Genomic DNA, 103,700 nt, shown 5'->3' with positions numbered 1-103,700 from the left:
GGCTTCTGGACAAGTCTCTGAATGTCCTTGAGTGGCCCAGTCAGAGCCCAGACTTGAAACCTGATCTAACATCTCTGGAGAGACCTGAAAATAGCTGTGCAGCGACACTCCCCATCCAAACTGACAGAGCTTGAGGATCTTCATAGAAGAATGGGAGAAACTCTCCAAGTATAGGTGTGCCAAGCTTGTACCGTCTTACCCAAGAAGAATCAAGGCTGTAATCGCTGCAAAAGGTGCTTCAACAAAGTACTGAGTAAAGAATCTGAATACTTATGTAAATGTGATATTTCAGTTTGAATAAATTTGCCAAAAATGATAAAAGACAGTTTTTGCTTTGTCAATATGGGGTATTGTGTGTAGATTGATGAGGGGGAAAAAATGATTGAATACATTTTAGAATAAGGCTGTAATGTAACAAAATGTGAAAGAAGTCGAGGGGTCTGAATGCTTTCTGAGTGCCCTGTATATAGAAATGTACAATGAGTAGCAAAATACATAGCGAGCATACAGAGATCAGTTGTCCAGCCCCTCAGGATCACTTGATACCAACGACTGATTTCCCCACATCTATTTCTAAATTGGCTCTAAATTGGCTCCAGTGTGTGTGGATTGTGCGTCCTTGCTAGTGGATTGTTTGGGATTAGGGGTTTAAAAGGGCTTCTTCCATCAAATTGTTAGTCAAAATAAAATACAAATGTCACATTTTAAAGTTCATTTTATTGCATTTAGTACACAAAACATTTATGTGATGCACAGTCAATCAAATAAACTTTTGATTTCATTTCATTTTTTTTAATAAAACAAGACAAAGTTGACAATTTCCGGGAAAAAAAAGTGCTTACAGGCTATTGTCTCAATAAATACGAGAACATTGAGGTCTTGTCTCCTTAGTCCCTTTGTAAACACAGGATCCTATTCCTCACTGACTCCACTCCACAGCCAAGACACAAAAGTTACAGTTTCACACAATCTCCCTCTCCCCAGGCTGACCAGCTAACAAACGTCTATATACACATCATATCCCCAGTCCGCTGTACCACATCTCCGTTTCACCCCATAGAAGTGAAGCACACAGGCTGGACTAATTGTAGAAGACAGCAACAAAAACACTGACTTGACATGGGTCCTGCACAGACATAAATGATAATTTAGTGACAGTACACCTGGTTAGAAAAAGGGTAGGGATTACATGTAATGTGACATGTATCGTCTTTTAGTCCTTTACAAGTGGAGGAAGGTTATCGGGTGACACATTTCAGACCTCCCTCTCTTTCTCTCATACTCAAATGTGATTGTTCAACATTTAACAGAGGTATGGCAATGCCAAACTCCTCACAAGGCTGTTACTGTAAATCCTAATTTTACAATTTGGAGCGTCAAATGATTGAAATATCCATATTATAATAATACATTTATATTTATCTTTGCACATGAGGATATGGTGAAAATTAAAATCACCCCCCAAAAAAAAAAAAAAAAAAAGAAATTGTATTTCAATATTTTCACCAGTAAAAATGTAAAGTTACACCTTGCCACTATTTTTTTTAAATCATCCTAATAAATGTGAGTTTTTCGTTTTCTTTGTGAATTGTGGTGTTTTACCTCAGCTGCCTGGAAATGAGTCATAATTCAAAACAACCGTATTAGGGTCGTTCTGTTTGCTTATCATGGATAAGATAAGGCACACAATCTACCCTCATCTGAGGCTTATATCCTGTACAGAAGGCTGCTGATGACAGTGTATTAACGAAGAGCGCTGATTACCACATGATCTCAAATAATACCAATACTAACAGCTGTGACTTAAAAATAAAAAATCGTACTAATTTTAAGTTCGAAGCAGATTCCACAACAAAACTCAGTAATTTCGCATTCCTTCATGGTATCATCATAGAGAGAAAGGAGGGAGGTTTCTTACCTCCGTGTCCTCTGTAAAGCTCACAAGTCCAATCCCTTGCCGAATACATGAAGCTGTATTCCTGTTAGCCTGGTCCCGTCACCCCCATCGGAGGATGGAGAGAGGAGTCCTTTCAGTCCAGCTCTGCACAAGGAGCTCATAGTCTGGTTCAATGTGTCTTGGCCTTGAATAAGTCCCAGTGAGCAAAAGGGCTCACATCCTCCATGACAACAGTCAGACTGGCTGTATAATCATAATCCTGTTCGTGGGAAAAGAGTCGATGAGGCAGTCTCTCTCTCTTTCGCTCTCTGTCCGAGTGGTTAAGGGTGAGAGGTCAAGAGTAGAGAGCTTCTCAAATCTTGATCCTCTCCTTAAGTCATCTTGCTGATGGGAGGTCAGGATTCAAGGGTCAGAGGTTGGGGGGGGGCAGCGGCAGCATACATTAGTTAGCGGCTGAGGGGTAGCTGGGGCAGCGACATGGCTTGATGTGGGTTCAGGCTCTGTGTCGTTAGAACGGAGAATGGGTGGCCTGGTGGAACAGAAGAGAGGGACACACGTGAAATATTATAACTCAGTTCAGCACCAAGATGGGGGACCGGTAAAGGAACATACTCAAGCACAGTACAATTTGTTTTATTGTTAGAAAACGTGAACTATTGACACAGCGAAACACTACTGAGTAGACAAGGACAAATCCCTCCTCTTTTATCTTCATACCTCTATCCGTCTTCCTTTATTTCCTGGGAGAGGAGACGTAAGGAGGAAAGTACTGAAAAGGGAGTTGGTGAAGCAGAGTAGAGGGCTTTGTGAGGATGTAGTGAAGAGACTAACCAACGTAACACTCACTGTCGATGTATCCGTGCAGGGCCACCATACGCGCCCTCTCAGGACTGCCAAAGGGGGAGTAATGCAGGTCGTCGGGCAGCGAAGGGGGCATCCGGGACTGGGGGTGGCCTTGCGAGGGTCCGCTGTGCTGGGGGGTATGCTTTTTGTGTCTTGCTCTGCAGTTTTGAAACCAAACCTATGAAAATGCAATGTTACCAGCTGTCATATGACATGTCGCTATATTCTCATTGTTTTTACCACCATGAGTCATGTGACACTTAGCATACACTCCAAAGCAACTTACAACTTATTTACATCATTGCTTTGAGACGGCGTGAACGGACCCTCACCTGTATGACTCTCCTGCTGAGACCCGTCATGTCCGCCAGCTTCTGCAGGGTCTGTGCATCGGGGTTGTTGTCCTGCGCAAACTGAGCCTGCATCACCTGGGAATTGTACATAAGTTATTAGAAATATATGACCTCACTGTCTCAGCTATTTTGGCTGTATATCAGCAAATAGCGGAGTATCAGCGTCCAGAAATGACAATGTAACACCACCGCAGAGCTAAACTACAAGGAGCCGATTGAAATGAACGAGACACCAAACCACATCGGACAATGTTGCCAACGACGACCATTAGAAAGTCACTAAGACAGAGAAATCATATTCCCCAGCCTATTTGTAAAATAATTCAAATTTGTTATTGACCTATTATTGGAAATAGAAAATGAGGAGACAGGGACATGTGGTTCCCTCCTCTGTGACTCACCTGCAGCTGCTCAGCTGTGAAGGAGGTGCGTGCTCTCTTGGCAGGCTTGGGTTGGCTGTCCTGCTCTGACGGCACTGCCCCCTCCAGAGTGATGCCGCTGCCTGAGACCCAGGGCACAGAGACAGGGGGAAAGAAAGGGAGGATAGGGAAGAATGAGAGAAAGACAGAAAAAAAAGAGAGGGGAAAAAGTTACATTTAGAGTTTTCCCAGTGAGAATTGTTATCCCCACAATTACATCACAGTGTTATGTTCCAAAATAGTTTTTTGGGCTGTCCCCATAGGAGAAACCTTTTTGGTTCCAGGTAGAATTATTTTGGGTTCCATGTATAAATCTTTGTGTAAAGGATTCTACATGGAACACAAAAGGGTTCTACCTGGAACCAAAAAGGGTTCAACAAAGGGTTCTCCTATGGGGACAGCTGAAGAACCCTTTTAGGTTCTAGATAACACCTTTTTTTAGTAGCGTAGTGTATCCTACAGTGTTGTGTAGCTGTATACTATATAAAAGTGTACACATACAGTAAGTAGGTTATCGTTTTGACAGCAACTTTAGAGAGCAGGTTCTAGAGAGAACACTGAGATAGGATGCCCTAGACCAGTGAACCCGCACTCAGAGCAGGTTCTAGAGAGAACACTGAGATAGGACGCCCTAGACCAGTGAACCCGCACTCAGAGCAGGTTCGAGAGAGAACACTGAGATAGGACGCCCTAGACCAGTGAACCCACACTCAGAGCAGGTTCTAGAGAGAACACTGAGATAGGACGCCCTAGACCAGTGAACCCACACTCAGAGCAGGTTCGAGAGAGAACACTGAGATAGGACGCCACTGAGATAGGACTAGACCAGTGAACCCACACTCAGAGCAGGTTCTAGAGAGAACACTGAGATAGGACGCCCTAGACCAGTGAACCCACACTCAGAGCAGGTTCTAGAGAGAACACTGAGATAGGACGCCCTAGACCAGTGAACCCACACTCAGAGCAGGTTCTAGAGAGAACACTGAGATAGGACGCCCTAGACCAGTGAACCCGCACTCAGAGCAGGTTCGAGAGAGAACACTGAGATAGGACGCCCTAGACCAGTGAACCCACACTCAGAGCAGGTTTTAGAGAGAACACTGAGATAGGACGCCCTAGACCAGTGAACCCACACTCAGAGCAGGTTCGAGAGAGAACACTGAGATAGGACGCCCTAGACCAGTGAACCCACACTCAGAGCAGGTTCTAGAGAGAACACTGAGATAGGACGCCCTAGACCAGTGAACCCACACTCAGAGCAGGTTCTAGAGAGAACACTGAGATAGGACGCCCACTGAGACCAGTGAACCCACACTCAGAGCAGGTTCTAGAGAGAACACTGAGATAGGACGCCCTAGACCAGTGAACCCACACTCAGAGCAGGTTCTAGAGAGAACACTGAGATAGGACGCCCTAGACCAGTGAACCCACACTCAGAGCAGGTTCTAGAGAGAACACTGAGATAGGACGCCCTAGACCAGTGAACCCGCACTCAGAGCAGGTTCTAGAGAGAACACTGAGATAGGACGCCCTAGACCAGTGAACCCACACTCAGAGCAGGTTCTAGAGAGAACACTGAGATAGGACGCCCTAGACCAGTGAACCCACACTCAGAGCAGGTTCTAGAGAGAACACTGAGATAGGACGCCCTAGACCAGTGAACCCACACTCAGAGCAGGTTCTAGAGAGAACACTGAGATAGGACGCCCTAGACCAGTGAACCCACACTCAGAGCAGGTTCTAGAGAGAACACTGAGATAGGACGCCCTAGACCAGTGAACCCGCACTCAGAGCAGGTTCTAGAGAGAACACTGAGATAGGACGCCCTAGACCAGTGAACCCACACTCAGAGCAGGTTCGAGAGAGAACACTGAGATAGGATGCCCTAGACCAGTGAACCCGCACTCAGAGCAGGTTCGAGAGAGAACACTGAGATAGGACGCCCTAGACCAGTGAACCCGCACTCAGAGCAGGTTCTAGAGAGAACACTGAGATAGGACGCCCTAGACCAGTGAACCCGCACTCAGAGCAGGTTCTAGAGAGAACACTGAGATAGGACGCCTAGACCAGTGAACCCGCACTCAGAGCAGGTTCTAGAGAGAACACTGAGATAGGACGCCCTAGACCAGTGAACCCGCACTCAGAGCAGGTTCGAGAGAGAACACTGAGATAGGACGCTCTAGACCAGTGAACCCGCACTCAGAGCAGGTTCTAGAGAGAACACTGAGATAGGACGCCCTAGACCAGTGAACCCACACTCAGAGCAGATTCGAGAGAGAACACTGAGATAGGATGCCCTAGACCAGTGAACCCGCACTCAGAGCAGGTTCGAGAGAGCCCAGTGACTCACCGCTCTCAGCAGCCCGTTTGAGGTTCTCCACCATGGTGTCGTAGTGGATCCTGCAGAGCACCTTGTCCTCCACCAGGCCAAACTCCTCCCCTGTGGACAGCTGCCTCTTGCAGGAGAAGCAGGCGAAGCACGCCAGGTGGTAGGCGTTGCCCCTGGCCCGACGCACCCAGTCGCTGGCGTAGATCTGGCGGCCGCACCGGGCACACTTTGTACCGAACTTACTGTGAGAGAGAGAGGAGAGAGAGAGAGAGAGAGAGGAGAGGGACAGAGAGAGCTGTGGCATCAATATTCTGCTATAGAGGAGGACAAAAAAACGTAATTTAAAAAAAAAACGGTCTAAAACCAGACTTGTTGTTATGTCAACTTTTATATGACTTTCAACACTTGTTCCACACTGAACCAAATCAGCTCTTCTGAGGGCACTAACATTACAGATGTGAAGCAGAGCCTGGCTGATTACATGTTCAGGTCTGATTTTAAGAGAGGGCAAGAGAGAAGAGAGAGAAAGACAGAGAGAATCATGCTGATGTATTTTCTAATAGATAGCCTACTGTAGATCACTTGAAAAAAAAAAAGGTCTGTCAATATTGCAGAATTTGGTTTTTGCTTGTTCAGTCCATCAGTTTACATTATGAGTTGAATGGAAGTGGAGAATTATTTAATTTCAAACTAATAGGTTCACTGCATTTCTTGGCCTCGCTATCCGGGCTCCATTTTTGCCAAAGTAAATGTTCCTACCATCATGATTTTGACATGAAGAATATTTAGCCAATTTGATGTTTTACACCAATATCACAGCTGTTAGCCACGTAAGTATATGCAACGAGGGGCACATATGACAAACTAAAGTACTATCAATGAAGTACTACATTTAGTTGATCGTTTCTGACTGGCCTTGTCAAAACCTTCATAAAAGAGGCTTTTGAGAGATCAGGTGTTAGTGTTAGTTTGTTTGAACTGGACATGTCCAGCCTGTTTAGATCCAGACATTCGGGTTGACCCAGTCAGTGTTTCAGGGGCAGGGCGGGGCCGATGTGGACGGACAGAGAAAGGCTGTACTAATGGTCTGCAGATGGCCCCTAGCCTGACCATCTGTGGGTGTGTCCGCGCTTGCGTTCATGCGTGCATGACAAGGAGAGTCGAGTCAGTCTACTAAGAGGAAACGACCCCCGTCTCCAGAGCTCAGAGATCTCTCACATAAACACAGTGACATAAGCATGGTAACAACCCCAAAGGGCTAGAGATGAGGGGTGAAGGGCCAAGTATAAGGGGCTGGGGGAAGCCAATCACCAATCATAGCCGACCAGGCAGGGAGCAGCAGACTGATTTGGTAGAAGGCAGCATCTCCCCGGCTCAATGCCAGGCGTCCCAAATTGTGCCCTATTTCCTACACAGCGGCCCTGTAGGCCCCGGTCAAAAGTAGTGCACTATATAGGGAATAGGGTGCCATTTGGGATATCCCAGTTCCAGAATGACGCCATGAGGTTGAGTCGGAGTTCTTATGTGCCTGGCTTCCACGCTCCACTGACTCTAGTGCTGAAAGAGAAGCACTCTGGGATACGTCCACAAAGAAATGACACAACGCCGTACTAAGACAGGTCTGAGACTGACTGTACAGACCTGGCTGGCTGGATGTCTCAGCCTCTTCCCTGGGAAAAGGTACCACGGTACACACACACACACACCTCTCCTTCCCTGGCCCGATCACCCAAAATGCTCTGTTCCAGCTACATCCATTTGAGTTCATAGATAGGACTACTGAATGATGAGGGTAAGGACCAGAGGCACAGTATACACGTCATTATGCGAGAATACACACCGCTCACAACAAAAGCCTACTCAGACTTTGTGAAACCATTCCAGAGTTTATTGTGTACTTTAAACCCGACTATCTATGGCCCTCTTTACTGAGAATACCGCGTGTTGATTAATGTTGCATTGTGGAGGACAGTTCAGAAATAAATGTTGTGGAACGGAACCGTAATCTACCATGACAGCTTGTCTGCCTCAGACTCTACGACACAACACAGAATGTGTGTGTGTGTGTGTGTTATTTTGCACGGCATACACGCATGTGTGTGCATATCATCATCTTTCTTCATCTTCACTAGCTTTGTAGTTAATTATGCCTTTGTATCAAAAAGCTGGCGTTTATTCTGGGTGCATGCCAATCCCCTATCACCTTTAGGAGAAACATTCTCTCCACAAAGCTTTCCTCCAGCCCTCCTCTCTGCTCCGCTCAGCTCCACATTCATCTACCTACAGCCGAAGAGAAGTATATTCATCCCCAAGATTATTGCGCTTGAACGTAGTACTGAAGATGGGCAAATTTCTTATTGAAATGTCCATGTACATTTTCTTCCGCAGGTACTATTATGAAAGTATTCCAACATGCATTCCTTATGAAGACCAAAATTACCATTGTATGAGATATAGGCATATTTTCTTATCCAAACAGGATACTTACCCTATTTTCCTACCAGGTAAAAAACACCTAATTTCCTCCTAAATCAGTAAAGGACAGACACATCCTGATGTCCTGAGCCTCAGTGTGTTTGTTTACCTTCCTGACTTCTCCTGTCAGACAATCTGACATCTCAAGTCTCTTTTGCCTCTACCAGGTCTGGTTTCACTCACGGCTTGCTCCTCTCAGTTTCTACGGAGACCTCATCAGTGCCTGGCGGGAAGCAGGCTGGCAGCGGGGCGGGTTGATGAGGACGGCTGGATAGGCTACATACGCCCCCCCCAACCTCATACACGCACACACCTTCCGTCCTCTAGCACCGCTGACCGCCCCAACCCCAACGCAGCGGCGAGGACGGCCACTCAGGTTACCGTGTCAGCATCCCAGGGTGCCCCTGATTGGCGGTGCTTTGCAACTTCCTGTGTGGCCTGCGGCTCACGGCAGCTCACGGCTCGCTGTGTTTCTGTTTCGGGGCCTGGCTGACAGAGGGGCTTTAGTTACTACAGCGTCTGCTCTGTCCCATGCCCCTCTACCCCTCTGCCCCTGCTCCTCCACCACCCCCCTTTAGGCAGAGTAAACCCACTCTGATTTCCTGCTATTACGCCCCATTACAACAGCTGTCAGTCCAGAGCCAGATGAGAGACTGACACAAATGAGAAATATCTCCTTGTTTTTCTCTCCAGAGCCAGAATGAGGAATGAGTGACGCCCAGCTCTGTCTGGTCCTCAGAACTCACGGCAGTCTAACCCTTCCTACAGGCCTAGCAAGTACACTGGTGTTGAAACACCACTGAGGTGGAATGTCAAGCTGCACAGTGGAAAAGGGAGAGAGAGGTTTCAATCGAACCCTCTCTGCAGCAGAGCAATAAATTCAGTTTGACGGTTTTGTACACACCTGACCAGTCACTGGTTAAGATGGTTGTAAACAAACGAACTCCGCATATGGGGATGCTTCTGGTCCCAACCACAACAATGCCCCATCATTCATCACTATGGCTTCCAACCATGTCCATTTCACAATACAAAATCCTCCATGTTTTATTTTAATTGCTGCCCCCCACTGGAGGGAATAGAAGTATTTGGGGTTTCAGGGTAAATGGGGACAGGGCCAAGGAAGCCTTATGCTGATATGGGTCACATATAACATTATTGTGTAGCAGAATGCATACACTATTTCCATGTTGTAAAAAACTTCACCTTAATGACTGACGGCTGGTCTTTGTGTGGAAGTAGGCACAGTCAGTTTTACATAAGCAGGTTCCCATGGCAGGCACACACACACACACACACACGTGCTCGCACACTGATGCACACACACAACACACCCGTTGTGGACAGAAAGATCAGGCATTTTTCCTAAGCACCTTTTGGAACAGGAGGCTCAGAGACATAGTGATCCCTGTGTGTGTGTGTGTGTGTGTGTGTGTGTGTGTGTGTGTGTGTGTGTGTGTGTGTGTGTGTGCATGTGCATGTGCATGCATGTGTGTGTGCGTGTGTGTGTGTGTGATGTATAGTGAATGCACATGAATGCGTGTGTGCATGCATGCGTGTGTGTTCCTGCATGTGTGACAGGAATCACATTCAGAAACACGTTGACCCGGACAACACTGGGTGCTGGGCTTGGGGCTTTAATTGCTGGTGATTATAAACCTCAGACCAGTGGCTTTGTATCAGGTTACCATCAGAACCCCCCACACACACATCACACCGCCCTAAGCAGGGTCACTCCCTTCACCTCTCTGGCGCAACCACACGCACCTGCACACACACACACCTCTCTTTCTGCAGGACCTGTTGCCATCCACTGAGGGATTGGAGTCCGAGCAGGGAGATGCCACCGTGCCCACTGACTATGACTTTGCCTGGGGTGCGAAACTTTTCACACACATGCACACACAAGCATGCACACACAAGCATGCACGCACACACACATACAGAGATGCCGCTGTGCCCACTGACTGTCGGGATAAACCGTTCCCAGGCTCCCTCTCTAGTGCCAAGCTCCCTCTCAAGCTTGGAACCATTAAAGCCCTTTCACTATGTCCACAGTAATACGTTAGACAGTCAATCACATTCTGCCTCTAGTTATGTTCCCAACACGCCACCATACTCTGTGGCAGTAATACGTTAGACAGTCAATCACATTCTGCCTCTAGTTATGTTCCCAACACGCCACCATACTCTGTGGCAGTAATACGTTAGACAGTCAATCACATTCTGCCTCTAGTTATGTTCCCAACACGCCACCATACTCTGTGGCAGTAATACGTTAGACAGTCAATCACATTCTGCCTCTAGTTATGTTCCCAACACGCCACCATACTCTGTGGCAGTAATACGTTAGACAGTCAATCACATTCTGCCTCTAGTTATGTTCCCAACACGCCACCATACTCTGTGGCAGTAATACGTTAGACAGTCAATCACATTCTGCCTCTAGTTATGTTCCCAACATGCCACCATACTCTGTGGCAGCGTCTTAAATGTAACCCTATTCTCTACAGTGCACTACTTTTGACCAGGGCCCACGGGGCTCGAGTCAGTGCACTATTTAGGGGATTTGGTGCCGTTTGGCACATAATATTGCATCCTTCACCAGGAAAAATGTGTCTTTAAGATGTGGAATTATTCCCGAATGAATTAAATAAAACTAGAAACGAGCAGTTTAGAATGTTTGGGGGAAATGTTGAAGGAGAAACACTGGAGGTTCTGTGGGTTGCATTGTGTTCAGTGTTGCACTCCTCTTTCCAACAGCAGATGGGCGTAATTTCTTACAAAAAACGTGGCAACTGTTAAGTTCCAACGTTTTTTTTGTTCAAGTTTTTGAATATCTTTTTGAACACCATAACACTACACGACCCACATCTCACGTGAGTGGACACTCGTTATGAAGGAGAAATGCTGGAGGTTCTGCGCGTTGTATTGTGGGGCGTATGGTGGACTGCTCTTTCCTACGACAGATGGTCAGACTGTCTGTGTATGGCTTACCATATTAAACTTTACCAGATGAATGTCCAACATGTTTCGATCATCTGGAAAACCTTCCATAAATATCAAACAATATGTCAATTACAATATTTCAACCTATCGGCCAGTAAATTAAATTACAGGCAATATTATTCTGCAATGATCTCCTTTTTAAATAAATGGCCTTGCTTAGCTGTAAAGCCATTTCCTCTACAGTTTATTATGAATGGGACAATATAACAATTCTGAGCCAAAAGAGTTCAATATAATTAGTTATTAATGACAAACTCTGTGTGATAATCTCAGGATGCATACCGTTTTTAGTATTTTAACTCAGACGAACATTACCTCTAGCTATTAAATAAGAAGCTATAGTCAGATAGTGTTTCACATTTATCCTGCATTATGAGAGACCATCTCATGGCTCATTTGAGCTTTGCAATCATAGTAGCTCAGTATCGATCATTTTCTCTTGTAAACATATTACATAATCATCACATTTACAAAAAAATATATATATCACGTTTACACTCCCTGCATGTATCTCTGATGGTGTTCATCTATTACTAAACTCAAGTAATACATTCTTGGTTGACATTGACATCTTTTAGTTCTGTAGTCTAAGCCTTGATGCTGATCTGATAAGTACACTCCAAGCCCGCATTGCGTGGACACAAGTGCCGATGTTCCTATCTCAATAGATCCACTGTGCTACACAGGGACCGGGTCTCTCTGTGAAGGGCTTTAGATGAAACATCTTGTGAAGCATCACTTCAGATTATTAGCCTAACACAGAAAACAAACCTTCTGAGGCAGCGGCTCCTAAAACACAGTATCGACTTTAAAGGGCCAGTCACTTCACATTGACTGGAAATGGATGCGGAGGAGAGGAGGCCTGGCCAATTGAGAGCTTGCATTCAGGCTCTGTGTTGAGTGCTCTGCAATCATGACACACTGGAGACGCGCATGCTGCATGAGACTTCACAGTTTAGCTTTAGCCGCGGAGTGTTATTCTTACTCTGCAGTGTGTGTAGTGTGTGCGTGCGTGCGCGCGCGTGCGTATGTATGTAATTACAGGTATTTGTAAATATTGTGTCAAATGTGTTATAGGAATGGAGCTGGTGAAATATAAGTATATATAAATATAGAATATTATAGAAAATATAACAGCATTGGCAGCATTGAAAGCAATTATGTTTGATGTATATTTTGTGTCTGTTAAATAATGTGGAAGAGTATGAAACTATCAACAAATATACTAGCATTGCAAGCAATGATGAATGGTGTTATTGTGTGTAGGAACTGTAGAAATAGTGTGTAACAACATGCTATATGATAATAGCCCAACAAATTGTAGTCTTGGGGGTAGCACTGATTAGAATCGTTATCAGTGAGTGTTACTGTGAATATCTTCTCATGTCTTCATGTCTACACCTGTTGTGTTCAGCGCATGTCACAAATAGCATTTAATTTTGATTAGATTTCTGTTAGACAATCTCATGAAATCAGTCCAGAGATTAGTCTTGATTTATATCTGGTCATAACTCATACATGTTTTGGTATGTATTAGATTAATAAACAATAGAATAGTAGTTTAGATAAGAATGGAATAACAGATTGTATACTACAGTATCATACAAGCATTTCGCTACTCCACCCCCCCCCATAACACCTGCTAAATGTGTATGCGATTATATAATCAGATTGTTATTAGTTGATCTCTCTTTGCTTTTTGAATCAAGAGACAAGCTGAACTGACGATCCATGGACGATAATTTAAAAAGTGTAAACCTGTACAAATGAACTCGTGTTGTATGTCGTAACATCATTATTACTGATGTGGTGTTGGCGTTGTTGTTATAAGGCCTAGTGGCCTAGGGCTTTTGCAATCGCTTATTGTTACTATTATTTTTTTTGATGATTTAATACATTTGTTATTCAAAACTGCAAGGTAAAGAATCATAGATATCGCCCAGTGTTATGCGCTTTTTAATTTGATTTAACTAGCCAAGTCGGTTAAGAACAAATTATTATTTACAATGACGGCCTAGGAACAGTGTTGTTCAGGGCAGAACGACAGATTTGTACCTTGTCAGCTCAGGGATTTGATCTAGCAACCGGTTACTAGCCCAACGCTCTAACCACTAGGCTACCTGCCGCCCAATTGATGTCATCTTCATCATTAAATGCGCGTATAATATCCCAGCAATTTAGAAATCCTGCAAAACACGTCTCACTGCACGCCCCATAACAAAAGCCTATACCAGCAGAATTACATTTATTTTACAACATCTCAATATTTAGGCCGACGATGTAGCCTCAACAATGGGATTCATAAAAAGTTAGTTAACTCCTACCCTTATTTTGCTTATAAGCTTTTGAATACCTTTTTAAACACCGAGACATACAATTATGCGCATGTCCACTGTTACCCAAAGGAGAGGCAGGTTTTCGTATGGCGGGCGGCAGGCGGAAGCATAATATTTAATATAATATAATATAATGATATTTTGAAAACAAAGTCAAAAACTTACCCTACCTGAAATAATCCATTTTACAGAAGATCTCTTTGTTTTTGATGTAACAGCTGTTGTGTTGACGTAACGACGTCCGGCAGACAGAACACTCCAGACACCTCACGTGCCAGATCAAGTTATTTACCTGCAAAACAAAACAGTGGTAAAAGAAGCTTAAATAATAATAATAATAATCATCATCATCATCGTCATCATATTAATAATAATTATAACAATATGTCTGTATGAAATAAAATTGAATCGTTCAAATGACATTATTGCTCAAATAGTAGCCTAGGCTAAACGATTTAAATTAATGAACATGTTATATAATAACAACAAAATAAACCACTTTAAAAATATTATCTATTATCATAATTCATGTAGGCTATTATGCACTTTGCAATTGATTTTGTTCCAATAATAAAAAACATCCATGACTTAGTTGATATTTTGGTGGAGCTACAAAGACAGTAGGACTTTTAGAATAAATATGTTTCCCTCTATCCGGTAACTTTCAATTTGATTGCGCACGTAAAAAAAATGTATACAACACGTATGGCCATTGGGCCATTTGACGTCAGCTAGACTGTATATTCACTCATCAATTGTGCATACATACGCAGACCAGGCAAAAGGTTTGAATATTGTTTGATTTTATTATTGCCTTTAATGTTAAAATGATTCCTAAACCGTAACAGTTCGTTGAAGAATAATTCAAATGTAATGTCAATGTAATTAATATATCTTATAATTGTTTTGTTCTTCTCGATGTTTGCCCGTGTAACGTAGGCCCAGCCTACTAAGTAAAGGAAACTCATAAAATGTCAACATTAAGATATACACAAATATTCTATTATTACTTCGTTCTCCATATAATAAAATGTGCCATGTGCAAAATAAAGGGGTATGTCCTTGCAGCATTAGGCATATAGATTATTAAACACAAAATATATATACAGCGAGCTTTGGTGGAGTGGACCATTGGGTCTGTTCTATGAGTGAATTTCATTTTTTTTATAGAAGCAAAATGTTAAAATCATTTAAAGATAAATAGCCTATAAAGAATCGATTTCAAAAATGAATATAGCTATGCATTTAAAATGAACATGCATCGCTTCCTGATAAAATAGTTTCCACATGTATCGCTTCCATATAAAGACTTAAAAGAAATGGAGCACAGATAGCGGAATAATGATCCCCTTAGATTTAAGTAACACACACTTCCTGCAACTCTGAAAAACACTCCCAGACAGTTGTTTTTTTATTCCGGAGCACGCAGAGCGAGGCTGGGCGTTGTTCTTGATGTGAATTTGAAAGACATAAAAAACATAACACGATGTATGACCCTGGCCTATCTAGGCTACTGTCCTTTCTTTTGTTTTAGAAATAAAATAGTATGTTCAAAACAATGGATCTTCAGAAGATCAACACTTTAGCCTACTAAATTATTTCAGGGTTTCATAATTCGGAGCATGATTTCATTTATATTCGTATTAATATTTAAAGAAGATAATGAAGTCAACGTGAATGTGGCTTGGGCTAAATACATCAAACATGTTAGTAAAGTTGTAAAAACTAAAACAAGTCAAAGGGATTTTCCATATCTGTTTTACATTCGCAAAAACATAAATCCTATGCTCGTGCGGTTTTAGCCTTTTTCATGACCAATAACGCGCGCACTCGCACCTTGAGTAGGTATCTGTCCAGGATCTCCAAACCACAGCTCGCGCACACGTTCTTCCCGGTGGACGCCACCGAGGAGGCGGTGGAGATAGGCGAGCAGATATACGGGGTAGAGGGGGGACTCGGGGAGGAGCGCGTGTCCTCCCTCTCCATGTTCGATCGGTGCGATTCTCCGTCCGAGTGAGACTGCACGAGAAACAAGTCAAGAATAAGGACAGGGATACATTTTAAGCGCATCTGGACCAAAATATTTGACATATTACAGCCTATAGGCTACTTCATGCTTTTAGCATAGAAAAGCATATTCAGGCTCGCTATCAGCGTCACCATATATGTTGCATAAATACTTGACAGGCAATAGACAACTAATAGCAATAACATTACATTTTACGCATGGCAATCATTTAAGCTTCAGATGCTATAATAATAAACAGCAATGCACACATTGCAAATAATGCATTAAAACGTTTACATAACTTCTCACCATGACGTGTGTGTATTTGGCTTCCACGCAGCGCGAGGCACCCGGTGTACTCTGCGGCGTTTCTGGAGAAATCACCTACAAGACAAGATTCAACGGCAAGTCGAAGTCAACTCGCGGCTAACGTACTATCCATCTCCAGCCATGAAATCCTTCAGAGACATTGCAGCCCTGAAGCTATATAAAGCGTTCAAACAATAACTCCCGATTTGAACTGTTGTGGAGTATTTAGGGCCCTGCAACAAAAGCTGCAGTTTTAATGAAGCTATTTCAATTTGGATTGATTTTTTCTCTGCACTTAACCCATGGCTCTTAAAGTAATCGTGTTTTCCTCGCAATCCAGGGAACCGAAAAAAAACTACCTGCAATTACAAATAGCTTGAAATGCGCACGATAAGAGGAGACCCGGAGTGTCAATTTCAACTGTCAATCAGAAAAGGCAACGGGCCACCCAAAGAATGGCAAATTTGATTTTTAATGGCACTAATTAAAATCTAATTCTTCTCTGGCGAATTGGCATGTTGAAGAGGGTGGACTGCGAATCACACTCCATAATAGACGCGCTTGTCTCTTCATGGCGCGAGGCGCAGCTGATCTTTGTACACAACCAGTGATTCTTATGATATCAATTTAAGACACATAAAAACAGTTGCAGTTAAGAAAGCAACATGATGACAGCAGATAGATTACCAGTAAGATCCTAGTGTAGTCTATACAATGGTATCAACCAATACTATGTGGGTATCTTAGACATGCATGCTAATCCAGAAATCAATCTTTCATATCCACATGATTTTTACGCATATATTTTACGCATAGGCTATTATTGTAGGCTATGGTTTTCTTCACATTACCTGTTTTGAGGGAATTCCTTCGGATAAAAACTTATTTCCCTCTGGTAGAGGGGCCAAAACCTCATTTTTCCAATACATGAACGCACTTGGGATTCTGATAGAACGTAAGTCGAGTTCCCTTCCCTTCCCAAGCTCGGAGTTTGAACTGATTTCACTTTCATGCAAGAAAATATGCGCATCTATTGTATTCTCCGTGCCATGGATTTGCAGGGTTAATTACACTTGTTGTTTTGAACCCACGGCGTGTTTTTACTTCTACCCACGATCGATGCAACGGCCTCCCAGCACACATGCGATATAAAACATGAGAAACAGTTATGGCATCTATACGATGAAGCTCGTGGGTGTTGCAGACGGACGACCAAGTGGAGGTTGCTCTTCAGAACGCCTTATTTAGAACACTTAGAAAATGCTTCCTTCCCTTTTTTCCCCCCTCTGTTAGGGATGGAATTGCTGACTACAGGAAGTAGATGGGTTGGCAGGTTTGCTCGAGATCTGCAAGAACGCGAGACACAACGAGTGAGAGCAGGTTAGGGTACCGTCTCTCCAAGCGCAATTCGTCTGGAGTGAAAGTTTAGTTGCGCTCCAGGATTGGAGGGGGAGGGTAAACTTGTTGTATTATGGCTGCGAATAGGGTACGGTTCATGGACACCAATTTTCTGACACAGCACCGCTATAATGGAGTTTTGGCACTTGTCAATTTCTGTTATGGGTCGTAATAAATAACCTATTTCCAAATTAAATGAAGTCTGATGTTGGATAATGTGGGTTCAAGTCAATCCTTTATGATTTAGGTTGAATTGAAAATAACTATTTAGGTGTTGAATAGTTCCTTTTAATGTGTGTTTATTATTGCATATTTAGATTCGCCTATTATTTCTGCATTCCTCACACAAACCATCAACAAAACAAAGTGTCTCCGGAAGTGATTTAACTGGCTATCTTTCTTGTAAAGTCATTCTAAAGGAGACAGTCATTAGAAACATAGCACCTCATCGAATCATGTTTTTATTTTATTTTTTAATTGAAACATAATTATGCACCATAAAGGTTTATTAAGGTTAAATTATTCATGCTATACTTTATTATTTAGGATTCTTTCACTTTGCGAGACTATAGGCGAGAAGATTTCAAACGAGACACACAAAATAAAGGTCGTTTATTTACAGTCCAATTTATTATTAGGCCTCCAATGTCAATGTATTATTATTATTTGATACCTTGACTATTATAATAAATATTAATATTAGGGATTGTTTCTTATATCCGATTACTGACGGATTAAAATCTAAACGGAAAAGTGTGATTCTGCAAGAGGATCTATGGAAAATTTGACACAAAATTAACATGATATCTCATTCTCACCCCAAATTTGGTCTTTCTAGGACCTTGAAGACAATATGCTTGTCTCATTGACTCATGATGATCATCCTAAAAACGCATAGGCCTTTCTATCACAGCATCAAAAAATACAAACTAGCAGTAATTCATTTATTAATGATTGAAACGATGGATAATCATGATTTCCAATATACAGACTACTATCTTGAGACCCGCGCGAGTAACTGGAACTTTGGCAGTAAATACGTCACGGTTGCAGACATAACTGAAGACGCGCGGATCTCCCCTTCAAAATGATAACCATGTTGAATGATACCAAGAGTTTGTGATTTCCCGGAAGCTGTTTCAATCATATCAGGCGTTAGCTCTGTCACTGTAAAAACATGTTCAATTCACAGGAACATTGCTAAATAAATCATATTGAAAAATGGTGCAAAAGGTCAAATATTCTGAGGTAGGCCTACTAATTTTCTTACCATTCAGGTTGCAGGCAGAGTAACCATGCACCACTCATGTGGGCATCAATCGGACGCCCACATTTCAGATGTTTGCAACACACTTAATGGGAGCGGGGTGAGGAAGCCCAATGTGATATCAAGCCAGTGTTTTTTTATTAGTCAGACTATGAGGACTGGTATTATATAAACCTCATTGAAGATAGCGATGATATACGGTGCACAACATCGATGAGGAGTGGTAAATAGATATGGGAATCTCCTGCTCTAGTTGAACCAGATTCTTCTAAACATTTGGCAGATCTACAAATGATGGGATACCTAAAATAGCCATGTAAAAGCTTCAAAAACAACACGTAGACAACAATATAGGGCGGTATATTTACATTGAAATAAAAAAATACAAATATTATTTGTTTTCAAAGACAATTTTATGATTGAACAATGTAATCTACGAGTTGAGTTGCAATGTAGTTTACTGGGTGTCATAGCATAAATAAAAATAGTTATATTGCCCACAGTTGCTCAACATTCTTCACTTATGATGACCCTCAAATCACACTCAAACATAGCCACGTGTTATGAATAAAATACATTTAGCGTAACCTTGTTTGATCACAAGAAACACAGAATGGTGACAACCACTCAGTTTTAAAATACATGATTTTATGCCTTGCCTTCTTTTTTGTTCCAGACCGACATTATCGGTCTGTAGCTAATGATAACAAGTAACGCATGTGGGAAACGTATTATACGGTATTAACTACATCAGGTCAAATTGGAATTATGAAGGGTATTAATGTCAAACTCCCAACACTGAACGCAAAGACAGAAATGAAGCATTACAATAACAGTGTATTTGAAAAAATACAAACAGAAAAACAATAGTAAGATAAATGGAAGGTGTGATATTCTACACATCATACAATACATATAGCCATTGAAAATAGTTTTGGCTGAAGTTGTAGAAAAGTAGATTACAAAAAAACAAAACCTTCCTTGACAAAAAAATTATAATTCCTCTTCCAAGTAAACACACAATAGGAAAAAAATGTAATGGCTTGTTGCCATCTGTCCAAACCTGAAGTCATACAGTTTGGTGGCCTGACTCCCACTATAGCCTGGTCCCAGATCTTTTTGTGCTCTTGCCAACTTCATTGCAGTCATTGTCAATGAGTGACAAGAAGTTGGGATAATAGCACAAACAGATTGGCATCAGGCAACTCCCACAACACTACAGTGTAATAATAATTTAACAATCTGAGCATATTCCATATATACGTTCGCATCATGGTAACATTAATTAGCACTTCAATTGTCTTGGAATCTGTTAATGTATTACAGGAGACCGCTGTAGAGGAAGTCACTGAGCCAGTCAGGTATTGGTAGGGTTGCAAAATTCCAGTAACTTTGTCAAAATTCCCAAGTTTTCCAGAAATCCTGGTTGGAGGATTCCAGATGTCCTGCTTATTCCCTTCTGATATTGGGAATCTTCCAACACGGGGAATCTTCAAACAAGGAATTCTGGAAAACCTGGGAGTTTGGGGAAAGTTACCGGGGGAATTTTGCAAGCCTAGGTGTTGGATGTTCGGTCCCCTGTGTGTCATCTCCTGAACTTGCGGAAGGGTCTGCTGTAAGGCTGTTGGCGTTTCTTCTCCGGAGGCTTGTTGTACATGTAGGCTGAGGGGCCCTGGTACTCCTCGTCTGGGTTCTCCTCCATCATCTGAAGCTTGGCCTCGATCGCACGAATCTTCGCACTCGTACTTTGTATGGGGGAGGGAGAAGAAGAGAGAGTGAGTGGGTCGGAGAGAGCAAGAGAGGGAGAGTGTGTGACTGCGAGAGAGCTATAGAGTGAGTGACTGCGTGGGGAAGTAAACGAGGGAGAGCGCGGGGGGGTGCAGCAGGAATAAAGGAAACTCTTCCTTCTCTTCCTCCACACTGACTGGTCTATGGTTGGTGAGTTTGTGTTATGGAAGTTTATGGTAAATTCAATTAAATGCACTTTCCTGAGGACTCTCCCTTCAAGTAGAATTGAACTTTTTTACAAACAAATCTCATTTTCTGATGTAAATGGCATGTTATAGAAGGGTCCAGACACTTTGGTTGTGCAATTTTCACTTGTTTTTGAGAAACTTACCTTACCAAATATGTCCTTTTAGAAATGCTCTCAGCAAGGTTCGTACAGACAGTGACAAGTCAAATTCAAGGACTTTGAAGTACATTTTCATGCACAAATATTTATTTCAAGGACCATAGGATAATAGTTCCTATTATGCAATTGTTTCTAGTCACCACCAGATGGCAGTATACTGCCACAACCAGATAAAAACAATAGAATTGACTAATCATCACTACCTTCCTTACAAGGTTTACTCAATATTACGTTTCACTACTTCTGTATTACATACATACATGAGTGGTAAGTCAGTACTGATTGACTGATTTTCTTATATGAACTATAACTCAGTAAAATCTTTGAAATTGTGGCATGTTGCGTTAATATTTTAGTTCAATGTACCTGATAGTATTACATTGTCTTTATATTTAAATGGTCTTTATATTTCACAAAATCTTAGGTCCCGCAGGCTGTCCCAACACATTGACATAAAAGTGAATTCTAACAGTGTAAAAGGCCCCTAGTTTACTCTCAAATGTTATATTCTATACCCATTTGAAGAGAAACAAGTTATTCATGTGTTTGATAAGGTTCTCTCAGGGGACCCTATTTAACATTTTAAAGAACCCCACATGGGTCCCCGACCCCAAGTTTGGGAACCACTGTAATACTAACCTCTCTCCTTACTTGCTTCAATGCGTCCTCTCTCTGTGTATCTCCTTTGCGTCCTTCCTTGCAGCCTCCATTCAACGTTAGCTTCTAACTTCATCCTTCTAGCCATAGCTAGCTACCAGATTATCAACCAGAGCCCTTGAGCTACATAAGCTAGCAAGACATCTGACTGAAATATCAGCGACTATTTACCAGATGTCCACTCGTTCTTCCGAGTCAGGGAGGTTTTTGTTTGGGGGATGTCTGTTGACACAGCCGAGTTTCCCGTAGGACGGAGAGGTGAATGAATATGCTGCTAACAAGGCAAATCCAGGGGGAGCAGGCGAACATAACAAGCATACATTAATAATTTGCAATTAGAACGCAGATCAAGAAGGCTTCTGAGAATTGATCAAAGCAGGGAATGCACTGATAAGTGCATAAACTATAATTAACAAAATAAAAAGGTGCGTAAATGGCGTTTACCCTCTACTACATCCCTGGTTGGGTCTGGCAAAACCCCTTCATAAACGTCAATATCTTGCCAGGCAGGATTTAATCTACATTTGACTGACATTTTAGCTATCGATGTGACGTTTGGTGGTGCTTGATCAGTCAGTTCTGTACCTGCCTGGCTGAGTGGCAGCGTGGGTGGAATATCTGAGGTTGCCTGGCAACCAGAGCGTAAAACACATGAGGAAATAAAACTCTGTAGTCTGCCTGGAAATTAATTTGTAAGACCAATACATTTTTCATATTAACATATTTTATCATTTTTGAAGTACTAACATGAGAAAATTCTTATTTTCAAGATGTTCTAGTACTTGAATTACAGAGTGCCAAACTAACCCTGTCTCAGTACAGTGGTGGTCTTTAGATGTAGACCACATGAAATGACAATTGAACAGACAATTGAACAGCTGGACAAAGGTAACAGCTTCAAGTCGCAGAAAATGGAATTCAATGTTGCGGATAAAGTTTGTAATGACAATTTCATGTGTACAACATCTAAAAAAGACCTGCATGACTATAATGACAGCATTTCTAAAAGTATGCATTTGGGTGTTTTAGAGCATTTGTTCATGTTTTTCCAAAACCCCCGTACTACACAACAAGGACGACGAAGTGAATCGCTGGTTGGGGTTCGTTTCTAAAACAATAAGTGAAACCGCAAAAAGAAAATGTCTGGAACCTTCTATAACATGCCATTTACATCAACAATTGAGATTTTGTTGTAAAATAGCAAAGTTCTCTTTTAAAGTCCATCTTAGGCATGGTTGTTTCATCAATAAAATAAAAAAGTGTTGCCTTTGAGCTCAAGAGGCCATTTGTTTTTATAAATGCTACTTTCCACGTTTTTATGTATAAACCCACCTCAACCACTCCTGCACTCTGAATACGGTACTGACACTGACTTGTATATACTGGCATTCTCGTGTTTCTTTAACTCACATCGTAGTTCCTGTGGGGTTTTATTCTATTTTCTATTATTATCTACACTATATATACACACACAAAAGTATGTGGACACCCCCTCATTTTTTTTTTAAAATCTTAATTTAACTAGGCAAGTCAGCTAAGAACAAATTCTTATTTACAATGACGGCCTACCCCGGCCAAACCCTAACCTGGATGGCGCTGGGCCTATTGTGCGTCGCCCTATGCGACTCCCAATCACGGCCGGTTGTGATCCAGCCTAGAATCAAACCAGGGTCTGTAGTGACGCCTCTAGCACTGAGATGCAGTGCCGTAGACTGCTGCACCCCGTATTTCAGCTACACCAGTTGAAAACAAAACTAAAATGGCAACAGTGGAGAGGCAAACTTGGCTGATGAGTTATAGGGTAATTAGGCTCCCTCAGCAAAGTATCTGAATAAAATAATATATTACAGAATCTGAGTAATCCACCATTATATCACTTTAAACATTTTTAGTATAACATGTTTACCAGGTGGCCAGAGCTTACTCATGGGCTACACATACATTTTATTTTCCCCACATTTTGTTATGTTACAGCCTTATTCTAAAATTGATTAAATAAAAAATGCCCCTCATCATTCTACACACAATACCCCATAATGATAAAGTGAAAACAGTTGATTTTTGCAAATGTATAAAACATTTTATTTTAAAGTGGCCTCCATAATTCTTAAATGGAAGAAGTTTGGAACCAACAAGACACCACAGACACCTAGCCGCCTGGCCAAAGTGAGCAATTGGGTGGCCTTGGTCAGGGAGCTGACCAAGAACCCGATGGTCGCACTGACAGTTTCTGACAGCCCAGTGTTTGCTAAAGGACTCTCAGACCATGAAAAACAAGATTCTTTGGTCTGATGAAACAAAGATTGAACTCTTTGGCCTGAATGCCAAGCGTCACGTCTGGAAGAAACCAGAAACTAAGATGAAGCATGGTGGTGGCAGCATCATGTGTGGGAATGTTTTTTAGTAGCAGGGACCGGTAGACTAGTCAGGATTGAGGGAAAGATGAACGGGACAAAGTGCAGAGAGATCCTTGATGAAAACCTGCTCCAGAGCACTCAGGACCTCAGACTGGGGCCAAACCTGCTCCAGAGCGCTCAGGACCTCAGACTGGGGCCAAACCTGCTCCAGAGCGCTCAGGACCTCAGACTGGGGCCAAACCTGCTCCAGAGCGCTCAGGACCAAGACAACGCAGGAGTGGCTTCGGGACAAGCCTCAATGTCCTTGAGTGGCCCGCCAGAACCCAGTCTTGAACCCGATTGAACATCTCTGGAGAGACCTGAAAATAGCTTCGCAGCGACGCTCCCCATCCAACCTGACAGAGCTTGAGAGGATCTGCAGAGAAGAATGAGAAACTCCCCAAATACAGGTATGCCAAGCTTGTAGGGTCATACCCAAGAAGACTCAATGCTGTAATCGCTGCCAAAGGTGCTTCAACAAAGTACAAGAGTCAAGGGTCAGAATACTTATGTAAATGTGATAGCAAATGTATTACAAATGAAAATAAATAAAATGTCAAAACCTGTTTTTGCTTTGTCAATATCGGTTATTGTGTGTAGATTGATGAGGGAATACACCATATTGTTGGGAAAGAGCTCTCGGTAAGAAATTCACTGTACTGTTGCTAACAACTTGTGCGCGTGGTGATTAAACTTTGAAACTTTCTCTATAAATATCTTCTGAACGTTATCTCGTGAACTGCATCGTTCCAGAAACAAGCAAGCAGCTTGTAAGTAAGCAGTTCATGCTAAAGGTCTGCACCGGGTTGCATTCGGCGCATGTGATCAAATCAAATTTGAATCATCTTGTTTTTTATTGACGGAGCGAAGGCGAGCAGCGTCTCGCGTAACATTGCGAAATACATTGCAGTACATGTTCTGCTGTTCTATCGCACGCGCAATTATGGCCGATGGGAAAAAACAGTGTCCGTAGTCGGCAGTCTCTTCTTTGTTGTTATAATATCGCAAATTGACGTGGCAGTTTCACCATGTAGGATTCCAGCTTTTAAATCCATTTAAGTTAAGACTTTTAGGTGTTGATCATGAGTCTAACATACACCCTAATCTGGTATATCATACTGTAATTCATAGGTGTCTAAAATAGTGGATGGAGGGAGGGAGGGTGAGTGAGTGAAGTATGAAGGGAGAGTCAGAGAGGGAGAGTGAGTGAAGTATGAAGGGAGAGTCAGAGAGGAAGGAGGGGCAGAGAGACAGATTGGACCAACCTGAGATTGGTTGGTAAGTCTAGTTCTGCGCTGCAGGACGGCTCCAGGCTGGCAGGACCATTCTTATCCCCTCTGAAACCCTCAAACCTCTGAAAGAGAGAGAGAGAGACAAAGAGAGAGATAGAGAGACGCAGACAAACAAACAGAGATACAAAAACAAAAGCAAGGAGAAGAACATCTGTGAGACATGCAAGTAAAGTAACATAGGGCATGATGAGGTATAAGGAGAGTTTCTAGAGAATGAACTGCAACTTCCTCCCACATGGCTGGCTGCTGAGCAGAACGTGAGCTGGTAACCACAGATGGAGCAGAGCTTTGGGGCCCAGCTAGCTTACGGTACGGTCATGGTTGGACCAGGTAACCAGAGCGGAGCCCGTTTAGATTACGGTTGCACCATAGACCAGGGAGGGACCAGGTCACCCCGTTGGTCTGCTGCTGCTGCTTTTGGTCAAATCCCCTCACTGGCATTGTGATGCCCTTTTCTGAGGCATTGTGGGGGAAGGTGAACGGCACAGCAATATAACTGTGCATTCATTCCTCTCAAAACCGCCCCTCACAACTTCCCCAACGTGAGTGATGCAATGTGAACCTGTAGAGAGAAGAACGAAAAAAAACGCATCAACATACAAGGAAAGACTAGACTTACCAGGTCTAGTAATCAGTTAGGATCAATAGGATGCATTTTTAATAAGTGCCATGATCACCATGGTTTCAAAAAGCATAGTGTCGCTTTCTGAACCAATATGAATGGATGAATGACATTTATTTTTACATTAGTCAATTAGCAGACGCTCTTATCCCGAGAGACTTACAGTTGGCGTATCCATCCCAAAGGGATACTTCAGGAGGTTGGCGATGGAGCCCTTTATCTACCTCTCCAGACTCAGAGTAACTCGTGGCATTTCTATGTCTCTGTGTGCAGTCTGAAGGAAGTTGCTAACTAGCGTTTAGCGCAATTTCTAACTGGCGTCAGAGCAACGACTGGAAGTCCATGGCAACTGCCAGGATGCTAGTCGATACCATAGACTTCCAGGCATTGCGCTAATGCTAGTTAGCATTGGCTCGCTGAACTACCTCCAACTTCCTTCAGGCTGGGCGCAGAGATAAAAATGGTATCCATGAGTTCATTGGACTCTGGGGAAGTGGAGAAAGGGCCTCATCCCAAAGCGTCCCTTTAAGATAGCTAGGTGAGACAACCACATATCAGTCATGAAAATGGCTATTCCTCAACGCAACATGGAAATAAGTATGACAATGAAAGCAAACAAACGGGCCCTTGCTTTCTCACGCCAGAGTACTTAACAACCCACTAGTCATAATAGATGCTGAGGTCATTCATTTAGGACCATGATTAGGCGTCAAACAATGACCCTCAAATACTCCCTTCCCTCCATTTTTACAAGTCATTCTATAAGAATGCATCCTATATGTTCCGGATAGGCCAGCACCACGGGTCTATTTACTGCACGCGAGACCCGTATTTCTCTTCTTAGATCAGTGCCTCTTCCCTCCATTATCTTTAAGTTCACAGGTTCAAAAAGGACAGGCTCAGAGGTGACCAACTCTCAACGTTTCTGGGGGGGGACATCCGTCCAGTGGTTGACGCATGTCTGATGACAAAGCTGAAGATCTCCAGACAGTCGGCCTGTCCATCCCCTCAGTTAAGCCATGGTGACTTTATACTCTACAGAACATGACAATTACAAGGAAAATGAAACATGCAAATGGAACAGCACGGATGTGACCGTTTACTTAAGAATCATATAAAAAATGGAATCAAAATGGAATCAAAATGGAATCAAAATGGAATCAAAATGATTGAATTCTATTGGCATTGATGTCACTCGATACAGAATGGCTCAGTGAGTCAGACATGGGATGTGGGAATAGACCAGACGCACACACGTGCGGACGGCCCAGTACGCCACTGGGGCCGAGCTCCCAGCCATCCCGGACCTCTACACCAGTCAGTGGAAGGTCCTAGATATCATCAAAGACTCCAGCCGCCCAAGACATAAACTGTTCTCTCTGCTACCGCACGGCAAGCTGTGCCGATGCACTGGAACCAACAGGACCCTAAACAGCTTCTACCCCCCAAGCCATAAGACTGCTAAATAGTTAGTTAAATAGTTAACCGATAGCCCGGACTATCTGTGTATTGACCCTTTATGCACTACCTCGTTTGACTCATCACGTGCGCAGCTGTTGCTGTTTGTCTATCCTGTTGCCTCGTCACTTTATTCCCTTTCTTAGTGTCCAACAAGCTGTCTCCACCCTTATCCTTGTTCTGAACACCCCCTAAACAAAGGTCATGTGGTTTGGTAAGAAGAACGCTCCTCTCCCCACAGGTGTGATCACTACCTCTGAGGGTTTAGAGCTTGAGGTAGTCACCTCATACAAGTACTTTCTTAGTGTCCAACAAGCTGTCTCCACCCTTATCCTTGTTCTGAACACCCCCTAAACAAAGGTCATGTGATTTGGTAAGAAGAATGCCCCTCTCCCCACAGGTGTGATTACTACCTCTGAGGGTTTAGAGCTTGAGGTAGTCACCTCATACAAGTACTTGGGAGTATGGCTAGACAGTACACTGTCCTTCTCTCAGCACATATCAAAGCTGCAGGCGAAAGTTAAATCTAGACTTTTCCTCTATCGTCACCCCAGCTGCCAAACTAACCCTGATTTAGATGACCATTCTACCCATGCTAGATCACGGACACATAATTTATAGATCGGCAGGTAAGGGTGCTCATGAGCGGCTAGATGTTCTTTACCATTCGGCCATCAGATTTGCCACCAATGCTCCTTATAGGACACATCACTGCACTCTATACTCCTCTGTAAACCGGTCATCTCTGTATACCCGTCACATGACCCACTGGTTGATGCTTATTTATAAAAACACTCTTAGGCCTCACTCCCCCCTATCTGAGATATCTACTGCAGCCCTCATCCTCCACATACAACACCCGTTCTGCCAGTCACACTGTTAAAGGTCCTCAAAACACACACATCGCTGGGTCGCTCGTCTTTTCAGTTCGCTGCAGCTAGCGACTGGAACGAGCTGCAACAAACACTCAAACTGGAGAGTTTTATCTCCATCTCTTCATTCAAAGACTCAATCATGGACACATTTACTGACAGTTGTGTCTGCTTCGCGTGATGTATTGTTCTCTACCTTCTTGCCCTTTGTGCTGTTGTCTATGCCAAATAATGTTTGTACCATGTTGTGTTGCTACCATGCTGTGTTGTTATGTGTTGTTGACTTGCTATGTTGTCGTCTTAGGTCTCTCTTTATGTAGTGTTGTCTCTCGCCGTGATGTGTGTTTTGTCCTATATTTATATGTTAATAATTTTATTTTTTAATCCCAGCCCCCGTCCCCGCAGGAGGTCTTTTGCCTTTTGGTAGGCCGTCATTGTGAATATAGTACATATAGCCAAGTTATCGTTACTCGTTGTGTACTCTCTCTTCCTTTCTGCATGTTGGGAAGTAAGTCGGTTAGTCTACACCTATGGGTTTACGAAGCCTGTGCCAAATGAAATGGGATGTGTTATTCTTGATCTGTCTTGTGTGTGGGGAGCATGTCATGGTGGGGGTCTGGAACTAGTTGTGCGTTGCTTGTTATTGTCAAAGGAGGGCTGCACTGTTAACCTTGACCTGAACCTGGTGTCTCATTCCCCTCAGGGGAGAGTGGGGGACAGGGGGTGTACAGGAGGGGCGTGATTCGGCCCATACAGGATTTCCTTAGTCCATACAGGCAGCTGCCTATTGTTAGGGACAGACCAGGGTTGCTGGAGTCTAAGAGATCCCCCCCCGCCTAGAGGGACTGTCTGGAGCACTGTCCTCTCCAGTCCTACACGCCTGCCTTTCTGCTACTGTTCTACACTCCTACCAAGTCCATTTGTGGCCATTTTGTTGTACCCAACAACACTCACACACACACACACACACACACACACACCACTGACCAGACCACAGGCAAACACACTGCTGCACGCAGGACGCTTAGGCTTAAGTCCACACAACTTCAGAACCTGATTTAGGCCTTTTTGCCCTAAGAGAGGGACACACAATGAATCACAGGCCATGCTGTGTGTGTGTGTGTAGTAAAGGCGAGAGGTTTAACCGGGTGACATTTACCTTTACCTGTGCGTGTGCCCAGCGCACCACCAGCTTCTTGGACAGGGCCAGCTTCCCATTCAGACAATGGATCGCCCTCTCAGCCTCCTGGAGATGGGGAAAAAAGGGGTTTGATCCTCATAAAAATATAAACACATTTCACCATGAAAAACCAGGCCAGTATCATTACATTGTAGTCATTTAGCAGACACTTATCCAAGAGCTCTTACACAAATCAATATGTCATTATTCTCTATCATAAAGTGATAACAGAGACAGTAATGACTGATGGATCAGCCAGTCTGTGGGGCTCTAGTGGTGTGTGTGTGTGTGTGTGTGTGTGTGTTTGCGTGCATGAGGCTAATAAATACACACTTCCTCTGAATAACACCCCAGGGACAGCCTCCCATCACACCCGAGACACTCACAGTGAATAAGAGATCTTTATCTTAGCTTTGGTGGAGCCCTGAAGAGCCCTGTAAAGTTTGAAGCAGTATCTTCACGAGGAGAGATGGGGAAACGGATGGCTATACTGTATCTTTTGTCTATGCCGTGTATAGCTTTTGACTTGCCCCAACTTTTCACTTTAGTGAGTTAATATTTATACAACGCACTTATCTCTCCCAATAAGCTTGACAACGACTTCATTTAGGAAACATTCACTTCACAACAAGTGTGAAATGTGGTTGTCTCGACTAGCGGTCTTCAGATGAATGCACTATTACGTCGCTCTGGATAAGAGCGTCTGCTAAATGACTCCAATGTAAATTCATATGGAGGTAGAGACTTATCTTTTCTTGGAATTGAAAGATGTGAAATGGATGGTGTGGCGTCGTACCTCTTTGGTGTGGAAGTTAACGAAGCAGTATCCCCGGGGCTGGCCCTCCAACGGTCCAGACTTGTGGAACAGGAAGTCAAACTGTTTCACCTTCCCAAACTTCTCCAGAAGCTTCACCAGGTGATACCTGCAGAGGAAACACACACACACACATTTATACTGAGACTCACTCTAGCGCTTTTCATCTGCTGTGACAAAGTAAAAATCAAATGTATTTGTTGTTTTTGCATTTGATTTGCTTGGATAAATCCAGTCATGTATTACTTTGAAATAACATTAAGTGGTCATGCGTAATCTCCAAAACACATTATGATTAATATAAAGGACTAAATTGAATTACTGTAGAATAGGTTGAAACAAAATAAATGACTAAAAATGTCTCTTTCAATACAGGCAGGTCATTCAACGCCAGACTTCCACCATCAACTAAGATGACTCATAACAGAAATTAGCTGACATTCCTTTGTCACAGACAGTCCAACCTATTCATAAAACACCATGACTATATTTGCCTTCCCTGTCACCTGCCCCTGATTAGAATGACCGGTCTCTTACACCTTTAGAGCCGCAGTAAATCTTTCCTCCACACAATACAGAGGATACAGTGGCAGGACAATGAGAGAGAAAAAAGAGGAAGCCTGATTTCAAGAACAACATTCACTACTGTACAGCGCACGGCTGCGTGCGGTTAACTGCCGTAACTGCCTCGGCCTGTTAGCCTACAATAGTCGAGGGAAATTGAACGCGTCCACCTTCCATTCAGAAGGTTATTAGCAGTGGGATTCATTGTCACTAACATCCAGGATCCATTAAAAAATAATAATAATAATAATTGCTTGACCGTCTGACCCTTGAGGTGGTCTCGACTGTAGCCTCATTGCCCTGTTATCAAGTGCTAAACTATGAAGAGTCCCTTACAGCAGTACATACTGTACTGGCCCGGCCTTGTACCAATCAATAGATTCATTTGTCATGACCGTGGCCAACAGCTGTACCAGTGATTTAGAGGGAACTTGAGGTTATACCCCCTGACACAAGACTCAACATTTTGGGATAAGATTCAAGCCTACACTCATTCTACACACTGTGTATTTCAAGTAGAAGGGATCACGAGAGTTCTCACACACGCCATCTACTGTAATATCAGAGTGAGAAGTTGGGACAACAGTAAGGAGATATATTTAGTCCAAGCTGTAATGAGAAGCAGTCTGAACAAGAAGCAGACAATTTCATATGTCCATGTCGACGGCCTGTATTGGTGGGCAGCCTAGCATGCAGTCTGTGCGTAGGAGAGTGCATTCTCTCTATTGTCCGAGCCAAATATCACTGTCCGTGCACGCCAAAAGCCTATGCTGCATGCTAAAACTTCAGGGCGTTATCAGAAGAACATCAACAGTGTAGACTGGGCATGAACAGATGAAAAGAAAGGCTACCTAGTCATAGAGTCACAATATACAGTACCAGTCAAAAGGTAGGACACACCTACTCATTTAAGGGTTCTTCTTTTTTAATAGTGAAGACATCAAAACTATGAAATAACACATATGGAATCATGTAGTAACCCCCCAAAAAAAGTGTTGAATCAAAATATATTTGAGATTCTTAAGGTAGCCACCCTTGGCCTTTATGACAGCTTTGCACCCTCTTGGCATTTTCTCAACCAGTTTCATGAGGTAGTCACCTGGAATGCATTTCAATTGACAGGTGTGCCTTGTTCAAAGTTAATTTGAGGAATTTCTTTCCTTCTTAATGCGCTTGAGCCAATCAGTTGTGTTGTGACAACGTAGGGGAGGTATACAGAAGATAGCCCTATTTGGAAAAATACCACGTCCATATTATGGCAAGAACAGCACAAATAAGCGAAGAGAAATGACAGTCCATCATTAAGACATGAAGGTCAGACAATGCAGAACATTTGAAAGTTTCTTCACATGCAGTCGCAAAAACCATCAAGCGCTATGATGAAACTGGCTCTCATGAAGACCACCATAGGAAAGGAAGACCCAGAGTTACCTCTGCTGCAGAGGATAAGTTCATTGGAGTTACCAGCCTCAGAAATTGCATCCCAAATAAATGCTTCACAGAATTGAAGTAACAGACAAATCTCAACATCAACTGTTCAGAGGAGAATTAGGCCTTCATGGTCGATTTGTTGCAAAGAAACAACTACTAAAGGACACCAATAAGAAGAAGAGACTTGCTTGGGCCAAGAAACATGAGCAATGGACATTAGATCGATGGAGATCTGTCCTTTGTTTTGATGAGTCCAACCGCTGCGTCTTCGTGAGATCGAAAGAAGGTGAACAGATGATCTTCGCATGTGTGGTTCCCACCGTGAAGCATGGAGGAGGTGGTGTGATGGTGCTTTGCTGGTGACAGTCTGATTTATTTAGAATTCAAGGCACACTTAACCAGCATGGCTACCACAGCGATACACCATCCCATCTGGTTTGCGCTTAGTGGGACTATCATTTGTTTTTCAACAGAACAATGACCAACACACCTCCAGGCTGTAGAAGGGCTATTTGACCAAGAAGGAGAGTGATGGAGTGCTGCATCAGATGACCTGGCCTCCACAATCACCCGACCTCAACCCAATTGAGATAGTTTGGGATGAGTTGGATCGCAAAGTGAAGGAAAAGCAGCCAATAAGTGCCCAGCATGTGGGAACTCATTCAAGACTGCTGGAAAAGCATTCCAGGTGAAGCCTGGTTGAGAGAATGCCAAGAGTGTGCATAGCGGTCATCAGGGCAAAGGGTGGCTACTTTGAAGAATCTCACATATTTTAATTTGTTTAACACTTTTTTGGTTACTACATGATTCCATACGTGTTTTGATGTCTTCACTATTATTCTACAATGTAGAAAATAGTAAAAAATAAACAAAAACCTTGAATGAGTGGGTGTGTCCAAACTTTTGGCTATATTCATGATCTCTTATGGATTTATAAAACAGGTAGTGGTTGTGTCATAGTCATCACAGGTATGTTGAAAGCATGACATTCAGCTACATTGGCTGACGTTGAATTCCACATAATGCAATAGAGTCTCAGGTCAGGCAATAGCCTAGGTCTAACCGGTATTTATTGATCTCAAGCTTAGGTCAGATACAACACAAAATGTTTCCTATGGAAGTCTAATCACTAAGTTTAAAGACATATCTACATTATTTCACAATGTAAAACAATTACAATGTCCTTTGATAGCCTATGTTACGTAAATAAATAAACAAAAACATGGGTGAGCCTTTTTTTTTTTTTCTCCCGGAGTGACTGCCTGGGAATTGTGTTGTGTACAAGTAGCCTAACAGAGAGGCTTGTTGCTTTCATACATTTGTCCAGCACAGTTATTTTTAAATCAGGGAAAGGTATGTAGCCTAGGAGCAGGAGTTGGGGGAGTACTAGGGATCCCGGGTTACGTCACAAATGGCACCCTATTCCCTATATAGTGCACCACTTTTGACCAAAGCCCTATGGGGCCTGGTCAAAATTAGTGGACTACATAGGGTATAGGATCTTATTGTGGATACACCCATGGACTGGATGTATTAATGTCTTTCCTTGGCCTCCCAGGAGCTTTCTTCGACAAGCAGAATTTCTCACTTTCCCAGACTCCACCCTCTGCAGGCTGGAATGGAGCGTCTTCCTGCGACATGCTTCTGGTACAGATTGAGGAATTGATAGTGGGCTGATACACCGGGAAGGACCACAGGAGGGGACGGGACCACGTCTGGCCTTTAACAGACCACAATGCACTTCTCCTGGGGGTTGTAAAACGTGCTGGCCGGCAGGAGGTTGAGGAGGGCAGCTAATGGTTGGTGAGGGGAGGAGTGATCTCCTTGCTCGAGGGGGTTCTTCTGTGAAAGCATGAACCCGAGCCAAGCTGGACATCTGTTAAATAACCATGCGGTGAAGCAGCCCAACCTGGTCCTAGAAGAGCCGGGTAGTGACAAAAACTCACACTCATTATGTTTAATAAAAATGTTGTTATGTGTGTGTGTGGCAGGCTTACAATGATGGCAAAAATGAACATTTGAGAGTACGCTGACCCTGGTGCTAGAGGGGGTACGCAGCTGGAGGTTGAATGTTCGAAGGGGTACGGGACTATAAAAAGTTTGGGAACCACTGAAACAGAAAATGTGTATGTTACAACACCTTGCTCGTCTCAGCAAGGAGCCACAAAATTTCCTCACGTTGTTAAGTCCATGTTACTGTAGAATCCGTTACAGCAGAAACGGACTCAACCGCACAAATGCCCAGCCAATTCCTTCTTCGGTCAGCTGTTTTGTCCACATTTCTTATTTTAACGGTTATCTTATTTTCATGACGGTCTTCATCCATAATTGTCAGTTACACAGTTATACGGTAATTGTGCCAACTCTAGCCATGAGTGTGGTGTGTGTGTGTGTGGGAGATGTGCCTGGGCAGGCGGGTCGAGCAGGTGGGTTGGGGTGTTGTCCCTCTCACCTGATGACTGTCTCCTTAGCTAAAGACAGACTCCTGAAACACAGTCAGGCTGGTGTTTGTCTAACGACAGCCTTTGCCTGAGACGGAGACTGGTGCACAACATGTTACGTAAGATATCACATCTGCTGCTATAAGAGCTCAGCTGCCTCTTCAAAAACAAAATGTGCCAAAGTGTTGATTCTGCTCCCTGAGATATGGGGAAGGTAGCAAAAGCATTCCCAGATGAAATGCAGCCTATATCATTCAAAGAATCATTCACAGAATCCAGACTGTGACCCCGGAATTATGCATTTTTCAATAAGCTAAACGGCGATGATCTCCCAACTTCAGTTCAGCTTTTCTACCACTCCTTTAGTTTCTCCAAGAGAAGGGGGAAAAAAACGGGGAATTGAGCAATCGCTCAGCATTGTCCCGAGACTGGATTCTTCCAGAGATCTGGAGGGCTCGAGATCATGACTGATGATGGTGCTGAGGATCTGACATCATTAAGACCTGTAGATTAATTAGCATGGAAAATAACGAGAAAATAAAGGATTCTTGGCTGAGAGAGACAGAGAGAAAACACAGAGAGAACGTGAGAGGGACGAGAGAAAGTAGCCTAGTAGCAGTTGTGGAAACCGTGTGGTCGTGTTAAAAGAGTGTACAACGTTTCCCGCCAGATTTCAGAGTGCAACTGTAGTGCCAGATGCCCTGGGGGAATCTTCCAGTTTGGACTTCTCCTTAGAGAAATGAGTGATCAATGGCTCCTGATGCTGCAGCAAGCAGTGAGTCTAAGTCTTTGTCCCAAATGGTCCCCTAGTCCCTATATATTGCAATACTTTTTTTTACCATCTCCTCTTCAACACCACAATCAATCTCTCTGACAGAGACTACACATTAGCGGTAAAAACTAAGAAATTACAGCAGAGATTTGTACCTCACATCTCCATTACCCACTTATTTGATCTCTTGGCTCGCTGTAAAAAGAAAAAGTACAAAGTGCCTGTAGCTGAATACTGACCCTCACTCAGAAAACAAGAACAGACCTCTCTACAGTGCTACCTGCCTGCATGTCACTTTACAGAGAGGAGGGCCCTGAAGTAGGTCTTGCTACAACAAACACTTGGAGCCTGTGAACTAATTCATCTTACCAATCACCAGCCTGTGGGCATATTTTGTTGTTTTCCTTATACCCTATGTAGTGCACTACTTTTGACCAGAGTCCTATGGGAATAGGGTGCCATTTGGGATGCACCCCTGGTTATTTAAAGGAAAACAGAGGGTAGAGGGGAAGGAAATGCCTGTCTAGACACCAGCCCCAGCAAGCTGTACATTTTCCAGGGGCCCACCAGCCAATCCCAACTTGTGCTGCCCTCCACCCCACTCCTTCTTCTGAAGCAAAAAGAGCAGCCAAGCAAGCTACAGGTTGACAGAGTAAACACGCCAGGTGAGTGAGAAATGATGGCAGCCCTTCAGCAGAACAGGTCGCCATGCCCGAGTGCCTCTCTTTCACACGCCCAACGTTGTCTGCTCATTCTCCAGCCCTCACAGACACACGGCTAATCAATCATACAGGCCAGTCACGGCGGTTGCTCCGCTGGGCTGTTGCTGCATTGCCTCCCTGGCAGGGAGGAGCGAGCGCCCCACCTCCCAGTCAGGGGCGGAGAGAGTAAAAGTTGCCCTTAACAACTAGCCTCGTACAACCAGCCTGATCTCGCAAGCTCACTTAAATGTTTCGTATCTGTGTAGCAAGCTGGTGAGATTAGGCTGGTTGTACGAGGCTACCGTACCACTAGTTCAGGGTTAAATACATGTTTAATCTACCTGATGGTTAAGGCAAGGATTTGAGAGTAGGGTGATCTGATCCTAGAGCTGTGGTTAGGAACAAATTCTACCTCGAGGTTCATGGACCAAGAGGATTCACTCACTCTGTGATTTTAGGATCGATGTTCCCGATCCACAGGCGATGGCCTTCGTGTGACGAGCTTTCTGAAATTATAGAGGCATTCTCCACGGTCTCCACTGCCAGCTGTGCTGTCGTGGGTTTCTTGCTTTCTGAAATGATAGTGACATCATCGTCTGCCGTCTCCACTGTAGAAGGTGTAGTTTTCTTCCTTTCTGAAACTATGGTGACATCCTGGTCCTCCACGGCTGATGGTGTGGGTTCCTTCCCTTCTGAAATGGTAGAAGAAGGACGCTCCACTGTCTCTACTGCAGACCGAATAGGTTTCTCGCGTTCTGTAACAATGGGGGAACTCTCCGCCGCCTCCACTGCCGACTCCATGGGTCTCCTGAGAGAGAAAGAGAGAGATAGGCTTTTGGAGTGTGCCCTTCGTCAAAATAATGTGGCCCACAACTTGATTAAATACTGATAAACCCCTATGAAAATGAAAACATCAAGTAGCCTAGCTAGCTAATCACAGGTCCTATTTTTTTGTGATCATACGTTTCACTGCGTTCACTGTTCAGACAGAAACATTAACTAGCCATCAGACTGTTAAATAGTCACCACTAGCCAGCCTCAGCCCAGTACCCTGCCCTGAACTTTAGTCACTGTTACTAGCCTGCTACCACCTGGTACTCAACCCTGCTGCCCTATGTACATAGTCATTGAACACTGGTCACTTTAATAATGTTTACATACTGAATGCTAGTAACAGCTCATGTTAAATAACTGCTGTTGTACACCTTTTCAATTCATATACGTTACTGTCCATAATGTCTATACACACCATGATATGCACCTATATTTATATCCCAGACTATGACATGCATTGCTCGTTCTAATATTTCTGAACTCCTTCCTTTTGGGGATTTGCGTGTATTGTAGTGTAGGTATTACTGCACTGTTGGAGCTAGGAACATGAGCATTTCGCTACACCATCTGCAAAAGATGTGTACGCGACCAATACAATTTGATTTGGTTTAGCTAGCTAGTTTACGTTAACAGCAATCCAGTTAACTATCATTGGCAATGGATCTAGTTAGATGACTAAAGATAAACCATGATGAAATACACACATATATATATCAATTGTTTGTTTTATGTTTCTGTTGACTTTGCAACATGGATTTGTCAATGCCAAGAGCCCTCGACACGGACGGGTGTCAGCTTTGCTAACGAAGTAAGCTAGTTATTATGCTAGAACTAAGTGTATGTATCAAACGTTTCATTTACCTTGTTCGGTAGAAACTTTGTCTGACGGTGAACGGCTCAACGTTTAGAGATTACTATATCAACAAAACGTCAATAGAATTCTATAATTGAGATAAAATAGCTTAGTACACAAAGCTCCGGTGAGCTAGCTGCTAGCCGCAAGATAGCAAAAACAAAGGCGCCTGTGAATGACGTCTACACAATCTCGGCCAAAAAGAGCACACACATTGATGACACCCAAACATATCATTTGAATGAATATGAGGAATAACGCAAGCGTCGGCTCCAGCTATCGCTGCTTGCAAGACAACTGAGTATTCGTGAAAGAATGAGGTCAAATCATGACGTCTGTGATCTTTTAGTCGGAACTAAGAAACTCTGAAATGTCCGACTTGCAAACTGGTTTTAGTTATACACGTGCCGCGTTCAACGAATCAATAAGTCGGATATTTCCGAGTTTCCTATGTCCGACTAGCATCGGATGGCCGTTCAAAACCATTTTCCCCAGCCGGAGTTTGTTTTTTCCCCGAGGTCCCAGCTGTCACCCACTAAAGTCGGAAGTCAGGGATTTTCTGTTCACAGTTATTTTGAACGCGGTATTTTCTCCAACGCTTTTCACTGCCTTGCGCAAAAAAAACATTTTTACAAGATATAGCTAAGTAGTAACATTAAAATCCAACGAAGTAGTGCATGCATACAGTAGTTACAGTGTAAAGATCAAATCCCAAATATACTCTTGTATCGATCCAATATGTCTTTAATAAGCTTACTCGAATGCATGTCCAACGACCTTCCTTCCATATATGACAGATGCATTCCACAAACGTTTTAACGTTAGCTAGTAGTAGCCATCATGCTAAGCTAGTTAGCTTTCGTGTCAGCGTGTCACATGCATGATTGATATTGATATGATCGATATGCAGTCAACTATCTAATACCCCTGGGCTTATAAAGGCTGGTAAAATGCTACAGTTAAATCTTTAGTCCTTGCTACATAATCTTTTGGACTAATACATTAATGATATACTGTAACATACCCATTGATCCTTGAAGAATACAATTTATAAATGACTCATGACCTTAGTTCAACTGTCATAACCCATCAGAACCCAAAATATAGGCCTAAGTTTTACTCCAATGTTTGTTAACAAGGTAACTATAAACAAACACTATAGCCTCTGAAGATGCATAAAACGATATATTTAATATCATGGGTGATCAGTCCTTGCATCCATAGCTCCTGTCAATGAATTTAGCTTTTTAGTGAAACATGGTCGGAGGATATGCTTTGTAATTGTTTCAATTAAGAATTGTAGCTTTTTAACAACACAGGCCACCAATATTCAGTGATGTCGCACAATGTGGGCATGCCAGCTGAACTCTTGCAGTTTATGAAGAAATATCAAAGAGATACAGTATCCCACTGAACACCTGTGCTACAGTTTTTCTGCTTCACTTCACGTGTAAAGACAGCCATCATCCCCCCTCTATCGCTTCCAGTGGACTCAGACACACTACCAATTGTTAAATATACCCTAGAGGTAACACAAAAGAGTCATGCTTTTCATCTTCCTATAGCCTTACCACCAGGCACCAGTCGTGCCTTTCAGCCAGCCTGGGTTTATTTAGAGAATAAAGCACATGTATGGTCTCTGCCTTCTGTCCCAGATATTATTGATACAGTAAAGCGCTGCTGACTGTAACAACACAGAGGTTGTAGGGGAGACTGTGGGCTGTTCTGGATTTTTTTTGTTAGTTCTTTTCACCTTTATTTAACTAGGCAAGTCAGTTAAGAACAAATATGTATTTACAATGACTGCCTACACCGACCAATCCCGGATGATGCTGGGCCAATTGTGCACCGCCCTATGGGACTTCCAATCACGGCCGGTTGTAATACAGCCTGGATTCTTACCAGGGCGTCTGTAGGGATACCTCTAGCACAGAGATGCAGTGCCTTAGACTGCTGCGCCACTCGGGAGTCCTAACATACAGCAGCAATATACAGGCTGTAGATAGACATAAGTATCACCCTGCCTGCCTAGATCCCCCCTGCCTTCTTGTGATGTACACTCAGTGGCCAGTCTATTAGACACACCCATCTAGTACTGGGTCAGGCCCCCTGTAGCCATGAGGGGATGCACCTGGTCAGCAACAATGTTCTGATATGCTGTGGCATTCAAACGTTGATCAATTCTATAAAGGGACCTATCGTGTGCCAGGAAAACATTCTCCACACATTACACCACAGCCACCAGCCTGTACCGTTGACACCGGGCAGGATGGGGGCCATGGACTCATGCTGCTTACGCCAAATCCTGACTCTGCCATCAGCATGACGCAACAGGAACCAGGATTTGTCAGACCAGGCAATGTTTTTCCACTCCTCAAATGTTCAGTGTTGGTAATCGCGTGCCCCCTGGAGCCACTTCTTCTTGTTTGTAGCTGATCGAAGTTAAACCCGGTGTGGTCATCTGCTGGATGTTTTTTGTTTGTCGCACCATTCTCGGTAAAACCTAGACACGTGTGCGTAAAAAGCCAAGGAGTCCAACCCATTTCTGAGATACTGGAACCGGCTCATCTGGCACCAACGATTATACCACGCCTGGCACCAACGGTCATACCATGCTCAAAGCCACTTAGGTCACTGGTTTTGCCCATTCTAACGTTCAATTGAACAGCAATTGAATGCCTTGATGCCTGTCTGCCTGCTTTATATAGCAAGCCACGAGTGAACCATTTTCGTGTACTAATAAACTGTCCACTGAGTGTATATCAGTATCCCATCTCTCTATACATACAAAGCAAGGTGGTATTATGACTAGGAGCCAAGCCTGAAGCTTCACACTTAGAGGTAGGTTGCATCCCAAAATGGTACTTTATTCCCTATATAGTGTACTACCTTTGACCAGGGCTGAGCTTTGGTCAAAAGTAGTGCACTTTGTGGGGAATAGGGTGCCATTTGATTGGCACACAAACATACTGTTGAGGCGATTTACGAGGATGACATTGTCTATCCGCCTGGTGTGATAGTGTATCGTGGTGCCCCATTTCTCTTGATGGTGTGTAAAGGTGTGTGAATTCATCACACACAATAGAGGATGTCATCCAGGGTATGATACATGGCTGGTTGTTCAGCGGTTGATGATTGTTAGTTGTCAAAGATGATCTTATTTTCAACTATATTGCTCCATTATCTTTTCTACATACTTTACATCTGGGTTTAGTCATTTAAGTTTACACTGCAAACTTTTATCACCCACATTTAAAAATAAAAATAAATTGTATATATCATTTTTGCAGTGGCGTACATGATTTAGCAGCAGTGGTGTGCTGAACACTTGAGGCAGCAACATACAGTATGTAGGTATAGACATAAGTATCGCCCCCTGCTGGCTATTATTATAGCTTGCCATCCATGGCACTGTAATATCACTACACTAATATGAAAGGAAAATTAGATAGATGTTGGTATTTTATTTCAGTACTTCAGTATTTGTTATTTTGCGTGACTATGCTTGTGTGTTATCATAAGATCAGACTGTAATAATATCTGCATAAGTCTCAAGGAATGTTTTTGTTACGCTTCTCTGTATCTCTGTCATTTGTGTGTCTGTGTGTGACAGCGATGGCATTGAGTCAGCTGGGCCTACTGTGGCTGGCTTTGTGCCGATGCCTGGTCCCTTTGTTGAGGTCTTCCTGTCAGCTGGCGGTCAGCTCCAGAGTCCCACTGCTGTTCCCAAATACATGTCATCGAGACATCGCCCCCACTGCCGCCACCTGCGTTCTCCTGTACGCCACCAAGATGCGTAAAGGTGAGCGGAGAGCCGATTGCCTCTCAACTGCTTTGTACCTATTTGATTTGGTCTAGTGTTGCCCTCAAAAAACCCTCAAAGGCTCAGGAAATATAGGGGTAGGAATCAAGACTCCATCCACCCGTCTCTGTTCTGCTTGTGTACTGAAGTGGTGGTCGGAACGTTCAAGAGCTTTTTTTAGTCTTTTTGAGAAGGTTGAAGAAAACCCCACTTCACTGTGTTTTCTCATTTTGGTTTATTTGTAATAACTCTGATTGACTAGACTAGACTAGACTACCAGCATGCAGGTCTCCTTCCTCTCCTCCATCCTCCTTCTGTTCTTCCCCCTTTGAAGTCTCTCTTGTAGCGAAGGCCGCCGCTTTTCTTTTTTCCCTCAGCGAAGGCAGCGAAGGGCCAGGCGGCCAAAGTGAACATCAACTCCTCGCTGGCGGAGGATATCATCAGTCTGGAGGAAGTGAGTGAGGAGATGGCGGCCGTCCTCACCGCCCTGAAAGAGGACTTCAGCCGCAACCTGAGCATCAAAACCTCTACAGGTACATAGGGGCCATAGACTAAGGTAGGGGCTCTCACTCTCGGTCACTCCCTGATTCAATGGAAAGGAGTAGCCGTTGAGTAGCTGGCCACTGCACTCAGTTCTGGGTGCTGTGATTACAGAGAGGATACTTTTCAGTTCTATTTCATTGAATGTGGATATCAGCCACCGATTGCTCAAAAAGGGATGCAGAGCCCCGCAGGCCTGAAGTTTGAGCTGTGTCCATCTTTGTAAGCATAACAAGTCCCCTGTTGGTTCTCATTTAATTGTTGGTCAAAAGATGAGGAAAAGTGCATCTCCATGTGTTTACTTTCTCCCTGAGGGGTGAGAGTGAACCCTGCCCTTTACCTTGACCCCTGTTGACCTTGACATCCAGGTCACAGCCTTTCCCCTCCCCTGTCCCCCCTCTCCCCTTGGGGCAGTTCAACCCTGAGAGGGCTAAAGGGGAGGGCCTGAAGGGGAGGAAGCTCATCCCCACCCCCCTCATCCCTCCCTATCTTCCTTACCCTCTCCCTCCATTCCCCCTCCTTACCCTCTCCCCTTCCTCTCACCTCTCCCTCCGTCACCCTGTGCCCATCTGTCCAGATGCACAGTAATCCATGGAAACTGCAGGATTTAGAGCTGACAGGGAATCTTGACTGGAGATATGCTGGAATGGGGGAATCATGAGATCATTTTGTTCATGTGTATGCTTGATAATAGTCTCATCTGGGTCTCGTTATGTGTTGTGTTTGTTGTAAAGGGGAGAGGAAAGTCACCTTAGCTGAAGGAAGGCCTGTTGTAGAGGGTGGATTAATGTGGTGAACCGTCGTCTGGGTAGGACTGAATCGGTCATGGAATTAAAAATGACCATAATTGACTAGCCAAATGACCGGTCTCCGTAATAACCCTTAGAATAATATAAACATACAGTACCAGTCAAAAGTTTGGACACACCTACTCATATATTTCAGTATATTTCCGTTTTTTTTGGTTAGTGAAATTAGCAAACATTTCTAAAAAGTTTCTAACAGTTTTTGCTTTGTCATTATGGGGTATTGTGTGTAGATTGATGAGGGGGGAATTCTATCAATTTTAGAATATGGCTGTAACATAACACAATGTGGAAGAGATGAAGGGGTCTGAATACTTTCAGAATGCACTGTATATATAGTGTACCATTCAAAAATTCCAGGCTTTTTCTTTATTTGTACTATTTTCTACATTGTAGAATAATAGTAAAGACATCCAAACTATGAAATAACACATATGGAATTATGTAGTAACCAAAAGAGTGTTTAAACAAATCAAAAATATATTTTTAAATTCTTCAAAGTTGCCACCCTTTGCCTTGATTACAGCTCTGCACACTCTTGGCATTCTCTCAACCAGCTTCATGAGGTTGTTTTTTAAAAACCTTTATTTAACTAGGCAAGTCAGTCATTGACGGCCTACCGGGGAAAAGTGGGTTAACTGCCTTGTTCAGGGGAAGTACGACAGATTTTTACCTTGTCAGCTCAGGGATTCGATCCAGCAATCTTTCAGTTACTGGCCCACCTCTCTTACCACTAGGCTACCTGCAGCCCCGTCAGTTTCAGTTACCTGGGATGCATTTCACTTAACAGGTGTGCCTTCTTCAATGTGAAATAGTGGAATTTCTTTCCTTCTTAATGTGTTTGAGCCAATCAGTTGTGTTGTGACAAGGTAGGGGTGGTATACAGAAGATAACACTATTTGGTAAAAGACCAAGTCCATATTATGACAACAGCTCAAATAAGCAAAGAGAAACAACAGTCCATCATTACTTTAAGACATGAAGGTCAGTCAATAGGGAACATTTCAAGAACTATAATAGTTTCTTCAAGTGCCGTCGCAAAAACCATCAAGCGCTATGATGAAACTGGCTCTCATGAGGACCGCCACAGGAAAGGAAGACAGAGTTACCTCTGCTGCAGAGGATAAGTTCATTAGAGTTAACTGGCTCTCATGAGGACTGCCACAGGAAAGGAAGACAGAGTTACCTCTGCTGCAGAGGATAAGTTCATTAGAGTTAACTGGCTCTCATGAGGACTGCCAGAGGAAAGGAAGACAGAGTTACCTCTGCTGCAGAGGATAAGTTCATTAGAGTTAACTGGCTCTCATGAGGACTGCCAGAGGAAAGGAAGACAGAGTTAAGATAAGTTCATTAGAGTTAACTGGCTCTCATGAGGACCGCCACAGGAAAGGAAGACAGAGTTACCTCTGCTGCAGAGGATAAGTTCATTAGAGTTAACTGGCTCTCATGAGGACTGCCACAGGAAAGGAAGACAGAGTTACCTCTGCTGCAGAGGATAAGTTCATTAAGAGTTAACTGGCTCTCATGAGGACTGCCAGAGGAAAGGAAGACAGAGTTACCTCTGCTGCAGAGGATAAGTTCATTAGAGTTAACTGGCTCTCATGAGGACTGCCAGAGGAAAGGAAGACAGAGTTACCTCTGCTGCAGAGGATAAGTTCATTAGAGTTAACTGGCTCTCATGAGGACCGCCACAGGAAAGGAAGACAGAGTTACCTCTGCTGCAGAGGATAAGTTCATTAGAGTTAACTGGCTCTCATGAGGACCGCCACAGGAAAGGAAGACAGAGTTACCTCTGCTGCAGAGGATAAGTTCATTAGAGTTAACTGGCTCTCATGAGGACTGCCACAGGAAAGGAAGACAGAGTTACCTCTGCTGCAGAGGATAAGTTCATTAGAGTTAACTGGCTCTCATGAGGACTGCCACAGGAAAGGAAGACAGAGTTACCTCTGCTGCAGAGGATAAGTTCATTAGAGTTAACTGGCTCTCATGAGGACTGCCAGAGGAAAGGAAGACAGAGTTACCTCTGCTGCAGAGGATAAGTTCATTAGAGTTAACAGCCTCAGAAATTGCAGCTCAAATAAATGCTTCACCGAGTTCAAGTAACAGACACATCTCAACATCAACTGTTCAGAGGAGACTGCGAGAATCAGGCCTTCATGGTCGAATTTCTGCAAAGAAACCACTACGAAAGGACACCAATAAGAAGAAGAGACTTGCTTAGGCCAAGAAACACGAGCAATGGACATTAGACCGGTGGAAATCTGTCCTTTGGTCTGATTAGTCCAAATTTGAGATTTTTGGTTCCAACCGCCATGTCTTTGTGAGACACAGAGTAAATCAAATCAAATCAAATAACATTTTATTAGTCACATGCACCAAATACAACAGCTTACCTTACAGTGAAATGCTTACTTACGAGCCCCTAACCAACAATGAAGTTTTAAAAAATACGGATAAGAATAAGAAATAAAATTAACAACTAATTAAAGAGCAGCAGTAAAATAACAATAGCGAGACAATATACAGGGGGGTACCGGTAGGGAGTCAATGTTCGAGGGCACCGGTTAGTCGAGGTAATATGTACATGTAGGTAGTTATTAAAGTGACTATGCATCGATGGTAACAACAGAGAGTAGCAGTGGTGTAAAAGAGGGAGGGGGGGGCAATGCAATTGATTAGATGTTCAGGAGTCTTATGGCTTGGGGGTAGAAGCTGTTTATAAGCCTCTTGGACCTAGACTTGGTGCTCCGGTATCGCTTGCCGTGCGGTAGCAGAGAGAACAGTCTATGACTAGGGTGGCTGGAGTCATTGACAATTTTTAGGGCCGTCCTCGGACACCGCCTGGTATAGAGGTCCTGGATGGCAGGAAGCTTGGCACCAGTGATGTACTAGGCCGTTCGCTCTACCCTCTGTAGTGCCTTGCGGTCGGAGGCTGAGCAGTTGCCATACCAGGCAGTGATGCAACCAGCCAGGATGCTCTCGATGGTGAAGCTGTAGAACCTTTTGAGGATCTGAGGACCCATGCCAAATATTTTCAGTCTTCTGAGGGAGAATAGGTTTTGTCGTGCCCTCTTCACGACTGTCTTGGTGTGCTTGGACCATGTTAGTTTGTTGGTGATGTGGATACCAAGGAACTTGAAGCTCTCAACGTGCTCCACTGCATCCTCGTTGATGAGAATGAGGGCGTGCTTGGTCCTCTTTTTCAGTTAGTTAACAATCATCTCCTTTGTCTTGATCACATTGAGGGAGATGTTGTTGTCCTGGCACCACACAACCAGGTCTCTGACCTCCTCCCTATAGGCTGTCTCGTCGCTGTCGGTGATCAGGCCTACCAATGTTGTGCAATCGGCAAACTTAATGATGGTGTTGGAGTCTTGCCTGGCCGTGCAGTCATGGGTGAACAGGGACTATAGGAGGGGACTGAACATGCACCCCTGATTGGCCCCTCAGTTGAGGATCAACGTGGCGGATATGTTGTTACCTACCCTTACCACCGGGGGGCGACCTGCTAGGAAGTCCAGGATCCAGTTGCAGAGAGAGGTGTTTAGTCCCAGGGTCCTTAGCTTATTGATGAGCTTTGAGGGCACTATGGTTTTGAACGCTGAGCTGTAGTCAATGAATAGCATTCTCACATAGGTGTTCCTTTTGTCCAAGTGGGAAAGGGCAGTGTGGAGTGCAATAGAGATTGCTACGGGTCGGTAGTCGTTTAGGCAGGTTACCTTAGTGTTCTTGGGCACAAGCACTATGGTAGTCTGCTTAAAACATGTTGGTATTACAGACTCGGACAGGGAGAGGTTGAAAATGTCAGTGAAGACACTTGCTAGCTGGTCAGCGCATGCTCGCAGTACACGTCCTGGTAATCCGTCTGGCCCGGCGGCCTTGTGAATGTTGACCTGTTTAAAGGTCTTACTCACATCGGCTGCGGAGAGCGTGATCCCACAGTCTTCCAGGAACAGCTGGTGCTCTCATGCATGATTCAGTGTTATTTGCCTCGAAGCGAGCATAGAAGTAGTTTAGCTCATATGGTAGGCTTGTGTCACTGGGCAGCTCTTGGCTGTGCTTCCCTTTGTAGTCTGTAATGGTTTGCCAACCCTACCACATCCGACAAGCATCAGAGTCGGTGTAGTACAATTCGATCTTAGTCCTGTATTGACGCTTTGCCTGTTTGGTTGTTCGTCTGAGGGCGTAGCGGGATTTCTTATAAGCTTCCGGGTTAGAGTCCCCGCTCCTTGAAAGCAGAAGCTCTAGCCTTTAGCTCAGTGCGGATGTTGCCTGTCATCCATGGCTTCTGGTTGGGGTATGTACATACGGTCTCTGTAGGGACGACGTTATCAATGCACTTATTGATGAAGCCAATGACTGATGTGGTCTATTCATCAATGCCATCGGAGGTGTTTCTCAAGTTGAGTTGAGATTTTTCTACAACTGATTGGAGGAAAGGCACACACTTGTTTATATAAGGTCCCACAGTTGACAGTGCATGTCAGAGCAAAAAAACAAGCCATGAGGTCGAAGGATTTGTCTTTAGAGCTCCGAGACAGGATTGTGTCGAGGCACAGATCTGGGGAAGGGTACCAAAACATTTATGCAACATTGAAGGTCCCCAAGAACACAGTGGCCTCCATCATTCTTAAATGGAAGAAGTTTGGAAACACCCAGACTCTTCCTAGAGCTGGCCGCCCGGCCAAACTGAGCAACCGGGGGAGAAGGGCCCAAGTCAGGGAGATGACCGAGAACCCGATGGTCACTCTGACAGAGCTCCAGAGTTCCTCTGGAGATGGGAGACCCTTTCAGAAGGACAACCATCTCTGCATCACTCCACCAATCAGGCCTTTATGGTAGAGTGGCCAGACGGAAGCCACTCCTCTCCACATGACAGCCCGCTTGGAGTTTGCCAAAAGGCACCTAAAGACTCTCATACCATGATGATTCTCTGGTCTGATGAAATCAATTTTGCCTGAATGCCAAGCGTCACATCTGGAGGAAACCAGGCACCATCCCTACGGTGAAGCATAGTGGTGGCAGAAAAATGCTGTGGGGATGTTTTTCAGCGCCAGGGACTGGGAGACGAGTCAGGATCAAGGGAAAGATGAACGGAGCAAAGTACAGAGAGATCCTTGAACCTGCACCAGGGCGCTCAGGACCTCAGACTGGGGTGAAGTTTCTTCTTTCAACAAGACAATGACCCTTCGAGTCTTTAAATGTCCTTGAGAAATTCCCCAAATACAAGTGTGCCAAGCTTGTAGCATCATACCCTAAAAGACTCAAGGCTGTAATATCTGCCAAATGTGCTTCAACAAAGTACTAAGTAGAGGGTCTGAATACTTATGTAATTGTGATAATTCCAAAAAACGTTTTTTTGTTTGTCATTAAGGGGTATTGTGTGTAGAATGATGGAGGGGGGAAAAACAATTTAAATAATTTTAGAATAAGCCTCTAACGTAAAACAATGTGGGGAAAAATCATGGATATCTGAATACTTTCCAAATGCACTGTATATACAGTTGAAGTCGCAAGTTTACATACAGTCATTGAAACTCGTTTTTCAACCACTCCAAAGTTCTTGTTAACAAACTAGTTTTGGCAAGTCGGTGAGGACAGCTACTTTGTGCACAGGGGTGGCAGCATCATGTTGTGGGGTTGCTTTGCTGCAAGATGGACTCGTGCACTTCACAAAATAGATGGCAACATGAGGAAGAACAATTATGTGGATATATTGAAGCAACATCTCAAGACAGTCGGGAAGTTAAAGCTTGGTCACAAATGGGTCTTCCAAATGGACAATGACCCCAAGCATACTTCCAAAGTTGTGGCAAAATGGCTTAAGGGCAACAAAGTCAAGGTGTTGGAGTGGCCATCACAAAGCCCTGACCTCAATCCTATAGAAAACGTGGGCAGAACTGAAAACCTGTGTGCGAGCAAGGAGGCCTACAAACCTGACTCAGTTACAGCAGCTCTGTCAGGAGGAATGGGCCAAAATTCACCCATCTTATTGTGGGAAGCTTGTGGAAGGCTACCCGAAACATTTGACCCAAGTTAAACAATGTAAAGGCAATGCTACCAAATACTAATTGAGTGTATGTAAACTTCTGACCCACTGGGAATGTGATGAAAGAAATAAAAGCTGAAATAAATCATTCTGTCTGCTATTATTCTGAAATGTCACATTCTAAAATAAAGTGGTGATCCTAACTGACCTAAGAGATAATTTTTTGTAGGATTAAAATGTCAGGAATTGAAAAACTGAGTTTAAATGTATTTGGCTAAGGTGTATGTAAACGTCCGACTTCAACTGTATATATATATACACACACGTATACAGTGGGGAGAACAAGTATTTGAGACACTGCTGATTTTGCAGGTTTTCCTACTTACAAAGCATGTAGAGGTCTGTAATTTTTATCATAGGTACACTTCAACTGTGAGAGACGGAATCTAAAACAAAAATCCAGAAAATCACATTGTATGATTTTTAAGTAATTAATTTGCATTTTATTGCATGACATAAGTATTTGATACATCAGAAAAGCAGAACTTAATATTTGGTACAGAAACCTTCGTTTTCAATTACAGAGATCATACGTTTCCTGTAGTTCTTGACCAGTTTTGCACACATTGCAGCAGGGATTTTAGCCCACTCCTCCATACAGACCTCTCAAATCCTTCAGGTTTCGGGGCTGTCGCTGGGCAATACGGACTTTCAGCTCCCTCCAAAGATTTTCTATTGTGTTCAGGTGGCTAGGCCACTCCAGGACCTTGAGATGCTTCTTACGGAGCCACTCCTTAGTTGCCCTGGCTGTGTGTCTCGGGTCATTGTCATGCTGGAAGACCCAGCCACGACCCATCTTCAATGCTCTTACTGAGGGAAGGAGGTTGTTGGCCAAGATTATGGCCCCATCAATCCTCCCCTCAATACGGTGCAGTCGTCCTGTCCCCTTTGCAGAAAAGCATCCCCGAAGAATGATGTTTCCACCTCCATGCTTCACGGTTGGGATGGTGTTCTTGGGATTGTACTCATCCTTCTTCTTCCCCCAAACATGGCGAAGTGGAGTTTAGACCAAAAATATCTATTTTTGTCTCATCAGACCACATGACCTTCTCCCATTCCCCCTCTGGATCATCCAGATGGTCATTGGCAAACTTCAGACAGGCCTGGACATGCGCTGGCTTGAGCAGGGGGACCTTGCGTGCGGTGCAGGATTTTAATCCATGACGGCGTAGTGTGTTACTAATGGTTTTCTTTGAGACTGTGGTCCCAGCTCTCTTCAGGTCATTGACCAGGTCCCGCCGTGTAGTTCTGGGCTGATCCCTCACCTTCCTCATGATCATTGATGCCCCACGAGGTGAGATCTTACATGGAGCCCCAGACCGAGGGTGATTGACCGACATCTTGAACTTCTTCCATTTTCTAATAATTGCGCCAACAGTTGTTGCCTTCTCACCAAGCTGCTTGCCTATTGTCCGGTAGCCCATCCCGGCCTTGTGCAGGTCTACAATTTTATCCCTGATGTCCTTACACAGCTCTTTGGTCTTGGTCATTGTGGAGAGGTTGGAGTCTGTTTGATTGAGTGTGTGGACAGGTCTTTTATACAGGTAACGAGTTCAAACAGGTGCAGTTAATACAGGTAATGAGTGGAGAACAGGAGGGTCTCTTAAAGAAAAACTAACAGGTCTGTGAGAGCCGCAATTCTTACTGGTTGGTAGGTGATCAAATACTTATGTCATGTAATAAAATGCTAATTAATTACTTAAAAATCATACAATGTGATGTTCTGGATTTTTGTTTTAGATTCTGTCTCTCACAGTTGAAGTGTACCTATGATAAAAATTACAGACCTCTACATGCTTTGTAAGTAGGAAAACATGCAAGATCGGCAGTGTATGAAATAGTTGTTCTCCCCACTGTATATATATATAAAACATGTTGCACACATTTTCTCTTTTCATCCTGACTGCATGTTCTGCCATAGAAATATAATGAATACAATGGGCATCCCCATTCAAGTCAATGATGGCATAATGGTTGGCCTGGCGGCCATTACGAGTGTACCCATAATCCCAGTTCGGTATGAAATAGAACGTCCCCATTCCAGTCAATGATGGCATAATGGTTGGCCTGGCGGCCATTATGTACCCATAGTCCCAGTTCGGTATGAAATAGAACGTCCCCATTCCAGTCAATGATGGCATAATGGTTGGCCTGGCGGCCATTAAGTGTACCCATAATCCCAGTTCGGTATGAAATAGAACGTCCCCATTCCAGTCAATGATGGCATAATGGTTGGCCTGGCGGCCATTACGAGTGTACCCATAGTCCCAGTTCGGTATGAAATAGAACGTCCCCATTCCAGTCAATGATGGCATAATGGTTGGCCTGGCGGCCATTACGAGTGTACCCATAGTCCCAGTTCGGTATGAAATAGAACGTCCCCATTCCAGTCAATGATGGCATAATGGTTGGCCTGGCGGCCATTACGGTCCCAGTTCGGTATGAAATAGAACGTCCCCATTCCAGTCAATGATGGCATAATGGTTGGCCTGGCGGCCATTACGAGTGTACCCATAGTCCCAGTTCGGTATGAAATAGAACGTCCCCATTCCAGTCAATGATGGCATAATGGTTGGCCTGGCGGCCATTACGAGTGTACCCATAGTCCCAGTTCGGTATGAAATAGAACGTTGCGGTCCCACCCGCCTGTGGGGAAAACAACCCATGGTTACCTTGGGTACCCTGTTGGCTCACAGCGAAAACTTGATCATTTTCAGACACAATTTTCTTGTTGTCTGCTTGTTTTAGTCAACTTCAAAACTACGCTCCAGAAAAGTACACGTGTAAAGATGAGTTTTCTACTTTTCTTTTTGTTTGTCCAGGCGAAACAGTATGTGAATAGTTGGTAGCTCACTTCTAAATTCTCAAAGTACCGTAAACTTAAATGAATGGCAGTCTCAAATAGCCGCCTGTCTCTTTTAATAGCCAGGCATCGGCACACAGATCTAAATTCATTGTTTTACAAGTGAACTTCATCGAGTACCATCGAGCTTGTGCAAGAAATGATGGATTTGTATTGTATTGTTTATACTGGTCACAATAAACAGTCTGGTAGTCTTTACAACATTTTATTGAGCAAAAGCTGTACCCATTAAGGTAAATAGACGCCTGGCTCAAATAGAAGCCTGTCTCTAAAAAACAACGGTTGTGTTCCGCGATTGAAGCAAAATAAGTGCCCGGGGCAATTCATTTGAGTTTTACGGTAAATGCATAGCTACTGCAATTCCAACCAAAAAAAAAAACATCTTAGCTTTGTTTTACGCTAGCTAACAGCTACATGTTTGTTTTTGACTTAAATTGTAATTCTATTTTGGAGGCTCCACGTGGTGTCATGTCAAATATGAATGTTATTTCCAACAACCAATGAGCAAATCCGCCGTAAATCCAGCTGCATATTGAACATTGAGATTTCTGAAAGGTCAGTCTCTTTGACAAGGAGTGGAATGTTAGCTAAAGAGACTGGTACTCAGACTAGTTCCATCGTTTGATTTAACACGCTGCTTATTTCAGCAACAAAGTTTCATCCCATTGTTAATAGTCCCTGTTATTGCAGAAACGGACTCAACCTCAGCCCAAACGTCCCGTCTTCAGTCAGCTGTTAGTTCTCAAATTATACACAAACACACACACACGGGAGGTATTATAGCCTGCCACTCTGTCAGTTCCTCTGCCTGAAGAAGACTCTTTTCCATGGGAATGCTGGGCTAACATCAGGTTATCCAGTCCTCGCTGGACAGCTCTGTGTATACTAGCTCAGATTAATACACTGTGAAAGGAAAGCCATTTATATAACAGATCAGGACCCCAGTCACCCAGAAATGGGTTTGCACAGGCTTCCATAGTTCAAAACGATTAGTTAATGTCATGTCATCCTCATGTTCCCAAGACGCCCTCCAGTCTAGGGCACCCACCCGCTAAACATCCCCAGTATAAAGTCACACAAGAACCAACTCAAAGTCTGCTTTCTGATAGGACTTTATCATGACGAAGCCAGGGTCGTGTTCAGTACTAGGGAGAAAATGTTTTGAAACAGGGGGTTAGCTACTACCTGAATGTTTTCCTATGATAATACATGTTTGTATTCTGTTGCAAAATGTTTTTCTACGGTGTGCCCTACTGAACACGACCCAGTATTTATGCTGCAGTAGTTTATGTGTCGGGGGGCTAGGGTCAGTTTGTTATATCTGGAGTACTTCTCCTGTCTTATCCGGTGTCCTGTGTGAATTTAAGCAAGGTTTTGGCCTTTCTAGGGAGTTTTTCCTAGCCACCGTGCTTCTACACCTGCATTGCTTGCTGTTTGGGGTTTTAGGGTGGGTTTCTGTACAGCACTTTGAGATATCAGCTGATGTACGAAGGGCTATATAAATACATTTGATTTGATATGTACGTTTAGTTTTTTGAGAAGCCTATATTGTTGACTACTTGTCTACCTTTCGCCATTGTGGGTCAGCTGCCTGTGCCCTGACCAGGAAGAGCCCATTTGGCTAATGGCTTCCCGGTCGATCCACATCCCTCCTCATGCCGTTTAGGAAATTCCTGTGTGCCCTCTGGAAGTGTAAGCAGATGTGCAGAGCAGGCAGCCAGGCACACGTCCATAGAGGCCCAGGTAGTCTCTCTCGTCCACCTGCCGGCTCTAGCAATTAGCCTGGGAAAGAGGCAAGGGCCCAGGTAGCACAGGCTGGCTCTTAGTTAGGCTGACACGGAGTATAAAATCAAGTTTATTTAAAGTACTGTATATTATCACACATTACTTTCAGGTAATACATACAGGCACTGAGTACTTGGGTTGAAGTAAGGGCCCAGAGTCACAGACATGGCTTACAGGAAGTCTTTCCTACCAGACAACATCTCAGACCAGACTAGCTCTGTCGTGGCATACACTCACTGTTCCCAATAGCTGGGTCCCTCTCCTTGCCCCAACCCTGGCTCGAACCAGGGACCCTCTGAACATGTCAATAACTGCCTCCCACGAAGCATTTTTACCTATCGCGCCACAAAAGCCACGGCTCTTGTGGAACAAAGGAAACAACTACTTAAAGGTCTCAGAGTGAGTGACATAACGATTGAAGTGCTACGGGCGCGCACTTCTAACTAGCTAGCGATTTCACACCGGTTGCACTCAGTTACAGTTCAGGTTTGGTCGTTGGTGTTGAATGCATCCAAATCTGTTAAGGACCTGTCTTTGCACCAGGAAATTAGAATGAAGCATGCAATGGCTTGTATAAACATACTGTTTTACTTTCTAAAGCACAAGTATAGGTACCCAGAATGGCGGAATCCTACACAAAACAAGTGGTAGAATAATCTTGAACCCACCCACCATTGAGTTGGTGATGTAAGGCAGAGGACAGAGGGGGAGGAAACAGCAGCGTCTGAGGTAAACCAGACGAGGAAAGTTGACTCATGGCGGAGAGTAGCTCTGGTTCTGCAGTCTGAGGGGGTGAGAGAGAGAGGAGATAATGTTTTTTAAAATTGTACCTTTATTTAACTAGGCAAGTCAGTTGAGAACAAATTCTTATTTTCAATGACGGCCTAGGAACAGTGGGTTAACTGCCTGTTCAGGGGCAGAACGACAGATTTGTACCTTGTCAGCTCGGGGGTTTGAACTTGCAACCTTCCAGTTACTAGTCCAACGCTCTAACCACTAGGCTACCCTGCCGGTTAGGGGAGGGGGGGGTCTCAGAAACCTCCTTATGGGTGGGGGGGGTCTCAGAAACCTCCTGCACCCCGTCAAAACCAAACCAAATCAAAGTTTATTGGTCACATCACCAGATTTGCAGATGATATCGCAGGTGCAGCGAAATGCTTAAGTTTCAAGCTCCAACAGTGCCTAGCAGTCCAACAGTGCCTAGCAGTCCAAACAATGCCTAGCAGTCCAAACAATGCCTAGCAGTCCAAACAATGCCTAGCAGTCCAAACAATGCCTAGCAGTCCAAACAATGCCTAGCAGTCCAAACAATGCCTAGCAGTCCAAACAATGCCTAGCAGTAAAAAAAAAAAATATCCTGAAAATATCAGAACAAGCAATGTCAGAGACGGAATATAAATATATCTACAGTTGAAGTAGGAAGTTTACATACACCTTAGCCAAATACATTTAAACTCAGTTTTAATAGTAGAGAGAATGATTTATTTAAGCTTGTATTTCTTTCATCACATTCCAAGTGGGTCAGAAGTTCTTATACACTCAAGTAGTATTTGGTAGCATTTCCTTTAAATTGTTAAACTTGGGTCAAACATTTCAGGTAACCTTCCACAAACTTCCCACAATAAGTTGGGTGAATGTTGGCCCATTCCTCCTGACAGAGCTGCTGTAACTGAGTCAGGTTTGTAGGTCTCCTTGCTCGCACACAGGTTTTCAGTTCTGCCCACGTTTTCTATAGGATTGAGGTCAGGGCTTTGTGATGGCCACTCCAACACCTTGACTTTGTTGCCGTTAAGCCATTTTGCCACAACTTTGGAAGTATGCTTGGGGTCATTGTCCATTTGGAAAACCCATTTGTGACCAAGCTTTAACTTCCCGACTGTCTTGAGATGTTGCTTCAATATATCCACATAATTGTTCTTCCTCATGTTGCCATCTATTTTGTGAAGTGCACGAGTCCTTTCAGGTTATGTCGATATGGGACTTGTTTTACTGTGGATATAGATACTTTTCTTCCTGTTCCCTCCAGCATCTTCACAAGGTCCTTTGCTGTCGTTCTGGGTTTGATTTGCGCTTTTCGCACCAAAGTACGTTCATCTCTAGGAGCCTTAATGCGTCTCCTTCCTGAGTGGTATGTCGGCTGCGTGGTCCCATGGTGTTTATACTTGCATACTATTGTTTGTACAGATGAACGTGGTACCTTCAGGCGTTTGGAAATTGTTCCCAGGGATGAACCAGACTTGTGGAGGTGTACCATTTGTTTTCTGAGGTCTTGGCTGATTTCTTTTGATTTTCTCATGATGTCAAGCAAAGAGGCACTGAGTTGGAAGGTAGGCCTTGAAATACAGCCACAGGTACTCCTCCAATTGACTAAAATTATGTCAATTAGCCTATCAGAAGCTTTTAAAGACATGACATGACATTTTCTGGAATTTCCCAAACTGTTTAAAGACACAGTCAACTTAGCGTATGTGAACTTCTGACCCACTGGAATTGTGAAGTGAAGTGAAATAATCTGTCTGTAAACAATTGTTGAAATTTGTGGAGTTTTTGAAAAACAAGTTTTAATGACTCCAACCTAAGTGTATGTAAACTTCCGACTTCAACTGTACATATAATATATATAAATATATATACATATAATGTACAGACAGTATATGAATACAAAATAGGAGTACAGCAGTAGTTATATAGGATGAGCCATGTCTAGAATAGAGTATGTACAGTGAGTGTACAAAATATTAGGATTACTTTCCTAATATTGAGTTCCACCCCCTTTTGCCCTCAGAACTGCCTCAATTTGTCGGCGCATGGACTCTGCAAGGTGTGGAAAGCGTTCCACAGGGACGCTGGCCCATGTTGACTCCAATGCTTCCCACTGTTGTGTCAAGTTTTCTGAATGCTCTTTGGGTGGTGGACAATTCTTGATACACACGGGAAACTGTTGAGCGTGAAAAACCCAGCAGCGTTGCTGTTCTTGTCACACTCACACCGGTGCGCCTGGCTCCTGCTACCATGCCCTGTTTAAAGGCACTTAAATATTTTGTCTTGCCCATTCACCCTCTGAATGGCACACATACACAATCCATGTCTCAAGGCTTACAAGTCCTTCTTTAATCTGTCTCCTCCCCTTCATCTACACTCATTGAAGTGGATTTAACAAGTGACATCAATAAGGGATCACAGCCTTCACCTGGATTCACCTGATCAGTCTATGTCATGGAAAGAGCAGGTGTTCCTAATGTTTTGTGCACTCAGTGTACTTATAAAGTAGGTAAACAGAATGTAAACATTATTAAAGTGACCAGTGTTCAATGACTATGTACACAGGGCAACAGTGTCTCAGGTTCAGGGTTGAGTACCGGGTGGTAGCTGGCTAGCAACAGTGACTAAAGTTCAGGGCAGGGTATTGGGTGAAGATAGAAGCTGTTTCTCAGTTCCTCACGCCAACCATAAGCCTCAGCTTACACTCTGCCAATTGAATTGTGGGGAGGTTGGTTTGGATCGTGTACTCAATGCTGTTTTTGGTGATGAGGGTTTAGGCGGGCCTAGATAATGGTTAGGTTGTTTTGGTCATATGCTTGGGCATGTCTTGTGTTACATGCTGGTGACATCCAATTTCCCCTCTGGGAAATCAATTACGTTTATCATTGAAGTATATTCGACTCGTGTTTTATTCTGGTCCTTTGTTTTTCAGGAGCTCTGGATCATATCGTGGTGCACACGACAGATGGCAAATTCACCCTGAACCAGTTGGTCAGATGTCCATGAAACCCCCTCAGCTCATCGTGGTCAACATGACCGGCTTCCCACACACTCCTGGCTGGGTGGGTTAGGGTTCTCCTCTGTATGAACCACACTGGGCTGACGGCAACGCACTGTGAAATGAACGTGTCTCTCTCTCTCTCCTTTCTCTTTCTCCATCTGAAACCTGAGTCGGGCGCTCTCTCTCCAGCCTCGTGTTCAGCCATAGTGATCGATGGTTCTGGGAAGCCCTTTGATCTCGAGCGATTGAAACAAAGGCCAATATTTTGTGGTCAGCTGTCATCAGCAGGAAGTGACCGTGCTGTACCCTCTGTGAAGGAGGAGGACTAACTGCTCCAAGTGATGCTCTCTCGCACGCACACACACACACACACACACACACACACACACACACACACACACACACACACACACACACACACACACACACACACACACACACACACACACACCTCTCTATTTCCCTGTCTTCATTCTTCTCTTTTCCTTTCCCTGTGTTGTTTCTTTTCTCTCTCTCTCCCCTTCTTTCTCTCTTTTTCTCTCTCTCTCTCTTCTTTCTCTCTTTTTCTCCCTCTCTCCCCCTTCTTTCTCTCTTTTTCTCTCTCTCTCTCCCCCTTCTTTCTCTCTTTCTCTCTCTCTTTCTCCCCTCTCTTCTCTCCCCTTCTTTCTCTTTTTTCTCTCTCTCTCCCCCTTCTTTCTCTCTTCTCTCCCCCTTCTTTCTCTCTTTTTCTCTCTCTCTCTCTTTTTCTCTCTTCTTTCTCTCTTTTTCTCTCTCTCTCTCCCCCTTCTTTCTCTCTTTTTTCTCTCTCTCTCTCCCCCTTCTCTTTTCTCCGTCCTTCATCCTATGTTGTTATGAATGAGGGTTGTCCCTGTCTGATGCTGGGATCCGTTTTAAAGGGAGATTGTTGTTTTTTGGGCTTTGACTCATTTAGTAGTGAAGCACAGTTCTGCTTCACCTTGTGGAGCTCAGCCTGGAACTCAGCAGCACTCAGCCACAATAGGTGTACAACAGTGGAGGCCGGTGAGGGGAGGACGGCTCATAATAATGGCTGGAATGGAGTTAATGGAATGGTGTCAAAAACATGGTTTTCGTGCCTTTTTTTCTTTGCCCATTCCACCCGTCCATTCCACCCGTTGTACTCCATTCCACCCGTTGTACTCCATTCCACCCGTTGTACTCCATTCCATCCGTTGTATTCCACCCGTCCATTCCATCCGTTGTACTCCATTCCATCCGTTGTACTCCATTCCACCCGTTGTACTCCATTCCATCCATTCCATCCGTTGTACTCCATTCCATTCCACCGTTGTACTCCATTCCATTCCCGTTGTACTCCATTCCATCCGTTGTACTCCATTCCATCCCATTCCACCCGTTTGTACTCCATTCCCATTCCACCCGTTGTACTCCATTCCACCCGTTGTACTCCATTCCATCCGTTGTACTCCATTCCATCCGTTGTACTCCATTCCATTCCCGTTGTACTCCATTCCATCCGTTGTACTCCATTCCACCCGTTGTACTCCATTCCATCCGTTGTACTCCATTCCATCCGTTGTACTCCATTCCACCCGTTGTACTCCCATTCCATTCCACCCGTTGTACTCCATTCCATCCGTTGTACTCCATTCCATCCGTTGTACTCCATTCCACCCGTTGTACTCCATTCCATCCGTTGTACTCCATTCCACCCGTTGTACTCCATTCCATCCGTTGTACTCCATTCCACCCGTTATTATGAGCCGTCCTCCCCTCAGCAGCCTCCACTCTTGTAAAATGTTCCCGGAGGGATCACACCTTTCAGATATGCCTCATGATGTGTGCTTCATTTGGACACACACAGATAAGCATATTGCGCACATATTGCGTGTACATGACACGCACGCTACCATATATCATTGAATCGGTTCAATAGAGGTAATTCACCTGTAAGAGGAGAGGCTCAGAGACATTATGTTGCACACATATCACCATATCTGAGCGAGAAAGTTCAGACAGAAACTACAAACGATATATATTCAAATGGGCCGGGGGAAAAACCCCACTGGTACCATCACACATGTACAAACGTTACTGCTGCAACATGACAATTCCTTCAGACCAAATGTTAAAAGGGTGCGAATGTGTGATGTGAGAGCAGGGGTATCAATTTCTTATTTTCTTATTTTTTCTCCCATCCAGTTTCTGGTCTAAACCACTGGGGAAAGAATTGGCAGCAAGATTAAAGGATTTATTTGTGTGTATTATTTCACAAGGCCTATTGCCTTGCATGTTAAATTCATTTTCTTTTCTTTTTTAAACAGCCTCTCCTAATCTGTGGTTCCTGTCTTTGACTCCAGAATGATAGATCCAGCCCATACCTATGTTTGATTGCTTTCAGCATTGAATTCATCATTATTTCCCCACAGCTCCAGCAGTTACGGAAATCTGGGGGGAATGCTGTGCTCTGTTCTGGGTAGCTCCGTAAACACCAGGTTAGGTTCTGGTTAATATGTTCAAAAATGAGTGGGATAACGCTGAGGTTTCTGATTAAAACACAGCCACAGCCGAAAGGAACGAACAGAGCTAAAACACCTTGATAATGATGTGGAGGATATCACACACACACTAAGACATACACACACAGCCTTTTTCCTCCCCTTCCCTTCTTCCCCAAAAGCCCAAGTGGTTTACTTAATGCTGCCATTGCCTCTGCACAACAGGCACTGGGGAGGGTTACTGCAGTACTGGACCTTGTAGTAATGAATGACTGGAAAACAATGGCCTCTCGTTAGGAACGTGGGTAATGGATGTGAATAATTATAATCCTATTTGCTTTGGGTGCTGTACAGTCACCTCTGTGTTGGCTTAGCAGGGCTGTTAGACTGTTAGGTAATGGGAGGTTAGGGGGCTGCCGGTGTGCGGGTTCGAGGGGATGGAAGGGGATTTCTATCTGGTGCTGGGATCTATCTGGTAATGTTGTGATGGGCAATGGTATAAAGTACGAAGTAAAAAATACTTTAAAGTACTACTTAAGTCGTTTTTGGGGGTATCTGTACTTTACTTGACTATTTATATTTTTGACTACTTTTACTTTTACTTCACTGCATTCCTAAAGAAAATAATATACGTTTTACTCCATACAATTTACCTGACACCCAAAAGTGCTTGTTACATTTTGAATGACAGGAGAATTGTCCAATTCACATACTTATAAAGAGAACATCCCTGGTCATCCCTACTGCCTCTGATCTGGAGGACTCACTAAACAGAGAACATCCCTGGTCATCCCTACTGCCTCTGATCTGGAGGACTCACTAAACAGAGAACATCCCTGGTCATCCCTACTGCCTCTGATCTGGAGGACTCACTAAACAGAGAACATCCCTGGTCATCCCTACTGCCTCTGATCTGGAGGACTCACTAAACAGAGAACATCCCTGGTCATCCCTACTGCCTCTGATCTGGCGGACTCACTAAACACAAATGCTTCGTTTGTAAATGATGTCTGTTTTGAAGAGTGCCCTCTGGTATGATCAATAAAAGGAATTTTAAATTATTTATACTTTTACTTTGATACTGAAGTATATTTTAGCAATGACATTTACTTTTGATACTTCAGCATATTTAAAACAATATACTCTTATACTTTTACTCAAGTAGTATTTTACTGGGTGACTTTCACTTTTACTACTCAAGTAGTATTTTACTGGGTGACTTTCACTTTTACTACTCAAGTAGTATTTTACTGGGTGACTTTTACTACTCAAGTAGTATTTTACTGGGTGACTTTCACTTTTACTACTCAAGTAGATTTTACTGGGTGACTTTCACTTTTACTACTCAAGTAGTATTTTACTGGGTGACTTTTTTTACTACTCAAGTAGTATTTTACTGGGTGACTTTTACTACTCAAGTAGTATTTTACTGGGTGACTTTTACTACTCAAGTAGTATTTTACTGGGTGACTTTCACTTTTACTACTCAAGTAGTATTTTACTGGGTGACTTTCACTTTTACTACTCAAGTAGTATTTTACTGGGTGACTTTCACTTTTACTACTCAAGTAGTATTTTACTGGGTGACTTTCACTTTTACTACTCAAGTAGTATTTTACTGGGTGACTTTCACTTTTACTACTCAAGTAGTATTTTACTGGGTGACTTTCACTTTTACTACTCAAGTAGTATTTTACTGGGTGACTTTCACTTTTACTACTCAAGTAGTATTTTACTGGGTGAACTTTAACTTTTACTTGAGTCACTTAAGACAATTGCGTATTGTTTCTACCACTGGTGATGGGTACCTGACGGTTGAACAATAGTGTGTTCAGTCTTAGCATGTTGTCCCCACACGGCCTGTTTTTAATATGTGTCTGAACAGGCTCCATATCATAGAATTAAATAGAACACATACTGGAGTCTCCACAGGCCTCAGTCTGTCCCGTCTCTGCCTCTCTCTCTCAGGCACCTCTCCCACAACTAGCAGACACAGACAAATCACATATCCAGATTACAGCATTTTCTTTAATTGCCTTTTGGAGTCCAACCACCATTAGAGTTCTAATATGTTACACAGACATATCCTCTAGTCTAATGCATTGTGGGTATATGGCCAAGCCAGGACTCCCGCAGTTATTCACAAACACGCACACACATACACACACACACAGACACACACACACACACACGTACACACACACACACCTCCGCCCTGCCCCGTCCCACTCTTCCCATCCCGTAGAGGTTACCAGAGGTCATCGCCCTGCACTGCAACCCCTCAGCCCGTTCCCAGAGGACTGTGTTCTGACAGCGCCCGCGGCACTTCCACACCGCATGTGCTTCTCCTGCCACGGCCAGGGCTGACCCCCCACACACACACACACACATACATACACACACACTCCAGAGCTGCTCTGTGGGGAGATGCAACACAGTTCACCCAGCTCGCCATGTATCAAAGCCAACCTGACCAGGGACAGCCAAGGTCTGCTTCCTGGTGCTCCTATGGGCAGGAGAGAGGCCAGGGCAGTCTAAGGGTGGAGGCCTGGAGTGGATTGGTAGGGGCGGGGTGGGTGTCTTGAGGGTGGGTGCATTATATTGAATTAGATTAGATTTATTGTTGCCCAAGAAATACATTTTTTTTTCACAGGCTCGTACATTGGATAGGGGCTGGGACTGGTGAATGGATAGGGGCTGGGACCTGGCTGGGTGGTTGGGTGTCTGTCTGCAGGTAGTGTAGCTCCAGCCCCAGTCCAAGCCCCAGCTGGAAGTTATTAGGTCTAGTTCTAATGTGTGTTTGATGTGTCCTCAGGCCATGGCTGCTGCCACCCGCGCCCTGCGTGAGAGCAGCATGAAACTCAACCCTGAGGTGGACGGAACCATCATCCGGGTGCTTATTCCCAAGTAAGTCAGCCAGTCCTGAGAGCTATCTCTCTCTCTCTCTGTCTCTCTCTCTGTCTCTCTCTCTCTCGCTCTCTGTCTCTCTCTCTCTCTCTCTCTCTCTATTCAATTCCAATTTAAGAAGCTTTATTGACATGGGAAACATATGTTTACATTTCCAAAGCAAGTGAAATAGATAATAAACATAAGTGAAATAAACAGTCCAAAATATTTTTACAGTAAACATTACACTCACAAAATAATTTAAAATGTCATATTGTGTGCAAATAGTTCAAGTATAAAAGGGAAAATAAATAAACATAAATATGGGTTGTATTTACAGTCGTGTTTGGCCTTCACTAGTTGCCTTTTTCTTGTGGCAACAGGTCACAAATATTGCTGCTGTGATGGCACACTGTGGTATTTCACCCAATAGAATGGGAGTTTATCAAAATTGGGTTTGTTTTCAAATTCTTCGTGAGTCTGTGTAATCTGATGGAAATATTTGTCTCTAATATGGTCATACATTTGGCAGGAGGTTAGGAAGTGTAGCTCAGTTTCCAACTCATTTTGTGGGCAGTGTGCACATAGCCTTTCTTTTGAGAGTCAGGTCCGCCTAAGGCTATGCTCACTGAGTCTGTACATAGTAACCTTTTATTTAACCAGGCAAGCCAGTTAAGAACAAATTCTTATTTTTAATGACAGCCTAGGAACAGTGTGTTAACTGCCTTGTTCAGGGGCAGAACAAAATATTTTTACCTTGTCAGCTCCGGGATTGGATCTAGCAACCTTTCGGTAACTGACCCAACGCTCTAACCACTAGGCAAGGCCTTCCTTAAGTTTGGGTCAGTCACAGTGTTCAGCTATTCTGCCACTGTGCACTCTCTGTTTAGGGCTGAATAGCATTCTAGTTTGCTCTGTTATTTTGTAAATTCTTTCCAATGTGTCAAGTAATTATCTTTTGTTTTCTCATGATTTGGTTGGGTCTAATTGTGTTGCTGTCCTCTCTCTCTCTCGCTCTGTCACTCTCTCCTCTCCCTCTCTTCATCTCTCTCTATTCTCTTACTCTCCTCTCTCTCTTCACCCTCTCCCTTCTCTCTCACTCTCTTTCTCTCTCTATTCTCTTACTCCCCTCTCTCTCTCTCTCTCTCTCTCCCACTCTCCCTTCTCTCTCACTCTCTCTATTCTCTTCACCCTCCCCTTCTCTCTCTCTCTTTATCTCTCTCTCTCTCTTACTCTCTCTCTCTCTCTATTCTCTTACTCCCCTCTCCCTTCTCTCTCACTCTCTTTATCTCTCTCTATTCTCTTATTCTCTTACTCCCTCTCTCTCTCTCTCTCTCTCTCCCTCTCCTCTCTTTATCTCTCTCTCTCTCTCTTCTCTCCTCCCTCTCTCTCCCTTCTCTCTCACTCTTTATCTCTTTATTCTCTTACTCCCCTCTTCTCTTACTCCCTCTCTCTCTCTCTCTCTCTCTCTGCCTCTCTCTCTCTCTGCCTGACCTCTCTCTCTCTCTCTCCTTCTCCCTCAAAATGTGTTTCTCTCATTATTCACCATCTTTCCTCAAAATGTGTTTCTGACATATTTGTTTTATTCATTCTCCTGTCAGTCCTTACTTTCCTTCAGTCAGTCCCTTACCTGACCTACCGTCTCCTTTTAAAATGTGTTTCTTCAGTCCCTTACCTGACCTACCGTCTCCTTTTAAAATGTGTTTCTGACATATTTGTTTTATTCATTCTCCTGTCAGTCCCTTACCTGACCTACCGTCTCCTTTTAAAATGTGTTTCTGACATATTTGTTTTATTCATTCTCCTGTCAGTCCCTTACCTGACCTACCGTCTCCTTTTAAAATGTGTTTCTGACATATTTGTTTTATTCATTCTCCTGTCAGTCCCTTACCTGACCTACCGTCTCCTTTTAAAATGTGTTTCGGACATATTCGTTTAACTCATTTGACTGTAGCAGTTAGAAAACACCAACTTTGGTCAAAAGTCCTCTGTCCAGCTCAGCTCCCTGCCAAATCCAATAACTTGTCTGTGTCCCAAATGGCACCCTATTCCCTACGGGCCCTGGTCAAAAGCAGTGCACTATATAGCGAATAGGGTGCCATTTTGGGACGTAGCCACCTTTGACGTGCTGCCGTCACTCGCTAAACCACAAAATATGTGTGATTATTAAGTAAGCGGAGCCCCGGCAACAGCAGGTGCTTGTCTGGCAGTGCTGGATAGTGGGACGGACGGACGCCTCCTTCCTCTTCAATCAGTGTCGGCACGCAACCCACATTTGCATTTCCAAAGAGACCGAGCGGCTTGATTTGGCCCAGACTCAGTAATTACGCATTATTGTTTGCAGTAAATAGACTCCACTTTTGGATTGTTTGCAAATAGTCCCAGGCAAAAATGCCAATTAAGGAAAATAAACTGTTATCACCCGGCAGCAAAGCAAACCAAAAACAAAGTTGTTGACTGCACTGCGACCTTGAAAACTATTTTTCAAGTGGCACAGAAAGCCAGGTATTTGTTTATTGGAATTAAATGGCATTTAATGGAGATAGAGGGGGAAAATACGCATAACTCATTGCAGGCATTTTAAACAGTGTGTGTGTGTTGCCCCTGCGTGCTTGAGCACCCTTGTGTGTGTGTGTGTATGTGCGTACATAGGCACGTTTGTCCATCCGTCCCTACAGGGTGACGCGTGAGTACATGAGAGCCGGGCAGTTCACTATCAAGTCCAAGGAGTCTCTGAGGAGGGTGTGACAGTGTCAGAGGACACCATCCAATTGGTGGAGAAACAAGTACTGAGACAGGGATACGTGTCCAGTCAGAGGGCAGAAATACAATCAGCAGCTACAAATGTTCAGATGATTTCTATAATTTCACAGTACTTGTATAATAATACCAATAGTCGTAGTTGTCTAGTAAGTCTCTCTCCTCTTCTCCACTCTCTCTGGTAGGGCAAAATGGTAAACGGCTTTTGCAGCGGATACAGACATGCAGCTGGCCGCCAAAACCAAAGGTGACATTACTAAAATTACCACAACTCTATTTTTGATACAATCATGTTTGCAATGGTTCCTCCTGCAAATATGACTGAACACAATACTGAACACGATAATGAACACAATACTGAACACGATAATGAACACGATACTGAACACAATACTGAACACGATACTGAACACGATACTGAACACTATACTGAACACGATACTGAACACAATACTGAACACGATACTGAACACAATACTGAACACGATACTGAACACAATACTGAACACGATACTGAACACAATACTGAACACGATACTGAACACAATACTGAACACGATACTGAACACGATACTGAACACAATAATGAACACAATACTGAACACGATACTGAACACGATACTGAACACGATACTGAACACAATACTGATACTGAACACAATACTGAACACGATACTGAACACAATACTGAACACGATACTGAACACAATACTGAGCACGATAATGAACACAATACTGAACACGATACTGAACACGATACTGAACACGATACTGAACACGATAATGAACACAATACTGAGCACGATAACACGACACTGAACACGATACTGAACACAATACTGAGCACGATAATGAACACAATACTGAACACGATAAGGAACACGACACTGAACACGACACTGAACACGATACTGAACACAATACTGAACACGATAATGAACACAATACTGAACACGATAAGGAACACGACACTGAACACGATACTGAACACGATACTGAACACGATACTGAACACGAATACTGAACATGAACACGATACTGAACACGATACTGAACACGATACTGAACATGATACTGAACACGATACTGAACACGATAATCAACACAATACTGAACACGATAAGGAACACGACACTGAACACGATACTGAACACGATACTGAACACGATATCGAATCCTCAACAAAAACAAAAGTGTATGTTTAACGATGGAGAATTGAGGGAGAGCACACACTGTACTGTACTGTACTGCACTGTACTGCACTGTAGGTTCGGTTGGCGCTAGCTCCGGGGTTGTTTGTGTGTTCCACTCATGCGTAAACAGAAGTTGGCATGGCACGACAGTGGCTGCTGGGTTTCTCTGTCGCTCTCGTCTTAAAACAAACACAGAGGGGAGAAATGGACTTTTAATGGCATCTGGGAGCCTCCTAATCAAACTGAGGCCACAGAGAGCTGTGTTTATGTAAAAAGCACCACACTCACTGTAAACTGTGTGAATTTCCTGGCCTGAGACACCGAGACAGTCTCCCAGAGGACAGGAAGAATAGAGATATTAACGTGGTGCCAACAGCCAACATTTGTTTCAGATTCAGCGTTAAAGGGATAGTTCATGTAAATACATGTTTAGATATTTATTTCTTTACCTTGAAAAGCAATCTACGGACAAGGCAATCCACAGTTTGGTTTTGTTAAACTAGCCACTGCAAACTAATGCTGATATTTCAAGGTAAAGAAACAAATATCAAGGAAAGGAAACATATCTAAATTTCTCAACTTTCCCTTTAACTCCGAACTCACTGATTTATTCTGTCAGTTTGTCGAGGAGTAATCCTACAGCTACCAAATGTAAACACAAGAAAGTGGGCACCCACCAGTATTTATGGACACCCTTTTAATCAAAACGCTGCTTTGTACATCAACTCTGTTATGTGTTTTCTTCTTTTCTTGCCTTTCATGTGAGTAGGATGTTAAATCTCCTTCGTTAGTTAGAGTGATAATCGTCTACATTCTCCCTGTGTACTAAGCCAGAATGTATGGCACCACACCACTATGGTCTTTCATCCATTAGGTGTAGTATATAATACGGTGGTTTGCTTGGCCCTACCCTGAGACACCACGCACACACACCCTGAGACACCACTCGCACGCACGCACGCACGCACGCACACACACCCTGAGACACCACTCCCTGCACCACACACACACACACCCTGAGACACCACTCGCACACACACACACACACACACACACCCTGAGACACCACTCGTACACCACTCGCACGCACACACACACACCCTGAGACACCACTCGCACGCACGCACACACACCCTGAGACACCACTCGCACACACACACACACACACACACACCCTGAGACACCACTCGCACACACACACACACACCCTGAGACACCACTCGCACACACACGCACACACACCCTGAGACACCACTCGCACCACACACACGCACACACACCCTGAGACACCACTCGCACACACACACACACACACACCCTGAGACACCACTCGCACACACACACACACACACACCCCCTGAGACACCACTCGCACACACACACACACCCCCCTGAGACACCACTCGCACGCACACACGCACGCACGCACGCACACACACCCTGAGACACCACTCGCACACACACACACACACACACCCTGAGACACCACTCGCACACACACACACCACCCTGAGACACCACTGCACACACACCCTGAGACACCACTCGCACGCACGCACCACGCACACACACCCTGAGACACCACTGAGACACCACGCACGCACGCACGCACGCACACACACCCCTGAGACACCACTCGCACGCACGCACGCACGCACACACACACCTGAGACACCACTCACCACTCGCACGCACACACGCACACACACCCTGAGACACCACTCGCACGCACACACACCCTGAGACACCACTCGCACGCACACCCTGAGACACCACTCGACACCACTCGCACGCACGCACACACCCTGAGACACCACTCGCACGCACACGCACGCACGCACACACACCCTGAGACACCACTCGCACGCACGCACGCACGCACACACACACCTGAGACACCACTCGCACGCACACACGCACACACACCCTGAGACACCACTCGCACGCACACACACCCCCTGAGACACCACTCGCACGCACACACACCCTGAGACACCACTCGCACACACACACACACACCCTGAGACACCACTCGCACACACACGCACACACACCACCCTGAGACACCACTCGCACGCACGCACGCACACACACCCCCTGAGACACCACTCGCACGCACGCACACACACACCCTGAGACACCACTCGCACGCACACACGCACACACACCCCCTGAGACACCACTCGCACGCACACACACCCTGAGACACCACTGAGACGCACGCACACACCCTGAGACACCACTCGCACGCACGCACACCCCCTGAGACACCACTCGCAGACACCACTCGCACGCACGCACACCCTGAGACACCACTCACCACTCGCACGCACACACACCCTGAGACACCACTCGCACGCACACACACCCTGAGACACCACTCGCACGCACACACACCCTGAGACACCACTCGCACGCACACACGCACACACACCCTGAGACACCACTCACCACTCGCACGCACACACGCACACACACCCCTGAGACACCACTCGCACGCACACACACCCTGAGACACCACTCGCACGCACACACACCCTGAGACACCACTCGCACGCACACACACCCTGAGACACCACTCGCACGCACACACGCACACACACCCTGAGACACCACTCGCACGCACGCACACCCTGAGACACCACTCGCACGCACACACACCCTGAGACACCACTCGTTTGGTCTTTAATGGGCAAAACAGACGAGGGTCATTGGATAAACAACGGTTTAGAGGAGGAGAGCCCAGACAGGAGGGAAATGGCATTGATTCTGGGTCCACATGTCAGCAATTTGGGGGCATTGTGTATCTTGGCCCAAAGCAGAGGCTCATGATCGATGGAGGAGTGAAAATCTCAAATCCCTGGCACCGAATGCAGCCCTGGAAATTGCTTTCAGCTGATAGCTTCATTTCAGTTGACGTTTATCAACTGAATTACTGGTCCTCCGGAACGGTGAGGAGAGGGGAAATGTTTTTTGTTTGTTTGTGCCTCTTGTCCAAATTAACACTCACTACTAGAATTGATAGTGTTAGACTAGTGTACCCCCCTTAGATAAACCAGCGGCTGGTTGAGAGGATAAAGTAAGAGGAGAGGTAATTGCGGTCAGTTCTTGTCGTCAGAGATACTGTATGTTACAGTTCCTCCCTGGTTATCTGAGCAAGAGTAAGGAAGTCTCTCTCTCTCTCTCTCCCAGGGGCCTCGTCTTCCTACTTTACTTTGCGTGCAGATTATGCATGATTTAATTATTCATTTCTGGCGTCTTGTGAGAGTCTTATGACTGTGGTGTAACATTGATATGCCGGTTAGATTTGGTGAGAGTAAGAGAGTACTTCGTTGGAGCCTGGCTGAGGGGTTTTGCAGGCATGAAGCAGGCTATCATACCTCCCTGCCAGTACTGCTCTGATTACACACCCAACACCCAGCCCATGTTCAGAACGGTGGTTAGGAGGTTTCGAGAGAGAGAGAGAGTGAGATGTAGAGAGCCGTGAAGCACTTCAGTGGCCTCAGAATTGGCAACCCGTACGCCCATCGCGTCTTCGCCATGTGAAGTGTGCGAGCCACCTGACGATCTCATCAAGAATCCAATCAGCGAGGATGTAGAAAATGCACTTCTGGTGTGATGGGAAAGACTTTCAGCCAGGTAGTTTGTGCCATAGGGGCATATTCGCTGCATATGTAAATCAGACTGGAAATTAACTCCGATTTGATGTTCAGAAAGCTGTTAGGAGGAAGGGGGCAAAATTGGAGGGTGGGCAGAGAGAGACCCTTGTCTCATGAGCTAGGCAGAGATAGAAAAGAATAGGCTCTGCACAGTTGCTGATCCATTATTCATATTTGGTGGCATTGTTTGAAATACAATGAAGTCGGTTCTCCGATAAGAACGACTGCCCTTGCGGGCCTACTTTGGTAGGCCACAATCTTGATGGCCTGCTGTGCATATGGTTCAGGGCTAATGGAATATCAGGTCTACCTGAAGACAGGTATGTGTGACTTCGGGGTCATAGGGTCAAATACGTGTGTAGGATGAATGATAAACATTAATGCAGAGGTTTTGAGCCTATAAGATGCTGTACTGTAAGCATGGGTCTAATGTAGGCCCTTAAAAGCCATTCTCCCGTCTCAAGAATAGGTCTATTATAGTGGGGAAATTGTGGTTGCATATATGAAACACCATTAGCAGGAAGTGGAGGATCTTAATCCTCAGGTAACTAATACTGGGGAGAGAAATTGCTTCCTTCCTTTCCTCTTGTTTAACATCTGACTGAATTGACCTGGTCTGCGAGCCATTTCAGCGTCACGGGCGGAACGTGCACTCGTTTTTGGGGGTGGGGTCATACCCCTGGGTGGGTCAGTGCACGCCTCGCCACGGGCCCGGCTGCCCGTCTCTCGAGTAGAGCGTTGCTTTAGTCTGAAGTGGTTAAAATGTCATTCCAAATCGCCTGGACGTCGTGATTACCGGCACGGGAGGAATTATATATTTAGCTTGATGTTCGCTGCGATTTCCTCCCCCCCGTCTTGATCTTAAGTGACTGGTACCCTCGACGGTTCCTATCTCTGAGGAGTTGAACTCGTCCCCTGGGAACCCTGTAATCAAGGGCCTCGGAGCGGCAAAGAGAGGAAATGAGATGGTGGTGGGGGAAGAGGGTGGGAGGGGCCCGGGGGATCATAAATGACACAGTGTTCTGTGTTCCTATTCTAATCTGCATATGACTCAGAACCCCCTACTACAGTATAGACTGTAGATGGCTATGCCTATATTTGAAAGTATGTGAAGGTGCTCATGCAAGTCCCCCAAACGTATATAGCCTACGAAGCTTATAGCGTACCCATGTTAAGCATCACAAAGCGATTGCCTGCATCCTCGTTGTTCACAAGGGCTCAAGCGTAATGACGTCGAACTGCTACAAGAACCTATTGTTGCGTCGAGCGTCTCTACACTCCTCATCTTCTTTTTCTTTTGACCCCTTTTTCGTGGTATCCAATTGTTTTTAGTAGCTACTATCTTGTCTCATCGCTACAACTCCCGTACGGGCTCAGGAGAGACGAAGGTTGAAGGTCATGCGTTCTCCGATACACAACCCAACCAAGCTGCACTGCTTCTTAACACAGCACGCATCCAACCCGGAAGCCAGCCGCACCAATGTGTCGGAGGAAACACCGTGCACCTGGCAACCTTGGTTAGCACGCACTGCGCCCGGCCCATCACAGGAGTCGCTGGTGCGCGATGAGATAAGGACATCCCTACCGGCCAAGCCCTCCCTAACCCGGACGACGCTAGGCCACGACCGGATCTCCCGGTCGCGGCCAGTTACGACAGAGCCTGGGCGGGAACCCAGAGTCTCTGATGGCACAGCTGGCGCTGCAGTACAGCGCCCTTAGCCACTGTGCCACCCGGGAGGCCCTATTCCTCATCTTCTCCAACCATGTACATGACCTTGAGAAAGACCTGTGTCCCTTACTGTATGAACTGATCAGACATAGTTTTCTGCATCCCAAAAGTTCTTTGAAATATGCCTTGGCACACACACACACACACACACACACACACACACACACACACACACACACACACACACACACACACACACACAGTCCGAAACGTGACTCCAATCTTTAGGCCCCTTAAACTCTAACCGGTCCTGAGATATCCTCTGAGATATCCTGAACTAGACTAATACATGATAATTCCCCTCATAAAAAAAGAGGTGATCATTTGCTTTCCAAATGCCACGGATTGGACAGGAAGTCTGTTAATCTGAAACCCGATCCGGGAGGAAGGAAGGACTCAAGAACCAGTGTTCAGAGCTTTCACCGATCATATTCATCACAGCCGCCAGGCCCGGCCCGGCCCAGACTCATTAGCCTCAGCACTGCACTTAACTAAACATCTTTCCCATAAAATAAATGCTTCCAGGTTACTCTGCCTAGCCCAGGTTGCCTCCTCGCCTCAATGGCCCATCTGATCTCAATTACCTCAGTCGGTTGGTTAGCGGTCCTGGTGCTATAGTGGTGGTGTCCTGATCAGACCTGGGTTCAAATAGTCTTTGAAATCTTTCAAATACTTTGTCCGTTTGCTTTAACCTGCCTGGAGTGACAGGGTTTGGAGACGGTTGGGACTTTTCTTTTGGTTCCATTGCAACAGACAAGCTCAACCAAGCACACATAAAGTATTTGGAAGTATTTTGAATAGTATTTGAACCCAGGTCTGACTGGTGGTGGAGTAGTGATACCGGACCCCTAATCTGACTCTGAACCTGCAAGGCCACATCACAGCTCCATGGCAAGGGGTAAGAGCCCAAACTGAGGTGTACCCCGACCGACACAGGTCTGCCTACACGCTGTCCCTCTCATTTAGACTACAACCCACGTCTCCCAAATGGCACCCTTATTCCCAATATAACGCAACGGTGGGCTCTGGTCAAAAGTAGTGCAGTATATACGGAATAGGGTACCATTTGGGAGACAACCAAGGAGGTAAGAGGAGGGAAAGCGTTATTGAGTAATTGGTTCCTGATGCTTTCCCCCTTTCCTTTGGAATATTAATGACCAGATAGTCGGCCTCCCAAATGACATCCTATCCCCTATATAGTGCACTACTTTTGACCAGGGCCCATATACTCCCCATATGCAGGGAGAATGGTACCATTTGGGACACAGACATAGTCTTTTTGGTCTCTGGGTTGATATTGCAGGAGGAAGTGGGGCCTAAACGCATAGGAGGAAGTCCTATGTGATGGGTTTAACTGTCATTTTGGGGGGGATCAGACATTTGGTGTTCCAGTTCCAGAGGAAGTAGCATGTTTCTTCTTAAGACAGGAGGAGCTTGGCTCAGGCTGGTCTAAAAGTATTTATGGCACAGGTTTGCGAGAGAATGGTTTGGAGCATGTCATTTATTTCTCAGTTCACATGCGAAAAGTCAAACGCAAACAGGAAACATCCGAAGCTGCAGAACATGTGTTCTGTTGATGTCAACCAGAGAAGATGTGTTTGTTGGTTTATTTTTAATCAAAAGGTCCTTTGCAGATGAAGAGTCAGACAAAAATGTCTCTATTTTATTGTTTATCTTTGTCACTCTCCCTCTATCTCTCTCTCTCCCTCCGTCTCTCTCTCTCGTACAGGTAGAATTTTCCCAGAAGAAGCTTGCCATGGAATCTGCAAGCTGGATATAGGCTTCAAACTAAATAGTTGCATCAGAGCAGAGTATTAATTAATCTGAACACATCTTTTTTCTAATCAATCTGTTTTACATTCACCCACTTCGTTTATTAAGGCATGGTTGGTTTCCATAGTAACTCTGAGTCCACACCCTCACGACACCAGTGTGAATGTGTTTATGCGGAGAGGAGAGGGCACCACCTTGTGGCAGTACATGAACTAACAATCTGATTTCCACACAGGGATAGAATCATGTTTTTCCATGTATCTTGTTACAAAAAGCTATTCTTTTTTTGTAATCATTGCTGCTGAGTCCAGGAAGAGAGATGTAACTCCTGATGTGGTTATGCTATTGTTATTTAAGTTAAGGAATTAGTCTTATCTGATTGTCTGTGACTGATTAGGCCTGTATGGACGGACTGTAGGCCTTTAATGGACTGTAAAGTCTTTATGCTACATGAACATCTGACAATCAATTAATCAAACCTTATTTATATAGTAAGAGAATGCATTTCAAGTACTAAGGGAAGGGAGAAAAACGCACATGTTTTCTATAAAAATATACATTTAATATAGACAAGGAAAACAATAAGCGAGAAATTAAAATAGTAAAATAACAGTGGACATGAGAGACTAATGCAGAAATAAATAAAATAGGCTTAAATAATAGGATACATAGAATGGGATAGAATAAATCGAGTTGGGGAGCTTAGCTCAGTGCTCCTTCAGCCATGTTGAGAGGTCTCTCTCTCTCTCTTTAATGGAACACTAAACCACAGTGTTCGTGAATAATCAGTGATGAAACTCTCTGTTCTCTTCTGACTCACAGTCACAGCAAACCGCTCCTTCAACCTCACACTCTCAAGAGCCAAGATCCAATCTCTCTCCACAAGTGTTCAAGATTAGAATATAGACAAATGGTGACTTCAAAAAATAGCTTGATAAAAAGCTCTTCCTGAGAGGAAAATTGCATTTTGAGTGTAGAAGTGGTGAAAACTGGACTGGGTTTTGAGAGGACAACTCATATCATTTTCTATGGTTATACATCAGGATAAATGCGTAAGACACATTTCAGTTGAAGGCATTCAGTTGTACAACTGACTAGGTATCCCCCTTTCCCTTTCCTTTACCCACAGTCCTCCTTACCCCAGAGAATATAATGTAACTTTCTTGCCCTCCATATTGTATTATCATCTGCTGTGTTAATCTGAAGTTAAGATATTGAGTCTGTGTTCAGATCACACACACAATCACAGTCAGGGGGACCTAGACCTACAATTGTTATTCTTTATTAAGCCAACAGAGGGAGACAGAGACTAACAGTCCCTACCTTTTCTGCACTTTATTATTCCATAATATGATGTGGGTGACAGGTTGTACATAGTTTGTTTCTATATTTAGTCTGGGTTGAACAGATAAGTAGGGGTTCATTATGTACACATGAACATGAACCAATTGGTGTGATGCAGCACTATTCATACTTATTCTGTCCTCCTTCCTTTTGGTCACTAAGGTCTGCACACTGTCTGTCCATTTGTAAGGTCAATAGGGCCTCTATCTCACCATATCCCGCTCTTTCTTTCTCTCTGTCACGAGAATTTTCAATCCCAATGATCATAACTAACAATCAACAGCTTTGACCAATCCCCGAGGTTTGTAAGACCCTGGGTTTAATAATGATTAGGCAAAGACTCAGCTTATGCAAAAGGTTAGTACAGTTTATTCAGAGAATGTTCTGAAGTCCATTATACAAACACAGTCTTTATAACACACACAAACAAGTTAAAATCTTAAGCTACACCTTGCTCAGACAGTCTGTGTTTTTCCACTACACAGATACATTGTTTAATCTGCAACTTCTTTTATCACTCTCTCTATCCCTCTCCACACCTATGGGTTGGTGAGTGTGATGGACCGCGAACGGTAACCTGTTGACCTTCGTGCTGTTTGGGGTGGTGGTGTAGATTGTGGTGGCTGTTTACCTGTGTGTCTGTGTGGTGCTGCTGCACTCCCTGTGCTGTAAGAACCAGGAGGAGAAAACTGACATGGAGAGTTCAGAGGTCACACCAAAAGAGATTGTGGACAGAGGTTAAGTGCCTGGCTCAAGGGCACATTTAAGATACTCACTTCCCATCAGATTTGCCTGTCAGACCTGTGATTTGAACCGGCGATCCTCCAGTTTTCTGGCGGTGTTTGCTTTTGCCACAAGCAACCTTATCACTGGTAAGTAAAAAACTTTGTGGATTTGTTTTCTCACATTTCTTACAATAACAAGTTAATGCCTTAGTTATTACCTCTTATTATAATTTCTTGCTGCTAGAGATGCCAAAGTGCAGACAGACTCAGGGGACTGATCATGTATACTCCCAGTGAGTGTTCAACTTATAATGATAATGATAATAATAATAATGGTAATAAATATTTGTCCTGTTACACACTTGCAGGTGTGTAATGGAAATGCTTTTCTTGCATATCCCAACTCCCCCTGAGAAACCCGCAGGGAGTGATGTCACGGCCAGATAAGATAACTGTTTCATGGCTCAACTCAACTGTTTACGTGTAAGTGATATGTGTGTTGTTGTGGTGTCTTTTGCGTCGTCCTCCCCAACGTTTAAATCTGCAAAGACTAAAAGGAGGTTTGCGGATGTTGGCCTGAAGTTGTACATTTAAATTGAAAGTGGATTTACTTGAACAAACCTGGGCATTGACTGTTTCGTCCAGATGAAAACTTAAACCGTTTCTAGTTGTTGTAGCTTGAAATGCTGACCGTGATGGTTTCACAACCCCTTTTCTTGTGGCCATTGCATTTATGTTTTTTTTCACTGATTAAGCAATTCTGTTTATTCCATGTATCTATAACTTAGCACTTCGGTTAGAGACTGCAATCACCACGTCATCCCACTCCTTCCAATAGATATGATCTCACACAGTGATGAGCTATATTGAGCACTGTTTACAGTACACTCTGAAGAGGAATAATATTCCGTTCATAGTTAAGTCTTGAGCACACCAGCTACAGTTCCATCACAGTGTAAATGCCACGTTGGAGTTATTAATAACCCTGTATCTGGCAGATTTCCTGAGAGGGAATGTCACTACATTGGTCAGTGGTGGTATATATCTGTAGTGACTGATCATCCAGTGTGATCAGTTGCTCTTGTTGATGCACTGTATATGGTGATGATCAGACAGTGCAACAATTGTATTCACGTTTCTAATGCTTTTGGAACACTTGTATCAGGAAAGACAATCAAATCAACATGCACCAAGACAATGAAATAACATGCATGTTCTTTTTCCGGAAATAATACCCTCAGTATGACTGTACCACAGGTGTCCACTGTAAAATGAAGAGGGGTTTGGGAATATTCCCAAGGAGTGACCGCTGTGGGTATGGTAGTGAATGAGTTTCCCCAGGTTGCTGTGGGCGTTGCCTTCTGTACTCTAGTAAAAAAGGTGTGTAGCCTTCTCTGATTGTCAAACTGAAAAACGTATGACTATTGAGTGCATGACACGCTATTGTGCAAGTTGCCCTTTAGTGAGGTACGTCGTTTAGTAGTTATTTTACTATCTCCTCGACTGTATCAAGTCCGTTCCACATCAGCTCTTGCCAGATGTGATACAGAATGTTATTATGATCTCAAAAAAAGACTGGTTGCGTTTCAGACCGTTATTTCAGATTGATTTAGATTCTAATTATGTTCAAATGCCTAAGCAACACACCTACTGCTATTGGAATGTGTTGACGTTGCACTGTGTGCTGACGTTGCACTTGAAATGACTATGTTCTGTGATGGAAGTAACAATGTTACTAAATGCTTTAGATGATAAACGTTAAAAGTTGTGTAGTCACAGCTCTGTGTCACTTCTTAGCGTGCATTGACCTAGCGTGCATTGGCTGACTACTGTGTTGGAGCGGAGCTACCTGGGAGGCCTCAGCGGGTTGGATAGGTTTCCGTGCCTCAGTCGAGGCAACCGGGGATGTCTCAGCCGGCTCATCAGGCTCTTACTCCTCAGCCGGTTCGTCAGGTTTCTGCGCCTCAGTGGAGGTGACCGGTCTGCTCCAGATCCCCGGGATCGTCCCTGTGGTTGGTGTCCTGCGGCTGGAGCCGAACGCGCCGGGGAGCGGGTAATGTCACGTGTGCTCCCTCTCTGGCCCTAGGTCACAAAGCTGCGACATAGGTGCATAGAATTTGAACTCATGAAAATGTTTACCTTAGTTTGTACAATTATTATATTGTCCTTTAAATTTGGCATGAAATAAAAATCTATTTCTACCCAACCTTTCTATCCTGTGATTTTTATCATTTGGTCAACCAATCCGATAAACATGAAATGGCAATTATGGTTTTATTGTGTGGCTTTTTTTTGTTGCCGTTTCTTTCTTGCCTGGGCAGTCGGAAGCATGCAGTAACTAAACTCAGCAAAAAATCTGTCCCTCTTTCATGACCCTGTCTTTCAAAGATAATTTGTAAAAATCCATTGTAAAGGGTTTAAACATTTTCCCATGCTTGTTCAATAAACAATTAATCAACATGCACCTGTGGCACGGTTAAGACACAAACAACTTACAGAAGGTAGGCAATGAAGGTCTGTTATAAAAACACTAAAGAGGCCTTTCTACTGACTCTCAGCTGATTGTCCTCTCAGTGGCAGACCACGTGTAACAACACCTACACAGGATCGGTACAGCTGAACATCACACCTGTGGCACGGTTAAGACACAAACAACTTACAGAAGGTAGGCAATGGAGGTCTGTTATAAAAACACTAAAGAGGCCTTTCTACTGACTCTCAGCTGATTGTCCTCTCAGTGGGAGACCACGTGTAACAACACCTGCACAGGATCGGTACAGCTGAACATCACACCTGTGGCACGGTTAAGACACAAACAACTTACAGAAGGTAGGCAATTAAGGTCTGTTATAAAAACACTAAAGAGGCCTTTCTACTGACTCTGAAAGATGCCCAGGGTACCTGCTCATCTGCGTGAACGCACCTTAGGCATGCTGCAAGGAGGCATGAGGACTACAGATGTGGCCAGGGCAATAAATTGCAATGTCTGTACTGTGAGACACCTAAGACAGCGCTACAGGGAGACAGGACGGACAGCTGATTGTCCTCTCAGTGGCAGACCACGTGTAACAACACCTGCACAGGATCGGTACAGCTGAACATCACACCTGTGGGACAGGTACAGGATGGCAAAAACAACTGCCTGAGTTATACCAGGAACGCACAATCCCTCCATCAGTGCTCAGATGATCCGCAATAGGCTGAGAGAGGCTGGACTGAGGGCTTGTAGTAAGGCAGGTCCTCACCAGACATCACCGGCAACAACGTCGCCTATGGGCACAAACCCACCATCGCAAAAAGTGCTCTTCACCGCCACAGTTTTGTCACACCAGGGGCGATGGTTGGATTCGTGTTTATCGTTGAAGGAATGAGCGTTACACCGAGGCCTGTACTCTGGAGCGGGATCGATTTGGAGGTGGAGGGTACGTCATGGTCTGGGGTGGTGTGTCACAGCATCATCGGACTGAGCTTGCTGTCATTGCAGACAATCTCAATGCTGTGCGTTACAGGGAAGACATCCTCCTCCCTCATGTGGTACCCTTCCTGCAGGCTCATCCTGACATGACCCTACAAAATGATAATGCCAACAGCCATACTGCTCGTTCTGTGTGTGATTTCCTGCAAGACAGCAATGCCAGTGTTCTGCCATGGTCAGCAATGAGCCCGGATCTCAATCCCATTGAGGACGTCTGGGACCTGTTGGATCGGAGGGTGAGGGCTAGGGCCATTCCCCCCAGAAATGTCCAGGAACTTGCAGGTGCCTTGGTGGAAGAGTGGGGTAACATCTCACAGCAAGAACGGGCAAATCTGGTGCAGTCCATGAGGAGGAGATGCACTGCAGTACTTAATGCAGCTGGTGAACACACCAGATACTGACTGCTACTTTTGATTTTGACCCCCCTTGATTCAGGGACACATTATTCTATTTCTGTCAGTCACAGGTCTGTGGAACTTGTTCAGTTTGTCTCAGTTGTTGACTCTTGTTATGTTCATACAAATATTTACTCATGTTAAGTTTGCTGAAAATAAACACAGTTGAGAGGACGTTTCTTTATTTGCTGAGTTTGTTAACACTCTGAAAATCATCTGTGAAGGAGATGCTGATTAACTCCGCCCCCTGCCTGAGTGATTTGCCAACCCCACCTCCAGTGGGAGGAGCTACCTACAGGATGCTCTCTGCTAAGCAATGCTGCTCACGTCACCTCCCAGTCCCACCTGCTCATGCCTCCAAATAGCTGCGTACCCACGCTACATCAGTGCAAGCCAATGCATGCTAGTGCCTGAGAAGTACTACCTCCCTCTCTCTCTGGAATATGAGACATGCTGTTATGAGGTGCTGTTTTCACTCCCATGCCGTCAGAATGACTCTATTTCCCTTGCTGGGTTAATGGACCATTTCCCAGGCGTGGAACTCGGGTCTGGATCAGTAAGTCCTTTTAAATAGGATCTGTGACTATACATTATACTCAGTCAGTCATCATATAACCCTGCCCATGTGAAAATCTTCTTGATCCCTCAGTGGGAAGCTATGGAGAAGCTCTGCGGTGAGGACGACTGACACGAGTCCACTCCTGTCTACTCTGCAGGGAAGATCCTGTCTAGTAACTCACCCTGAGAATCATTGATATGTTTGTTTCAGTGTTCATAGAGTGTTACATTGGGAAGCATTTCGATCATGTCATGTGTTTGATCAGCAGACACACCAGGATTCTTTAGCCAGAGTCACTTATTGAGCTTTTTCTGATGTATTGATTGCCAACATTACTGAGGACTGAATGCATTTCATTATAATAAAGGTACAAAGAGGGAAGGTATTTTATCTGTTTTAGAGTGAAGAGTCGTATTAAAACTAACAGTTGGTTGTAATGTGGGCTTTTATCCAGTAGGTGGGGAACGAAGCGTCATGTGATCGGTAGAATACAAGGCCGTTCAAGTAGCAGTGATTCAGTTAAAGGTCCAATGCAGCCATTTTTATCTCAATATCAAATCATTTCTGGGTAACCTTAAAGTGATGATTTTCAATTAAAACAGTCAAAAGGGGGGAATGGCTTATGAGCAATTTCTCAAGCAATACTTTTACTAGGACTGCCTGGGAGTGGTCTGCGTGGGGAGAGTTATTGGCAGAGGTTTGAAAAGAGCCTGAAATTTCAGCCTGTTTTGGTGGGATGGCGTTTGGCCTGCCTGGTGACATCAGCAGGAAAATGAGTTAATAGACCAATAAGGAAGAGTTTCAAACAGCTCTTATACTAAAAGGGTATTATCATCATTTTCACAATTTTTCCCACAAATTTCATGTCATAATGTGGACGTATACACTGAGTGTACAAAACATTAGGAACACCTTCCTAATATTGAATTGCACCCCCTTTTGCCCTCAGAACAGCCTCAATTTGTCAGGGCATGGACTACAAGGTGTTGAAAGCATTGCATAGTGATGCTGGCCAAAGTTAACTCCAATTCTTCCCACAGTTGTGTCAAGTTGGCCTCTTGTCCTTTGGGTGGTGTCCCATTCTTGATACACACGGGAAAGTGTTGAGCGTGAAGAAAAACACAGCAGCCTTGCAATTCTCGACCACCAAACTGGTGCGCCTGGCGCCTACTGCTGTCCCCCTGTAAAAAGGCACTTAAATCTTTTGTTTTGACCATTAACCCTCTGAATGACACACATACACAATCCATGTCTCAAGGCTTAAACATCATTGGGTAACCTGGCATCACCTGGTCAGCCTGTGTCATGGAAAGAGATGGTTTGTTCACTCAGTGTATATAAAACACAGGAAATTACATTTTTGAATGCAATGGGCATTTAACCAATTTTATGTCCAGTTTTCCTGAAAAGAGGTTTTACAAAAATGATTGCATTGAATTTGCAAGCAATAACTTTCACATCTGATTCAGAACTGTCAGTTATCATGGAGTCTCTCTCGTAATACAAAGCCCTGATCTCACCCTATAATCCCCAGAACAGTGCAGACTCCTGAGTTGCCATGCAATGGGGTGATTAACCAGTGAAAGCTGTTTAGCCCAATTCTCTGATATAACATGTGATTGGTGTTTTACATGGCAGGAATTTTTCATCTCTGTCTGCACCTGAAAATCAAGACAATGTGTCAAGTAAGACTAAAATTGAGGTCTCCAAAAGATCCTCTGATAAATCCTCCTAATGTGGTTCTGCAATGTTTTGCGAACAGACTGTTGTGAAGAGAGATGATCTCTGTCATTATCTCAGGCAAGACTGTGTAATCTTGAGCTTTGTTGTCTGTGCTGGGACGATCTAACCATTTCCTTTCAAATTCTAATTAGTGTCTCTAAGAAAAGAACAATGGCTGTAGAGTATAATCCTTCAATTTGCACTGGCAGGTCAGAGATTACTACGGATTATAGAATGGGATTACAGAAAATGTCATCCTAATATGCCAAAACTATACCTTGGTATAAGACATTTGATGGCATGGAGAAGACAAACTGGTCTCTTGTTAACTTTGAGGAGGAAGGCATTTTCTAATAGCTATTGTTATCTTCAAGTGAAAGTAAATCTGAGCGTTATCTCATCCCACCAAAACAGGCAAAAAAATTATTAACATTAATTGAACAATGATATTCCTTAAGGCATTCTTTATTTATTTAAAATAATCAAAAGAGAGACATGCCTTAGTACAGATACATTGAAATGATGTCCCTTTTAGTACATACAGAGCATTCGGAAAGTTTTCAGACCCGTTGACTTTTCCCACATTTTGTTACGTTACGTTAAAGGTTCAGTTGTAGTCTGGTTTGCATTGAGTGGCTACAGTAGAGTCTGTGGCAGCTCGGTTGTTGGCTGGGCCAGTCTATGAGGCAGGGCTGGTTGTGCCTGAAGTTCATTAAATACACAGAAGTCTGGTGCCACAAGCAGAGCATAAACACCACCAAGACATGTCACACCTGCTGGCTGGCAACCAGGTAGTTCAGCTGACCTGTGTAGGTCAAAGAGCATCACAAGGTCACTTGACATTTTCAGAGCGTTTGAAGGAATCAGTTTGAGCAAGACAAGTTGCAGAATGACACATGTTAGTGGTTATTTGCTATGAGATTTGTAGATTTTACCGATGTAAAAGAGGAACTCAGCTCCAGCTATCTAATACATCACCATCAAGAGGCAGGAACAACTACAGACAGAGATAACAGATGTTAAGACATTCACGTTAACAGAATACTTGACCGATGCATAATTGTACTCTTTATGTATGTGTTATTAAGTCCTTATGTAGGTACCCTTCAAATAAAATGTTACCTAATATTGTAATTCAGGTATCTGATGACTCATCTGGACGACAGCAGAGCTGAAGCTTCCATTGAGCCAGACCCAGTGGGCGGCTTGGATGACCCCGTAGCCAGCCACTGAGCCGAGGATGGCAGTACGCTGGTGTCGCCACTCCTTAGGGTAGTGAGAGTGGATCTGAGCCAAGAACACAGCCAATATCAATGCTATAACAATCATCAGGTACACCTGTCTCCAGAACTTTAGAGCAGAGGGAGGGTAGAAGATAGGCTATGGGAAAAGATATGTCAGGAGGAGAAGAGATGTAATTTCAAAGCCCGTTTGTGTAGTTACATGTTTACAGTGTCAGAGTGCATGTGTTATAAAATGTTATCTTTACTGAAACAAACGGTATGAGTGAAAAGTACAACAAATGATGGAATGTATTGTCTAAGACACAGCGACGCAGTGGGAGGCATACAAGACCCCTGGAACGTAACAGCCAAGGTTCCAACGTAGTCCCGTGGCAGCACTTCTTCTCTGAGAGGGGGCAGGAGAACAGGTGATACCCCGCAGAACACAGCATACACACCTACAGGAACGACGGGTAGCTTCATACAACAACACTACTCCTGAACACAGTTAAGCCTTACAGATAAGACCTGTAAACCATAACAAGCTGTAGGAGTTAAGGACACACAGATATCTGTGATCTCTCCCTCCCTCCTTCCCTACCTCTCACACACACACACACACACACACACACACACACACACGCACGCGCACACACACACACACTCACCTGAAAGCAGAACCGTCCTATGCAGGAGATGACGTAGTCTTCTGTGTTGGCTCCTGAAGCTGGCAGTACCGTGACATGTCCTTAACCCCCAGTAGGAAGAAGAGCAGGAGCCCCAGGAGATGACTCCATATGTTGACTGTCTCACTTGACAGGATGAAAATACTAAAGGGTGGAAAACAATCCAACACAACACACTCTCAACAACTAGCCTGGTTCCATATCTGTTTGTGCCGTCTTGCCAACTGCTATGATCATTGTTTGACGTGACAATAACCGGTGGGAGTTGGCAAGACAGTACAGACCTGGGGCCAGGCTACACAACAACAACTAGGTAAATATTATTAAAACGATACTGGTAAATTCCCAGTTCATTGTAGTGGGCACTCTTATGTAAACTTGAGGAGTTGATGAGGCATATTGCAACATCAGATGTCGCAGTTCTGGCACCAGTTTTAAGGCTGAAAAGACAACAGGGTAAAGTTATTGGAGGCCGCTAAGGTTTCACTGCAATATAACGTTGGCACTGAGACGCGGTGCCTTAGACCACTGCGCCACTCGGGAGCCCCCCAATAGCAATGATAGCAAAGAACAACAGACGATCTGAAGCCGCGACAGGAAAAAAGAAATCAGCAAGTCCACATCCTTTGGGTAATAGACAGCTTATTGGAATAAATCAGAGCTAAGCGGTTGATCAAAATGTATGCATTCTACTCATTATTTGAAATTCAACTTGAAATGTAGCCAGTTATGCTAGCTAGCTATAGCTTTCATTCAACTTGATATTATAGATGCTCGTCAATACCTTTTCAATGGAACGTACCAGGATGATAGAAATGACACGTGCGCAGAAGCTTTGGATCTTTAGCTATCGCGATAAGGGTTCCGAAGAATTGGTACCTGCAGCCGCTCTGTATTCTAAATCAGCTGACGGTATCAAACAAGTTACACCCCTTGCTTTTATCTTTGACTTTTAGGAATTTGTCTTCAGCAAAAATAGACAACGTGCAAAAGTAATTGGTGTAGTTTGGAGGGGAAGAGATCCCTGAATCAATAACAGTTGGTTGTATTCATTAAAGTCATGTGGGGTGGAAGCTACTGAGGTTTTTAAGGAAGTATTTGCAATGAAAATGGAATAAAAATTCATAGGAAATAGAGTCAAAAAGTTCTACAGTAATTGCCGTGGATTGGAGAGAAGAGATCCCTGAATCAATAACAGTTGGTTGTGTTCATACATGTGATATGGGGTGGTTTTAAGTTAAGGAAGTATTTTATTTAAAGTAAAAAATAACCAAAATGATTGCTTTGGATTGGAGAGGTCCCTGAACGTATTACAGTCAGTTTGAGATTTCATGTGGTTGCAAAGCCATTGAGGTTGTTGAGCTAACACCACATTTTACTCGCACTTTTAAGACAGTCCTCGTTTCTGCGAATACACAGACAATCAATGTAAAGTCCCTTTTGAAAACAGAACAACAAAAACAAGTGGTGCAACTTGGGAGGTGTCAGATTCTGTTGCAAAATATTTTATCTGTTGCACATGGTAAAATACATCAAATCTAAGTCTGTTGCAATATGTTTTGCAACAGAAAACGTTTACTCCAAACGGAAAACGTTTTGCAACGAAAACAAGAGTTTCTATTGGACAAATTCCGGTAGGTCCTCCCTATTTTGTTTCTTCCGTTTGGTTCCTAGAATAAACAGTGAACGGTTTCCTTTTTGCAACAGACAAAATGTTTTGTAAAGGAATACCACTAATGAATACACCCTGCTACTCTATCTTTTTATATCATCCTGAAACATTATGTTGAAGAGGTAATGTAAAGTCAGAATCTTTAATAAAGCAAAATATACTGCCGTCTTTCTTGTTAGCATTAGGCAGAGAAAACCCGGTTCGGTGATATCTAGTATATCATCAGCAGCACATTTTTAGACTCTTTCAGCAGTTTTAACCTGATTAAGAATGATGCCATTAGAAATTAATGTCGAAAGTTCAATTTATATTCCTAAAACGTAATGGCCCTGTGCAGTCCAACGTGATTTTCCAGTGTTTTACATACATTTCCAAACTATGAGGTTAGAATAATACCTTGAAAATTATGATAATACCCTTTTAGGGTAAGAGCTGATCGGTGACATCAAGCAGGCCAATAGACCTATTAATAGACCTATATGAAATAGAGTTTCAAACCTATCTGCCAATAACAGCTAGTTTTCAGCACCAAAAACCCTGTTTTGACAAGTGGCAATTAATCATATTGATTGGGGGGGAAATCTGGTTTTAGGCGCTGTTGAAACTAACACAACGACAAAAAACACATGGAAACTGGAGATCTTTTTTACTTCACTGGTTAGAGGACGACTTGCAGAAGACCATCAGCTACATTTCAGAGTGTTGGATTTTGATACGGGGTTGCCAAAACAGAAAGGGAAACGCAACACTGTTTGGTGAATTACTCGTATCGATATCATGTTGAAATCGATAGAGCGAGAGGTGAAATCAGGTGGCACATCTTGTTAATAGGATCCCTTACGGCTAGAATCCCGTTACCGGGATCGATTTGACAACATCCGGTAAAATGCAGGGCGCGAAATTCAAAAATACTAAATTCGTAATATTAAACATTCAGGAAGGTACAAGTGTCTTACATCATTTAAAAGCCTCATTTATTGTTAATCCAGCCGCTTTGTCGGATTTCAAAAAGGCTTTACGGCGAAAACATACGATGCGATTATCTGAGGACAGCACCCCGCAAGTAGATGCAACCAAGTAGATGCATCACGAAAGTCAGAAATAGCGTTAAAATAAATTGCTTACCTTTGAAGATCTTCATCTTTTTGCAATCCCAAAGGTCTCAGTTACACAATGAATGGTCGTTTTGTTCGATAAAGTCCTTTATATCCCAAAAATGTCAGTTTATTTGGCGCGTTTGATTCAGAAATACACCTGTTCCAACTCGCCCAACATGCCTGCAAAGGATCTAATAAGTTACCTGTAAACTTGGTCCAAACATTTCAAACAACGTTTCTAATCCAACCTCAGGTACCCTAATATGTAAATAATCGATCAAATTTCACTCCTCAAAACGAGGAGCGCACTCTCATTCACGCGCACCAAAAGACTAGAGTCCTCCTGGGTGACACTTAGAAAGAATACGAATACTTCTTCATTTTTCAACAACAACAAAAAATCGAATCATTTCTAAAGACTGACATCTAGTGGAAGCCATAGGAACTGCAATCTGGGTCCTAATAATTATGCTTTCCCATAGAAAAGCATTGGAAAAATCCAGTGACCTCGACAACAAAAAAATCCTGGATGGATTGTCCTCGGGGTTTCGCCTGACAAATCAGTTCTGTTATACTCACAGACATTATTTTAACAGTTTTAGAAACTTTAGTGTTTTCTATCCAATACTACCATGCATATGCATATCCTAGCCTTTGGGCCTAAGTAACAGGCAGTTAACTTTGGGCACCTCAGTCATCCAAACTTCTGAATACTTTAAATAACACAGCTCAAAAACCACACTGAATCTGGGAATAAGTTGTATAGGACAACTTGGTGTGGGGCCAGCGGCTTTTATAGAGAGACCAGCCCTAACTATTTGTGCCATTAGAGAAAGAAAATGAAAGCTGCGTTGTAAGTCATGTGACCCCCAGCACGTATAACAAAATCAATACTAAAAAAAAAACTAAAAGCAAATGTTCTTGACTATAAACTTTTATACTAACAACACCAATCTGAGGTAAAAAGCATGTGTAATGCCCCCCCCCTCCCCCTCCCCCCATAGAGGCCCACAGTGGACGTGCCATAATACCCATAAAAAATCTAGTGGCCAAACACGGAAATGTTTCCAATAATTTTTTCCCTTACATTTTTCAGAACCACTTCAAACAAGGTCTGTGTTTCAGGTAGGCTTTCCCTGGCGTGATGTTTTGATAAACGTGTATATTGTTCTCTCTTGGACAAGGTGAGTTTTATCAAGATATTAGTCTCTCTCAGATTCGAAAATGCTAATTAGCATCAAAGTAGACATCATGCAAGACTACAAATGCCTGCAAGCTCCTGCACGTTAGCTTTGCTGTCAGCTAGCTACATTTTCATTTATTGTACCATATTTTATTTATCTACCTGTAATACCATTGGTCTTATGTATCCATTTGGTCTTGGTACAGAATACTATCCTTGTAGCAGTCAGATATTTACAATGTGCCATGAATACTAGGTCGTTTTTTGCAAAGAAGCTGGCTAGTTAGCTACCTACCTAGATGATTATTAGCAACACACCAGATCCTCTTCTCATTCAGCCAGTAGAGATCTATATCTAATCCCTTATCATTTCTGCCAATGATACACTACTTGACCAAAAGTATGTGGACTCTCATTCCAAAATCATGGGCATTAATATGGAGTTGGTCCCCCCGTTGCTGCTATAACAGCCTCCACTCTTCCGGGAATGGTTTCCACTAGATGTTGGAACATTGCTGTGGGTACTTGCTTCCATTCAGCCACAAGAGCATTAGTGATGTTGGGCTCGCAGTCGATGTTCCAATTCATCCCAAAGGTGTTCGATGTGGTTGAGGACAGGTCTCTGTGCCGGTCAGTCAACTTCTTCCACACCGATCTCAACAAACCATTTCTGTAGGGACCTTGCTTTGTGCACAGGGGCATTGTCATGCTGAAACAGGAAAGGGCCTTCCCCAAACTGTTGCCACAAAGTTGGAAGCATAGAATTGTCTACAATGCCATTGTATGCTGAAGCATCATGATTTCCCTTCACAGGAACTAATGGGCCTAGCCCGGACCCCATGAAAAAGATCCATGAAAAACAGCCCCAGACCAGTATTTCTCCGCCACCAAACTTTACAGTTGGCACTATGCATGTTCTCCTGGCATCCGCCAAACCCAGATTGTGAAGTGTGATTCATCACTCCAGAGAAAGTGTTTCCACTGCTCCAGAGTCCAATGGCTTTACACCACTCAAGCCAATGCTTGGCATTGCGCATGGTGATCTTAGGCTTGTGTGCGGCTGCTCGTCCATGGAAAACCATTTCAAGAGGCTCCCGATGAACAGTTATTGTGCTGACATTGCTTCCAGAGGCAGTTTGGAACTTGGTAGTGAGTGTTGCAACCGAGGACAGACGATTGTTATGCGCTACACGCTTCAGCACTCGGCGGTCCCGTTCTGTGAGCTTGTGTAGCCTACCACTTCGCAGCTGAGCCATTGTTGTTCCTAGACATTTTCACTTCACAAAAACAGCACATACATTTGACCGGAGCAGTTCTAGTAGGGCAGAAATTTGACAAACTGACTTGTTGGAAAGCTGGAATCCTATGACTGTGCCATGTTGAAAGCCACTGAGCTCCTCAGTAAAGGCCATTCCACTGCCAATGTTTGTCTATGGAGATTGCATGGCTGTGTGCTCAATTTTATACACCTGTCAGCAATGGGTGTGGCTGAAATAGCCAGATCCACTCATTTGAAGGGGTGTCCACATACTTTGTTTATATAGTGTATGAACGCGGTGAGATCTATTTCAATTCATGGTGTCAGTACACTCCACTGTATTAAAGCAATTCAGAACTAACTTCTTTTCTTCTGTTGCAGGTTTAAAGACAGATTGCAGAAAAATGTATCCATAATCATGAACGTATAAGCAGATTTATTTGACAAGAATGCACCTAGTCACCCATCAATCACGTAAAACACCTGTAACTCCAACAATTACATTGTTTTAAATAAATCAAAATAGTAAACAACGCATAAATATGTATTTTATACATAACATAAACATCTTTGAAGTAAAGATTAATTTATTTATTCATCAGTGTCACAAACCTTTGACATCGAAGAGCTCCATATGAACTATTATACAACAGGTGGGTCAAATCCTGAATGTTGATGGGTTAAAGCCGCATTCCAGCCGGTTGCTATTCCACAAATTGCCATCCGCTAAATCTATGACATTAAAATGCCTATTTATTCTGTTCCATCTGACTGCGCAATTCACTGTCTCATCAGCCCAGCCAAGCAATTTCTAACCTTGATCTCCACTATAAAAAGCATTTAGACATTATCTCACATTTTTCTTTTAGACTAATATTTAGTTTTCAACAGCAGAGATTTGTATAAACCTTGCAGTCTGTCTCTCCGACATTTGCAACATTGTTTCAATATTCAAATTTAATCACCAGCTGTCGGGTAGTAATGAATATCCCAGGAGTCCGGACGAGACAGACGGGCTGGCTGAGAACACATACATAGAAATGTCAATTGAAAAGTTTGCAGTCTTTTCCAGCTTCAGTTTGAAGTGATTGTTTTAGCTGTGTTGTTGGCTAGCTTCTCTGAACAACAGTGTCCTGGCGAGTGAGCACATTTTCTATGCCAGGCGAAATCGTACCTCATTAGCTCATTGTAATGGATGTATCCAAATAAATGTCACTAGAAAACGTCTTGGGTAACAACCCTAGATTTATGTCGGGACTATATCTTGTGGAAGGATGAACTAGTATGAATAAAGTCATCAAAATAACGTAAATGAAAATATATATGTCAATTATTATTTGAATATGTTGATAACGTTGTAGAAAAGTGATAGAAGCTGTGTTTGGAGGATATATTGGCACGGTTTGCCCTAACAATGTTAATATATCCACCAAACACCGGCTTCTCTGGCATTATCACTGAGAGCCACAGATTCTTCTGCTTTTCCCTTTTAGGAATTAGACCAGCACCAATAACACATTGTGATTTTCAGTGTGTGAGTTACAAATGGAGAAACAACTGGATGTGTAAGGTAGGTTTAATATAAAATACTAAACTCAGCAAAAAAAGAAATGTCCTCTCACTGTGTCCCTTAACAAAAGGGGGGTCAACATCAAAAGTAACAGTCAGTATCTGGTGTGGACACCAGCTGCATTAAGTACTGCAGTGCATCTCCTCAACATGGACGGCACCAGATTTGCTAGTTCTTGCTGTGAGATGTTAACCCACTCTTCCACTCTTCCAAGTTCCCGGACATTTCTGGGGGGAATGGCCCTAGCCCTCACCCTCCGATCTAACAGGTCCCAGACGTGCTCAATGGGATTGAGATCCGGGCTCTTCGCTGGCCATGGCAGAACACTGACATTCCTGTCTTGCAGGAAATCACGCACAGAACGAGCAGTATGGCTGGTGGCATTGTCATGCTGGAGGGTCATGTCAGGATGAGCCTGCAGGAAGGGTACCACATGAGGGAGGAGGATGTCTTCCCTGTAATGCACAGCGTTGAGAATGCCTGCAATGACATCAAGCTCAGTCCGATGATACCGCCCCAGACCATGACGGACCCACCACCTCCAAATCGATCCCGCTCCAGATTACAGGCCTCGGTGTAACGCTCATTCCTTTGACGATAAACACAAATCCGACCATCACCCCTGGTGAGACAAAACCACGACTCGTCAGTGAATAGCACTTTTTGCCAGTCCTGTCTGGTCCAGCGACGGTGGGTTTGGGCCCATAGGCGACGTTGTTGCCGGTGATGTCTGGTGAGGACCTGCCTTACAACATGTCTACAAGCCCTCAGTCCAGCCTCTCAGCCTATTGCGGACAGTCTGAGCACTGATGAAGGGATTGTGCGTTCCTGGTGTAACTCAGCAGTTGTTGTTGCCATCCTGTACCTGGTGTAATCCTGTTGTTGTTGTTGTTGTTGTTGTTACACGTGTTCTGTCACTGTGGGGACGATCAGCTGTCCGTCCTGTCTCCCTGTAGTGCTGTTTTAGGCGTCTCACAGTACGGACATTGCAATATATTGCCCTGGCCACGTCTGCAGTTCTCATGCCTTCTTGTAGCATGCCTAAGGCACGTTCACGCAGATAAGCAGGGACCCTGGGCATCTTTCTTTTGGTGTTTTTCAAAGTCAGTAGAAAGTCCTCTTTAGTGTCCTACGTTTTCATACCTGTGACCTTATTTGCCTACCGTCTGTAAGCTGTTAGTGTCTTAATGACTGTTCCACAAGTGCATGTTCATTAATTGTTAATGGTTCATTGAACAAGCATGGGAAACCGTGGTTAAACCCTTTACAATGAAGATCTGTGAAGTTATTTTGATTTTCCAAATGATCTTTGAAAGACAGGGTCCTGAAAAGGGGTCGTTTCTTTCTTTGCTGAGTTTATGTAAACCACAGCAGAATGAGAATCACACTTAAGACTGAAAACAAGGAGGCCATGCCTAAACGCAGCTATATCAACACCCTTCTTGTCAATTTAACAGGTCCATGTTGCTGCTGTCAATTATGAGCACATTTACCAATGCATTCAGTCTGAACCTTAAAATAACCAGGACAGTGTTACACATGTGGGGAAAAAAAGGTAACAAAAGCAGTACACCCTAATAGTTTTAAACGTTCTTGAATCTCAATGTTATCTAATCAGGAGAACAAGTGAAGGAAGCAGCATAGGGAAAACGGGTGAAGGTAGGGTGGATTTATAGAGATAAGATGGAGCGTTGCAAAAAGGTCGAAGTTGAGGGAGTATGGGGCATAAAAGGCATAGTGTGGAATAAGCGGTAACTGAAGGGATGGTTGGCCATGGAATAAACATAACATGGCGTGCTGGTGTGCTTCTGAACGCCTTTTTAGGTCGTTGTCACAAATATCCGGCTCATGTCCAGTCATACTCGGGTTCTCAGTGTGTGTCCCTCGACGTCATTCCGTCGCAGCATTTCAATCGTGGTGTTTCTGTGAATCACAACTTTAACTACGATGAGCGATCACAGCATTTCCACCAATTGAGACATATACAATACAACTTTAAGCATTGAGGACAGCATTTTGCTGACAACATGGTGGTTTACACTACGTCTACTGTGTGTGAGTGATGGAAGAATCTTACCTCAGCTGTAGGTCCATTTGAGTGTGTGTGGTCACTTAGGCCTGCACATCAACCAGTACTGGGACCATTGGAGTCTTGGGATGCTTGCTCTCAAAGTGCTGCTTGAATGTCTTCAGGTCTGCATCTATAAAAGTCAAGTACAAAATGGTGGAAGTTAAACAATCTGTGGCTTAGATTGAAGTTAATACATTGAAATGATAAACTAAGCAATAAGATGCAACAAACCTCTACACATATGAAAGACTGTACCACACAGGCCAGTACAATAGCCTGCACATGGAGAGGAACCTAAAGGCACATACAGTACCAACCAATACTGCTCACCTGACAGACAGGACAGGTGTGGACCAGTGCTGCCTTGTCTGCAGTCTTCTGGTCCACAGCTGCTTCCTTCTTCTTAACAGCCAACACCTTGGCATCAGTCAACAAGTTCAAGTTCAACTTGAGACGGGCATATTGTACCCATAGTACAGAAATGACTTAAAAACGGTGGACATCTCCAGATCTGAATGACAAGAGCGTGTATAAGCTTTTGTTCCAGCCCAGCACAAAAAACCATAGCCTATCGCCGTGGTTTGTTATGTTGAGTCAGTTGTTAGAGCTGGCCTGGGACAAAACCCGTCACACACTCCTGTTCTTCAGGTGACTTCCAGCAATGACTTAAACAGACCAAAGCAGGGGAATAGTGTCCCAGGTTAAAACAGCTTACCTAGTTGAGAGGTGATAAGACTCAGGCACAACCATTGGTTCTGGAATAGGCACAAATAAGGTTAGCAATTTGGCATCAATAACGTGACAGTAATTCTTTCTCAAAAACAAACATGTGAATACTAATTAATTTAAAACCCACCATAGCAGGCAGGACTAAATACAGTTCCATTACCTTGCCTACTAGCTATACTAATGACCTGCTGTTTAGAGGGTAACAACAAACTTTTCCTGCAGTAAATGAAGCACATTGTTGACTCGAGAGGATGCTAATCAGTCCATCTCTGAAACCTCTCAAAAATCCAGACCAAAATAATACAGCTAGCTAGGGTAGCTAAAAGTCAAGTAGTTACTTGAAGTAAGCTACCTCACCCACAGACACAAATAAACATAATCAAGAACACCTAGCTTCACCATCTAAGTTAGCTAGTTAACTAGCAAGCTAGACTGTTGGTTTATAAAAGCAGAAGAAGGCTAAGCTCGTTTTTATGAATTTCTTATGCATTTAAATGTCTAGACAAATAGACGTTTAATGTAGCCAGACTAATGTTGCTAACTAGCTAACCATGAGTTAGCAATCAAGATTACAGGTATTGTGTAAATGTTAAAACTTGCCCAAGACAGATCACAGAATTGTCCATTTAAACAAATGTTGCCAATTTATTCACTACTTTGCTAATATTAGATAGCTAATCCAGAGATTCTTAGTCTCGTCCAAATCATCATGGCCCTGGTGAGTGACGGGAAGCTTGAGACATACATTTGTACTTAAGTATGCTATATGATAACACAACCTTTAGAAATGTATTTCCATTGAGGTCCTCTTGTTAACAAAATACATCATTCATCAATGAACAACACATTAAAGATAAAAAACGAATGGAGCTGAGGCAGTTTGGAAAAGTCAGTATGGCTTGAGCGGAGGGTGCAGCCAGAGAGAAAGTCAGTCTGTCAGACAAGCCAGGAGCTCTTAAGGGCCCATCGCTTTGTCCAACGTCCGCAGTTCCTCCATAGTAGCCGCTACTCCGTAGGTAGCTGATCCTCCATTGCCGACAGTGAAGCAGGCACCTGGTTGATGCTGCAGTAAAGTGCCAGAAAATCATCAGTGGTCAGGAACAGTCCCTCTACCACTCTGACATTTCAGACAATGCAGTCTTCACCTTCCAGATGAAACATAAAAACCGGAGCTGCTGCAGCATAATTTAAATGCAAACATTAGCCATCCAGGTAGCTAGCTAGCCAAGGCACACAAAAAAATGATTTGATGTTGAAGTCCTGTAACTTTTACATTGAAGATCACAATATTTATGTGAACAAAACAGATTTATAAAAATTTTAAAAACACAAAATGTACAGGAGCTCACTGCCTAGGCGACCTCACAGCACCATGGCAACCATGTAACTCCCATATAGCCACATTAGCATGTATGTATTTTTGAGGGGGTAAATACAGGAAAATATTGATAAAAGCCACCTTGTCAGAGAGAAATTTACATCAAACATCACGCCAGGGTAAGCCTACACTGAAACAAAGTCCTTATTTGAGGTTTTTCAAAAATCCCCTATGGGAAAAATGAATGGTGGAAAAATTATTGGAACCATTTCCCTGTTTGACTCCACTAAGGGGCTCTATGGACAACTTTAGCCTCCATCTGCCCAGAGTGGTATTTTAGGTGGTGCTGTAGATTTACAGGAACTTTACAGGATCTTGCAAATAAAAAAGGTATCAAGCCCAATACATTCTTGTAGCCATCTTTGAGTATTTTCCACCTAGAAATTATTAGATAAACAATGTGATTTATATTATGGCATTTAGCAACATGAATGAGATTATAGGCCTGCAGTTTTGGGAATAATAACCCATTGTAGATTAGTTAAACGTGAAACCCTTCATTAGTACAAGCGTTCCACATACAGATTTTTTAAATTATTTCTTTACAACACCAAATTTGAAAAAGAAGAGCTTGACTCAGACATGACACTTCATCTTTGATAAGAAAATACACAAAAAGAAAACAGTTATGCAATTTTGATCTTAAACACGAGTTACAATATGACTTTGTACAGTATGCATATGTAACTTTGATAAAGGAGGTAAGAGATCAGAGGTATTGTGATTTATCACCATTTTACTTTCTTGTAGGTATGATACTCTCCCATAGGTGTTCTACATTGGCCTATATTCAATCCGGACTGAGGAACATCCGTGTTATAGCGCGATTGACATTTATAAATGTCATTTCCGATTGAGCAGACATATGAAGCGTGATATTGTCCCATATGGTTTTCTCCAAAAGAACATCCGATTCAGGTTAGGTCCAAGACTCGCATATGGTAAATCTTTTTTCCAACAGACTGTCGTGGGAAAGAGATGTTTTTTGTCATTATCTCAGGCAAAGCTGTCTAATCTGGAGATTTGCTGTCTGTGTTGGGAGTATCTGACAGCTCAAACCCATTCTTACCAACTTCTAATTAGTGGCTGTAGGAAGAGAACAATGGCTGTAGATTATAATCCCTCGATTTGCGCTGGCAGGTCAGATTATAGAATGGGATTAGAGAAAAAAATCATCCTCCCATGCCAAAACTAGGTTATATTCTGGAAGGCATTTAATGGCATGGAGAAAACAAGAGGCTATGGTCAACTGTACTGTAGCTACAAGTTAAAGTAAATGATCATGTCAAGGCAAATGATTTCATCATATTCTCTTGACAAATTCAGTGCCGTTTTATGTTGAAGGAGGATTCTTTTTTTGTTCATGAGCATGGCCTTATTTCTATTACAGCATGTTGGATGACTGTCATTCCTATTCCATTCACCCAGTTCAATGTTACGTCGATAGGTTTAGGCTGCTACATGAAACTCTAATTTTCCCTCTACCCATCATGACGTTGCAACAACCTAGCCTATGAATGAAAGTTTACAATGTAGGTGCACAGGTCAAGATACATTTTTTAGATGACAGACAGTGACACATTCAATAATGCCTTGCACACTCATGCCTGCATCTAGCTTATCTAGAGTGTAATCATAAATCCAACAGTTGAAAACGAGAGTTTCGGGGCCTCCTGGGTGGCGCAGTGGTTAAGGGCGCTGTACTGCAGCGCCAGCTGTGCCACCAGAGACTCTGGGTTCGCGCAATTGCCCTAGAGTCGTCCGGGTTAGGCCGGTAGGGATATCCTTGTCTCATCGCGCACCAGCGACTCCTGTGGCGGGCCGGGCGCAGTGCGAGCTAACCAAGGTAGCCAGGTGCACAGTGTTTCCTCCGACACATTGGTGCAGCTGGCTTCCGGGTTGGATGCGCGCTGTGTTAAGAAGCAGTGCGGCTTGGTTGGGTTGTGTATCGGAGGACGCATGACTTTCAACCGTCGTCCCTCCCGAGCCCGTACTGGAGTTGTAGCGATGAGACAAGATAGTAGCTACTAAACAATTGTATACCACGAAATTGGGGAGAAGGGGTAAAATTCAAAAATGAAAAAAAAATATATATATATATAAACGAGAGTTTCTATTGGACAAATTCAGGTATTTTCTATCCCCGTTTCGTTTGCGTCCATTTAAGAAATGTTTTTCAACAGAATGCACCTCTTCTCCTCTCACGTTTTCCCTTCATTTGTGGACTTTAATGAACAACCCATCAGCTGTATGTGACCAGGCGAGAAAACCTTTCCAAGCCAAACCATGTCATAACTGCTACACACAGCCTAAGTAACATCCTAGTCAACATAGCTAACAGAACTAACACGTTAGTAAACCCACTACAATCATGCAGTAATGTTACAGTGTATAGTCAGTAAGCAGTTACAGTGGCGGGCCGGTGGCAATAAATGAATTAAACCTAAAGCTTACCTTGACTTGGAAGAGTTCCAGTGTTGTGTTGGATAGTCATAGCCAGTTAGCTAACATAGCAAAACCTGTCTGATCAGGATGAACAATATCTGGCAAAAAACTTTTTTATTCTATGTGCTATGCATTTCACTAGGATTTTCACATCACAACATTGAAGTGTAAGAGGCATCCAGTTTTTTAAATGGACTGGATCTTTATACTTCACACCTGGGTCCTGTTAAGTAGTAATGAAATTAAGACCTTCTTGTTGAGTACCTGAAAGTCTACCATTTTTATAGGAGTAATTAAAACATGCTAATAATGGGTCTTTGAGTACATCAAAAGGGTCTGATATACCTCTACTGGTATACTGTCAAGCCCTGGGGTTTTTCCAGACTGAAAAGATTTAGCCTCAAAAGGTTCCTCTTCTGTAAGTTGGCCTTAAAACAGGTATTTTTGTACATTTGTTAATTTTACATTATTATTATTATTAATAGGAAATAAATCCTTACAGTTAACATCATTCAGTGGAAATGGAGGAGACTGAAAAGAAAACTAAAATTATTTTGTGAATCATGGATGACTTCATCATTTGTAACGAGTTCCTGTTCATTATTTTGTGAATCATGGATGACTTCATCATTTGTAACGAGTTCCTGTTAATTATTTTGTGAATCATGGATGACTTCATCATTTGTAACGAGTTCCTGTTAATTATTTTGTGAATCATGGATGACTTCATCATTTGTAACGAGTTCCTGTTAATTATTTTGTGAATCATGGATGACTTCATCATTTGTAACGAGTTCCTGTTAATTATTTTGTGAATCATGGATGACTTCATCATTTGTAACGAGTTCCTGTTAATTATTTTGTGAATCATGGATGACTTCATCATTTGTAACGAGTTCCTGTTAATTATTTTGTGAATCATGGATGACTTCATCATTTGTAACGAGTTCCTGTTAATTATTTTGTGAATCATGGATGACTTCATCATTTGTAACGAGTTCCTGTTAATTATTTTGTGAATCATGGATGACTTCATCATTTGTAACGAGTTCCTGTTAATTATTTTGTGAATCATGGATGACTTCATCATTTGTAACGAGTTCCTGTTAATTATTTTGTGAATCATGGATGACTTCATCATTTGTAACGAGTTCCTGTTAATTATTTTGTGAATCATGGATGACTTCATCATTTGTAACGAGTTCCTGTTAATTATTTTGTGAATCATGGATGACTTCATCATTTGTAACGAGTTCCTGTTCATTATTTTGTGAATCATGGATGACTTCATCATTTGTAACGAGTTCCTGTTCATTATTTTGTGAATCATGGATGACTTCATCATTTGTGAAATTATTTTGTGAATCATGGATGACTTCATCATTTGTAACGAGTTCCTGTTAATTATTTTGTGAATCATGGATGACTTCATCATTTGTAACGAGTTCCTGTTAATTATTTTGTGAATCATGGATGACTTCATCATTTGTAACGAGTTCCTGTTCATTATTTTGTGAATCATGGATGACTTCATCATTTATAACGAGTTCCTGTTAATTATTTTGTGAATCATGGATGACTTCATCATTTGTAACGAGTTCCTGTTAATTATTTTGTGAATCATGGATGACTTCATCATTTGTAACGAGTTCCTGTTCATTATTTTGTGAATCATGGATGACTTCATCATTTGTAACGAGTTCCTGTTCATTATTTTGTGAATCATGGATGACTTCATCATTTGTAACGAGTTCCTGTTAATTATTTTGTGAATCATGGATGACTTCATCATTTGTAGCGAGTTCCTGTTAATTATTTTGTGAATCATGGATGACTTCATCATTTGTAACGAGTTCCTGTTCATTATTTTGTGAATCATGGATGACTTCATCATTTGTAACGAGTTCCTGTTCATTATTTTGTGAATCATGGATGACTTCATCATTTGTAACGAGTTCCTGTTCATTATTTTGTGAATCATGGATGACTTCATCATTTGTAACGAGTTCCTGTTCATTATTTTGTGAATCATGGATGACTTCATCATTTGTAACGAGTTCCTGTTCATTATTTTGTGAATCATGGATGACTTCATCATTTGTAGCGAGTTCCTGTACTTGACATACCTTGACTTCACATACCTTTTTAAAAGTCTGTTGCAACTTGTACAGGTGGATTCCCCTTGGCACCAGAACTGGCCAGTGCTGGTAACCAATGTTCCCTCCAAGTTTACTCCTGAGACTGCCGCAGGATTGCCGTGCAATCAGCCCACAGAGAGAAGTACGAGATTGAACTTCACTCAACTTCCGGTTGATCCCGATCCACTGGTCGATCCACTGGTCGATCTCCGGCAGGGCCAGAGAGCAAATCAAGTGCACGATTAGGCCTACTGCTGGCCAAGGGGATGGCTCAGATGACCCTGTCTGCAGTTAGGTAGCAGGCATAAACAAAAGCTACAACAAAGTTGATACTGTGAGATTTCAAAACGTTTAAAACCGTGACTAGAGATAGAGAGTCTGTCAACGAATATAGCAGAGTTGCTGTTTTTTTATGAGTAAGTACATGTTTAATGGAGTTCCATTAATTAAGTTCTTACTCAGCACTGTCAATATTTTGTATTCAACACCTTTTTTTAAGCCATAAAATGTGCATTCGTCCTATTTCCACCCAGTGCTACAACAAGCGCTGCAGCAATAATGAATCAGTCGGAAAGTGAATCTATAGGCTTTTGTTATTATTAGCTGCCTGGTTCTTTTTTTAAATCAAGGAATATTTAACTTTCTCTGTTCATAGGAGTAACAACATGAATTTGTGCATGAGGCAGAAATAATGCAGTGTGACTCGAGTTTTGCCATCAACTGGAACACGGTGTCCCTTTTTGGTTCGTGTCAGTGGAGGAAAGGGAAAGCGGAGGAATGTTGAGAGGCGGAGTCTTTCTGCTTCGCTTTCCCTCTGCTGAGACTGACCATCAGATGCATGCAGCATCAGTCCAGTAAAATAAAAAGCAATTATTTAAATGTATGCTCACTCAGCTGTGCTTCACAATTAATACAACAATGGATCAATTACCAGTGTGATAATATAGCCTACCTCAAATTTTGAAATATATATTTTTAAATTGTCTGAACAACAATGCATTGGCATTGCAATGGTCTATTACCATTGAATTGTCTATTGCATAATAGACAATGCAATGGTATATTATGCAAATAGCCATTGCCATATATGGATATGTGCCATTTATTTTGAACTGGACTGCGTTTACAGCATGAGCAGCCGTGAATAGATGTGCTTGTTCTGAGATCAAAGTGAGAGCTGCATGTAGCCACGTGCAGATTTTGTTCATATCCTTTGCTAGTTATTAGCCCAGTTATAGATCATTTGTAGTCAGCAATAGGGGAGTGATTGCTTCCTACAAGAGAAAAAAACATATAATTTCTAGACATCTTTAAAAAGTAAGTCAAGTGAAGAGCTTTTTTGTCTTAAAGAGGCAGTGTTGTATTTTGAGACAGGCTTGAATAAGCTAAGTAGCCAATAGACAGAGGGTAGCATATTTGTCTGATTCTCTGTAATAATAGTATGAGAATAATAATGCATTTAATTTTGTAAAGTGGTTTCTTGCATCAAACAACACAACATTTTCAGTCACCTCTTTGTCTAAAGGACAAGTGGATAAACAGATTAATGTCAAGCATGTTTTTGTCTAAAGTCTCATGGAATGTAGGCCTACATTGAACACTACACATTGGCTGTTACTGGAGGCTGAATGATAGAACAGCTATTTCCATGTTAAAAATGTTATGGGATGCATTTTCTCCATTGCTTTTGAAGCCACTCTGGTAGGCCTACATTTTGATCAAATAGCCACATTAGCCTATATGGTCACAATTAAAACTGTAACTTAAAGTGGGTACAACCTCAGTGTTCACAAACTTTCACAACATTCAAGTTTGCGCTCAGCAGACCTGAAACTTGCTCAGTGACTAATAAAATTAGAGGGAACATTGCTGGTAACTCCCCAGTTCAATGTAATGTAACTCTTGTGTAACTTTAGGAGTTTATGAAAGGGACACACAACAGAGTAAAGGTATTTGTGTTTATTATGGATCCCCATTAGCTGCTGCCGAGTAGCAGCAGCTACTCTTCCTGGGGTCCAGGCATTGCCTGGCAATAAGGTTTCACTACTATCTAACCAGTGTTGGGGAAGTTACTCTGAAAATATAGTTTACCAGTAACTTCACACTGGGTCTTTCAACCTCAAAAAGCACAAGAAGATTGGCATCCACCATCTCCGATTGTTTGGAAACCGTTTCTGTAGTTGGTAACAGATACAATTAGCATTCCTGAAACATTATTTTGTTGAAATATAACTTGATCTCTGAGAAATTAAAGGTAATTGATTGTACACAAATTGTCCATTTTCATCTATAGGATTTAGATAACATTCAATGAGTATAGTACCCAACATCCGATTTGGACCAAACTTCTTCCTACTGATGAGTACGACATGAGGAATTATAGCCCTTGGTCAGGACTCTCAGTTACATTAAATTACACATAACAGTCATTGGATGAAGGTGTCTTGTATATGGGGGAGTTTTGTCAGGAGCCCCGTCTGAACATTAACACGCTTCACTCGCGGTACGGTTTTGGAAGCATAAGGACCTTATCTTTCATATCAGCGAGAAATAATTGTCATAAAACAAAAAGGTTAAATTGATACACACCTTTATAGGGTTCGGGTTCCCACACGGCCATATCTCCATGTTACAGCACGTGTTTACGGGAAACAGATGGACCGCCTGTGCTTGATAGCTATCTAGCATGCTCCAAACACGTGTGTAGCAGAAGAAGGTCACTGGAAACGTGTTGTCACTGACAAATATTGTCCGGTGCAACTGTGATGAATCTGGTTAAAACAGTGTACAGTAAGTTGTGTACAGTAAGTTGTGTACAGTAAGTTTGCGTAATTATTTTTATGTGATATGAAAGTAAAGGGCTTTATGTCTCTAGAACCGTATCGCAATGGAGAATCGATTCACGTTTAGGTAGATGGAGTATTTGGCTGTTTAGGCTGCCAGCCTACCTCTGAAAATAACATATAAGGTTCTTGGACCTTAAGGAGTAAGGTAGGCTCCTTAAGAGTACACCTTGGGGTAGAGAAATATCAAAAACACAAAAGCCATCCATGGACCCACCACACACCATGCCAATCCTACCCCAATAACCAGTATATTTTCTGTTTGTTTGACAAGTAGTATGAAGCTGCCGCTTTGAGTATTGCTTCTCCATACTATGTAATGTATTCCCTGTGAATCTGGTGGTGTTTTTTTCACCCTGTTCAGAGAAATTAGTCAATGAAGTTGTTTGCATTATCTACCATAATGTAGTTTGAAAGTACCATGTTCTGACCACTAGATGTCACGGTTCATGCTGTTCAACATGTTTTGACTTTGTCATTATGGGGTATTGTGTGTAGATGGGTGGGAGAGAAACAATATTATTTAATAAATTTTGAAATCAGGCTGTAACACAACAAAATGTGTAATGAGTCAAGTGGTATACATACTTCCTGAAGGCACTGTAAGCTACACTAAAGCTAACCTTAAGAAAAATATGGTTTACTTAACTAAACTTAATTTGAAAAGTAGTTCACTACATCCAAACTACCTATTGAAAAACTATCATATCTAAATCTGAAATGTCAGACTACAAATTCCAGAACAGATGACTGAGTCAGATATGAACATAATGTGTAATTTAGTCTGTTAAACATAACTACTGAGGATTAGGCACACAAAAAGTGTTTCAAATTTGGTTGAAATACCACCAAGCTACTGCAAAATGTAATTGAATTACTAGTTGAACTACATGTTGTTCACTACTTCCCAACACTGAATCTAATGCTAGAATATAGGTTTTATTCTAGGTCATCAAGCTACTCCAGATAGCAATGATAGTGTGACACACACAAAATGTATGGTCACATTTGTGTTTATGTATTGTTTCTTTGTATTGGGAAAGAATGCTTTTACTGAAATGTCAGTCCTCCAAAGGTTTCGCCATTGCGAGGCACTTATACTACAGTTGACCAATAGGGGGCAGTGAGACATGTTTGCTTCGCACTGGGATTATATGCGATTCTGCACCTGTGTGTTATAATTGAGAGAACCTTTGAAAGGGAAGTAACGTTATCCTGTGTTACAGGTCAGTAAAGTGCAAAAATACACTGAATACCACAATATTGTTTTGTGACTTGCCAGTTGAAGTGAATGTAATGGTTTTGAACAATATAGTAATTATATAACTTGGTACTAGACAGAAAACGCATGTTGAGTGTAAAAGGAAATTATGGCGGTGCATCCCTTTGATCTCGAAAACAACAAATTCCTGAAAAAAAATGTAAAAGTCACTCCTGA

The 103,700-nt window shown here is 43.3% G+C and overlaps 2 protein-coding genes, 2 long non-coding RNA genes and 1 pseudogene across 10 annotated transcripts; 1 reads left to right on the top strand and 4 right to left on the bottom strand.

Annotated features, from left to right (window-relative positions):
- Nucleotides 1-1,466: 1,466 nt before the first annotated feature.
- lhx6a (LIM homeobox 6a) lies at nucleotides 1,467-17,386 on the bottom strand. 4 transcript variants are annotated; one of them, XR_006079437.1, is made up of 9 exons: nucleotides 16,830-17,386; nucleotides 15,979-16,053; nucleotides 15,498-15,680; nucleotides 13,832-13,953; nucleotides 5,863-6,083; nucleotides 3,495-3,595; nucleotides 3,073-3,168; nucleotides 2,729-2,898; nucleotides 1,467-2,426 (listed from the first exon to the last, which is right to left on the bottom strand). XR_006079437.1 is itself a non-coding variant. In XM_042302070.1 (9 exons), the coding sequence occupies exons 1-8, from the start codon at nucleotides 16,905-16,907 to the stop codon at nucleotides 2,782-2,784; spliced, it is 993 nt and encodes a 330-aa protein (XP_042158004.1). In that variant the 5' UTR covers nucleotides 16,908-17,385; the 3' UTR covers nucleotides 1,467-2,426; nucleotides 2,744-2,781. The 4 variants fall into 4 exon arrangements, 3 of the variants coding, with proteins under 3 accessions (XP_042158004.1, XP_042158002.1, XP_042158003.1); XM_042302070.1 differs by having other exon boundaries at nucleotides 2,744-2,898; nucleotides 16,830-17,385; XM_042302068.1 differs by having other exon boundaries at nucleotides 2,729-2,918; nucleotides 16,830-17,383.
- A 1,601-nt stretch (nucleotides 17,387-18,987) lies between these two features.
- On the bottom strand, nucleotides 18,988-38,159 carry rbm18 (RNA binding motif protein 18). Of its 2 annotated transcripts, none has more exons than XM_024381182.2 (6): nucleotides 37,673-38,159; nucleotides 36,423-36,785; nucleotides 30,051-30,177; nucleotides 29,234-29,320; nucleotides 25,096-25,184; nucleotides 18,988-20,388 (listed from the first exon to the last, which is right to left on the bottom strand). In XM_024381182.2, exons 2-6 carry the CDS (start codon nucleotides 36,776-36,778, stop codon nucleotides 20,229-20,231), a joined length of 819 nt encoding a protein of 272 aa, XP_024236950.1. In that variant the 5' UTR covers nucleotides 36,779-36,785; nucleotides 37,673-38,159; the 3' UTR covers nucleotides 18,988-20,228. The 2 variants fall into 2 exon arrangements, with proteins under 2 accessions (XP_024236950.1, XP_024236951.1); XM_024381183.2 differs by having other exon boundaries at nucleotides 29,240-29,320; nucleotides 37,673-38,155.
- Nucleotides 38,160-39,980: 1,821 nt separating this feature from the next.
- On the top strand, nucleotides 39,981-65,383 carry LOC112219873 (annotated as a pseudogene).
- Nucleotides 65,384-82,436: 17,053 nt separating this feature from the next.
- LOC112219695 lies at nucleotides 82,437-89,889 on the bottom strand. 2 transcript variants are annotated; one of them, XR_002948783.2, is made up of 5 exons: nucleotides 89,701-89,889; nucleotides 83,861-84,022; nucleotides 83,092-83,650; nucleotides 82,905-82,966; nucleotides 82,437-82,774 (listed from the first exon to the last, which is right to left on the bottom strand). It is a non-coding gene; the product is annotated as an uncharacterized LOC112219695 (long non-coding RNA). The 2 variants fall into 2 exon arrangements; XR_002948782.2 differs by lacking the exon at nucleotides 89,701-89,889 and having other exon boundaries at nucleotides 83,861-86,466.
- A 2,059-nt stretch (nucleotides 89,890-91,948) lies between these two features.
- On the bottom strand, nucleotides 91,949-96,564 carry LOC112219694. 2 transcript variants are annotated; one of them, XR_002948780.2, is made up of 3 exons: nucleotides 93,060-96,564; nucleotides 92,736-92,859; nucleotides 91,949-92,581 (listed from the first exon to the last, which is right to left on the bottom strand). It is a non-coding gene; the product is annotated as an uncharacterized LOC112219694 (long non-coding RNA). The 2 variants fall into 2 exon arrangements; XR_002948781.2 differs by having other exon boundaries at nucleotides 92,736-93,146; nucleotides 93,445-96,564.
- Between the last annotated feature and the right edge of the window lie 7,136 nt (nucleotides 96,565-103,700).

Source organism: Oncorhynchus tshawytscha, linkage group LG20, assembly GCF_018296145.1.
Source record: "Oncorhynchus tshawytscha isolate Ot180627B linkage group LG20, Otsh_v2.0, whole genome shotgun sequence".
Classification (NCBI taxonomy): domain Eukaryota; kingdom Metazoa; phylum Chordata; class Actinopteri; order Salmoniformes; family Salmonidae; genus Oncorhynchus; species Oncorhynchus tshawytscha.
Note: the sequence above shows the minus strand (reverse complement) of the source record. Positions and strands in the feature narration are given on the sequence as shown.

Bases quoted from the DNA above. Each gene is read 5' to 3' on its own strand.
- lhx6a (XM_042302068.1), bottom strand. From the start codon at position 16,907: ATGTATTGGAAAAATGAGGTTTTGGCCCCTCTACCAGAGGGAAATAAG. The intron at 3,169-3,494 runs GTGAGTCACAGA...TACAATTCCCAG, and splicing joins TCACAGCTGAGCAGCTGCAG to GTGATGCAGGCTCAGTTTGC. The intron at 2,919-3,072 runs GTGAGGGTCCGT...GCATTTTCATAG, and splicing joins TCAGCAGGAGAGTCATACAG to GTTTGGTTTCAAAACTGCAG.
- rbm18 (XM_024381182.2), bottom strand. From the start codon at position 36,778: ATGGAGTCGGCAGTGGAGGCGGCGGAGAGTTCCCCCATTGTTACAGAA. The intron at 25,185-29,233 runs GTAAATGTCACC...TCTCTCTTTCAG, and splicing joins GGGCACACGCACAGGTAAAG to AGGTTTGAGGGTTTCAGAGG. The intron at 20,389-25,095 runs GTTGGTCCAATC...CCCCATACAAAG, and splicing joins GACTTACCAACCAATCTCAG to TACGAGTGCGAAGATTCGTG.